Source organism: Gymnoscopelus microlampas (genome assembly GCF_963454915.1).
Source record: "Gymnoscopelus microlampas genome assembly, chromosome: 4".
Taxonomy (NCBI): Eukaryota; Metazoa; Chordata; class Actinopteri; order Myctophiformes; family Myctophidae; genus Gymnoscopelus; species Gymnoscopelus microlampas.
In genome coordinates this window covers 19,765,503-19,884,813 of record NC_139941.1, presented here as the reverse complement: position 1 = coordinate 19,884,813, position 119,311 = coordinate 19,765,503, and the positions used below count along the sequence as shown (strand labels likewise).

The 119,311-nt window shown below is 40.1% G+C and overlaps 8 protein-coding genes across 8 annotated transcripts; 3 read left to right on the top strand and 5 right to left on the bottom strand.

Moving 5' to 3' along the window:
- Positions 1 to 12,340: 12,340 nt before the first annotated feature.
- Positions 12,341 to 19,688, bottom strand: LOC311044004 (polyunsaturated fatty acid lipoxygenase ALOX8-like; the record flags this gene model as incomplete). Its single annotated transcript, XM_084055427.1, has 12 exons — positions 12,341 to 12,520; positions 13,262 to 13,432; positions 14,338 to 14,438; positions 15,373 to 15,494; positions 17,295 to 17,461; positions 17,715 to 17,801; positions 18,118 to 18,321; positions 18,523 to 18,666; positions 18,782 to 18,954; positions 19,175 to 19,278; positions 19,387 to 19,509; positions 19,609 to 19,688. 12 exons carry the CDS (start codon positions 19,686 to 19,688, stop codon positions 12,341 to 12,343), a joined length of 1,656 nt encoding a protein of 551 aa, XP_083911553.1.
- Positions 19,689 to 33,448: 13,760 nt separating this feature from the next.
- Positions 33,449 to 43,608, bottom strand: LOC311043545 (hydroperoxide isomerase ALOXE3-like). Its single transcript, XM_084054840.1, has 14 exons — positions 43,457 to 43,608; positions 43,000 to 43,204; positions 42,486 to 42,567; positions 42,264 to 42,386; positions 42,037 to 42,140; positions 41,639 to 41,811; positions 41,372 to 41,515; positions 40,993 to 41,196; positions 40,582 to 40,668; positions 40,073 to 40,239; positions 37,549 to 37,670; positions 35,926 to 36,026; positions 34,874 to 35,041; positions 33,449 to 34,418 (listed from the first exon to the last, which is right to left on the bottom strand). Exons 1-14 carry the CDS (start codon positions 43,601 to 43,603, stop codon positions 34,239 to 34,241), a joined length of 2,007 nt encoding a protein of 668 aa, XP_083910966.1. The 5' UTR covers positions 43,604 to 43,608; the 3' UTR covers positions 33,449 to 34,238.
- A 7,603-nt stretch (positions 43,609 to 51,211) lies between these two features.
- LOC311044208 (hydroperoxide isomerase ALOXE3-like) lies at positions 51,212 to 65,100 on the top strand. The gene is made up of 15 exons (XM_084055646.1): positions 51,212 to 51,324; positions 52,219 to 52,378; positions 53,074 to 53,278; positions 53,389 to 53,470; positions 53,597 to 53,719; positions 53,836 to 53,939; positions 54,163 to 54,335; positions 54,449 to 54,592; positions 54,772 to 54,975; positions 55,226 to 55,312; positions 55,642 to 55,808; positions 56,297 to 56,418; positions 61,288 to 61,388; positions 61,750 to 61,920; positions 62,898 to 65,100. The coding sequence occupies exons 2-15, from the start codon at positions 52,232 to 52,234 to the stop codon at positions 63,075 to 63,077; spliced, it is 2,010 nt and encodes a 669-aa protein (XP_083911772.1). The 5' UTR covers positions 51,212 to 51,324; positions 52,219 to 52,231; the 3' UTR covers positions 63,078 to 65,100.
- Positions 57,752 to 59,762, bottom strand: LOC311044209 (annexin A4-like). The gene has a single exon (XM_084055647.1). The coding sequence runs from the start codon at positions 59,400 to 59,402 to the stop codon at positions 57,777 to 57,779; it is 1,626 nt and encodes a 541-aa protein (XP_083911773.1). The 5' UTR covers positions 59,403 to 59,762; the 3' UTR covers positions 57,752 to 57,776.
- Positions 65,101 to 67,504: 2,404 nt separating the features above from the next.
- On the bottom strand, positions 67,505 to 68,476 carry LOC311044003 (annexin A11-like; the record flags this gene model as incomplete). Its single annotated transcript, XM_084055426.1, has 1 exon — positions 67,505 to 68,476. The coding sequence occupies one exon, from the start codon at positions 68,474 to 68,476 to the stop codon at positions 67,505 to 67,507; it is 972 nt and encodes a 323-aa protein (XP_083911552.1).
- A 5,527-nt stretch (positions 68,477 to 74,003) lies between these two features.
- LOC311043110 (STAM-binding protein-like A) lies at positions 74,004 to 83,679 on the top strand. The gene is made up of 10 exons (XM_084054287.1): positions 74,004 to 74,137; positions 76,398 to 76,639; positions 76,857 to 76,932; positions 77,025 to 77,120; positions 77,835 to 78,240; positions 78,442 to 78,566; positions 78,798 to 78,935; positions 79,687 to 79,799; positions 80,064 to 80,163; positions 81,069 to 83,679. The coding sequence occupies exons 2-10, from the start codon at positions 76,437 to 76,439 to the stop codon at positions 81,123 to 81,125; spliced, it is 1,314 nt and encodes a 437-aa protein (XP_083910413.1). The 5' UTR covers positions 74,004 to 74,137; positions 76,398 to 76,436; the 3' UTR covers positions 81,126 to 83,679.
- Positions 83,680 to 85,417: 1,738 nt separating this feature from the next.
- ppil2 (peptidylprolyl isomerase (cyclophilin)-like 2) lies at positions 85,418 to 118,207 on the top strand. The gene is made up of 20 exons (XM_084054640.1): positions 85,418 to 85,562; positions 87,220 to 87,269; positions 87,818 to 87,863; positions 88,373 to 88,435; positions 88,857 to 88,908; positions 89,462 to 89,513; positions 89,892 to 89,983; positions 90,163 to 90,252; positions 90,387 to 90,462; positions 90,748 to 90,908; positions 94,628 to 94,703; positions 94,865 to 94,971; positions 103,947 to 104,036; positions 105,071 to 105,104; positions 107,232 to 107,349; positions 107,734 to 107,790; positions 112,194 to 112,266; positions 114,063 to 114,125; positions 115,128 to 115,270; positions 116,242 to 118,207. Exons 1-20 carry the CDS (start codon positions 85,531 to 85,533, stop codon positions 116,339 to 116,341), a joined length of 1,575 nt encoding a protein of 524 aa, XP_083910766.1. The 5' UTR covers positions 85,418 to 85,530; the 3' UTR covers positions 116,342 to 118,207.
- On the bottom strand, positions 100,277 to 103,015 carry LOC311043192 (transcription elongation factor SPT5-like; the record flags this gene model as incomplete). The annotated part of the gene is made up of 1 exon (XM_084054374.1): positions 100,277 to 103,015. One exon carries the CDS (start codon positions 103,013 to 103,015, stop codon positions 100,277 to 100,279), a length of 2,739 nt encoding a protein of 912 aa, XP_083910500.1.
- Positions 118,208 to 119,311: the final 1,104 nt, after the last annotated feature.

Genomic DNA, 119,311 nt, shown 5'->3' with positions numbered 1-119,311 from the left:
GGTCTGGCAGGTTTGAAACTGTACAATTTATCTAGCCAGTCGCACAAGTAATGCAACTAATTAGATCTCCCCTTGTAAAGGATATTGGAGCAACAGAGTTGGCGGACACAACTCAGACCCCTGTCTTTGATGATTTAATTATACTAACATTACAATACAAACATACTCTAACACTTCTAGGCCAATAGGTTATAAACCTAGGAAAGGAAACATAAACAACAACACAACAACAAATTACTGACATGAAATATACACACAGGAACGAGGGGTAAGCACGGACATCCAAAATAGTAAGTGCTGGACAACAATACGTACATGAGAAAAAAAGAAGGGAAATCCGCACACCGATTGAGCTGCCAATGGAAGAGTCTGGTTTATTAATAGGCTCTATGCACAGCAGCCATATTGTGAAGACATTCACAGGTGTTACCAATGATACTAATGCCTCCAAGATGGAACCCAGGTAGGTAATTTCCTCCTTTCTTGTGATAACATCATCACCCGCTTTGATCGTGAGACTCTCAGCCTTGCAAAGGTTAGAACTGGACCCAAAGAGGATGGATTCAGTTTTACCCAGGTGTAATGATAGTTTGTTGTCGGAGAGCCAGATACGGATCGTGTCGAGATCCGTATCTGGAGCTCAGAGTTTTCTCAACCTGCAGCCTGTCCCTGTCCGAGACCAGCAGAGCAGAGTCATCTGCGAACAGGAACAGTTTGCAGTTGCAAGCTTAAGCTGCCGCTGATTGTATTGTGCCTCTCCTTCCTGTATTTAAACTGCCTTGCCTTGTAATGTATCGAGACCTGATGAAGACCGACAGTGGTCAAAACGTTGCCTAACAAATGAATACACCAGACTCTTCCATTGGGAGCTCAATCGGTGTGCGGACTTCCCTTCTTTTTTTCTCATGAAATATACACACAACACTGTAAAACATATCAGAAACACATACATTCATTGTTGTGTAAACACTCTCAATTCTTACCGTCAGTCTCTCGGAGCTCGCAATGGAAAATGACGAACGCAGCAATAACACCTTGTCAACTAATAACACTGATGCCTGCAGGACACTTCGTACTGACTAGTGAGCATCCACTCTATTTACATGGTCTACCCATGTGGGTGAAACCTTCTGTTGATTAATCATGTGACTTGGTACTGTCTTAAATGACGCAACTCAGGCTCCAGTACTGTTCTCTAACAGTGGCTACTGTCCTTATCTGATCTAATCATTCAACTCTCTCAACACTCTTATGTGACATGTACAAAGTCCCCTGGTTTCAACAGTGCAGTGTCACAGCTGTATTTCTTAGAATTGCATATATTTGTACTTATTATGGCTAAATATCCTGAAACATTCTGAAAATAAGATACAGGAAGGCGCTAGAAGAACACATGTGCAGGTAACATGCCAATACAAACGCCACGTTACATCATAATAATGGATTATTCTACAGAAACTTTACAGCTTGGGATTCAAAAATGTAATGCTACGAGAGGCGGGGAGAGGGCAGGTTTTAAAGAATGAGCCTTTCTGGTCAGCAGTTCTTGAGGAGGGGTGGAGTACAGTTGTTTAAAAAACAGAAAATACATTTTCAGGTCGGGATACCAATTTTATCCAATCATATTCAATCAGGAGAGAGAACTCATACAGGATAAACAATTGAAATGGGAAGTGATGGCATAAAGAAATTAGCAGACAAAATTGGAACTGGAACACTTAAAATGTAGCTGATGAATGGGCACTCTCTCCTGATTGGTTGGAAATTTGCAACCCATGCTGAAAATGTATTTTCTGTTTATTACGAAAAAACAGAATGAATACTATCAGAATATAGTGCTTCCACCTTTTAACAAAAAAAAATGTTTTGACCAAAACATATCACTTACCCTACCTTTAAGCTTCTATTATTGTCTCTGCCAGGCCGAAAGGCATGGCCGAGACTATGTCCGATATTTCATATTCCATCGTAATTGGCTAACATTGGCTTCCAAAGTTTGCAGGATAGGTCCCTTTTGAACAAAATACCTCAAATCATGAACGCAGCGTGCGATTTCTGTGAAATTTCGCACGCACATTCCCACTAGACAGAGGAAGAAATGCCACCCTTTTCACATTGGCCTGTTATAGCGCCACCAGCAGGTCTAATTTAGCAAACACATTTTTGGAACAAAATGCCTCAAATTATGAATGCAGTGTCCGATTGCCGTGAAAGGCCTAAGAAGAAATGGCACCCTTTTCACATTGGCCTATTATAGCGCCACCAGGAGGCCACAATAACCTACCTGACCAGGCGCTCCGAGCGTCTATATATTTCAACGGCTATAATATAGTAATATAGTCGAAGTAACCAGGGTTGCATTGCTCATGGGACGGCCTTGCACGCTGATAGAGTTGAATTATTTAACTCTAAGATTAGATGGAAAAAGATGGTTTGGTACTAAGACCCCCCAATACCCGTCCAGTCAACACCCAAAGAAATGATAGTCAGACACCGTTACGTCCAAAAATGATCAGTCTGTATTGCCCGAGCGTGCACACGGAGACAGTACAAGTTACAGACAAGAATAACAATCACACACTCATGATTCAATAACAGGCAATAGTATTTACAAGTTGGAGTCCGGACATCAGATATAAGGTGGATCCTAACGATTGGTTAAGACCCTCAGACGTCAGATCATATCTGATGAGCTGTCAGGCATCAGGGTGTCATCATAATAAGTTGTTGTTCATCTTAGGGTGTCCTTGTGTACAATTCTCGGTTCCATAAACAAGTTGTTCCTTCGATATCATACAGTAGGACATGTGCATGGTTCTATCTGTGACAGGATGACAGCTGACAAAAGGGAATTAGAGACGATGTTGGGTCCAACAGAGATATCGGTCATCGTACAGAGATACAGGTCATTAAGACATTGAACACACCATTTGACATTAAAGCGCAAAGCGTTGACAAGACAAGTTTTACTGATTTGGAAACATATGGAGCCGGCACCAGATAACAACTATGGAGCCAGCTATGGCCTTGGAAGGGAAAATACAGTAGACTTACTGAAGTATAGGCCCAAAAAGACACCACTATATTAAATTGACATTTTAAGCAGGTTTATGACCCTAGACACATTATGATAATTATGATAACGAGATTTAACCCTATCAAGCCTACATCTTATCATGATTTGGATAGGGTCAAAGGGCAAGCTGATCAATTCTTGTACCTTGTGACATTATTCAAACCAAACCAGACAGGCAAACTTTACATTGTGGCTGAGTAAGGATACAGAAATTTCAATGACTTAAGGGCAAAAATAAATGGTTAGTTATTCAGATAACGTACACATTTTTTACTTCTTCAAAAGGACTGTATAATTTATTCAGATATTAATTCAAAATTGTACTTCTTCAAAAGGACTGTATATAATGGTTATTTATTTAATTAAGAAGCAAAACATGGTTATATTTCATGAAATTGTAAGACACACCACACAACAAAGTTTTCCCCTTGCATCTTTGCAAATAACTTATTATAATTCAAAGAAATCTCAGCTAATGTACTGTCCCAATCAAACCTTTTCAACATGTTTGGATTAATCAATTTTTAGCAAAGTTAATGACCCATAGCAGTGGAGCTTAGAGTGAAAGAAAACTGACCAGTCTGACAAGTTTTCAAATTGAAATCTGACAAGAAACTTACGTCTCTGGTCAAAGACGATTCTGTGCATGTTCAGAAATAGAAAAGTTACCCTCCTCGTGTTGAGCTGTGGTCCTGTGCATCTTTATCAAGTCCAAGTATTTAAAAATGGAACGGTACACTTCTGAACCTGTATTTATTACATCTTTACACTTTATTTTGGGAAAAACTTACGTGGAATGGTCTTAAAACTCAAGAAATACGTCCCGATTGCATGTAGGCATGTAGGCATCAAACATCTGTCTATCCAAGACACAAGTTGAAATCTGTAAGATAGATGGAAATCACATTTACTGTTTGGCATGCATGGCAGTAGACCTACAGTTGACTGTAGTATGAAACAGAGTTTAAAACAGTTTGGAACAAAATATAAAATTAAAGTTTAGCCCTGTATGTCACAATTAGCAGGTATTGTGACCTTATTGTTGTCCAGGAATTGGATTAATGGAGTGGCTTACATTCTCGTTCTAAAATGAAACAAACACAAAACAAAGCACATTAAACATTTAAATCAAATCATATTTAAATCAAATATTCATCAAACTCCCCTCTATTTGACACCCACATATCTATGTGTGTCAGAGAATGAATTTGTTGATGAGAAAGAAAATAAATCAAACTGAAAATCAAGAGAAAAAAAATCAAATTAGAAATTATAATTAAAATATTTAAAATTAAAATATAACAATGAAAAATAAGGAATAACCATCTTTCTTCTGAAGAGTATATTGAAATTAGATAAGTACAGAAAAATAGCTGAAAGAATTAAAGCTTTCAAAAAGTAGCAGATCTACAAGCTCAAAAACATCTTAAGTTAAAATAATAAAATATTTTCAATTTTTTTTAAAGAAATCAAAATTACTTTATAATATTCTTAATATTATAGTTAATGTTTTCCTATATTGATATTAGAACATATTGAATCTTATTAGGGTTAATTTAACTGATCTATGTTTTAAATGCAATTCACTTGAGACTCAGTAGCTAACACTTCCTGCTGAAGGAATTATGGGTAATGGAGTCTAAGAGACCAGAAGGAATTATGGGTAATGGAGATTAAGAGACCAGAGTGGCTACTTAGTTCTAACTGACCGGAGAATGATTGAAATTTGGACTAAAATTGTTAGAGAACGAGCGAGACAGACAAACGCATTCAGACACATTCACGCATGCCTGCATAGCTGAATCGCTCATACACAGATAGAAGATAAACAGAGATAGAAACTTTCACTCCTTACGCTCCCTCACTTCCTCGGACACACACCGTAGAAGACAGCAGACACACTGGCGGACCCACAGAGAGAGAGAGAGAGAGAGAGAGAGAGAGAGAGAGAGAGACAAGAAATGACATAAAGTCATAATATACTGTAGCAGGTTGCGGCAGGCTTTTTTTGCCCCAATCTGCAGCACAAAATGTAAAAGTGGTCCGAAAATATGAAGTCATTACAGCACCATGGTTGCTTATTTCTCTTCTCAAAAATCTGGCAACCGTATCATTATTTGGACCAGCGAAGAAGAAAATGCGGAAGCGATCCTCTTTTGCAAGGCCCGTGTAAAGGACATTATGTTGCAAAAATATGAAGTAATTACAGCACCATAACATGGTTAATACATTTTATTTTGGGATGTACAATACATGAAAATTACGGGATTAATAACGCAACTTGCGTCGATAACTAATGGAGAGCGGACATTACCGCGAACAGTTAGTTAGTAACATCATACAAGCTAACTATTTGCCAAATTCGGCTAGTGCTCAGAATCCACTGAGAGAGGCGTGTCTAGTCCCATAGCCTGGGAGGACGAGGCCGCCCGTTCAGAGTATGGGACAATGGGAAAATATCCCCATTGGCTTAAAGGACAGCCAATGACGCAAATCTGTCGAATGCAAATCTGTAAGGACAGCCAATGACACAAATCTGTCGAATGCAAATCTGTAAGGACAGCCAATGACGCAAATCTGTCGAATGGAAAAATCTGTCAAATGCAAATCTGTAATGTGTCGAAGTAGTAGCGATACGACGTGTTGTGAGCTTAAGTACAGTACTTGAGTAAATGTACTTAGTTACTTTCCACCACTGTGGTCGTGACGTCTTTGTTGAACTGCAACATGGCGTTTGCACTTTGTTCATTTACAGCCTGTACATCTAACATAAACGTTCAGATTTCAAATATAAAGTGCTTACCCCATGGCCACAGATGTTACAATTCACTTCGGGTGGGTATAAGTACCCGTATCTTCAGCATTGTGCAATAAAAAGCATTTTAATCCGATCGGCGGCCATTTTCTCATAGAGTTATAATGTATCAGAGTGCAATACACCTCATAACCGATGCGGTCGCGTAGTTGAAAGCAAATGGATAAAATGGCCACCGATCGGATTACGCGTTGTGAGCTTGTAGTACATTTTGAATACTGGACTTTCACTTGTAACGGAGTATTTTTATATTGCAGTATTGGTACTTTTACTTAAGTAGAGAATGAGTACTTTTCCACCTCTGCTTATTTGGGCTTGCTTTCAAGATACTTTTTAAAAATATCTGATTTAATAGGGCTACTTGGGTGAAACTGGTCGTTTCTTTTGGGCTTGTTTTCATAGACCTCGACTGAAAAGTGTCAATGGGGGAGTGATTAGAGGAGTGGCTAGGCTGAATAAATTACCCATTGTTCACGCCCATTACCTGGAGCTGAGAGGTGCTCGAAGTGACAATTCTTTACAAGGGATTATCTCAGTTTGCACTATTATAGATAACCAGATTCAAATGAGCACATCTTCTTCAAATATGTTCCGATTTCAATGAATGATACATCATATAAAAGCTTATATTCTGTACTTTAATAATCTGTAAAAAATGAAAAATGCCAACTTGCGGCATAAAGCATTGTACCCAGTCACATATAAAATATAATCGTGCAGGCCCCCACCCGCCAAACAAAGCCCTCTCAGTGGAGTATCGGACGAATTGGTAGCACGTGCAGGCCCCTACCCGTCCCTCTTAGTGGAGTATCGGACGAATTGCTAGAACAGGCCCCTACCCGTCCCTCAGTGGAGTATCGGACGAATTGGTACCCGTCCCTCAGTGGAGTATCAGGGATGGGTTAGGAGGTGGGGGGCACAAATCTATTAATATATCATGTATACCCAGGGGCACGGTGGCGCAGTCGGTAGCGCTGTCGCCTCACAGCTAGAAGGTCCTGGGTTCGATTCCCGCCAGGGAAGCTGTGGGCGCTGGGGGCGTGTTCTCTCCTCCACGTCATCGGCGCCCATACCCTAGGTGGGGTTGGTGAAAGGGCCTACTCTGTGTGGAGTTTGCATGTTCTCCCCGTGTCTCCTAGCGGGTAGTTAATACCCTCACAAAAACATGTAGTAATCCTGGTCACTATACTGCCTCCCCCTGGTCAGCCGGGGCGCCTGATGAAGGAGAAGGGAACTGGTTGGAATAACGTGTTCCTTCCACGCGCTATGTCCAACCAGGGAAACTCCCCCCTGTCGGGTGATAAGAAGCGGCCTGCTTGCTCCTCATGCATTGAAGGAGGCATGAGCTTCAGCTTGGGCTCTCCCTAGGCTGGCAGAGGGTAGGTAGTGCCCAGGATTACATAGGCAATTGGCACTGGGTGAAAAAAATGTGGGTTACAAAATCGTGGGATAAAAATTATTTAAAAAAAATATATATATATCATGTATACCCAGCAACGCTACTGGTCTATACGGCCAGAATTAAAGGCAAAGACAAACTACATAATGACCACAGTAGATAAGAAAATTTATGAGACATTCAGGAATGTCTCAATGTGTGTGTGTGTGTGTGTGTGTGTGTGTGTGTGTGTGTGTGTGTGTGTGTGTGTGTGTGTGTGAGAGAGAGAGAGAGAGAGAGACGCAAACACTAATAAACTAATAAGTCATGGGCCCTTCGGGTCTTCTGCATGTTGCAACTCGTTACAGATGTTTACAGATGTTACAGCTGAGAGCGGTGTTTGTGCCTGGGACCACATTGCAATATAGTCCATGGGCCAGACGAGAAGTCAGGGACACGTAAGGTGGCAAAATCTCTTTGGCACCATTTTGTTTGTAGGGTCCATATAAGTACTTTGAAACATTATAGCCTTTTCAAATGAGTAGCTTTAATACTTTTTTAGGACATTCATGTTTTTGCCATTATCTCCCCACATTATCTGCACAGTAGTTCTGTACCTGGCCTATACATAGAACCAATTTGGTGTTAGGAGAATTTCTCACTTGAAGTCAATGGGTACCTAGACATGAAAAATCACAGAGGTGCTCATCCGCCATAGTGCCACGAATGGCGCAATGGCCAAATCAAAAATGGCCGCCGTCGGCTATGATGAAAATCCAACTTTTTTTGTTTCTGAGTGTATATACACATGCAATACCTCCATGTTGACTAATTGTGGGGTGGGGAATTCATTTCTGTTATGACCACTTTGGGTGATGTTGACCTTGAAAGGTCATGGTCAAGGTCATCTTGTTATTTCAAAGACCGTGGCCATAACTTGGCCATTGTTAGGAATAAAAACAGGTGTAATAAAACTAATTAAACTAATTCTGGCATTTATAATTCCTTTCTGATATTGTTTTGACCATTAAGGAGCATCTTGTCATTGAAATATGTAAGTAAATGCAATTTTTCAGGAGCTCAATTACTCAATAATGATTTGTTTTATTTATAACAAAGACATACACATGAGATATATAACAATTATAAATATCCTCCTTTAACTTTTATTTTAATTGGGTGTTGAAATGAGCAAATAAGAGTGATATAGACCTACAAAATGATATACAAATAAAATCGTAACTCAAAATCAAATAACAATTCCTCTCAAAGTGCACCATATGTGTGCATGCTGGTTATTGTGATGGACTTTTACAGGATGGATTTTAAAATGTTTTCCATGGCAGAATATGATGCATGGAACTCCAGCAGCACGGCACCCACATCGGCGAGTGTCACACTTGCCTGAATACTTGCATACTGTGAGCAGACTTGGTGGTAAGGCCTTCAGACACTTGGCAGAAGTGTACCAAAGTGCTCCTCCAATCCATGTTCCATTGGTGCTAGTCTTGCCTGAGGTTCCTTGGCTGTCGCAACAGGTCGCAAGCCCTATGCACCAGAAAGACACCTTGGATGTGGCCTCTGATCACACTACTTGTGGGAGGGAGAGCATCCATTCCAGCACTGGCACTGGTATAGTTTTCTACCCTGAGGTCATCAAATGTCTTGCTGTTGTACTTGAACTGGACCCTGCCCAGACACGCACCAAGTACTTCTCTGTCAACGCTGTGTCTTGTTCGGTCAAGGTGTCTGCCTCTCCAAAGATTGTCAGATATTGCACTGGGTCAAAAGCCATAGCTGCATGTTTGGTCCCCACCTTACTCATGCAGTCATCTCCAGTCAGGATATGTGCCTTGATCACTGTCTTGGCTAGTGGTGCTCCAAGATGAGAGACTGCTTGATGCAGTGGGATGATGCGCCGCTTCTCACCAGTGCCATACTGCTGCCAGATCTCCTTCATCCCCAGTGCTTGGAAGTAAGTATATGGGGTGTAGTATAGCAGTAATGTGAATGTGTGTGTCATTGGAGACTATGACAACTCTCTTGCACTGTTTCACATGAACAGCCCACTCCACATGCACCACCATGGGGCGGCAGTGGCTCAGGGGTAGAGTGGCCGGGTAGAGTGAACTGGAAGGTTCCTAGTTCGATCCCGGGCTCCCCCAGAGTTAGTGTCGAAGTGTCCTTGAGCAAGACATTGAACCCCTAATTGCTCTGAGCAGGTTGGTGCCTTGCATGGTTTCCTCTGCCATCGGTGTGTGAATGTGTGTGTGAATGGGTGAATGTAATGTACAATCTATGTAAAGCACTTTGGATAAAAACGTACATTTAGCATTTACCACCAGCCTGTCAGCCTCAGCACCAATGGCTGTCCTGGAACGTATGGCCTGCAAGTGTGTACGGACCTGCAAGCTTCCAGACTGTTCCTGCCTTGCCAACAAATTAAAGTGCACAGAAATGTGCAAGCTACAAACCTGCAGCAATCAGAAGGAAGAGGAGGAAGATGAAGTGGAACTGATTGATTATGATGATGATAATGATGACGATGACGAATGCTGAAGAATTGATATTGGTATGACAGTTATGATGATGATGATGATCAGAGGTACTTGATCATCATCAAGTACCTCTCAAGCCTACGCCATAAACCGACTCTGTCACGGACCCTGTGGTCCACAGACTTGGACCTCCTCTCTGTCCCCAAGGCAAACAAGCAAACCATGTTCTGAACCTTGTTCTGAAGGCTCTGTCGGGGACAGAGTCTTCAGTGTGGCAGCCCCCACCCTGTGGAACTCTCTCCCAATAGGGATTGGTCATGCTCCTGCTCCATGCTCGTGCAACACTGGACTCTTAAGGCTGCGTGTCTTGAAAAGACACCTATTCTCTCAGGCTTATGGCATATAGTTGTTTGTTGTTTTGTTTGTTAGTTTGTCTGTTGGTTGTTCATTGTTTTTGAAAGGCGCTATATAAATTCAAGCTACTATTATTATTATTTTTTGTATTATTATTAAAGTGAATGAAAGAGAGAAAATGATTCCCCCCCCCCCTCTGTATCACATGTTCTGTTCCAAAAAAGTGTCACACTTTCTTCATTATTTGAATATGGTTGGTGTCTTTGAAGACTGATAACTGTGACTAAGCTACCACTTGGGAAAGGCTATCATGATCAAATATCATCTAGGGATATAGACCTATTCAAAATACAAAACTAGAATTTGCAAACGTTGCACTTGAGTGACCCTGATTAGTGAAAATGCTGTTCACATCGTATCACAACGTGAGGTGTTGTGTACAAGTTCCTTAAGTTGGTTTATTGGATAAAAACAGAGCACAGAGTACAGGAGTCAGCCTTGCTGCATGGTGTAGCTGTTGGAAGGGGCCGCGTACCAGAGGCGGGGTTTCTTTGTCTTCACAGTATTTATATCTAGACTTCACATGTGTGTGTATGCACTTGCATACGTTGCTTTCGTGCCACGTGTGTATTGGATGTGCACGGAGCTAGGTGTGTGCTACAGTACATCTCTGTACTGTGTGTGTGTGTGTGTGTGTGTGTGTGTGTGTGTGTGTGTGTGTGTGTGTGTGTGTGTGTGTGTGTGTGTGTGTGTGTGTGTGTGTGTGTGTGTGTGTGTGTGTGTGTGTGTGTGTGTGTGTGTGTGTGTGTGTGAGTCTGAGCTAGCCATTAATTGTACCTGTCACAATGTTCTACTCTGGCTGGAACATACTTTCTGTACATCGTGAGGCCTTCCGCTAAAGACAGTGTGTGTCACCAGTGTCCAGATACTACCTACTCATTTGGTAAAATGTACAAATATTGGTAGTCTTACTTTGCTTTGTGTTTCACAGAACACTATGATTCAATGCTGTTTAGAAAATTCCATAATGCTTATTTTCACACAGTGCTCTCTTCGGGGAATTAAACCGGGATTAGAATTTAGATTTTTTTTTTTTTAAAAGGACTATTCTTGGACTCTGTGTGGTTACTCTTACAGAATACCTATGTTGTATTTATTTTTATAATCTGGTCATTAGTTGAGCCGAGAAGTTACTGTATTACTGTTGTAGTGAGGCTATATCACTGTTCATAAAAGACTCGATACACTCATCAAAGCACACCACAAGACCATGAAACAAACTTTTAGACTGCTTGTAAATATCTGACATGTAAGGTCAGTGCTGTCTGGCATACACCCAACAGAAAAACTGGCAGTGCAGTAGGCCTACTTGGCCCTTTGATTATTGTGATTGCGATGCTCCTAGTTTTGAAATGTATTTGCCTGAACAAATTCCCGTTGTCTATTCTCTTATCTTGGGTGCCAGCAATTCTTTCAATTGTATTCGATTATACTTTTGCACTACATCATTTCCTTTTTATTTTTTACTTTTATTTTATTGCAATTATGGAACAAATGGTACCAATCTCTTCTGGAGCAAATACGGCCAAAGTGTATAAGGTTACAAAATAAGACAAATAGCATAAAGATATACCTCATGCATACACGTCAGAATATTATGAAAAACACACAAAGTCAAAACTCAAACATTAAAATCTAAAAAAGAACAGCACCTGATTGGTGGTAATGCTTACTTTGCTTACTTTCTTAATTTAGTAGAGCATATCATGAATTTTACGTGGAATAGAAAAAGATTGACCATTATTAGTTTACCTTTATTCATTAAAACAAGCAACCATACTTTGAAACCAAAATTTTGACCGCTCTTGTCGATGCATTTCCATAAATAGTTGATGTAGCCTATATGTTGAATGAAACTACACAATTCATCTGAAATAATGATATAATCATGAACAATGGTCTGAATGATGATTAACTGTAGATTTAAAAATAGGCAATAATAAGCCTTACAGTAAAACGGTAAGGGGATGTGGTCTAAACATACTCTGTTTTCTGATGTAGAATAATTAAAAATGCTTCATTAGGTGGCTAAATATGACCAATGTGACCAATGTCTTCATCAGGGTCACAGGGAGTTAAGCAATGTTATGCTTCACTCCCAGACTAAAGTGTTATACATGCAAACTCCACACAGAAAGGCCCTGTCGCCAACCCCCAGACTACATGGTTATACTATTCTCTAGTTCGGTAGGGTTTAAGTAGTTGTAAGGCACTACCAGTCCTGTGTTTCTTGCTGCAATAGCCTCACTGAGGAAGGAGAGCTCTGCTTGGAATTCCTTGATAATCTGCTTTGGGGCAGGCTCATCAAAGTGTTCCTCAGGATATAAACCCAGGGGAATCTGGAAAAGATGGAGAACAATCAGAGGTGGAAGAAGTTTTCAGATGTGTTACTTAAGTAAAAGTAGAAAAGTTAAGTACAAGTAAAAGGGGTATTAAAAATGTTAGTTGAATAAAAGTTCAAAGTATTGGCATCAATATATACCTATGTACCAAAAGTAAAAGTACTCAAAATCTTTGCAAAATAGACGATCTAGCTTGTTGATCAAACTCGTTTCAAATCACAACAAATAACAGGCTTATGTGGGTAATGTACTTTAAAAAAAAAAAAAATGTTTTGTACATGGTGTTATTTTCTCTGCATTTTTGTGTTGGTATTTGAACTGTTTGGTTGCTACTATATATGTCTATGAAATTAATACTAAGGACCTCAACGGAAACAAGTCCGCAAGGACATTTTTGGATGGACCTTTTAGACAAAAGTATACAATACAATTTTCAATCAATCGATCAATATACGTATTGTATTAAGAATCTAATCTAGAAAGTAACTACTGTATAGTGACTAGAGTTTTCAAATAATTGTAGTGGAGTAAAAAGTACAATATTTGCACACGTATAGAGTATTGAAAAATTAACATACAGTACTACTCAAGTAAAGTATAAGTGCCTCAGAATTTTAAATAAGTACAGTACTTTAGTAAATGTACTTAGTCACTTTCCACCACTGAAAACAAAGTCTCACAGCTATTACTTATCAGTCATGATGGCAACATGATTCAACCATGCCTAGTAAAACTTACAGAGTCCTTGTATTTCCTGGTGAGTACCCAATCAAGTAACACAAATCTGACTGCATCTCCAACTCTCGGAAGTGTCTCAAACATCGTCTTCATGCTAGACTGTCCCTTAATGGTTGGAGGAGCTTTACGCAGTGCGAGAGGGGAGTTTGGGACCCAACCTTGATAGTCAAACTAAAATTGAGATGAGAGAATGCACATATTTAAAAGTCACAATAAAACAAATCACAATTAAACAGGCAACAAACAGACTCAGATAGTCCTTTGTGCCGCTAGCTATGAAGATATATAACAAGGCACACAATGGTCACTCAGCTCGCTCAGTAGACTAATTGCCAAGAAACAAGCCGTTCAACAGAATCTGCTGAGGGTGTGATAGTGTTGTATATTGTATGTGCATATACTGTATATATGGCACCACTCACTTCACACTGGGTGTGCTTTTTTAGCTGCTGTACTGTCCATGGCGACTTAATTTCCCTCACGGGATCAATGAAGGTCGTATCTTATCTTAGCCATTGCATTGGGTTGTGAGATGTGGTGAAGTGAAATCTACTTATAATAAATAGCCACTTGGTGGCTAAGTTGACAAAACCAGCCAAACTTAAGTAGCATGTAAAAGTATGCTTCAACAACTGCAAACATGTCTTTTGGGGTCATTATGCACAGTTTAAGGTGCACTCAGTAGAGCACAAATCTGCCAGGAGGCTTGATCTAATACCTTCCTCCATATTTCTGTCATTCATGGGGCAAAGAGATACTACAGGACTCTGGATGGTGGTGCGTGCAACCAACGTAGAGAGGCTATAGGAGACATCTTTGGGAGTGAACACATAGTGTTGCATACTATCACAGTCCAAAATATGACTTTACAATGTGTATGTGACCCAGACAACTGACCCTGTCAGTAGATCCTGTGCATCATACTTAACAGATTTGTCATTTAATGTGTAATCTGCAATGTGTGATTGTTCTATATAAAAAGCACTCTTCGGGCGTTTGGCCCTGAACCATTTTGTTTGCTCGATTAACACTGGTGTGTGTTTTGCAACAAGGAAGATTTAATTGAAATATCTTACCTGCCCAAGGTGGACTGCAGCATGTTGACATGATACAGTAAAGATCAGCATGGTTATGAACTTGATCACTTCCTCCACAGTGTGAAAGGCTGCAGGAATCCCTGTTTAGATCAACATCAACAGACATTTTAATATCTTGAAGCTTGGGCATTCATTATTTATTAGAGCTTTGACTTCATAGCAGGTTAAATCACAGCCTTGCATTTTCCAATTGAGAAATACCAGCAACATTGCACTATTTACAAATCCATGTTTTTGTGATAATTTATGAATATAAGTAAAGTAAAAACTTGAAAGTTCATTTTACAAGGCATTAGCCTGGCACCACTATTAGTAAATTGCTGACCCTTGATTGAAACTTTTGGTCTCTCAGATCTTCAGGACCTTTGGCGGTGTCTTGTCAACTACAGTATAGTACAGTACCTGCAGCAATGCGTGACAGTGTGTGTGTTGTGTGTTTGTTTGAAAATTAACAAGAAACATGAAGGGAATGCTTAGCTCCCCCGAACACGGGCCAATTGTGTTCGTATAGATAGACAAAGCTGGATGTAACACAGTGGATTCAAACACGACACTCCATGGTAGTGGGCACCTACTTTACCACTGCACCACCGCCCCTCATGTCCCCAATATGACAATCGCGGCACAGATGGAAAAGTTAGTGCCCATGAAATGCTTTGTGCACAGTTCAACGCACAACATGGACATATGGCCACTATTTCCTGTCTACTGGGAAGCTTTTCTTTTTCTTTTTCTATTTAGTTTTTGACTTTTACGAGGCTGGACACATGACTTCCGAGATCCACTTGGAAGCCATATTAGACCATGTCTGAGAATGAATATCAATCGGTTCAAACGCTTCAGTCTGTGTCAGGAGAAGCACAGCCTCTAGGAGGCTTTAGTCCGGCTTTTAGACACACGTAAAAAGGTCCTGTGAAGTGCAACATTAAACAAAGCTTTACAACTGTTTAAAGATGATGTTTACTAGTGTATGTTAACTAGTTTGTCAACAGCATACCGTAGGTTGTAATATACCTGAGCTTTTGTTTCCTAAGAAGGCTTTGGTGAATATCTCGTTGATCCAGTCCTGGAGTTCAGAGTCTCTACACACATCACTGTCTGAGGGGTAATAGTGCTCCACTATTGCTCTCACAAAGCTGGAGATACATAATGACAAGTATTTAAATATCACTGGCCTAAACGTATAGTTATATACATTTCTATGCAGATGAAATAGATAATTATATAACATTATGTCATAAAATTATAGAAATTGGTGTCAACACCAAAAGTTCATCACTCTCTTTAATAGCTTTCATAAAACCTCACTTCATAAATTTCCAAAAAAGAAAATTCAGAGAATAAACAACAAGGAAGTCAAACGATACAAGAACATGTTATCACATCAAGTGGCTCCTGGGTGTGACTGTATGTCATGTGTAACACATCCTCCTGCCCCTGCAACTATAAGCCAGTCAATCTAAGCCAAAAGAAAGGCCCAACCAAAAGAAATTGCAATAGTAACGTGATTGCAATGTTCTTATTGGTCCCAATACCCTCCTACATCATATGTTAAAAGTGTTCATTCATGGATTTAGTGGAACCTACTTTTGTCAAGGTCAAAAGCAAAGTTTTGAGGTTTTAAAACGTTGGCGTCTTGGTCAAATGGTGTTAAATATTGGAGGGTTTATGTAGAGTTATCCAACATATTTGGTGTATTTTCTTGAGTTTTGGGGGTCAATCTTGCCAATAAAACACTTTTTGAGAGGATATTTTAATGTCTTATGCTTGTATTTGGGGTACCAATACCCCAACACCCATTTGTTTGTCGCATTTGGCACTTAGTTTGTGCCACACTGCTCATTTGGGAGTAAAATGAAATTACACCGTTCCGGGAGGTATATTTTCCTAGGTTTTTAGTCTGTTCTTAAGCATGCATAGAGGTACCACAATAAATAAATAAATCTTTTGTATCCATTTTTTCAATTGATATATAGCAATTTAAAGACCCCGGCAGCCATCTTGGATGCCAATTTAACCTAATTTGTGTGACGCTGAAGGCATGAAGGCCCCACATTTCAACCCCTAAATTGACCTTGATCCACTAAGTATATATTAGTTTTAATATGTTATTTGGATGACCCTAAGAATCATAAAAAAATCCTGAATGATACTATTGCAATTTCTTTTGGGTCAAGCCACAAATCGACAAGACTATTCCCCAAGCCACTTAACCACAAAAATACCACAAAACTAGAAAAAGTGCTCCTCGGAGCACAGGTCTCCGCCAGGTCAGGTAGGTTAGTGTGGGCCACCAATGTTCGGAATTCGCCAATCAGGCGCTGTAATAGGGCAATGTTGAAAGGGTGGCATTGTTCCGCAAAGTAGTGCCAATGTGCGTGCAAAGTTTCACCGCAATCGGGCGCTGCGTTCATGATTTGCAACATTTTGTTCAAAACGGGCCACTCCTGCAAACTTTAGATCAGTCTTAGACAATCAGGATGGAATATGAAAAATCAAACTGATCCGTCTTGATCGCATGACTATAGAGATCAATGTCTACCGATTTGTATGAAATTTGGATAAGATCTGAAGGAGTAATATAAAAAAATGTTTTATATAAGTATATATAACTTCTGGTGGCGCTATAAAAGGCAGATGTGAAAAATGCAGGGCAAAGGTTTTTCCCTGGCCTCAAGGGAGTGCACACCTTGCAGAGACAAATATAGTACATTATTTTCAAAACATTTTAGGATTTATTTTTTCTCTTTCTTTCATTTTCTTTCTTTCTTTCGTTCCTTTTTTTGCCTAATGCCATGCCCAAAATGGAGATGCCAGGGTTAAAGTTGTTAAAGGGCCGTAGCAGTGGTCTGGTAAGGACCTGCAATCTAAATGAGTGCGGTCTTTGCCAACGTGCTTGGTTCAATGACGGTCACACAACAATGGTTAATGATCACCTGTTGATGATGTTCCACAGCTTCAGTCCATCATCTCTGTAGTAGAAGTTTGGGACAGACTCCAGTCCTCGTGCTCTGATGTTCTCTGGCAGACAGAGGGAGCTGTAGGTTGTTTCAGAATGAGACCTTCCCATGATCTCAATAAAACCCTCTGGTGTTAGCGAAGTCTGAATAAATAATGAGCGTTAGACAAGGTTAGGGCTGTGTAGACCAAGGCATTTCTTGCTTTTGAATTGTTGAGAGTGCCGCACTGAGCATCTATTTTGCGTTGCACATTCACGTCAGGCGTTTGTATCCGGTCGAGAGTTGAAATATTTTCAACTCAATACTGTAAGAGACTATCTCTTACTGGTTAATTTTTTTTGAATAAAAATCTACTTTGAAAATCAGCAGCAATTCAAGTTTGAATATTATTCTTACTGTAGACAACGTTCCTCCAGGTGACAGAAGTATTTTGCGGGCAAGAACATTTATTGGGAAGATATAACGGAAGTGTGGGATCAGCAACTGGACAGACAAGGAGGAGGAAGAACCATGTCAAAGATTAATCACAAACCCAGAATCATACACAGTGGTACAATATTCAAGTTTTATTGTGCAAAACTCAATTTTCTATAAAGTTATGTTATGTTTATACAGCAGCCATATGACCTAGATGTTAGGTAACAGTAATGAAAAAGCAGTGTGTTATTCATAATCATAAAGGTTTTGTGGATATAGTTAAAATGTCATTGAGTTGTGAGTGACATTAAAAACGCTGAAAGATTTCTGCTATATATACATACATATAGTAAAATAATTTAAATGATCTTCATGACCATACCTTGTAGAGAGGATGAATCACTGGAAAGCTTCGCAGAGTTGCAACTGCTAATGCTTCTGCCAAATAGTGAGTGTTCAATAGATGATACACAAACTGGTGGTAGATGCCATCTGCATGTTTCACAAACATCTTGGCCAGCAACCAGTCACACTCTGGGTCACTGGGCAGAAAAATTGGATTCTGCTCTGATGGCTGTTGGGTCAGCTGGGATGTTAAAAGGAAAATAAATCTTTTTTACATTTTCATGTAAAAACTCGGGCTTTAAATGTTCTCAGTGTCTCATCCTTAATGGTCAAGTACAGTAGTAGTCAAACAAACTTGACCAGTGATCCCATATCGATGCTCATATTCCTTTGACAGTGTGACTGACTATACAGTAACTGAATGACCTCATCAGTGAAATACCTGAATTGCAATGGGCATCAGTTTATTCTCTGGGTTCATGTAAAACAAGCAGAGACCAGGTGTCAAAGGCAGAACTTCACCATTCTCCACCTTAGTGGACAATCCAACCAATCCCTTGTAGTCACAGAGGAATATATTGCCTTTCTGCGTGAGAGAAGAAACTAGATTATAGATACAACATATTTGTACTTCCTGGATGTCACAGGCATTAACACAACCATTAATTGAAACGGACCAATATAATAGACGGATTCATTACCTCCATTTCGATCTGGAGAGAGCTACCGCTGTCTAAGAAGGGCTTCACCATCTCCTCTGTGACTGGAAAGTTGTGAGGAAGCTCCAAGCAGCGCTGAATGATATTTGGGTTGATTCCATTCAGAAACTGGAATCCATAAAAGTCATCCTCCATCCAGTGTTCGGAGACATACTCTACAGGAATGACAATTGGTAAATGTTTTATTTATAATGTATTGTACACCGCATATAAATGTTTCTGTTTCCTAATGGTCAGAGAGTATTTCATTCTCAGATGTGGATGTAATGCAACATGGCCAATTATACCCTACGTGCATGTAAGCAATAATCCTTGTAGTTATTCAATGAGAATGTTCCAGTGAGTTACACTACAAACTTTAGAGTCCATTTCTACCTGACATTTGTGTCTTTTTGAACAAGAAAACATTTTTTATGGCCTCAAAGTCCGCCCACTGCTCAGTAGAGTTCATCATTCCCTTCAGTTTGAGTTCAGCCACACTGGAAAAAGAAAAAAAAGTTACTATTTTTCATCAACATTTTATACTAGGTCTATTTGTCCTTGTTATACAGTACAGTATGTAGAGATCCTGAACAATATAGACTCACCTCTTTTCTTTTTCAAGAGCAATTTCTAAAGATTTAGAGACTGAGAAACGGTATTCATCAGGGATCTCAGAATCGTCCATATAAGTGGAGATGTGTGGCATTAATTGACCAGCTGTCCCCCACCTGTAGGGAATGACATCATGAAAAACGTAATATTTGTACATTTGATACTATAACGACAACCCTTCTTGCAGTATGTAATTGTGCACACATAAAACTCACTGGTACAAGTCGTTGTGACATATTAACTCTCTTTTTCGGTGGTCGGTCAGAAGGGGATGGTCATCCTCAAAGGCCTTCATGGCTGAGGATAAAGAAGACTAATAGTTATATCATGGAAAACATCAAGAAAACATCAGAGTCATCACATAAAATGGGAGTGAATGTTTGACCACAATTACCGTGTATATTATAGAGTACAAAAGTCCACTCCTCCCACTACCTCTGGGTCATGGCGTTATTTTTTGTATTGGATTTCCCATAGGGGAATCTTAGATCGCGTCATAAGAACTGTGTTCCAAAAGAAACAAACCACCCAGGAGATTTTGTCAGGTATGTGACTCTATGATATCGATTTGATAATCGCCCGGCTGATTTGTTTATTTCTGGAATACAGTTCTTATATGATAATTTAAGATTCCCCTATGGGAAATCCAATATAAAAATAATAACCTAGGGGGATAGCACCCTCTGGCGGCAGTGATGTCAGACTTTGGCGCTCTATAGTGTCTATTTTATTTGGAACACACCTTTCCCTCCTCTCAGCTCTATCGGTTTCCCATTGTACACCCATCTGTAGCATGGGAAAAGGATGACATCGTCCTCTGGAGTAGTCACCACAATCTTAGAACAGAACCATGCATCGTCTGCGATATCTAGGACAAAGGATTTTTTCTCCAGTTTGACCAATAGAAGTTGCCCAAGATGTAAACTGGTTTTCACAGGGTAGCCCCTAGTCTGTATGAAAAAAAGAAGGAGTAAAAATAGTCAGGGAAACTTGTTGAGGTTCTTTTGAGCAAGGCAGACACCAGACTTCAAAGACTGGCCAGTGTTATCTATGTTAAAGTAGTATTCAATGCTAAAATGTACTTCAACACAAATTAAGGATGCATGCGTTCCAAAAAACATTGCTGAAAAATGACCTTTCTTTCCTTCTTAAATAAAAGTAAATGGCAACACATCCCTTTAAATTAGCTTACCGTTCCAGTAATTAAACCTATTTTGTTCAAACGTGTGTGTTCACTCTCTCCTTCAGTTCCAATTAAGGTGACATATATGCAGTTTACTGTCCCTGCAAGTGCCTGGTCACCAGTTGTCACCTCAAGCTTGTACTCAGCCATGATCGCTCTGTGTCTGGAATAAAGAAATAAAAAGGCTTCAAATTAATTCTGTCTATTATAAAAGTATTCGCCTTGCCTACTTGTTAACTAGTTGTACAAACTCTTGTTTTATTGTTGTATTGTTTTATTGGATCTTGTTTAGTCAATACACTTATTTGTTTTAGCTCTTGCTCATTTGATTTTGCCATTTGTCTCATCTGTTTAAGAAAGTAGGTAGCTGATATATTGCACTTTTACCTTAGCGCTAGGTATACTCTTGGCTGCTTGTTTTAGCAGAAAATGCACTTAAGACTTCTAGTGATTAGTAGTTTTGTTCCCTACCTATGTTGAATGCACTTATTGTAAGTCGCTTTGGATAAAAGCGTCTGCTAAATGACTGTAATGTAATGTAATGTATCCAAGTAGGCTTATGACGATTTGGATGACCCCCGTTGTAATCAGGGGTTATTATGGCTCCCTGGTTCCTTTGCAGCAGGCTTATTAGAGTAACCAGGAAAACCTGGTGCCAGCTACTGTATACAAAGCCCAATTTATACTTGGCTGTGCGAAAATAGTCGCAAGCTCACAAAGCATTGTGGGCTTGTAGATCGTCTTTCAATCTATTTTGGAACAGGCACATATCTACAAGTAAATGATCTATTGTAGTTCTAGCATCTAAATAGCGAGACAAAGATAATAAACAAAAAGCAGGACAGTGCTGAAAAAGAGCATGTGTAAGATTCAGTACTCAGTTCACACAAATAAAGTTTCATTCATGTATATCCGTTTGAACAGCATGAAGCAACTTACTGTGACAGATGGCCTTAGCAGAGTGTGGTTTCAGTAGAATGGTCTGGCAGGTTTGAAACTGTACAATTTATCTAGCCAGTCGCACAAGTAATGCAACTAATTAGATCTCCCCTTGTAAAGGATATTGGAGCAACAGAGTTGGCGGACACAACTCAGACCCCTGTCTTTGATGATTTAATTATACTAACATTACAATACAAACATACTCTAACACTTCTAGGCCAATAGGTTATAAACCTAGGAAAGGAAACATAAACAACAACACAACAACAAATTACTGACATGAAATATACACACAGGAACGAGGGGTAAGCACGGACATCCAAAATAGTAAGTGCTGGACAACAATACGTACATGAGAAAAAAAGAAGGGAAATCCGCACACCGATTGAGCTGCCAATGGAAGAGTCTGGTTTATTAATAGGCTCTATGCACAGCAGCCATATTGTGAAGACATTCACAGGTGTTACCAATGATACTAATGCCTCCAAGATGGAACCCAGGTAGGTAATTTCCTCCTTTCTTGTGATAACATCATCACCCGCTTTGATCGTGAGACTCTCAGCCTTGCAAAGGTTAGAACTGGACCCAAAGAGGATGGATTCAGTTTTACCCAGGTGTAATGATAGTTTGTTGTCGGAGAGCCAGATACGGATCGTGTCGAGATCCGTATCTGGAGCTCAGAGTTTTCTCAACCTGCAGCCTGTCCCTGTCCGAGACCAGCAGAGCAGAGTCATCTGCGAACAGGAACAGTTTGCAGTTGCAAGCTTAAGCTGCCGCTGATTGTATTGTGCCTCTCCTTCCTGTATTTAAACTGCCTTGCCTTGTAATGTATCGAGACCTGATGAAGACCGACAGTGGTCAAAACGTTGCCTAACAAATGAATACACCAGACTCTTCCATTGGGAGCTCAATCGGTGTGCGGACTTCCCTTCTTTTTTTCTCATGAAATATACACACAACACTGTAAAACATATCAGAAACACATACATTCATTGTTGTGTAAACACTCTCAATTCTTACCGTCAGTCTCTCGGAGCTCGCAATGGAAAATGACGAACGCAGCAATAACACCTTGTCAACTAATAACACTGATGCCTGCAGGACACTTCGTACTGACTAGTGAGCATCCACTCTATTTACATGGTCTACCCATGTGGGTGAAACCTTCTGTTGATTAATCATGTGACTTGGTACTGTCTTAAATGACGCAACTCAGGCTCCAGTACTGTTCTCTAACAGTGGCTACTGTCCTTATCTGATCTAATCATTCAACTCTCTCAACACTCTTATGTGACATGTACAAAGTCCCCTGGTTTCAACAGTGCAGTGTCACAGCTGTATTTCTTAGAATTGCATATATTTGTACTTATTATGGCTAAATATCCTGAAACATTCTGAAAATAAGATACAGGATAGAAGAACACATGTGCAGGTAACATGCCAATACAAACGCCACGTTACATCATAATAATGGATTATTCTACAGAAACTTTACAGCTTGGGATTCAAAAATGTAATGCTACGAGAGGCGGGGAGAGGGCAGGTTTTAAAGAATGAGCCTTTCTGGTCAGCAGTTCTTGAGGAGGGGTGGAGTACAGTTGTTTAAAAAACAGAAAATACATTTTCAGGTCGGGATACCAATTTTATCCAATCATATTCAATCAGGAGAGAGAACTCATACAGGATAAACAATTGAAATGGGAAGTGATGGCATAAAGAAATTAGCAGACAAAATTGGAACTGGAACACTTAAAATGTAGCTGATGAATGGGCACTCTCTCCTGATTGGTTGGAAATTTGCAACCCATGCTGAAAATGTATTTTCTGTTTATTACGAAAAAACAGAATGAATACTATCAGAATATAGTGCTTCCACCTTTTAACAAAAAAAAATGTTTTGACCAAAACATATCACTTACCCTACCTTTAAGCTTCTATTATTGTCTCTGCCAGGCCGAAAGGCATGGCCGAGACTATGTCCGATATTTCATATTCCATCGTAATTGGCTAACATTGGCTTCCAAAGTTTGCAGGATAGGTCCCTTTTGAACAAAATACCTCAAATCATGAACGCAGCGTGCGATTTCTGTGAAATTTCGCACGCACATTCCCACTAGACAGAGGAAGAAATGCCACCCTTTTCACATTGGCCTGTTATAGCGCCACCAGCAGGTCTAATTTAGCAAACACATTTTTGGAACAAAATGCCTCAAATTATGAATGCAGTGTCCGATTGCCGTGAAAGGCCTAAGAAGAAATGGCACCCTTTTCACATTGGCCTATTATAGCGCCACCAGGAGGCCACAATAACCTACCTGACCAGGCGCTCCGAGCGTCTATATATTTCAACGGCTATAATATAGTAATATAGTCGAAGTAACCAGGGTTGCATTGCTCATGGGACGGCCTTGCACGCTGATAGAGTTGAATTATTTAACTCTAAGATTAGATGGAAAAAGATGGTTTGGTACTAAGACCCCCCAATACCCGTCCAGTCAACACCCAAAGAAATGATAGTCAGACACCGTTACGTCCAAAAATGATCAGTCTGTATTGCCCGAGCGTGCACACGGAGACAGTACAAGTTACAGACAAGAATAACAATCACACACTCATGATTCAATAACAGGCAATAGTATTTACAAGTTGGAGTCCGGACATCAGATATAAGGTGGATCCTAACGATTGGTTAAGACCCTCAGACGTCAGATCATATCTGATGAGCTGTCAGGCATCAGGGTGTCATCATAATAAGTTGTTGTTCATCTTAGGGTGTCCTTGTGTACAATTCTCGGTTCCATAAACAAGTTGTTCCTTCGATATCATACAGTAGGACATGTGCATGGTTCTATCTGTGACAGGATGACAGCTGACAAAAGGGAATTAGAGACGATGTTGGGTCCAACAGAGATATCGGTCATCGTACAGAGATACAGGTCATTAAGACATTGAACACACCATTTGACATTAAAGCGCAAAGCGTTGACAAGACAAGTTTTACTGATTTGGAAACATATGGAGCCGGCACCAGATAACAACTATGGAGCCAGCTATGGCCTTGGAAGGGAAAATACAGTAGACTTACTGAAGTATAGGCCCAAAAAGACACCACTATATTAAATTGACATTTTAAGCAGGTTTATGACCCTAGACACATTATGATAATTATGATAACGAGATTTAACCCTATCAAGCCTACATCTTATCATGATTTGGATAGGGTCAAAGGGCAAGCTGATCAATTCTTGTACCTTGTGACATTATTCAAACCAAACCAGACAGGCAAACTTTACATTGTGGCTGAGTAAGGATACAGAAATTTCAATGACTTAAGGGCAAAAATAAATGGTTAGTTATTCAGATAACGTACACATTTTTTACTTCTTCAAAAGGACTGTATAATTTATTCAGATATTAATTCAAAATTGTACTTCTTCAAAAGGACTGTATATAATGGTTATTTATTTAATTAAGAAGCAAAACATGGTTATATTTCATGAAATTGTAAGACACACCACACAACAAAGTTTTCCCCTTGCATCTTTGCAAATAACTTATTATAATTCAAAGAAATCTCAGCTAATGTACTGTCCCAATCAAACCTTTTCAACATGTTTGGATTAATCAATTTTTAGCAAAGTTAATGACCCATAGCAGTGGAGCTTAGAGTGAAAGAAAACTGACCAGTCTGACAAGTTTTCAAATTGAAATCTGACAAGAAACTTACGTCTCTGGTCAAAGACGATTCTGTGCATGTTCAGAAATAGAAAAGTTACCCTCCTCGTGTTGAGCTGTGGTCCTGTGCATCTTTATCAAGTCCAAGTATTTAAAAATGGAACGGTACACTTCTGAACCTGTATTTATTACATCTTTACACTTTATTTTGGGAAAAACTTACGTGGAATGGTCTTAAAACTCAAGAAATACGTCCCGATTGCATGTAGGCATGTAGGCATCAAACATCTGTCTATCCAAGACACAAGTTGAAATCTGTAAGATAGATGGAAATCACATTTACTGTTTGGCATGCATGGCAGTAGACCTACAGTTGACTGTAGTATGAAACAGAGTTTAAAACAGTTTGGAACAAAATATAAAATTAAAGTTTAGCCCTGTATGTCACAATTAGCAGGTATTGTGACCTTATTGTTGTCCAGGAATTGGATTAATGGAGTGGCTTACATTCTCGTTCTAAAATGAAACAAACACAAAACAAAGCACATTAAACATTTAAATCAAATCATATTTAAATCAAATATTCATCAAACTCCCCTCTATTTGACACCCACATATCTATGTGTGTCAGAGAATGAATTTGTTGATGAGAAAGAAAATAAATCAAATTGAAAATCAAGAGAAAAAAAATCAAATTAGAAATTATAATTAAAATATTTAAAATTAAAATATAACAATGAAAAATAAGGAATAACCATCTTTCTTCTGAAGAGTATATTGAAATTAGATAAGTACAGAAAAATAGCTGAAAGAATTAAAGCTTTCAAAAAGTAGCAGATCTACAAGCTCAAAAACATCTTAAGTTAAAATAATAAAATATTTTCAATTTTTTTAAAAGAAATCAAAATTACTTTATAATATTCTTAATATTATAGTTAATGTTTTCCTATATTGATATTAGAACATATTGAATCTTATTAGGGTTAATTTAACTGATCTATGTTTTAAATGCAATTCACTTGAGACTCAGTAGCTAACACTTCCTGCTGAAGGAATTATGGGTAATGGAGTCTAAGAGACCAGAAGGAATTATGGGTAATGGAGATTAAGAGACCAGAGTGGCTACTTAGTTCTAACTGACCGGAGAATGATTGAAATTTGGACTAAAATTGTTAGAGAACGAGCGAGACAGACAAACGCATTCAGACACATTCACGCATGCCTGCATAGCTGAATCGCTCATACACAGATAGAAGATAAACAGAGATAGAAACTTTCACTCCTTACGCTCCCTCACTTCCTCGGACACACACCGTAGAAGACAGCAGACACACTGGCGGACCCACAGAGAGAGAGAGAGAGAGAGAGAGAGAGAGAGAGAGAGACAAGAAATGACATAAAGTCATAATATACTGTAGCAGGTTGCGGCAGGCTTTTTTTGCCCCAATCTGCAGCACAAAATGTAAAAGTGGTCCGAAAATATGAAGTCATTACAGCACCATGGTTGCTTATTTCTCTTCTCAAAAATCTGGCAACCGTATCATTATTTGGACCAGCGAAGAAGAAAATGCGGAAGCGATCCTCTTTTGCAAGGCCCGTGTAAAGGACATTATGTTGCAAAAATATGAAGTAATTACAGCACCATAACATGGTTAATACATTTTATTTTGGGATGTACAATACATGAAAATTACGGGATTAATAACGCAACTTGCGTCGATAACTAATGGAGAGCGGACATTACCGCGAACAGTTAGTTAGTAACATCATACAAGCTAACTATTTGCCAAATTCGGCTAGTGCTCAGAATCCACTGAGAGAGGCGTGTCTAGTCCCATAGCCTGGGAGGACGAGGCCGCCCGTTCAGAGTATGGGACAATGGGAAAATATCCCCATTGGCTTAAAGGACAGCCAATGACGCAAATCTGTCGAATGCAAATCTGTAAGGACAGCCAATGACACAAATCTGTCGAATGCAAATCTGTAAGGACAGCCAATGACGCAAATCTGTCGAATGGAAAAATCTGTCAAATGCAAATCTGTAATGTGTCGAAGTAGTAGCGATACGACGTGTTGTGAGCTTAAGTACAGTACTTGAGTAAATGTACTTAGTTACTTTCCACCACTGTGGTCGTGACGTCTTTGTTGAACTGCAACATGGCGTTTGCACTTTGTTCATTTACAGCCTGTACATCTAACATAAACGTTCAGATTTCAAATATAAAGTGCTTACCCCATGGCCACAGATGTTACAATTCACTTCGGGTGGGTATAAGTACCCGTATCTTCAGCATTGTGCAATAAAAAGCATTTTAATCCGATCGGCGGCCATTTTCTCATAGAGTTATAATGTATCAGAGTGCAATACACCTCATAACCGATGCGGTCGCGTAGTTGAAAGCAAATGGATAAAATGGCCACCGATCGGATTACGCGTTGTGAGCTTGTAGTACATTTTGAATACTGGACTTTCACTTGTAACGGAGTATTTTTATATTGCAGTATTGGTACTTTTACTTAAGTAGAGAATGAGTACTTTTCCACCTCTGCTTATTTGGGCTTGCTTTCAAGATACTTTTTAAAAATATCTGATTTAATAGGGCTACTTGGGTGAAACTGGTCGTTTCTTTTGGGCTTGTTTTCATAGACCTCGACTGAAAAGTGTCAATGGGGGAGTGATTAGAGGAGTGGCTAGGCTGAATAAATTACCCATTGTTCACGCCCATTACCTGGAGCTGAGAGGTGCTCGAAGTGACAATTCTTTACAAGGGATTATCTCAGTTTGCACTATTATAGATAACCAGATTCAAATGAGCACATCTTCTTCAAATATGTTCCGATTTCAATGAATGATACATCATATAAAAGCTTATATTCTGTACTTTAATAATCTGTAAAAAATGAAAAATGCCAACTTGCGGCATAAAGCATTGTACCCAGTCACATATAAAATATAATCGTGCAGGCCCCCACCCGCCAAACAAAGCCCTCTCAGTGGAGTATCGGACGAATTGGTAGCACGTGCAGGCCCCTACCCGTCCCTCTTAGTGGAGTATCGGACGAATTGCTAGAACAGGCCCCTACCCGTCCCTCAGTGGAGTATCGGACGAATTGGTACCCGTCCCTCAGTGGAGTATCAGGGATGGGTTAGGAGGTGGGGGGCACAAATCTATTAATATATCATGTATACCCAGGGGCACGGTGGCGCAGTCGGTAGCGCTGTCGCCTCACAGCTAGAAGGTCCTGGGTTCGATTCCCGCCAGGGAAGCTGTGGGCGCTGGGGGCGTGTTCTCTCCTCCACGTCATCGGCGCCCATACCCTAGGTGGGGTTGGTGAAAGGGCCTACTCTGTGTGGAGTTTGCATGTTCTCCCCGTGTCTCCTAGCGGGTAGTTAATACCCTCACAAAAACATGTAGTAATCCTGGTCACTATACTGCCTCCCCCTGGTCAGCCGGGGCGCCTGATGAAGGAGAAGGGAACTGGTTGGAATAACGTGTTCCTTCCACGCGCTATGTCCAACCAGGGAAACTCCCCCCTGTCGGGTGATAAGAAGCGGCCTGCTTGCTCCTCATGCATTGAAGGAGGCATGAGCTTCAGCTTGGGCTCTCCCTAGGCTGGCAGAGGGTAGGTAGTGCCCAGGATTACATAGGCAATTGGCACTGGGTGAAAAAAATGTGGGTTACAAAATCGTGGGATAAAAATTATTTAAAAAAAAAATATATATATCATGTATACCCAGCAACGCTACTGGTCTATACGGCCAGAATTAAAGGCAAAGACAAACTACATAATGACCACAGTAGATAAGAAAATTTATGAGACATTCAGGAATGTCTCAATGTGTGTGTGTGTGTGTGTGTGTGTGTGTGTGTGTGTGTGTGTGTGTGTGTGTGTGTGTGTGAGAGAGAGAGAGAGAGAGACGCAAACACTAATAAACTAATAAGTCATGGGCCCTTCGGGTCTTCTGCATGTTGCAACTCGTTACAGATGTTTACAGATGTTACAGCTGAGAGCGGTGTTTGTGCCTGGGACCACATTGCAATATAGTCCATGGGCCAGACGAGAAGTCAGGGACACGTAAGGTGGCAAAATCTCTTTGGCACCATTTTGTTTGTAGGGTCCATATAAGTACTTTGAAACATTATAGCCTTTTCAAATGAGTAGCTTTAATACTTTTTTAGGACATTCATGTTTTTGCCATTATCTCCCCACATTATCTGCACAGTAGTTCTGTACCTGGCCTATACATAGAACCAATTTGGTGTTAGGAGAATTTCTCACTTGAAGTCAATGGGTACCTAGACATGAAAAATCACAGAGGTGCTCATCCGCCATAGTGCCACGAATGGCGCAATGGCCAAATCAAAAATGGCCGCCGTCGGCTATGATGAAAATCCAACTTTTTTTGTTTCTGAGTGTATATACACATGCAATACCTCCATGTTGACTAATTGTGGGGTGGGGAATTCATTTCTGTTATGACCACTTTGGGTGATGTTGACCTTGAAAGGTCATGGTCAAGGTCATCTTGTTATTTCAAAGACCGTGGCCATAACTTGGCCATTGTTAGGAATAAAAACAGGTGTAATAAAACTAATTAAACTAATTCTGGCATTTATAATTCCTTTCTGATATTGTTTTGACCATTAAGGAGCATCTTGTCATTGAAATATGTAAGTAAATGCAATTTTTCAGGAGCTCAATTACTCAATAATGATTTGTTTTATTTATAACAAAGACATACACATGAGATATATAACAATTATAAATATCCTCCTTTAACTTTTATTTTAATTGGGTGTTGAAATGAGCAAATAAGAGTGATATAGACCTACAAAATGATATACAAATAAAATCGTAACTCAAAATCAAATAACAATTCCTCTCAAAGTGCACCATATGTGTGCATGCTGGTTATTGTGATGGACTTTTACAGGATGGATTTTAAAATGTTTTCCATGGCAGAATATGATGCATGGAACTCCAGCAGCACGGCACCCACATCGGCGAGTGTCACACTTGCCTGAATACTTGCATACTGTGAGCAGACTTGGTGGTAAGGCCTTCAGACACTTGGCAGAAGTGTACCAAAGTGCTCCTCCAATCCATGTTCCATTGGTGCTAGTCTTGCCTGAGGTTCCTTGGCTGTCGCAACAGGTCGCAAGCCCTATGCACCAGAAAGACACCTTGGATGTGGCCTCTGATCACACTACTTGTGGGAGGGAGAGCATCCATTCCAGCACTGGCACTGGTATAGTTTTCTACCCTGAGGTCATCAAATGTCTTGCTGTTGTACTTGAACTGGACCCTGCCCAGACACGCACCAAGTACTTCTCTGTCAACGCTGTGTCTTGTTCGGTCAAGGTGTCTGCCTCTCCAAAGATTGTCAGATATTGCACTGGGTCAAAAGCCATAGCTGCATGTTTGGTCCCCACCTTACTCATGCAGTCATCTCCAGTCAGGATATGTGCCTTGATCACTGTCTTGGCTAGTGGTGCTCCAAGATGAGAGACTGCTTGATGCAGTGGGATGATGCGCCGCTTCTCACCAGTGCCATACTGCTGCCAGATCTCCTTCATCCCCAGTGCTTGGAAGTAAGTATATGGGGTGTAGTATAGCAGTAATGTGAATGTGTGTGTCATTGGAGACTATGACAACTCTCTTGCACTGTTTCACATGAACAGCCCACTCCACATGCACCACCATGGGGCGGCAGTGGCTCAGGGGTAGAGTGGCCGGGTAGAGTGAACTGGAAGGTTCCTAGTTCGATCCCGGGCTCCCCCAGAGTTAGTGTCGAAGTGTCCTTGAGCAAGACATTGAACCCCTAATTGCTCTGAGCAGGTTGGTGCCTTGCATGGTTTCCTCTGCCATCGGTGTGTGAATGTGTGTGTGAATGGGTGAATGTAATGTACAATCTATGTAAAGCACTTTGGATAAAAACGTACATTTAGCATTTACCACCAGCCTGTCAGCCTCAGCACCAATGGCTGTCCTGGAACGTATGGCCTGCAAGTGTGTACGGACCTGCAAGCTTCCAGACTGTTCCTGCCTTGCCAACAAATTAAAGTGCACAGAAATGTGCAAGCTACAAACCTGCAGCAATCAGAAGGAAGAGGAGGAAGATGAAGTGGAACTGATTGATTATGATGATGATAATGATGACGATGACGAATGCTGAAGAATTGATATTGGTATGACAGTTATGATGATGATGATGATCAGAGGTACTTGATCATCATCAAGTACCTCTCAAGCCTACGCCATAAACCGACTCTGTCACGGACCCTGTGGTCCACAGACTTGGACCTCCTCTCTGTCCCCAAGGCAAACAAGCAAACCATGTTCTGAACCTTGTTCTGAAGGCTCTGTCGGGGACAGAGTCTTCAGTGTGGCAGCCCCCACCCTGTGGAACTCTCTCCCAATAGGGATTGGTCATGCTCCTGCTCCATGCTCGTGCAACACTGGACTCTTAAGGCTGCGTGTCTTGAAAAGACACCTATTCTCTCAGGCTTATGGCATATAGTTGTTTGTTGTTTTGTTTGTTAGTTTGTCTGTTGGTTGTTCATTGTTTTTGAAAGGCGCTATATAAATTCAAGCTACTATTATTATTATTTTTTGTATTATTATTAAAGTGAATGAAAGAGAGAAAATGATTCCCCCCCCCCCCCCTCTGTATCACATGTTCTGTTCCAAAAAAGTGTCACACTTTCTTCATTATTTGAATATGGTTGGTGTCTTTGAAGACTGATAACTGTGACTAAGCTACCACTTGGGAAAGGCTATCATGATCAAATATCATCTAGGGATATAGACCTATTCAAAATACAAAACTAGAATTTGCAAACGTTGCACTTGAGTGACCCTGATTAGTGAAAATGCTGTTCACATCGTATCACAACGTGAGGTGTTGTGTACAAGTTCCTTAAGTTGGTTTATTGGATAAAAACAGAGCACAGAGTACAGGAGTCAGCCTTGCTGCATGGTGTAGCTGTTGGAAGGGGCCGCGTACCAGAGGCGGGGTTTCTTTGTCTTCACAGTATTTATATCTAGACTTCACATGTGTGTGTATGCACTTGCATACGTTGCTTTCGTGCCACGTGTGTATTGGATGTGCACGGAGCTAGGTGTGTGCTACAGTACATCTCTGTACTGTGTGTGTGTGTGTGTGTGTGTGTGTGTGTGTGTGTGTGTGTGTGTGTGTGTGTGTGTGTGTGTGTGTGTGTGTGTGTGTGTGTGTGTGTGTGTGTGTGTGTGTGTGTGTGTGTGTGTGTGTGTGTGTGTGTGTGTGTGTGTGTGTGTGAGTCTGAGCTAGCCATTAATTGTACCTGTCACAATGTTCTACTCTGGCTGGAACATACTTTCTGTACATCGTGAGGCCTTCCGCTAAAGACAGTGTGTGTCACCAGTGTCCAGATACTACCTACTCATTTGGTAAAATGTACAAATATTGGTAGTCTTACTTTGCTTTGTGTTTCACAGAACACTATGATTCAATGCTGTTTAGAAAATTCCATAATGCTTATTTTCACACAGTGCTCTCTTCGGGGAATTAAACCGGGATTAGAATTTAGATTTTTTTTTTTTTAAAAGGACTATTCTTGGACTCTGTGTGGTTACTCTTACAGAATACCTATGTTGTATTTATTTTTATAATCTGGTCATTAGTTGAGCCGAGAAGTTACTGTATTACTGTTGTAGTGAGGCTATATCACTGTTCATAAAAGACTCGATACACTCATCAAAGCACACCACAAGACCATGAAACAAACTTTTAGACTGCTTGTAAATATCTGACATGTAAGGTCAGTGCTGTCTGGCATACACCCAACAGAAAAACTGGCAGTGCAGTAGGCCTACTTGGCCCTTTGATTATTGTGATTGCGATGCTCCTAGTTTTGAAATGTATTTGCCTGAACAAATTCCCGTTGTCTATTCTCTTATCTTGGGTGCCAGCAATTCTTTCAATTGTATTCGATTATACTTTTGCACTACATCATTTCCTTTTTATTTTTTACTTTTATTTTATTGCAATTATGGAACAAATGGTACCAATCTCTTCTGGAGCAAATACGGCCAAAGTGTATAAGGTTACAAAATAAGACAAATAGCATAAAGATATACCTCATGCATACACGTCAGAATATTATGAAAAACACACAAAGTCAAAACTCAAACATTAAAATCTAAAAAAGAACAGCACCTGATTGGTGGTAATGCTTACTTTGCTTACTTTCTTAATTTAGTAGAGCATATCATGAATTTTACGTGGAATAGAAAAAGATTGACCATTATTAGTTTACCTTTATTCATTAAACCAAACAACCATACTTTGAAACCAAAATTTTGACCGCTCTTGTCGATGCATTTCCATAAATAGTTAATGTAGCCTATATGTTGAATGAAACTACACAATTCATCTGAAATAATGATATAATCATGAACAATGGTCTGAATGATGATTAACTGTAGATTTAAAAATAGGCAATAATAAGCCTTACAGTAAAACGGTAAGGGGATGTGGTCTAAACATACTCTGTTTTCTGATGTAGAATAATTAAAAATGCTTCATTAGGTGGCTAAATATGACCAATGTGACCAATGTCTTCATCAGGGTCACAGGGAGTTAAGCAATGTTATGCTTTACTCCCAGACTAAATGTTTTTTTATTATTATTATTTATTTATTTTTATCCCATGATTTTGGAACCCATTTTTTCACCCAGTGCCAATTTCCTATGTAATCCTGGGCGCTACTCTCCCTCTGCCAGCCTAGGGAGAGCCCAGAACTGAGCTCATGCCTCCTTGAATGCATGAGGATCTAGCAAGCCGCTTCTTATCACCTGAGTTTCCCCGGATGGACGTAGCACGTGGAAGGAACACGTTATTCCAACCAGTTCCTTTCCCCTCAATCAGGCGCCCGGCTGACCACGGGGAGGCAGTATAGAGACCAGGATTACTGCATGTTTTTTGTGAGGGTACCTACCGTAGGGGACACGGGGAGAACATGCAAACTCCACACAGAAAGGCCCTGTCGCCAACCCCCAGACTAAATGGTTATACTATTCTCTAGTTCGGTAGGGTTTAAGTAGTTGTAAGGCACTACCAGTCCTGTGTTTCTTGCTGCAATAGCCTCACTGAGGAAGGAGAGCTCTGCTTGGAATTCCTTGATCATCTGCTTTGGGGCAGGCTCATCAAAGTGTTCATCAGGATATAAACCCAGGGGAATCTGGAAAAGATGGAAAACAACCAGAGGTGGAAGAAGTTCTCAGATGTGTTACTTAAGTAAAAGTAGAAATACTCTGTTACAAGTAAAAGGAGTATTCAAAATGTTACTTGAATAAAAGTTCAAAGTATTGGCATCAATATATACCTAAGTACCAAAAGTAAAAGTACCCAAAATAGACAATCTAGCTTGTTGATGAAACTTGTTTCAAATCACAACAAATAACATAGGCTTATGTGGGTAATGTATGTTTTGTATTAAAAATCTAATCTAGAAAGTAACTAGTGTAGTAACTACTGTACATACAGTACTACTCAAGTAAAGTATTAGTGCCCCAGAATTTTAAATAAGTACTGTACTTTAGAAAATGTACTTTCCACCACTGAAAACAAAGTCTCACAGCTACTGCTTATCAGTCATGATGGCAACATGATTCAACCATGCCTAGTAAAACTTACAGAGTCCGTGTATTTCTTGGTGAGTACCCAATCTGCTGCCAAAAATCCAACTGTCTCTCCAACTGTCGGAAGTGTCTCAAACATCGTCTTCATGCTAGACTGTCCCTTAATGGTTGGAGGAGCTTTACGCAGTAGGAGAGGGGAGTTTGGGACCCATGCATAGTCAAACTAAAATTGAGATGAGAGAATGCACATATTTACAACAGACTCAGATAGTCCTTTGTGCCGCTAGCTATGAAGATATATACTGTATATAACAAGGCACACAATGGTCACTCAGCTCGCTCAGTAGACTAATTGCCAAGAAACAAGCAGTTCAACAGGCACTGCTGAGGGTGTGATAGTGTTGTATATTGTAGGTGCATATACTGTATATATGGCACTCACACTGGGTGTGATTTTTTTAGCTGATGTACTGTCCATGGCGACTTAATTTCCCTCACGGGATCAATGAAGGTCTTATCTTATCTTAGCCATTGCATTGGGTTGTGAGATGTGGTGAAGTGAAATCCACTTATAAATAGCCACTTAGTGGCTAAGTTGACAAAACCAGCCAAACTAAAGCAGCATGTAAAAGTATGCTTCAACAACTACTGCAAACATGTCTTTTGGGGTCATTATGCACATTTTAAGGTGCCCTCAGTAGAGCACAAATCTGCCAGGAGGTTTGATCTAATACCTTCCTCCATATTTCTGTCATTCATGTGGCAAAGAGATATAATACAGGACTCTGGATGGTGGTGCGTGCAACCAACGTAGAGAGGCTATAGGAGACATCTTTGGGAGTGAACACATAGTGTTGCATACTATCACAGTCCAAAATATGACTTTACAATGTGTATGTGACCCAGACAACTGACCCTGTCAGTAGATCCTGTGCATCATACTTAACAGATTTCTATCATTTAATGTGTAATCTGCAATGTGTGATTGTTCTATACAAAAAAGGCACCCTTTGGGTGTTTGGCCCTGAACCATTTTGTTTGCTGGATTAACACCTGTGTGTTTTTTTGCAACAAGGACGTTTTAATTTAAATCATTTCTCATCTTACCTGCCCATTGTGGACTGCAGCATGTTGACCTGACACATTAAAGATCAGCATGGTTATGAACTTGATCACTTCCTCCACAGTGTGAAAGGCTGCAGGAATCCCTGTTTAGATCAACATCAACAGACATTTTAATCTTGAAGCTTGGGCATTCAGTATTTATTAGAGCCTTGACTTCTTAGCATTTTCATGCATTTTCCAATTGAGAAATACCACCAATTCACTTGGTGGTACTATTCACAAATCCATGTTTTTTTGTTTAAAAAAATATATATAATATGAATAAAAGTAAAGTCAAAACTTGAAAGTTCATTTTACAAGGCATTGGCCTGGCACCACTATCAGTAAATTTTCACTAAATCAGTAAAATAGATCTCTCTCTCAGATCTTCAGGACCTTCGACGGTGTCTTGTCAACTACAGTTCAGTACCTGCAGCAATGCGTGACAGTGTATTGTAATCGGTCCTGTCAGTTTGTATGTTTGTTTGAAAATTATCAAGAAACATGAAGGGAATGCTTAGCAGGCCACCTTGAAGATGATTAACTATGGGGATGAAAAGGTCAACGGTCAAGTCAATAATCAAGTTGAATGCTGTATCTATGTCACATGGACTCATATTTGTGTAAGGTTTAACCTATTTAGACCTGAGGCCGATTCTAAAAACGCCTTCTAAATCCTGACCTAAGTTTTCTGAAAAACGTTAAATATTTATTTTTAAAAAAAAAGAAGAAAACATGATGTTGCTATATACTGTACATAAAAGGGGTTCCCGGCTTGAAAGGTATATTTAAGTAATGGGGTTCCATGTCTAAATGGGTTGAGCCCAATCCAACACCCATTCACGTACATTAAATAAAAAAGTATTTCAAAGAATATAAAACCTATTATGTGAATGCACACAGCCTACTGGCTGTGTGCATTCGGAGGTGAGGGATAAAGATGCCACTCGGGGCTCTTTTTTATTTCCCATTCACCCTCCCCGCCCGGCTTCCCACCCCCGAACCGAACACGGGCCAATTGTGTTCGACTGTTCGTATAGACAAAGCTAGATGTACCACAGTGGATTCGAACCCGACACTCCATGGTAGTGGGCACCTACTTTACCACTGGACCACCCGAGTGCCCCTCATGTCCCCAATATGACAATCGCGGCACAGATGGAAAAGTTAGTGCCCATGAAATGCTTTGTGCACAGTTCAACGCACAACATGGACATATGGCCACTATTTCCTGTCTACTGGGAAGTTTTTCTTTTTCTATTTACTTTTGGACTTTTACTTATTAAAACTTTAATCGATGATGTCATAGGCTGGCCACATGACTTCCGAGATCCACTTGGAAGCCATATTAGACCATGTCTGAGAATGAATATCAATCGGTTCAAACGCTTCAGTCGGTGTCAGGAGAAGCACAGCCTCTAGGAGGCTTTAGTCCGGCTTTTAGACACATGTAAAAAGGTCCTGTGAAGCACTTGCCATATACTGTAAATGCAACATTAAACAAAGCTTTACAACTGTTTAAAGATTATGTTTACTACTGTATGTTAACTAGTTGTCAACAGCATACCGTAGGTTTGCTGTTTACTGTAAATAGCATTATCGTTGATTGAAGGAAAAGTAATATACCTGAGCTTTTGTTTCCTAAGAAGGCTTTGGTGAATATCTCGTTGATCCAGTCCTGGAGTTCAGAGTCTCTACACACATCACTGTCTGAGGGGTAATAGTGCTCCACTATTGCCCTCACAAAGCTGTAGATACATTTATGACAAGTATTTAAATATCACTGGCCTAAACTTATAGTTATATACATTTCTATGCAGATGAAATAGATAATTATATAACATTATGTCATAAAATTGATAGATATTGGTGTCAACACCAAAAGCTCATCACTCTCTTTAATAGCTTTCATAAAACCTCACTTCATACATTTCCCAAAAAGAAAATTCAGAGAAATAAACAACAAGGAAGTCAAATGATACAAGAACATGTTATCACATCAAGTGGCTCCTGGGTGCGACTGTATGTCATGTGTAACACATCCTCCTGCCCTTGCAACTATAGGCCAGCAATCTAAGCCAAAAGAAAGGCCCAACCAAAAGAAATTGCAATAGTAATATGATTGCAATGTTTTTATTGGTCCCAATACCCTCCTACATCATATATTAAAAGTTTTCCTTCATGGATTTAGTGGAACCTACTTTTGTCAAGGTCAAAAGCAAAGTTTTGAGGGTTTAAAAACGGTGCAGTCTTGGTCAAATGGTGTTAGATATTGGAGGGTTTATGTAGAGTTATCCAACATATTTGGTGTATTTCATTGAGTTTTGGGGGTCAATCTTTCCAATAAAACACTTTTTGAGAGGATATTTTAATTTCTTATGCTTGTATTTGGGGTACCAATACCCCAACACCCATTTGTTTGCCGCATTTGGCACTTAGTTTGTGCCACACTGCTCATGTGGGAGTAAAATGAAATTACACCGTTCTGGGGGGTATATTTTCCTAGGTTTTTAGTCTGTTCTTAAGCATGCATAGAGGTACCACAATAAATAGAAAAATCTTTTGTATACATTTTTTCAATTGAGATATAGCAATTTAAAGACCCCTGCAGCCATCTTAGACGCCAATTTAACCTCATTTGTGTGACGCTGAAGGCATGAAAGGCCCAAATTTCAACCACTAAATTTACCTTGATCCACTAAGTATGTATTAGAAAACTTTTAATATGTTATTTGGATGACCCTAAGGATGATTAAAACATCTCTTAATCTCAATTTATTTTGGGTCAAGCCACAAATTGACAAGACTACTATTCCCCAAGCCACTTAACCACAAAAATACCACAAAACTAGAAAAAGTACTCCTCGGAGCACAGGTCTCCACCAGGTCAGGTAGGTTAGTGTGGGCCAGCAATGTTTGGAATTCGCCAATCAGGCTGGAATGTGAACAATCAGGCGGATTGGAAGGATCCGTCTTGATCCTTTGACTAAAGAAATCATGTGAACCGATTTGCATGATGTTTGGATCAAATCTGAAGGAGTAATATCAAACAAATGTTTTATATAAGTCTGCCTCCTGGTGGCGCTGTAATAGGGCAATGTTGAAATTTGTTCCTCAACGTAGTGCAAATGTGCGTGCAAAGTTTCACCGCAATCGGACGCTGCGTTCATGATTTGCAACATTTTGTTCAAAACGGGCCACTCCTGTAAACTTTAGATGTCAATCTTAGACAATCAGGATGGAATATGAAAAATCAAACAGATCCGTCTTGATCACATGACTATAGAGATCAATGTCTACCGATTTGTGTGAAATTTGGAAAACATCTGAAGGAGTAATATAAAAAAAAAGTTTTATATAAGTCGGCCTTCTGGTGGCGCTATAAAAGGCAGACGTGAAAAATGCAGGGCAAAGGTTTTTCCCTGGCCTCTAAGGAGTACATACAGTTTTACACAGATTGGTGCAGTTATAGGTAAAAACATGAATCGGCCTGTTATAGCGCCACCATGAGGCTGATTTGAACATTTTCAAGTGGCATTTCTTCCTCTGCCTAGTGGGAATGTGTGTGCAATATTTCACGGAAATTGCACACTGTGTTCATGAATTGAGGCATTTTGTTCAAAACGGAGCACTCCTGCAAACTTTGGAAGCCATTTTTAGCCAATCAGGATGGAATATGAAAAATCTGAAAGACCGTTTTGTGTAATGACTATAGAGATACTGTGTACCGATTCGTGTGACGTTTGGACAAAATCTGTAGGAGTACTGTCAAAAAGTGCCACCTCCTGGTGGCGCTATAACAGGCCCATCCAGGGAGTGTGTGCACAGTTTCGCTGCGATCAAGCCAACGGTGCCGGAGATTACCTGCTCACCGACGGACAGAAGGACGGATGGACAGGGTGCAAAACATACTCTCTCGCCATGCCTTTCGGCCTTGCAGAAACAAATATAGTACATTATTTTCAAAATATTTCCGGATTTGTTTCTTTCTGTCGTTACTTTTTTTCCCTAATGTCCAAAATAGAGATGCAGGGGTTAAAGTTGTTAAAGGGCCGTAGCAGTGGTCTGGTAAGGACCTGCAATCTAAATGAGTGCGGTCTTCCAACGTGCTTAGTTCAATGAGGGTCACACAACAATGGTTAATGATCACCTGTTGATGATATTCCACAGCTTCAGTCCATCATCTCTGTAGTAGAAGTTTGGGACAGACTCCAGTCCTCGTGCTCTGATGTTCTCTGGCAGACAGAGGGAGCTGTAGGTTGTTTCAGAATGAGCCCTTCCCATGAGCTCCATGAGACCCTCTGGTGTTAGCGAAGTCTAAATAAATAATGAGCATTAGACAAGGTTAGGGACTGTGTAGACCAAGGCGTTTCATCCTTTTTGTGTTTAGAATTGTTTTCAATGAGAACGCCGCGCTGAACATCTATTCTGCGCTGCGCATTCACATCTGGCATTTGTATCGGCTCGAGAAGTTGAAATATTTTCAACTCTGGGTGTTTTTGGATGAGAGCACTTTGCTTTTTCAGCTGAGAAAAACACTGTGTTGGACACAGAGCCTTAGTTTGGACAATATCTCTTACTGGTTGAATTTAAAAAATAAAAATCAATTTAGAAAATCAGCAGCAGTTCAAGTTTGACACAGGTGAATATTATTCTTACTGAATACAAAGGTCCTCCAGGTGAAAGAAGTATTTGGCGGCCAACAACATTTATTTGGAAGGTGTAGCGGAAGTGCGGGATCAGCAACTGGATAGACAAGAAGGAAGAAGAACCATGTCAAAAATTCATCGCAAACCCAGAATCATGTTCTACACAGTGGTACAATATTCAAATGTACGTTAAATTGTGCAAAATAGTTTGACACAAATTTCTAGACAGTTTATGTTTATATAGCCATATGACCTAGTTGTGACATTTAAAACTCTTCTCTCTCTCTCTCTCTCTCTCTCTCTCTCTCTCTCTCTCTCTCTCTCTCTCTCTCTCTCTCTCTCTCTCTCTCTATATATATATATATATATATATATATATATATATATATATATACACATATATATATCATCTCTACCATACCTTGTAGAGAGGATGAATCACTGGAAAGCTTCGCAGAGTTGCAACTGTGAATGGTTCTGCCAAAAAGTGAGTGTTCAATAGATGATACACAAACTGGTGGTAGATGCCATCTGCATGTTTCACAAACATCTTGGCCAACAACCAGTCACACTCCGGGTCACTGGGCAGAAAAATTGGATTCTGCTCTGAGGGCTGTTGGGTTAGCTGTGATGTTAAAAGGAAAGCAAAGATCTTTCTTTTACATTTTCATGTAAAAACGCTCGAAATGTTCTCTGTGTCTCGTCCTTACACTGGTAAAGTACAGTAGTAGTCAAACAATGCTCATATTCCTTTGACAGTGTGACTATACAGTAACTGAATGACCTCATCAGTGAAATACCTGAATTGCAATGGGCATCAGTTTATTCTCTGGGTTCATGTAAAACAAGCAGAGACCAGGTGTCAAAGGCAGAACTTCACCATTGTCCACCTTAGTGGACAATCCAACCAATCCCTTGTAGTCACAGAGGAATATATTGCCTTTCTGCGTGAGAGAAGAAACTAGATTATAGATACAACATATTTGTACCTCCTGGATGTCACAGGCATTAACACATTCATTGAAACTGCTCAAATTAATAGTGATACACCGTAAGACACGCCATACCTCCATTTCCCTCTGGAGAGAGCTACCGCTGTCTAAGAAGGGCTTCACCATCTCCTCTGTAACTGGAAAGTTGTGAGGAAGCTCCAAGCAGCGCTGAATCATATTTGGGTTGATTCCATTCAGAAACTGGAATCCATAAAAGTCATCCTCCATCCAATGTTCGGAGACATACTCTACAGGAATGACAATTGGTAAATGTTTTGTTTATAATGTATTGCAGACCTTATATAAATGCTTCTGTTTCCTAATGGTCAGAGAGTATTTCATTCTCAGATGTGGATGTACTGTAATGCAACATGGCTAATTATACCCTACTTGCATGTAAGCAATAATCTTTGTAGTTTTTCAATGGGAATGTTCCAGTGAGTTACACTATAAACTTTAGAGTCCATTTTTACCTGACATTGGTGTCTTTTTGAACCAGAAGACCCTTTTCATGGCCTCAATGTCCTCCCACTGCTCAGTAGAGTTTTTCATTCCCTTCAGTTTGAGTTCAACCTTACTGGAAAAAGAAAAAAAAGTTACTATTTTTCATCAACATTTTAAACTAGGTCCATTTGTCATTGTTATTTCTGCATTGTTATGCAGTATGTACATGTAGGGATCCTGAACAATATAGACTCACGTCATTTCTCTTTCAAAAGCAAATTCTAAAGATTTAGAGGCTGAGAAACGGTCTTCATCAGGGATCACAGAACTGTCTATAAAAGTGGAGATGTGTGGCAGTCTTTGAACAAATGTCTTCCACCTGTAGAGAATGACAGCATTAAAAACGTAATATTTGTATATTTGGCACTATAACGACAACCCTTCTTGCAGTATGTAATTGTGCACACATAAAACTCACTGGTACAAGTCGTTGTGACATATTAACTCTCTTTTTCGGTGGTCGGTCAGAAGGGGATGGTCATCCTCAAAGGCCTTCATGGCTGAGGATAAAGAAGACTAATAGTTATATCATGGAAAACATCAAGAAAACATCAGAGTCATCACATAAAATGGGAGTGAATGTTTGACCACAATTACCGTGTATATTATAGAGTAACAAAGTCCACTCCTCCCACTACCCCTGGGTCATGGCGTTATTTTTTGTATTGGATTTCCCATAGGGGAATCTTAGATCGCGTCATAAGAATTGTGTTCCAAAAATTAATAAACCACCCAGGAGATTTTGTCAGGTATTTGACTCTGTGTAGTTTATGATATGAGTTGCATTTGATAATCACCCTGCTGATATGACGATCTAAGATTCCCCTATGGGAAATCCAATACAAAAATAATAACCTAGGGGGATAGCGCCCTCTGACGGCAGTGATGTCAGACTTTGGCGCTCTATAGTGTCTGTTTTATTTGGAACACACCTTTCCCTCCTCTCAGCTCTATCTGTTCCCCATCGGACACCCATCTGTAGCATGGGAAAAGGATGACATCGTCCTCTGGAGTAGTCACCACAATCTTAGAACAGAACCATGCATCATCTAATTTCTTAAAAGTTGTATCTTTCTCCAGTTTGACCAATAGAAGTTGCCCAAGATGTAAACTGGTTTTCACAGTGTAGTTCCCCTTCTGTATGAAAAAAGAAGGGGGAGAAATGGTCAGGGAAACTTGTTGAGGTTCTTTTGAGCAAGGCAGACACCCGACCGATAAGACTGGCCAGTGTTATCTATGTTAAAGCAGCATTCAATGCTAAAATGTACTTCAACAACACAAATGAAGGATGCAAGCATTCCAAAAAACATTGCTGACAAAATGACCTTTTCTTTCCTTCTTAAATAAAGTAAATGGCAACACTCAACACATCCCTTTAAATGAGCTTACCTTTCCAGCAATAAAATCTATGCCAAAATTGTCCAAATGTGTGCGTTCACTCTCTCCTCCAGTTCCAATTAAGGTGACATATACGCAGTCTAATGTCCCTGCAAATGCCTGGTCACCTGTTGACACCTCAAGCTTGTACTCAGCCATGATCGCTGTGTCTGGAATAAAGAAATAAAAAGGCTTCTTATTAATTCTGTTATATTATAAAAGTATCCAAGTAGGCTTATGACCAGTTGGATGACCCCTGTTGTCATCATGGGTTATTGTGGCACCCTGGTTCCTTTGCAGCAGGCTTATTAGAGTAACCAGGAACACCTGGTGCCAGCTACTGTATACAAAGCCTAATTTATACTTGGCTGTGTGAAAATAGCCGCAAGCTCACAAAGCATTGTGGGCTTGTAGATCAGCTATTTTCGGAGCACGGCAAAGCTCGCAACCAAATATAAATCAGGCTCTAGTCTAGGGCATTAACAGCTAATGTTTCTAAAAGAACATATTGCTACACCTAATATAGCTAACACCTGCATATGATGCCATCACATAAGCTAGATGTATTTAACCTGTTTTCTATCTCTTTCTCTTTGCTCTCACTCTTCCATTCTCTTCTTCACAGGATACTACAAAATGAAAGACATTTCAGCCACTGGTTTACACCTGTAAACCTGTCATGTGACAAATATAAAACTGATTCTCAGGTGTTCCAGGTTACTCTAACAAGCCACCTGTAAGGGAGGTACAGCAGATGACACCCAGATGACAACAGGGGTCATCACTAAGGTACAGGTCGATTTTTAAAGAAGGGTACCCCTGGAGAAAATATATGTGCCCTGATCTAAAATGCCATGACCCTCCCTTTGACTAAAAAAAAATCAATGACCCTCCCCAAGTGATTAAAAAAAAAAGATTAACCCTCCCCGCCTAGGAGTGTCACGATATATTGTCCCACGATATAGCCTATCCTGGTATTAAAATGTGACGATAGGTATTGTCAAGATGTCATACTGTATCGTAATATTTTTTAAATTATTATTCTTTTCTTTATTTTTTTTGCCGGTTAAAGTTATAGGAGTCTTAATCACAGTAATTATGAATCATGTCTTCCATCATATTCAAGATATTTTGGAGAGAAATGAAACAGACTCCAGTCACTTTCAGTTTAAACTAAAGCACTGCAGAGGGGATGTGTTGTGTGTCAGCTGATGCTCGTTGACGCTCGTTAATGTGAAATGCGTCAAAGCAGTTATGCCAGTCTGCACTCTCAAATAGGCCTACATCTAATCTAAGATTGTTTACATGGTATTATACTGTATCTGGTATTATAGATTTTTTTTGAGCTGTTGGAAATAACTAGGCTGCACTTGGTTCGTAAAGTCCAGATGACAAAAATATTTGTGGAATTTATAGTAATTATATTTGTTATATTAGTGTCTGTCTGTCCTCTGAAACAATGGGTTTATAGTTAGTGAGAACTTCACTTCTCCCTTAAGCTTGCACAAATGTATTTATTTGTGTGTACAAAGCACTTTGTAATTGTTTTTTAAAGTGCTTTATAATTGTTATTTTAAACTAAAGATGATGGCCAATGTTGATGAAACATGAGAAAAGAACATTAATAATGTATCATATCGATATCATATGCCCAACATCATGTATGTATCGTGAAATTAGTGTTATCTTGACACCCCTAACCCTCCCCATCAAATACAACAACATGACATTTAAAACTGATAATATGTCCGATGTTTTGCTCTCCACATTGATTAGAACATTACTGTATTACTGTAGTCAGTCTTGCTAAATGCACAGTGTAGTGTCTGTAGTGGTAGCAGAATGGACAGTGTTCTAAACTTACATGTGGGAAACCCATTGAATCCCATAATTATTAACTACGGTGACTACTGTACACTGTTGCCTACATCATGGGTTTTCAACTGGTGGTCCGTGGAGGTATTGCATGTGGTCCCTGACCATGCATTTAGTAATGTAGGAAAGTGAAGATTGTATTATATTTTATTTTATCGATGGCAGATACTGTTAATGTGCGTGACAACAGAAAGGAAATTCAACTCAAGGATGACAGTTTTACACACGCACACAGCATAGTGTGTATTTAAGGGAGGTTTTAGTAGCCTACATCAAGGTAAATACAGGCTTTTATTTGATGTATGATGACGCATCAATGTTGTCAGTTACTTGGAAGTCGGACATCCGACTCCGGGTCAGACATCCGACTTCCAAGTAACTGACAACATTGATGCGTCATCATACATCAAATAAAAGCCTGTATTTACCTTGATGTACTAAAACCTCCCTTAAATACTTCCACAGAAATGGGAGTTAGAATTTCAAGGGAAACTGTACCGGTTTACCTGGTTGAGTCATCATTAGTAGGAAATGTGCCCATATCAATCGCATGTGCTTGCTTGTACTTGTGCAATTCGAAAATGGCCCCTGTCTAAGTCTTTAAGGACGACTTCACCACTTTTCAACATATCTTCATATAATAGGTCCTCACTAATGCTCATGATAAAATGGTAAAAAAAAAAATCTAATCAGTCTGTGTCTCAGAGGAGGGCTGTAGACAGTTCAGAAACCCGTCTACCAGTGACATCATCGATGGGGAATCCAAGCTAATAGAAACTGCAGGCTTTGTATTCCTGGAAAGTTGCAATGCAATAATAGATCCCATTGTTCTTGCCTTAATAAAAATCTGAATTAATTTTTTTTAATCTTTTTGGAGAAACAAAATCCTGCCTATAACGATGATGTCACTGGTAGACCGGTTTCTGGACTGTCCACAGCCCTCCTATGAGACACAGACCAAGTAGAAAAAAATTGTATAATTTTATCATGAGCATTAGTGAGGACCAATTATATGAAGATATGTTGAAAAGTGGTGAAGTCGTCCTTTAACAATTAGGCTATCAATTATGGCCTGATGATTCTGGTTTTACTTGTGGAGCTAGGCTGGCATATGCACAACTGTCCATATAGATCCAAATTAATCACATGCACAGAATTACTTCAAATGATTATGAATATCCAGTTATAAATTGGTCATTGTAACCTGTGTATGTAATTCTATGAGCAACAAAAACACTTAAAAGAGGATATCTCTGTGTTGGAAATTGGGATAATGCATCTCTCTAATATACCTAACACCTGTTGAAGTGTTGCTTAATCGTTCAACCACCATCGTTAAGACGCTGAATAGATTTGACTAGGTCGTTTACACTTGCTGTGCGTTGATGGCTTGTTAACAACCGTCATCATACTATAATTCTAGTAAGGCGCGTAGTGGTAGGTGAAGATACCCGGTTCTCCTCAGTGGCTGGACCAATTGCTCTGCTTTTGCACACAGCCATTGACCATTACCATCTGAACTTAACTGTGAAGCCCGTTTTTCAATTTCATCAAATCTCAGCTTCTTATTAGTGTTTTTGTGTCAAACACTGTCGCCATGGTTACGGGGCTGCCCAGCTATGGGACGAACTGCCTCCCGGGTTGCCAGATCATGTGCGCATATCCCCCCACGTGACACGTGACAACATATTGTCACGTGTCACGTGAAACTTGACCAATCAGCCGGACAAACGGACGGACGGACATACGGACGGATGGACATACGGACACACGGACAAAGTCAAATGTAGGAGTGGTTGGCACCACTCAAAAACAGACTAGTTTATCAATTCAAAATTGCATGACCCTCCCTTGGATTCAAAGTATAATTAGCTGACCCTCCCTTGTATTAAAATTAGAAAGGCATGACCCTCCCATATTTTCCTCCAGGGACCCCCTTCTGTAAATTTCGACTGGTCCCTAAGACAAACTAGCCTATTTACAAAAGGTTTTTGAAAGGTTTAGCTTAAAACACTGGTTCTCAACGTGGGGTTTGGGATCCACCAAGGGTCCAAATGGACCCTTACTGGTCTTTAAAGGGATATTTCACTTTCAATTTTTTTTGGGGTGATTGTATCATCTACTCAGGCTTTTGTGAGCCCCCCAGACAGTTTTTAAGTTGCTTGATTCAATATTTAGATATTAGATATTCATTTTATCAGACACGCCCCCTTCCTATACAAACCCATTGTAACTTCAAACTCCATTTTTAACATGTTAGATTCATCAAAAACACCCGTCCTTGGTTCACCCGTCTCCTACCGCCCCCCTAATACGCGAGGGGCCGTGTTTTTTCGATTACTTTTTTCATTTATTTTTAATATTTTTTGGGGAAAATGAAAAAAATAAAATACAATAAAAACAACAATGGGTTTGTATAGGAAGGGGGCGTGTCTGATAAAATGAAAATCAAATATCTAAATACTGAATCGAGCAACTTAAAAACTGTCTGGGGGGCTTACAAAGGCCTGAGTAGATGATAAAATCACCAAAAGTTTTTCTGAAAGTGAAATATCCCTTTAAAGGTAGGGTAAGTGATATTTTTAGGTTAAAACAAAAAGTATTTTGTTAAAAGGTTAAAATACTATATTCTGATAGTAATCATTGCTATAGAGTGTTTGTTCAGTAACAGGAGTCTCCATGTCTCTCCAGCTCTTTAATAAACAGAAAATACATTTTTCGGTAGGTGTCAAAATCTCAGCCAATCAGGAGAAAGTACCCATTTTTAAGCTTAATTTGTATAGTGTTCCAGTTCCAATTTTGTCTGCTCATTTCTTAGTGTCATCACTTCCAATTTCACTTGTTTAATCTATATCCTGATTGAGTTCTCTGTCCTGGTTGGATAAAATTGGAAATGAAACTGAAACTGAAACAAAAATGCATTTTCTGTTTTATAAAGAGCTAGAGAGACAAGGAGACTCCTAATACTCTCTATAGCAATGAGTACTATCACAATATAGAGCTATTTAACACTTATTTTAACCAATGCAAATCACTTATCCTACCTTTAACTATTCATATTTGTGGACAAACCAGTAAGTAGGTTTGTCACATCACATGATCTGAAATTAAGAAAATTGCTACTGTATAACAAGTAAACAACAACCTATTTCAATCTATTCCTGAACAGGCACATATCAACAAGTAAATGATCTATTGTAGACCTAGCATCTAAATAGTGAGACAAAGATAATAAACAAAAAGCAGGACAGTGCTGAAAAAGAGCATGTGTAACATTCAGTACTCAGTTCACACAAATAAAATGTCATTCATGTATATCCGTTATATAGCAGCATGAAGCAACTTACTGTGACAGCTGGCCTTAGCAGAGTGCGACTTCAGTAGAATGGTTTGAAATTTCACAGTTTGGGATTCAAAAATGTAATGCTACGAGAGGCGGGGGGAGAGCAGGTTTTAAAGAATGAGCCTTTCTGGTCAGCAGTTCTTGAGGAGGGGTGGAGTTTAAAAAACTGAAAATACATTTCCAGGTTGGGATACAAATTGTATCCAATCAGGAGAGAGAACTCATACAGGATAAACAATTGAAATGGGAAGTGATGGCATAAAGACATTTGCAGACAAAATTGGAACTGGAACACTTAAAAATGTAGCTGATGAATGGGCACTCTCTCCTGATTGGTTGGAAATTTGCAACCCACCTGAAAATGTATGTTCTGTTTATTAAAAAGCTGGAGAGATGGGGAGACCCCTGTTACTGACAGTGGCATTAAATACATTAGCATTGATGTGGAAAAATGTATCCTGCTATAAACTGTTCAAAATATGAACGACTTTAAAAGTATAATACAAATGGTAAGATGATAAGGCAGAGAGGAGTGACTGCAAGATAGGTGAGATACTGTAGGCCAGTTTTGCGCCATTCCTTTCGGCTGCTGAGACGTGTTCTCCCAGCTTGCAAGCATTTCAGACAACCAGGCACTGGTGGAGACGGGTACATTCCATCAGGTGGGGACAGAATGTGTTTGGACTGGTTTAAGTGGTTGGTTGCAGAGAGAGACAGAGAAGGTTACAAAGTGGCTTTTTTGCCAAACATGTTGGTGGAGCGACTAAAAAGGAGCTAAGAGAGCCAAGATACTGTATGAGCTAGTTGGAAATCTCATCACTATGATTGTAATAGTTCAACTGCCATGAGAAAAGTCCTGGCCAACAATGAAGCTGATTCATAAGAGTTGTGAACCACCGGTCCCTGGGCGCCTCATAGTGGCCGGTATTGGCTCTTTAACTGAACCTATTTCACAGTACATTGATTTTCACATCAAATATTTGGTGACTAATTTGCCTTCCTATCTAAAAGACGCGTCTGACTTTTTGAATAAATTAAAGTCTATTGGAGATTTTTCATATTTCCTACTAATGTACCTCACCAATAAGGTTTATAAGCCCTAAAATACTACATGGAGTCACGAGAGAATCAGTCACCTCCTACTGACCTGATCATGGACTTGGCCAATGTGGTCCTTACAAAAAACTTCTTTGAGTTTGATAATGAGTTCCATCTCCAAGGTCTCAATGGGTAGCCCATTCTCTCCAAACTATACAAATTTGTTTATGGGGAAATTTGAGGAATAAAGACAACCCCTTTAGTACTTATCTAAAAGGCTGGTTCAGGTACGGTACATATATTTATATGCTATATACTATATATTTTTAGTTTTTTGTGGTACTTGTGAAATGTTGAAAGAGTTCATGGTTTCCATAAATTCAAGGTTACCCTCTATCAAGTCCACTTTGGAAGCCAGTCAAGAAACTGTTACTCTCAGATGTGTCAAATAAACGACCAGAGGGATTCAGACTACAGTGTACCGTAAAAAAAAAAAACCTGACAGAAACAATTATCTATACATTTTTCTAGCTATCACCCTTCTGGTCTAAAAAGAGGGTTACCATATAGTCAAAAATTAAGATTTAAGAGAATCTGCAATATTGAATCTGATTTTGAGAGTCAGTCTACAGAGATGTGCAATAGGTTCAGGGAAAGAGGGTGTAATGATAACATTTTAATTAAAAGTAAGTCTAAAGTTAAGCACCTAGATAGAACCAGTCTCCTCACTCCTAAATCTTCGTCTGCTTGAAATAGTCAACCTGTATAACAACCACATTTTCTCCTATTTCCCATCCTGTTAGACAGGTCAAGAAACACTGTATATTGGTGTGTTGCTGGCCTAAGCGGTCCAGGTGCATACCATGTACGCTGGTAATCCAGCTTGACAGCATGTCGCAGGTTGGACTCCCGAGTCCCACGACCTTTGCTGTATGTCACCCCCCCATCTCTCTGCCCGTTTCCTGAGGCTGACGCCTACTATCCTGTCAAAAAAAAAGAAAGCCCTCAAAATATCTTTAAAAAAAGAAGAAACACCACATTCTGACCAGCGACCCTGTGGTAGGAAAGACCTTTTCCACCCCTCCAATTTTTGCAATTAAGAAAGCAAACACTATAAGTGATAAAAAAAAACGATGTGTACACTTTTTTATCTACCTAAGAATTTCCCTTGTAAGCATGAAAACATGACTGTATTATAAATTATATTCACTAATGAGCAGTGGTGGAAGAAGTATTAACATTTTGTGCTTAAGTAAAAGTACCAATACCACAATGTAGAAGAAATACTCATAAATACTTTCTCGCCATGCCTTTCGGCCTGGCGGAGACAATAATGAAAAAATGAAACAAAAAATCTTTACTTTCCTACATTACTGAATGCATGGTCAGGGACCACATGCATTACCTTCACTGGCCACCAGTGGTCCCTGGACCACCAGTTGAAAACCTCTTAGAGTCATTAAACAACTCTCCACCTCCAACTTCAAGATGTGCAGAACTTAAAGCCCCACTCTTGAAAGCCTGCTCTCTCCCCGCCTCTCATAGCATAACATTTTTTATCCCAAGCTGTAAGGATTCAAACTTGACCATTCTACTGAAACCGCACTCTGCTCCAGCTGTCACAGTAGGTTGCTTCATGCTGTTCAAACTGATACACATGAATGAAACTTTTTGGCAACATTGTTGGGTGAACTGAGTACTGAGAACTGAATATTTTACACATGCTCTTTTCAGCACTGCCCTGCTTTTTGTTTATTATCTTTGTCTGACTATTTAGATGCTACAGGTACTATAGGTACTTGTAGATATGCCTATTCAGAAATAGATTGAAATCTGGTTGTTTACTTGTTATATGCAATTTTCTTGGCACATTTTCAGAACATGTGATGTAACGAATCTGCTTTACAGATTAACTGGTTTGTCCACAAATATAATGAGTGTGTGTGTGTGTGTGTGTGTGTGTGTGTGTGTGTGTGTGTGTGTGTGTGTGTGTGTGTGTGTGTGTGTGTGTGTGTGTGTGTGTGTGTGTGCGTGTGTGGCATTATGTAATCCTATATATTTTAAGCCAGTGATTTGCAATCTTTAATTTAAAAGTATGATAAGCATTCGTCCATGGGACCCCAATCTACACTGTAAAATCCTTAGTGTTAATTTAACTCTGAGATGGAACCAAATAGTCGGTTCCATTTGTGCACTCTCTGAGTTACAAACCCGTAAGGGTCCATTTGGACCTTTGGTGGTCCCAAAACACCACGTTGAGAACACGTTCAGAATAGCTGATCTACAAGCTCACAATGCTTTGTGAGCTTACAGCTATTTTTGCACATGAGTATAAATTAGGCTATAGCTGGCATCCGGGTCCCTCGGGTGTTCCTGGTTACTCTAACAAGCCAGCTGCAGAGGAACCAGGGAGCAATAATAACCCCTGATGACAACAGGGGTCAATCGTCATAAGCCTACTTGGATACTTTTATAATAGACAGAATTAATTAGAAGCCTTTTTATTTCTTTATTCCAGACACAGAGCGATCATGGCTGAGTACAAGCTTGAGGTGTCAACAGGTGACCAGGCATTTGCAGGGACATTAGACTGCATATATGTCACCTTAATTGGAACTGAAGGAGAGAGTGAACGCACACATTTGGACAATTTTGGCATAGATTTTATTGCTGGAAAGGTAAGCTCATTTAAAGGGATGAGTGTTGCTATTTTGAGTGTTGCCATTTACTTTAAGAAGGAAATAAAAGGTAATTTGTCAGCTATGTTGTTTGGAATACATGGATCCTTAAAGGTAGGATCCTGTTTAAAAGGTTAAAGCTCTATATCCTGATAGTAATCATTGTTAAATAGTGTTTTTTAAAGAGCTGGAGAGACAGGGAGGCCTCTGTTACTGAACAAACAGAAAATACATTTCCAGGCGGGTTGAAAATGTTCAGCCAATCAGGAAAGAGTACCCATTTATCAGCTTCAATTTTATAGTGGTCCAGTTCCAATTTTGTCTTTTCATTTCTTTGTGCCATCACTTCCAATTTCACTTGTTTAATCTCCTGATTAGATGAAATGGGTATCCCGACCTGAAAATGCATTTTCTGTTTACTAAAGAGAAGGAGAGATGGGGAGACTCCTGTTACTGAACAAACACTCTATAGCAATGACAATGAGCAACATTTTATCAGAATATAGAGTTATTAACACAAAAAAATCACTTGCCCAACCTTTTAATTTAGTTGTGTTTATTTTTACAAATATAATTACCGGTTAGTCTTTGAAGTCAGGTGTCTGCCTTGCTCAAAAGAACCTGAACAAGTTTCCCTGCCCATTTGTTTTACTTTGTGTTTTGTTATTTTGTTTTTTGTTTTTTTTTATATACAGAAGGGGAGCTACAATGTGAAAACCAGTTTACATCTTGGGCAACTTCTATTGGTCAAACTGGAGAAAGATGCAACTCTTAAGAAATTAGATAATGCATGGTTCTGTTCTAAGATTGTGGTGACTACTCCAGAGGACGATGTCATCCTTTTCCCATGCTACAGATGGGTGTCCGATGGAGAACGGGTAGAGCTGAGAGGAGGGAAAGGTGTGTTCCAAATAGACACTATAATATGTACGGTAATTGTGGTCAAACATTCACGCCCGTTTGATAACTCTGATGTTTTCCATGATATAACTAGTTTTCTTTGTCCTCAGCCATGAAGGCCTTTGAGGATGACCATTCCCTTCTGACCGACCACCGAAAAAAAGAGTTAACATATCACAACGACTTGTACCAGTGAGTTTTATGTGTGCACAAGTACATACTGCAGGAAGGGTTGTTGTTATAGTGTCAAATTTTAACCCCGACATACATACGACAAGGTACAAATATTATGTTTTTTATGCTGTCATTTCTCTACAGGTGGGGGACATATTTTCAAAGGCTGCCACACATCTCCACTTTTAAAGACAGCTCTGAGATCCCTGATGAAGACCGTTTCTCAGTTTCTAAAACTTTTGAATTTGCCTTTGAAAAACAAATTGCGTAAGTCCATATTGTTCACTGTAAGAGGAATCCCTACGTACTGTATAACAAGGACAAATAGCCCTAGTATTAAATTGTGATGGAAAATAGTACCGTTTCGTCTATTTTTTCCCCAGTATATTTGAACTCAAACTGAAGGGGATGAATAACTCTACTAAGCAGTGGGAGGACGTTGAGGCCATGAAAAATGTTTTCTGGTTCAAAAAGACACCAATGTCAGGTAAAAATGGACTCTAAAGTTTGTAGTGTAACTCACTGGAACATTCTAATCGATTACAAATAACTACAAGGATTATTGCTTACATGCAAGTAGGATATAATTAGCCATGTTGCATTACATCCACATCTGAGAATAATACTCTCTGACCATTAGGAAAAAGAAACATTGTTGAGTACACTACATTATGAAAACAAGACATTTACCAATGTTCATTCCTGTATAGAGTATGTCTCCGAACATTGGATGGAGGATGACTTTTATGGATTCCAGTTTCTGAATGGAATCAACCCAAATATGATTCAGCGCTGCTTGGAGCTTCCTCACAACTTTCCAGTCACAGAGGAGATGGTGAAGCCCTTCTTAGACAGCGGTAGCTCTCTCCAGAGGGAGATGGAGGTATGGCGTGTCTTACTATTAATTTGGGCAGTTTCAATGAATGTGTTAATGCCTGTGACATCCAGGAAGTACAAATATGTTGTATCTATAATCTAGTTTCTTCTCTCACGCAGAAAGGCAATATATTCCTCTGTGACTACAAGGGATTGGTTGGATTGTCCACTAAGGTGGACAATGGTGAAGTTCTGCCTTTGACACCTGGTCTCTGCTTGTTTTACATGAACCCAGAGAAAAAACTGATGCCCATTGCAATTCAGGTATTTCACTGATGAGGTCATTCAGTTGCTGTATAGTCACACTGTCAAAGGCATATGAGCATTGTTTGACTACTACTGTACTTGACCAGTCTAAGGACGAGACACAGAGAACATTTAGAGCCCAAGGTCTTTACATGAAAATGTAAAAAAAGATCTTTGCTTTCCTTTTATCATCCCAGCTGACCCAACAGCCCTCAGAGCAGAATCCAATTTTTCTGCCCAGTGACCCGGAGTGTGACTGGTTGCTGGCCAAGATGTTTGTGAAACATGCAGATGGCATCTACCACCAGTTTGTGTATCATCTATTGAACACTCACTTTTTGGCAGAAGCATTCGCAGTTGCAACTCTGCGAAGCTTTCCAGTGATTCATCCTCTCTACAAGGTATGGTAGAGATGATATATATATATATATATATATATATATAGAGAGAGAGAGAGAGAGAGAGAGAGAGAGAGAGAGAGAGAGAGAGAGAGAGAGAGAGAGAGAAAAGTTTCAGAGTTCAAAGTCACAACTAGCTCATATGGCTACAGTATATAAACATAAACTGTATAGAACATTGTGTGCAAAATGTAATGATTCTGGATTCGCGATGAATCTTTGACATGGTTCTTCTTCCTTCTTGTCTATCCAGTTGCTGATCCCACACTTCCGCTACACCTTCCAAATAAATGTTGTTGGCCGCCAAATACTTCTTTCACCTGGAGGACCTTTGTATTCAGTAAGAATAATATTCACCTGTGTCAAACTTGAACTGCTGCTGATTTTCTAAATTGATTTTTATTTTTTAAAGTCAACCAGTAAGAGATATTGTCCAAACTAAGGCTCTGTGTCCAACACAGTGTTTTTCCCAGCTGAAAAAGCAAAGTGCTCTCATCCAGAAACGCTCAGAGTTATTTCAACTATATACAAATGCCAGATGTGAATGCGCAGCGCAGAACAGATGTTCAGCGCGGCGTTCTAATTGAAAAACAATTCTAAACACAAAAAGGAAGAAACGCCTTTGTCTACACAGTCCCTAACCTTGTCTAATGGAATTTATTTATTTAGACTTCACTAACACCGGAGGGTCTCATTGAGCTCATGGGAAGGGCTCATTCTGAAACAACCTACAGCTCCCTCTGTCTGCCAGAGAACATCAGAGCACGAGGCCTGGAGTCTGTCCCAAACTTCTACTACAGAGATGATGGACTGAAGCTGTGGAACATCATCAACAGGTGATCATCAACCATTGTTGTGTGACCCTCATTGAACCAAGCACGTTGGCAAAGACCGCACTCATTTAGATTGCAGGTCCTTACCAGACCACTGCTACGGCCCTTTAACAACTTTAACCTTGGTATCTCTATTTTGGGCATGGCATTAGGCAAAAAAAAAGAGAAAGAAATCGAGACAAATCCGAAAATATTTAGAAAATAATGTACTATATTTTTGTGGCTCAGTGGTTAAGTGTTAAAGCCTTGGGGAATAGTAACAACATGTTCTTTTATTGTTTGACTTCCTTGTTGTTTATTCTCTGACAAATGTTTTCTTTTTTGAACATTTTTTAAGTGAGGTTTTATGAAACCTAAGAGAGTGATGATGAGGTTTTGGTGTTGACACCAATATCTATTGTTTTATAACATCATTTTATATAATTATCTATTTCATCTGCTTTGAAATATATATAAGTGATATTTAAATATTTGTCATAATGTATCTTCAGCTTTGTGAGGGCAATAGTGAAGCACTATTACCCCTTAGACAACGACGTGTGTAGAGACTCTGAACTCCAGGACTGGATCAACCAGATATTCACCCAAGCCTTCTTAGGAAACAAAAGCTCAGGTATTTGTTTTCCTTCAATCAATTATAATGCTATTAATAGTAAACAGCAAACCTACGGTATGCTGTTGATATTATCTTTATAAATAGAGCTTTGTTGATGTTGCATTTACAGTATAAGGCAAGTGCTTCACAGGATCTTTTTAGGAGTGTCTAAAAGCCAGGCTAAAGCCTCATAGAGGCTGTGCTTCTGACACCAGACCAGACAAAAAAACACTAGAGGCCCTATTTTCGCCGGTGCCTTGCCCATTATCTCTAAACTTCTTTGCCATTTTTGAGCGGTGCAACTGCTCCTAGAGGGTTTAGGACCCATCCGTGGCGAAAGTTTTTCTTTCCGTCGTGAAAAATTGTCTTTCGCTGCGACTTCATTGAAATGAAATTATGATGAAATGAATTACCTATAAATAGGACTATGCACTTAAAAAAAAACATTTTTTTTAAGTGAGCTTCCATCACTGTGATGACCACTGTGATGACCACACCGCCCACTTCACACTGGGTGTGATTTTTTATATATTTTTTTAACATTTTCAAATACGGTAGTTCAAATAGCCAATCTACAAGTTCACAACGTGTCGATATAGATCGGCTAGTTGAACTATTTGAAAATGTTTTTAAAAATAGTAAAAAAAATGGCAAAGTCCCTAAACAGTGTTTAAGGTGTTAACCTTAAAGTAATTAATTATTATTTTTACACTGTACTGCTGTACGGTTTTCAATGGAATTCATTTTATCTGATATTAAGCAATTATATGAAATAGGAAATACCTTTCAGTAATAATAACGATATATAATATTGGCAACGAAAAGAAATCGTGAAATATTTTGTGTCTCTCGAGTTTCAATCGGCTTCAATGATTGGCTGGTGAGTCATGATGACTGATGTCATAGAGTGGCCTCCAAGAACTCTGATAACAGCAACTGCACTGTCTAACTAGGTGTTGCACTAGTAATAATATTCGATTAAAACATTTAAATCTAAATTCAATTTTTACAGCGTGGGGGTAGCCGTCTATAATCGCCAAATTTCTTTAGCAGACTGTTACTTGGCTTAACATAGAATCCCACTTTTTTATTACATATTTTCTATACTTTTTGTGTAACTTACTTCTTTTTACATCCACCTATAATGGAAGTCAAACGGGCTCCGATTGTCCAAATATGAGCATGGATGACATCATATGTCTAGACACCTTGCCCAAATATGGAGTCATATGTCATCATAGAACACGGGCCAATTGTGTTTGTGTAGACGCTCGACAAAGCCGGATGCACCACGGTGGATTTGAACCCACAACCTCCGTGGGGGTGGGCAGTGACTTTACCACTGCCCCACCCGAGCGCCCAGTCTTATTTACTTTCTAATCACTTCCTCCACAGAGTTTCAGTAGCAGTTTCTTATAATCACCAGATGTGTCTCCGGAAATGTGTGTGTACAGCGACTTCCCATATTTCGTCATGTATTCCTGACGGATATCCAACATGTCAACCTCAGAGCGGGTGACCATGATTCGAATCAGGGTCCTGTCTTTGGTTCCTGCACCCTTCATGGCTTTGTAGAGCCTCTCAGCAAAGTAGGCAGGTGTGTTTTTAATACACTTCACCACTGCTACCATGCCTCCCTCAAGGTCTCCGGACATTTCTCTTTTAAGGCTGTTCTGAATATCCCTGCCACACATCTGTTGATACTCATGAAACACTGCTCTAAGATGGGGTTTGCTCCTGGCACACAGAATAGCATTGAATTTAGACTCATCTGTTCCAACTTTGCCCTCTCCAGCAGCATAGAGGGCCTGAGCATCTTGTGAGGCCATAGAATTGTCCACATGTTCACTTTCATCGCGATTACCCTGGGACAGTGAGATCAGGAACCTGCGGAAGTGACCTGAGGTATCACCACTGATGGCATCCTCCAGTGACTTCTTGTACTCACTTTTGAAAACCTCATTAATCTTGTTGATTTCGGCATTGGATCGGGATGTCAGGATCTCTATCAAGCAAGCTTCATCAGTTCCAGCTCCCTTCATGGCACTGTAGAGCTCATAAGCATCAAACTCAGCAGGGGTCTTCAACATGGCTAGAACCAGATTCTCAAAGTTTCCAGATAGTTCTGATTTCAGGTCTTTAATGAGATCCTTTCCATAAGCGGTTTTGAAGGCCTTGAGCATAGGCACACGTTGCTCATTGGAGCGACTTCCCAGCAAGTCGATAATGGCCTGCTCATCAGTTCCACAACCCTTCATGGCTTTCCTCAGGATCTCCACATCCCTCATTGGGTCAGCTCCAGGAAAGTCCTTGATTGTACCCTTGAATCCTCTATTGACAGCAGTAGTTACAGGCATGGCTCCTCCACCAAAGCTTCCACCAAAAGGTGCCATGTATGGGTTTGGTGAGGGAACCTTTGGGTATCCTGTGCCAGGACATTGTTCTCCTCCACCATAACCTGGCATCGAGAGGTTGTACGGTGGTGCAGAAGGGTAACTATCACCAGAGGACTGGCTTGGCTGTCCAGAGAATCCCACTCCTGGGCCTTGTGGCTGGAGCATGGTCCCTCCAGGCTGCTGGTACAGGCCATATGGCTGTTGGTTAGGGAAGGGAGTGCGAGTGGGCCCGGTGGCCCAGCCACCTGGTGGTGGCATGGGAGCGTAGCCTCCAGCTTGGGGAGCGTAGCCTCCAGCTTGGGGAGCGTAACCCCCTGCCTCCTGAGGGGGGTAGCCAACTGCTTGGGGAGGATACACTCCATGCTGGGGTGGATAAGCTGGGTAAGCACCAGGCTGTAGAGGGTAAGCACCAGGCTGTAGAGGGTAAGCACCAGGCTGTAGAGGGTAAGCACCAGGCTGAGCACCAGGCTGTGGAGGGTAAGCACCAGGCTGAGCACCAGGCTGAGCACCAGGCTGTAGAGGGTAAGCACCAGGGTGTGGAGGGTAGCCTTGCTGAGGAGGGTATCCGCTGCTTTTCTTCTGAGGAGGATATCCAGGGTAACTCATGGTTGTAAGCTTAGTCTAAAAAGTAATCTCTTCTGGCAACTGGTTTGGATCAGGACTCACTGTTTAATGCCCACGGTGACAACAGCAATTACAGTTACAGAAGACAGCTATATGTAATACTTGAAGCTCGGAGGTCAATATCTCTGCTGACAATGAATGCACTTGCTTTTATAACGTCTGGGCGTGTTTGGTCCTGTCATCTTGATGAGGTCATGATGAGTTATCCATGTCCAAATATGGAGTCTGCATGGGTTCACCATCATGCCCAAACCTGATACTAGGTTGCCATGTCTCCTGACACAATGACAGTGTTTCATTTTTTTTACCATGTAGCTCTGTAAAAGGCCGGTGAGCCGTCTAGAAAAGGGACTTTATTTGTGTTTGTCTGTCTGGAGATAATCTACCAAACAATAATAATAAAAACTAGAAAAAGTGCTCCTCGGAGCACAGGTCTCCGCCAGGTCAGGTAGGTTATTGTGGCCTCCTGGTGGCGCTATAATAGGCCAATGTGAAAAGGGTGCCATTTCTTCCTCGGCCTAGTGGGAATGTGCGTGCAAATTTTGACGGAAATCGCACGCCGCGTTCATGATTTGAGACATTTTGTTCAAAACTGACCAATCCTGCAAACTTTGGAAGTCAACCTTAGCCAATCAGGATGGAATATGAAATATCGGACAGATCCGTCTTGATCACATGACTATAGAGATACTGTGTACCGATTTGCGTGATGTTTGGATAAAATATGAAGGATTAATATCCAAAAATGTATTGTACATAAGTCGGCCTCCTGGTGGCGCTGTAAAAAGCAAATGTGAAAAATGCAGTGCAGATGTTGTTCCCTGGCCTCTAAGTTTCACGCAGATCCGTGCAGTTATAGTTAAAAATGCAAATTGGCCTGTTATAGCGCCACCATGAGGCTGATTTGAAACATTTCAAGTGGCTTTTCTTCCTCGGCCTAGTGGGAATGTGTGTGTGCAATTTTATGGAAATGGCAAGCTGCGCTCATGATTTGAGGCAGTTTGTTCAAAACAGACCGATCCTGCAAACTTTGGATGGCAACCTTAACCAATGAGGATGGAATATGGGAAATCGGACATATCAGGGTTGATCACATGACTATAGAGATACTGTGTACCGATTTGCATGAGGTTTGGTTAAAGACTGTAGGAGTAATGGAAAAAAATGGGTTTTGCACAAATCGGCCTCCTGGTAGCGCTATAACAGGCCCATGTGAAAAAATTGAGGCAGAGGTTCTGAATTGGCATCCAGGGAGTATGTGTGCACAGTTTCGCAGTGACCGGGCCAGCGGTGCCAGAGATTAGCTGCTAACACACGGACGGACACACACACACACACACACACACACACACACACACACACACACACACACACACACACACGGACACACACACGGACGGACGGAGGGTAAAACATACAATAATAGAATTAAACAAATGTGTCTCTGGACCGAAATCTTGTGTTCTATGTCTCTAGCTTATGGCATGACCTTTGACCCTGACAGGACCGATTATGATTATGTCACACATTGCTGCAGGTACTGTAGTTGACAAGACACAGACAAAGGTCCTGAAGATCTGAGACTATAAGGACTATACGTTTCTATCAAGTGATAGAATTTACTGATAGCCAGGCCAATGCTGTATGAGTAAAGTAACAACTTTAAAGTCAATTTTACATTTATGTATTATTACAAAAATGGATTTCCCCCAAGCTTTGGTAAGATAATAGTGCTATGTTGGTTGTATATTTCTCAATTGGAAAATGCAAGGCTGTGATTTAACCTGCTATGAAGTCAAAGCGATAATGAATAATGAATGCCAAAGCTTCAACATATTAAAATGTATGTTGATGTTGATCTAAACAGGGATTCCTGCAGCCTTTCACACTGTGGAGGAAGTGATCAAGTTCATAACCATGCTGATCTTTAATGTGTCAGGTCAACATGCTGCAGTTCACCTTGGGCAGGTAAGATGAGAAATCAGTTAAATTAAATCTTCCTTGTTGCAAAAATACACACAGGCGTTAATCTGGACATTGTAGAATGTATGAAATCCAGAAAACAAAATGGTTCGGTGCCAAACGCCCGAAGGGTGCTTTTTTGTAGAACAATCACACATTGCAGATTACACATTAAATGACAGAAATCTGTTCAGTATGATGCACAGGATCTACTAACAGGGTCAGCTGGCTGGGTCACATTACATACCCATTGTAATGTCAAATTTGAACTAGTGATGACATCATGCTACACTATGTACAATATGTTAATATATGTGTTAAACATATAATATGTTAAACCTGTGCATTCTCTAATCTCTCATTTTAGTTTGACTATGAATGTTGGATCCCAAACTCTCCTCTCCTCCTGCGTAAAGCTCCTCCAACCATTAAGGGACAGTCTAGCATGAAGACGATGTTTGAGACACTTCCGACAGTTGGCGAGACGGTCACATTTATGGTGTCAGGTTGGGTACTCTCCAAGAAATACAAGGACTCTGTAAGTTTTACTAGGCATGGTTGAATCATGACTGATAAGCAATAGCTGTCACTCAGACCTTGTTCCTAAACCCGTCGGCATCGTTGTTTTCAGTGGGCCGGAAGTGTATTTACTCAAGTACTGTACTTAACAGGACATTTCACTTTTAAACGTGTTTGGGGTCATTTTAAGGTCTACTCAGGCTTTTGTGAGGACCCCAGACAGTTTAAAAGTTGCTTGATTCAATATTTGATATTAATTTGATCAGACAAGCCCCCTTCCAATACAAACCCATCGTAATATTTGACTCATCGAAAACACCCGTCCTCGGTTCTGGTGACTGATATTTTAATGCGTGGGGGGCCGTGTTTTTTTTTGCAATTACTATTTTCATTTATTTGTAAATATTTTAATTAAATAAATGAAAAAAGCTGAATAAAAACACGGCCCTCACGCATTAGAAGGACAATATCAGTCACCAGAACCAAGGACGGTTGTTTTCAATTAATCTAACATGGTTAAAATGGAGTTTGCAGTTACAATGGGTTTGTATAGGAGGGGGGCGAGTCAGATCAAATTAATATCAAATATCTAAACTCTGAATCAAGCAACTTAAAAACTGTCTGGAGTCCTCACAAAAACCAGGGGAGATGTTAAAATGACCGCAAACATACTGTATGCTTGAAAGTGAAATATCCCTTAAAGTACAATTTTGAGGCACTTTTACTTTACTTACGTACTGTGTGTAAATGTTTCAATACCATACTTGAAAATAGCCGATCAACAAGCTAGATCAGCTAATTTGGAAAGAATTAGAGTACTTTTACTTTTGGTACTTTAAGTATATTTTGATGCACTTTACACTTTTATTCAAGTAACATTTTGAATACCCCTTTTTTTGTACAAACAGAGTATTTCTACATTGTGGTATTGCTACTTTTACTTAAATAACAAATCATAGAACTTCTTCCACCTCTAGTTTTTCCCATCTTTTCCAGATTCCTCTGGGTTTATATCCTGATGAACACTTTGATGAGCCTGCCCCAAAGCAGATGATCAAGGAATTCCAAGCAGAGCTCTCCTTCCTCAGTGAGGCTATTGCAGCAAGAAACACAGGACTGGTAGTGCCTTACAACTACTTAAACCCTACCGAACTAGAGAATAGTATAACCATGTAGTCTGGGAGTACAGCATAACATTGCTTAACTCCCTGTGACCCTGATGAAGACTGATACACATTGGTCATATTTAGCCACCTAATAAAGCATTTTTAATCATTGTCTCCGCCAGGCCGAAAGGCATGGCGGAGACAAAAGGCATGGCGAGAGAGTATGTTTTCCCCCCTGTCCGTCCGTCCGTCCGTCCGTCCGTCCGTCCGTCCGTGTGTGTGTGTGTGTGTGTGTGTGTGTGTGTGTGTGTGTGTCCATCCTTCTGTCTGCAACCAGCTAATCTCCGCCACCGTTGGCCCGGTCGCTGTGAAACTGCGCACACACACTCCTTGGATGCCACAGCAGAACCTCTGCCCCACATTTTTCAGATCACCCTGTCATAGCGCCACCATTAGGCCGACTTTTGCAAAACACATTTTTTTGCAATTACTCCTACAGATTTTGTCCAAAAAACACACAAATCGGTACACAGTATCTCTACAGTCATGTGATCAACACGGATCTGTCTGATTTTCCATATTCCATCCTGATTGGCTAAAATTGGCTTCCAAAGTTTGCAGGATTGGTTCATTTTGAACAAAATGCCTCAAATCATGAACGCAGCATGCGATTTCTGCGAAATTTTCCACAGAGATAGATTCCCACTTGGCCCAGGAAGAAATGCCACTTGAAAACGTTCACATCAGCCTCATGGTGGTGCTATAACAGGCCGATTCACGTTTTTAGCTATAACTACACCGATCTGCATGAAACTTTGCACGCACACTCCCTAGAGGCCAAGGAAAAACCTTTGCCCCATTTTTCACATATGCCTTTTAGAGCACCACCAGGAGGCTGAGTTTTGTAAAACACATTTTTTGCTCTTACTCCTTCAGATTCTGTCCAAAAATCACGCAAATCGGTACACAGTATCTCTATAGTCATGTGATCAAGATGGATGTGTCAGATATTTCATATTCCATCCTACTTGGCTAACATTGGCTTCCAAAGTTTACAGGATAGGTCCCTTTTGAACAAAATTCCTCTAGTCATGAACGCAGCATGTGCGATTTCCGTGAAATTTTGCACTCACATTCCCACTAGGCCACCCTTTTCACATTGGCCTGTTATAGCGCCACCAGCAGGTCTAATTTAGCAAACCACATTTTTGGAACAAATCATGAATGCAGTGTCTGATTGTCGTGCAAGGCCTAAGAAGAAATGGCACCCTTTTCACATTGGCCTATTATAGCGCCACCAGGAGGCCACAATAATCTACCTGACCTGGCGGAGACTTGTGCTCCGAGGAGCACTTTTTCTAGTTCTACATCAGAAAACAGAGAATGTTTACTTCTTGGAGACCACATCCCCTTACTGTTTTACTGTAAGGCTTATTATTGCCTATTTCTATTCAGTTACTCCTCATCTGTGTCAGTAGTGTTTGATTTCCATGCTATAGGTGCACCAGGTTGTTGCATTTTCTGACATGTTCACATTGTTTTCAAATGCTTATTCTCCAAAAGTTTAATAAGAAACAAATGTGCAAAACAAGAATCACAGCAGACTGTAATCTGATCACTCAGACTATTGTAGACTATTTATGGAAATGCATCGACAAGCGGTCTAAATTTTGGTTTCAAAGTATGGACAGCAGAGTCACTGCCCATCTTTCGCCGCAGGCTGAAAACCCACCTCTTCAGGAAACACTACCCTTCCTCTTTGCCTTGCATACTTGCTGTCCATTAGATGTACGAGCTCTTGTCTTATTGGATCTTGTTTATTCGATACACTTATTTGTTTTAGCTCTTGCTCATTTGATTTTCCTATTTTGTCTCATCTGTTTAAAGTAGGTAGCTGATATATTGCACTTTTACCTTAGTATACTATAGTTGCTTGTTTTAGAAGAGATTAAGAGAATGCACTTAATACTTCTGGTGATTAGTAGTTTCCTTGCCTACCTTATTGTAAGTCGCTTTGGATAAAAGCTTCTGCTAAATGACTGTAATGTAATGTATGTTTGTTTGGTTTAATGAATAAAGGTAAACAAATAATGGCTGATCTGTTTTTATTCCACTTAAAATGCATGATCTGCTCTACTCAATTTAGAAAGTAAGCATTGCCACCAATCAGGTGCGGTTCTTTTTGAGATTTTGAGATACTCTTACGTCGTATTTTCTCCAGAAGAGATTGATACCATTTGTTCCAGAATTTCAAACCAAACCTGCAAAGGAACACTGCAAATAGTCATGTGACTCGCAAGCTTGCAACTGTATGGACAAATCTCTGAAAGGTTGTGCAATATTGTGCAATGGTGCAAATGTAGTGTGTTTTGAAAGTGCTAAATGGCAGAAATACCTGTGGCCTATATGGAGAGTTGCTTCATGATTCAAGGAATCCAGGGAAAATGAAAATGGTATTATACAACCTTCTAGCACGTGAAGTGTCCTGCTATAGCGGCACCGCAACAACAATTGGGATGGAGTGACTTCCTTTGCCTACTGGGAGTATGAAAACAAAATAATTCAGTAAAATATTTGTTAAAGGAGTAGTTCACCCAAGGCTTCATGGGGTATGTAATTGATAGGAAATAAGAAATTGTTTGGGTGAACTACTCCCTTAAGGTTCAAACAAATGTCTCTACTTCAGGACAACAACAAAAAAGAGTAAAATAAAATATGGATATGAGAAAACTGTTTCTCATGAAATCCTCTCTATTGGCACATCATTACTACTACTAACCGTCTTCATCATCATCATCATCATCATCATCATCATCATCATCATCACTAAAGTTGATCTCTAAAGTTGATCTCTCTCTTCGTCCTCTTATCATGCTGGTACACTCCATCCTCATCAATGTATGTATATACTGTATAGGCCTATAGATCCCCCATCCGTCCATATTATATGAACATATTATATTCAAGTGGTCTGTCCATTTTGAGTAACCTAGTTAGTAGGCATACGTTTTTACTTTGCAAAGTTATACTGATGTTTTGGCTGCTGTTAATTAGTTAATTATTATTATATCATCATTAGTTAAGATCCCCTCTTTGTTGAACCTATAGTTTTGAGTTTTATTCATCAACAAAGTTGTTTAGTTGTGCATGTTAGCTATGCTGTTAATTGTCTCCGCCAGGCCGAAAGGCATGGCCGAGACTATGTTTTGCACCCTGCCCTTCCGTCCGGCACAGAGGCCCCTTGGGTGATCCTAAGACATCCTAGATAGAGTGCCCAAAAAAATCTTAAACAGGAGGTGAGTCACAAAAGCCTCAAAAGGCCACATAAACTGTTGGCAGTTGACTTAAAAGACACCAAGCAAGGAAAAACCTGGTAACTACCAAATGCAGAGAGTGTCTCGGAAAAAAAAATGTTGTGATACCGACTGTATTTGTGTGATGATGATTTTGAACTGTTTGGTGCTATTTTATGTGTTTATGAATTGAATACAAGGACTATCGTGATATATTGTTGGTGACATTTCATGCAATATATCGAATATCGTGATATTATTGTTATTGAGGGCCTAATATCGCCACAGATATCGTATCATGAGATACCCATATCGTCCCACCCCTACTCTCTACCCACTAAGCTACGGCCACCCCCAAAGGACAATGTGGCATATGGAGCCTACTTCCAGCGACTACAGGCATCTAATCTATAAACTGTTAAAGTTATTGTAGCTCAAATTAATTTGGTGCACGTGTATGCATGTCTGTGTGTAGGGGACATCATAGAGGGCTGGTGTCATAGCTAGCCACATGATGTCCTAGATCCACACCGTTATTGGATCCTTGGTCTTGTTTTTTTCCCCCCCAATATAGTTATTATGCCAATTCCCCCCCTGTACTGTACTGTCCCTTATCACTGCTGACCCAACTGGTTGGTTCATTAGGGAGGGTGCACACTCTTCACCTGATGTTGAGAAGTTTCGCCGGGATGACGTAACGGAGGAACACGAGTTTCTCTGGGATGACTTTACCACTGTGCCACCTGAGCGCCCCCTCAATTTAAATAAAAAACGTCTTGCATATAATATAGAAGAGATGATAATGTTATTGAGATTCTTTTTGTATGCATTATTGCAGATTATTGCGCAACATAGCCTAGTGAGCCAGTAAATGGTCTTATTTACTTTTTTTTTTTTACTAATTTAGAGTAGCCAATTATTTTTTACCCCTTTTTCTCCCCAATTTAGTTGTTATGCCAATTTGTCCTACTCCTCCCGCCCAACACTCCCCGCTGACAGGTGCCTCCCCAGCCCGTAGGAGTACGTGCAATTACCGATATCACCCTCCACGCCCGGCTTCCCTCCCCTGAACACGGGCCAATTGTGTTTGTGTAGACGCTCGACAAAGCCGGATGCACCACGGTGGATTTGAACCCACAACCTCTGTGGTGGTGGGCAGTGACTTTACCACTGCGCCACCCGAGCGCCAAGTCTTGTTTACTTTCTAATCACTTCCTCCACAGAGTTTCAGTAGCAGTTTCTTATAATCACCAGATGTGTCTCCGGAAATGTGTGTGTACAGTGACTTCCCATATTTCTTCATGTATTCCTGACGGATATCCAACATGTCAACCTCAGAGCGGGTGACCATGATTCGAATCAGGGTCCTGTCTTTGGTTCCTGCACCCTTCATGGCTTTGTAGAGACTCTCAGCAAAGTAGGCGGGTGTGTTTTTAATACACTTCACCACTGCTACCATGCCACCCTCAAGGTCTCCAGACATTTCTCTTTTAAGGCTGTTCTGAATATCCCTGCCACACATCTGTTGATACTCATGAAACGCTGCTCTAAGATGGGGTTTGCTCCTGGCACACAGAATAGCATTGAATTTAGACTCATCAGTTCCAACTTTGCCCTCTCCAGCAGCATAGAGGGCCTGAGCATCTTGTGAGGCCATAGAATTGTCCACATGTTCACTTTCATCACGATTACCCTGGGACAGTGAGATCAGGAACCTGCGGAAGTGGCCTGAGGTATCACCACTGATGGCATCCTCCAGTGACTTCTTGTACTCACTTTTGAAAACCTCATTAATCTCGTTGATTTGGGCATTGGATCGGGATGTCAGGATCTCTATTATGCAAGCTTCATCAGTTCCAGCTCCCTTCATGGCACTGTAGAGCTCATAAGCATCAAACTCAGCAGGGGTCTTCAACATGGCTAGAACCAGATTCTCAAAGTTTCCAGATAGTTCTGATTTCAGGTCTTTAATGAGATCCTTTCCATAAGCGGTTTTGTAGGCCTTGAGCATAGGCACACGTTGCTCGTTGGAGCGACTTCCCAGCAAGTCGATAACGGCCTGCTCATCAGTTCCACAACCCTTCATGGCTTTCCTCAGGATCTCCACATCCCTCATTGGGTCAGGAGTCGCAATTCCGCTGCTTTTCTTCTGAGGAGGATATCCAGGGTAACTCATGGTTGTAAGCTTTTAGTCTAAAAAGTAATTTATTCTGACTATTGGTTTGGATCAGGACTCAGCGAGTACAGTTACAGAAGACAGCTATATGTAAGACTTTAAGCTCGGAGGTCAATATCTCTGCTGACAATGAATGCACTTGCTTTTATAACGTCTGGGCGTGTTTGCTCCTGTCATCGTGATGAGGTCATGATGAGTTATCCATGTCCTAATATGGAGTCTTTGGAGGGGTTCACCATCATGCCCAAACCTGATTATTAGGTTGCCATGTCTCCTGACACAATGACAGTATTATTATTTTTTTACCACTAGCTCTGTAGGAGGCGAGCCGTCTAGAAAAGGGACTTTATTAGTGTTTGTCTGTCTGGAGATAATCTCTGGAGATAATCTATCAAACTATACCACACCAATTAGTGCCAAATTCCTAATGCACACTTTAATCCTAATGCACTCCAGTAGGACAAGGAAGAAGGCTACCTCCATGCATTCATTGTCACATAATGGGTTTTATATATTTTTTTTAAAATATTTTTAGCCGTGAGCTGAAAGCGCTGCGGCTCTACAGACAGCCTCAGACATCGTCACTCGCGACACGACATGTTTTCGACATGTTTTCGGGACACCTATTTGTCTATTGGCTGTCCTGGCTGTCCTTCACTACTTTACAGCCAATGGGAGACACTACTTTAAAGCCAATGGACGGCCAATGGACGGCCGTTACGTCACTCGCAGCACCCGCCTCCCCTCGCAGCACCCCCCCTCCGTCTCCATCTGTCCCTCTCTCTCTCTCTCTCACACACACGCGCGCGCACGCTCTCTTTCTCTCTCTCTCTCTCTCTCTCTCTCTCTCTCTCTCTCTCTCTCTCACACACACACATCAGCTGATGTGTTAGCAACATGCTATGCTAACCGTAATAGTGAGAGGACAGAGTGAGAGGCTGAGAGTCATAAAGTCATTAAGTCATAAAAAGTCGGCCAGCGGAGAATCTTCTAATCATCTGTGATTTCCAACAGCCGTGCAGCGCCCTTCAGTGTTGATTTAACTCTGAGGAGCAGTGGAAGTACTCAAATGTTTCACTTGAGTAAAAGTATCAATACTGCAATGTAGAAGTACTCTGTTACAAGTAAAAGTCCGCAATTCAAAATTTACTTGAGTAAAAGTACAAAAGTGTTGATATCCAAATGTATTTAAAGTACCAAAAGTAAAAGTACAAAAATGTTTGAAAATAGCAGATCTACAAGCTCACAACGCGTCGCGATGCGACACGTTGTGAGCTTGTAGATCAGCTATTTTCAAATAGCCTTGGTATAAAATAGGGCTAAAGTGGTTAATGTATGTTTTATAATGTAATAATTTATATCTGCAAAGTAACTAGTAACTCAAGTTTTCAAATAATTGTAGTGGAGTAAAAGTACAATATTTGCCTCTGAGATGTAGTGGAGTAGAAGTACAAGTACTGAAAACTGGAAATACAACAGTAAAGTGAAAAATACCTCAAAATTGTACTTAAATACAGTACTTGAGTACATGTAGTTACTTTACACCACTGATGACATGCCTGTCTAAGACAAGTCCCAGAGTATTCCCAAAACTGTATATATCTGTAGGCTATTTTTATTTAGTTATTATTGTCCATTTTATTTTCTTGCTTAATATTTTTCTTCTCTTCATTATATCAATTATATGTAGAACCATCTGTGGTACAAGTTCCAACAACATTTCGCTGCTTGTATCTTTATGAGTCCGTAACAAATAAAGCTTCTTGCATTCTGCACAATTCTAATGTTGCAATTCACTGCAGAAGGACTTGTTTTGTACTGTAATAGGTAGGCTAGTCCTATACCAGTTACTTATTTTTATTTTAATGTTAAGACATTTATGCTTGAATGACAGTGATTAGGCCATAACATGTTACAGCACTATAAAAAAACAAGACATGACAAAGTCATAATATAGCCGCAAAATGTCATATTGAGGTATGCCATTTTTTGGCAGAGTTCTTCTACATTGCAGTATTGATACTTTAACTTGAGTAGTTGGGGGGGGGGGGGGGGGGGGCACACACACACACAATACAGCTGCTAATAATATGACTGTCAAATCATATTTATTCTTGTTTTCTTTCAAAAGGACATATATTTTTTCAAAAAAGTTTTTCTTTTAAAAAAAAAAAAAATGTTTTTTCAAAAAGTTTTTTTTTTTCCTTCTTTTTTTAAAATTAAAAATTTTCAACGGCAGATTGGGGCAACAAAAGCCTGCAGCTCGCGGCTATATTATGACTTTAGTCATTTCTTGTCTTATTTGATCATGTAAGTGAATGGTTGTTGGATTGGGCTTAAACCTTGCACAAATTCAAGTCCATGCGACAGAGATACATACAGTACTGTATTTCATAGATGACTGACTTCATAGACTTCATATATCTCAGTATCTGTCAGTCCTTGTCCCTTTTATGCCCATATATTATGGAGATCCCTGAAGTCATCAGTATATGCCCATATATGGGCATGCTGATATGACCCTTGTGGAGATCTCTGCATCTGTCAGTCCATGTCCCTTTTATGCCCATATATGGAGATCCCTGATGTCATCAGTAAATGCCCATATATGGGCATGCCCCCTTTTGTGCCCACATTCCTATAGTGGTATGTCTGTTAGCAGACCCTTGTATTAGAGAGTTGCGCCAATGAGGGGGGCAGAAACAGCGCCGGTCACGAGGTTCACGTAAACTGGAAATAGTGTGGTAAAAGTGCATTAATCTGTGGGACTAGATTGCCCTTGTTTAAGGAGAATTAAAGAGTCCAGGCATTCCTTCTCCTCAGTTGATTTTATTAAGGAGAGAAGAGAATTACTTACATGGTTACATATGACAGGACATGGCAGCTTTCAGCAGGAAAGAAGAGACAGAACTCAACTCAGAGTGGATATTTATACTCAGTGTGTATGCACATGCATGCTGTTTTCTATAGGCTTGTGCATGTGGTGTATGTGTTCTGATCCAGATGCCTAACTGTGTGACTGTGTGTGTGTGGGCATGTATGGATGTACTTCAGTGTGCACGAGGTGTGTGTGTTACAAGTGCTGAGACTATGTGTGTAAATGTGTATGTGCTAAACTAAGTAGTTTGGTGTGTGTGTGTAAGTCCATTTTGTGAGTCAGTTAAATCAATAGTGATCAGCTAAGGTCAGATGACCCCTGGATACTGTACATCTGGACCTCCTAAAAGAATGGGCCATTATCTCCTAATGCATGGGTTTAGGGTTTCTGTAACTAATCCGGAATATCTCCCAGACCAGCGGGTACCAGTTTAAGGTTGACCAGAGTAATCAATGGACTGTATTTATCAGGCCTTCAATAGTGGTATGCATAGTTATATTGTAATGTGAATGCATCACAATATGGGTACTGGTATATTAGTGTATAATGGTATATGATATTATGTATGGATGTATGTATGTAAGTACAAGGACCATGTGCTGTTTAAATGACTGTTACTCATTAACCATAGGAGCATCCAGTGTGTAGCATCCTGCGGGGGATGTGTGCCTCTAGATCTGTGCTTTGTGTGCTTCAAATCAGACCATGTGAGTCCTTATGTGTGTTCACCTCAGGTATTTCTAGACTATATACTTATATCAATATACCACAATAGTTACAAGGAGCCGTAGACTTCAATGCATTCCATGAACTTCCGGTTTAGGGCTTTGTCACTATTCGCCAATAGACGGCTATGTAGAAGACCTGGCCCGAAGAAGTGAACGCTAGTGTCAGAACTCTCTCTCTCTATGGGTCTGTCTGTTAGTAGGGGGAATTGTGTGAAAATGTGTTACACAGTGGATACAAGCATGACATTTGGCACACAGGTCCCTTGGGTGATACTAAGACATCAAAGAAGAAGGGGTGCCCAAAAAAGGTTTTTGAAGAAATCCAAAATGGCCACATTGTAAACAGTTGGCAGTTGACTCAAAAGACCAAATGAGAAAAACCTGGCAACGACCAAATGCAGAGAGTGTCTTTTTCAACACTGGTTTCATGCACGGGAATGTAAAGCTGTAAAGCCTCAATATAATTTCCTTGGGCGGTACTTCCACCAAATTTCAGTACCACTTAGACACTCAACAGGCTAGGTCTTGCCCGGCTTAATAATTTGGCACTAATGTCCCATCCAACTGGTACTGCACAGGCTTATGAAACTGTTTTTTTAACTTTATGTGAGAAAACTGAAGCCAAAAGATTTAAAAAAGAGAGTATCACCAACTTCATGTCATGGGTGGACTGGAAACAATACGGTGTCCCGTCTAAATAAACAATAACGTAAAGTAAACTGCAACACTCCCTTTACAGTTTTTTTTTTCAACAGTTGAAGAAAAACTCTACCCTATATATATATATATATATATATATATACACACACACACACACACACCCACACCCACACGCACGCACGCACGCACGCACGCACGCACGCACACACACACACACACACACACACACACACACACACACACACACACACACACACACACACACACAGTCTTACTAGCAGACATCATATTGTACTTAATATTGTACAATATTGTAAATAAATACTATTTGTCAAAAGGATAAAATACAATAAAGCCCAGCTTAGTGGGCCTTTGGGAGTAGGTGTGTGTGCGAGTGTAGGGCTGGACTGGGACCAACATTTTGGCTGGGGTACTTTATATAATCTCCATCAATATCAATACATATTACGCTAATAAAGACTCAGCTTTTGAATCTGTGTAAAATTGGGGCTCCCTCTAGTGGAATAACTGGACATCGCTAAACAGAGAAAAAATAATTAGACCTACACAGCAATCCTCCAGTGAACAGAGCATGTTGATTGATTGATTGATTGATTGATTGATTGATTGATTGATTGTTTGTTTAATTGAATGACTGACTGACTGACTGACTGACTGACTGACTGACAAACTACTGTGAGGAAAATAAAATACATTAGAAAAGAATTATGAGACGAGCATTTGAAGAAAGAGGGATATAAATTTGAGCAGTGGTGGAAAGTAACTAGTAAGTACATTTACTCAAGTACTGTACTTAAGTACAATTTTGAGGTACTTTTACTTTACTGTAGTATTTCCAATTGTCAATACGTTTACTTCCACTCCACTACATCTCATCATAGCAGATCTATAAGCTCACAATGCATCACGATCTGACGCATTGTGAGCTTGTAGATCTGCTATTTTCATACATTTTATACATTTTGAAATGGGACATTCTGCATTCTGCATTTTGGTACTTTAAGTACAATTTGATACCAATACTTTTGTATTTACTCAAGTACATTTTTGAATTCCGGACTTTGACTTGTAACAGAATATTTCTACATTGCGGTATTGATACTTTTACTGAAGTAAAACAAGTAGCACTTTTTCCACCACTGAACAACCCTTCACTTTTTGAACCATCATGAGCAGAACCAAGAACAGCCTCTCCTCTCCACATCCGGGATGGTGACGTAAAGCGGATGTTGTTATCATCGCGGAAGTGAAGTGTACAGAATGTAGGAGCTGCTCGATAAGCAACTCAGTCATCTTATGCCTGCTGTATTTATTGTAACTGTGTGTGTGTGTGTGTGTACGCCAGGCTTCCCTTTCTGCAGCGTGAATGATCAGGTGAGCAGAGCAAAACAAACCCGTCTCAACATAAACGAACCATAAGCTCAGACTGTAACTGGAACGTGCTGGCTTTAAGCGATAACTAGGTTATTATACGAGCTAGCAAACGAGCTATTAAACGCAACGTCGTAAATCAATGCCATTCACTAGCAATGATCAGAGACCAGAGATACATTATAAAGGAAAGCTTCATAGCAAAATGTCTGTTCGCCATTACGACGGATTCGCATGTTATGTTATTCCTTTTAAACTAAACACACACAAACACAACCCTGGAGGCCATGGTTGAAGAGGTTGATTACAATCTTCATTTCAAACCGTGGTGTAAAGTAACTAAGTACATTATTCAAGTACTGTACTTAAGGACAATTATTTAGGTATTTTTTACTTTACTTATTTTATTATTACTATTACCAATTTTCTGTACTTTTACTTCTACTCCAATACATATCAGAGGCAAATATTGTACTTTTACTCCACTACAATTATTTGAAAACTTACTTTAGTTACTACTAGTTACTTTGTATATTTTGATTATTATGACAACATGCATTAACCACTTGACTCTAGCCGTATATACTTTGGCTATTTGAAAATAGCCGATCTACAAGCTCACACTATTTTCAAAAGATTTGTATACATATTGAACTTGTGAAATGGGACAATCTGCATAATGAGTAGACTTTTGGTACTTTTAAGTATATTTTGATGCCAATACTTTTGCACTTTTACTCAAGTACATCTTAAATACCTGACTTTTGCTGAGTATTTCAGTTTGTGGTATTGATACTTTTACATAAGTAGAAAATGTCAGTACTTTTTCCACCACTGCAAATAACACGAATGAATTTCTATCATATCTGAGAGAAATGTCATTATTATAAGTTTACAGTATGGTGAGAAATCCTGATTGACTGCAATCAGATTTCATCAGTGACTATGCTTTGTACATCTGCCTTTAAATCTCAAAGAGTTAGGTCCTGGTCGTTGGGAGATGTAAGATTGGAAATGAATAACTTAATCTATATTTCTTTTCATATTGTCTTCCCCCTCCCCCCAATACAAAGATAAGCTTTTGTCAGTAAGGTACATTTGGTGGCTTGTGAACAAGAGATTTGAAGATGGAGAATTCCACACAAGAGTAGTAGCTATAACCAGGTTATTCAAATTAAGAATGGAAAGATTTCTTTGGCCACTTAGCCTTCTGCTGCTGTTGTGATTTGAAGTAAGATTTGTAATAATTGATGATGCGTAAAATGATATAGGTTATAGGTTAAGTAAAAGCCTGAGGTTGGTACGGCTGTATTTCAAGTTAAAGCTGATCAGTATGGAGAGAGAGTGTCAGTTATGCTGCAGGGTTTGGCCAATTAGCATGTTAAGTTCCATTTGCCACTGGTCCTCCACGCCCGGGAACATTAGTTTTGATTTGCCGATTACCAGTCAAGAATTTACCCGTGGCCTCATGGTGAAGAAAATGAACTGATCTGATGCAATAGTAATTAAAAAAATAGTATTATTAATATTTATTTAAAGACAAAACTATGTGTGCCAACTACTTTGGCCACGCCTGTGCGACTGAGACGTTCTCTCCCTTTTCCTCTCATACTCCCATGTCACTTGCCCTCAAATCTTTACGCTGACTTTCTTTTTCTCAAACCTTGATTTTTGGCTGGTGTTATAGGAACCAGTGTTATTATAAAAAGACTTGACCAAGGCTGAAAGACTGCTCTGATGTTGTTACTTACAACAGACTGTTGCGAACGCACTCGTGGGAGTGACGGCAGTGAACTGCACAGTGCAGGCATGTGAAACTCAGTCTGCTACAGCTGCCGTTCAACTATGACACATCGGGCTTACAAAACATTGAGGTTGTAGCAGTAATTAACAAGACAATTTATAAGTGTAAAGAACGTTTCAGAGCATACTTGCCGGTACTAGCCATAAATGCCCGAAACCCCATATTGGGAGATAAATTACCTATTCAATCCTGACCTTAAAATACCTATTCAATCCCAACCTCCCCCTACTGTATATGAAGATCCCCATATATGGAGACAACCGACTTACCCAAGTCTTGACATCAGAGACTCTCTCCTAGAAATGACATCATAGACCCTATCTTTGGGCACGACTGACATCGCTTGCTCCATATATGGATATGACTGACATCACCGTAATGACACCAGCAACGACAGTATGAAAAATAACTCTGGACTACAGTTGATTGAACTGACTAATGTTGTGCCTGTCTTCCTAGTGTGTCAGGTGGAGGTGAAAAGAATCAAACTGTGTAATCATGGCAGACCACAACGATGTTAGTCTGTCACCAGAGGAGCGTGTCCGTACTCTGACCAAGAAGGGGAGCTCAGTTGAAGTCAACGATGATGTGCCCCCGCGGCGTTATTTCCGCTCTGGCATGGAGATGATCCGGATGGCTAATATCTATATAGAAGAGGGCAATATTGAGCATGCGTTTGTCCTCTACAATAAGTACATCACGTGAGTGTTTTGTGTGACTACGGTCTAACGTTTTGAACTTGAAATGTCTGTTGAAGATGGCATGAATAACTGATCTTTTGAATTAACCGACAACATGCTTTTTGTTTGAGTCATTGACTTATGTAAAAAATACATTCATGATGAAAATGGACATGCTCAGAGCAGATATTTTAAGGTTTTGATGCGTTAATTAATTATTTTTTTGTCCTTTCTCAAGGCTCTTTATTGAGAAGCTTCCCAAGCATAGAGACTACAAAACAGCCAACATTCCTGAGAAGAAGGACACACTCAAGGTAGTAGTAGTTTAAAGTTAATATGTCCTCATAACTGAGTAGAACCGTTTTCTTCAGGATAAACAATTTCTTTACTTTGTGTCCTCTTTCAGAAACTTAAGGAAATTGCCTTCCCTCAAGCAGAGGTCTTAAAGAGAGCTCTTTTGAAGAGATTTGATCAAGAGCATGCACAGTACCTTGTCAAAAAGGTAAATTCCATAACATTAAAGGATGGTGGAATGCAATAACATTATCAGGTTTGATTAAAGTAAAAAAAACAACAACAACAACTATTTTCACATGTTCACAATCTAGAGATGGATGTACAAAATGTAATGTCCCATTTCTGTGGTATAGCTCTTTTGTCTTGCCATTGTTACACATGTATTACAAATGTTAACTACAATTGTACTTCACTGCATTTAAAACAAAATGCTACATTGGACATTAAAAAGACAACAAGAGCAATAAAAATGCAAGCAACGAGGTTAAGGTAGGGACAGTCACAAAACCATAATAGAGCACTCCAAAAAGTAGAAATTTATTATGCAATATGACATTTTAAACTAATGTGTATTAACTGCACAGGAACAAATCAATTAGGAACACAGTTTTACTAAAAGTGGGAGGTTTCATTTGCACAATAAATGGGGCCAAGGCATTGCAATAGGACCAGAATAGGTTAATCAACTTTTCAAGATGGAACTTTAACTCTATTTAATGCTTCCTGCGTGATGTTCATTACGATACATGCAAGCTAAATGTTTTACTAAAAGTAAGACTGTTTAATTCAATTTCAAGTTTTAACACTGAAGTAAAAGGTGCTTTGTTAGCTGTATACAAAAGATTGTCCACTGTTTACAACCTAAATGGAGTATTGTCGAGTTGGCCTCATACCATGGTGACTGTCTTAATTTATACAGAAAGCAGAGGAGGAAGTGATGGCCCGCGAGCAGTCCAAACAGAGAGCGCTGGACGTGGAGCGCCAGCGCGTAGTCGAGCTGCAGCGCCGCCAGCGGGAGCAGGAGCAGTTCAGTGCCTTCGAGGAGATGATCCGCCGCCAGGAGCTGGAGAAGGAGCGCCAGCGTGTGCTCCTGGAATTCGCCACACCTGGCACCCCGCCCCCTGACATGCCCCTCATCCCGGGCATCCAGGGCCCGCCTGTCGGGACGTTTGCGGTGACGCCCCCGCACAGCCCAGGGGACTTGTCTGGCGGCACCAACCACAACCACAGTCGCCCTCCGGCCACGGCTGGCACACCCACCGCTGGCCCACCCACCTTTGACCGATCGCTCAAACCAGGCTCTCTGGCCAGCCCGGGGAACAACAGTGAGTTAATCTCATTCGGAAATGAGGGGGACCTACAGGCTTTAAACCCTACGCCACCCCTGCTCCAAAGTGTTTATTCTCAGCTGAGCTGATGTTTTTTGACCTACTTTATTCATTTAGTTTGTATCATGCGTTGTTTCTGTAAAAAAAACAAAGCAACTTTTCCAAAATCAGTCTGTTACTCTATCATTATTTTTGCAGATACAATGTCGGATGCCATTCGGCAGTTGGCAGTGCCTGCTGAGTTGTGTCGGAGTTTCCTCAGGTTGGCAGAGTCCAACACAAGCAGATCTGTAGAAACGTGCGGTATCCTGTGTGGCAAACTGGTAAGAAAAGAAACTTCAGCTTTGGGCAACTTCATACACGTTAAAATCCTCAGTGTTAATTAAACTGCAAAAAGATATGCAAGTAAAGTTTTCCGTGAAAGTGTTTTTCCGTTTCAGCTTTTTCCCGTAAAAGTTACGTTGTCTATGAAAATGATGTGGCCTTTTCACTCAGAACCCGAAATGGGACATACAGCAGTTCTGCATTGTTAATTTTTTGTTTGTTCTCTACAGACCAGAAATGCATTTACCATTACCCATGTGATAGTGCCAAAGCAGAGTGGTGGACCTGACTACTGTGACACGGAAAATGAGGAGGAACTCTTCCTCATCCAGGATGAGTACAATCTCATCACCCTGGGCTGGATCCATGTGAGTAAAGACAACCCCAACTCACCCGCATGGCGGATTTATACTTTGTCGCGCATGGTGTTGCACACCAAAAATAGACAATTTACAAGCTTACAATGTGTCGTAGTGCGGCGCGTTGAGAGCTTATAGATTGGCTATTTTCGGTATTGATCAGGCTTTCTAGGACACTGCCGATGTTTATTCTCATCTGGTGGTTGCAAAGCAATGCTTGATAACGGCTAAAAAGAGACCGTGTTAAAATAGACATACTTGCTCTGTTGTCAGCCTGGTATCACGCCACGTAATCGCTATTGTGATAATCGCCATAGCGTGGAATTATGGGGATACAATAGTGTATATGTAGAATATGCTGAAGTATGCCTACATGTGTCTGGAATTTGTGTCTGGCTCAAAATAACCCTGTGGGGGAGATCACACGAGATGTGTTGCTTGAAACACATCGCCAGGAAAAACATTTGTTTTCCTATGGAACAGTGTGCCTGACATGCTCTTCTCTCTTGCACCGCGAGTCACTTTTTTTCCAGTCTTACCTTCCAATAAGAGGCTGGCAGGATCTATGGCAAAAGTTTGATATTAGACTCGACCCAACGTCTACTTGACAAATGTTTTTTCCCTGTGATTCATTTGATCACCCGTTTACACATGCAAAGCCCACTGCACAGGCCCACCAGGCTGTTTTGCCTGTGCAGTTTTGAAGCATCTGCACCTGTATGTAAAGATTGAGCACTGACTGCCTGAACTATTCTTTCAGACCCACCCAACCCAGACAGCGTTCCTGTCTAGTGTAGACCTCCACACACACTGCTCCTACCAGATGATGCTACCAGAGGCCATTGCTATCGTCTGCTCACCAAAGTTCAACGAGTGAGTCTGTGTGCAGAAAAGTCCTGTCTGTTTGGGGGATATCATTAATGCTTCATTGATGTTTTTCAACATGCAATTACACAGTAAAATCCTGTGTTCATTTAACTCTGAGAGTGTGTTTTGTACACTACAAATAACTCTGAGGATTTTACTGTGTTCTTTGTGTTATTATTATTACATATTTCTCAACATATTTTCCTTGAGTGTCTCTGTCTTAAAGTTGTTCCAAGCATGACAGGATTGCTGTCTCTATTGCTGTTGCAGAATTGGCTACTTCAGGCTAACAGATCGTGGAACAGATGAAATCTCCACATGTAAACAGAAGGGCTTTCATCCTCACACCAGAGACCCTCCCCTTTTTACAGTGAGTACACTTTTATGCTATGAAGGTACTGGCATATCGGCCTGTACATCGGTATCAGATGGTATTCGCCTTGTTGATGGCATTCTCTGACGGCAGTGAGATGTTTTTAGGTAGTTGGTAGTAGGTAATAGGCTACCTGCTACCTACTACTAAAAGGCTTTTTGAAATAGGAATTTGCAAAAAGAGTCTTTGTCATGTGAAAGGTTATATACAGTACAGTTTCATAAATGTGTGTGATTGAACTTGTGCTCATTCAAAGATGGTGTGAAGGGGCTGAAAGACTAAACAGTTATTTCTGTTATAATGAAGATGTATTTGTTTCTCTGGCACAACAAATAGAGGAGTGAATATCAACAAAGATTAAATAAACTTACAAAATAAAACTATTGGCAAAGTTTGGGGTATCAGGGGCCACTTTGGACACATAACATGGCAGCCAACGTCTTTGACTTCATTACCCAAGAGTCTCTGCAAGCATGTCCAGCGAGGACGCGCTGTGATTGGCCAGTCTTCGCTTTGACTGGCAGTTCTGCCTTGGTGCCTTCACTGCCTTGGCAAATGCCAGGATGAAACTAATTGTCTCTCCTATACATAGTAATACAGTCAAGCCCCTAGCAGGGACCCCCCTGAGTCTATACATTTATGGAAGGATGATTGTTATTGCTTAAAAATGTAACTTTATAATTTTGTGGGACATAATATGCTATATAGTTGTTAAACAGTTGCATAGTGCTGCTTTAATTTAAACATCTGCTATGCTTCACATTCATTTGATAATTGTGAGAATATATATTTCATACAAATTTGATATATACTGTGTGTGCGTGTGTGTCTCATACATACACGTATATGAATGGTGTATTATAGGTCTTAAGTGATTAACTCATATCTGTTTCCTCTTTCAGCATGCAGATCATATCACCATCACTGATGGCACAGTGTCCATGTTGGACTTGCGGTGATTTTATACACTAACAGACTCTCTAAGGAAACACATAGAACTGTCCTGTTCTAGAAAATACCCATTTTTCAAGATGGTACCAAGCAAATAACTGGCTTTGGGTTTGACCATTTTCAACGGACCTCAGTTGTTCTCAAAGAGAACAGCATTGGGATTTTCTTTTCTCTATTTCAACCCTATTCTGCACTTTCCAAGCAAACAACTACAGTCCACTTAATGGGCAGGAAAACCTCTGGCTACTCAAGTCCATTGTTTTTGTGAGTGTGTGCAATAGCTTCCCCTCTTTTTCTTTATCTTAACCTTTGCCACTATGTAAAATTTGTGTCAATGAAACTTTGCTTTAGTTGACATTATGTATGGTTCAACTGGGTACCTTCAACCTTTTGTTTCATGATTTATATGAAGGGTTGGGCATGCCTAACAATCAAGTGCCAATGTGGTTTTGTTTATGAAGCTCCATAAAAAATGTATAGTTTTATCTAGTGATTTGCTGTATATTATGGGTGCTTTCAGAAATACACTTTGAGAATCTGCTCCGATTTCAGAGCTCTGGTGTAGATGTAATGGAGCACTGAATAGTTACTCATTAACTAACGTTATCATTTTCATCTTTTAAAATGCATCCCATGTATAAACATTATTATTATCCATTTCGTTACACGTTTAAGTGTTGAATACTGCGTACTACCAAACAAGCTACAACCATGTCATTTTGCAATGACTTCCTCCTCCAGTTGTTCAGATGCACGACCTCGGTTTGGGGTCGACGCGGTCATAGTGCGCACTGACTGCTCCCAGAGAGCAACACTCAAACGGCAACGTGCTGGGCACTCTGAATTTCTGAACGACCAGAGAGCACTCGGGGTGTGCTCCAGCGTTCTCAGAGTGTATATCCGAAAGCACCCCTATATGACCAAAAATCAGTGCTGGACACCCTTTCTAATATGTGTTTCTGATTAGAGTGCCCTTTGTTCCAGGGAATTGAAACCTTAATGCTACAGCTACAGTAACATTCTAGACAATTGTGTACTTCCAATTTTGTAGCAATACTTTGCGAAGGCTTTTTTGTGTTTAAGAATGTCAATCCTTCCATGCCCCAGACGCTCCTCTATATTAGAAATGTTTGTTGAGATGAGTGAGGAAGAATTGAGCCTGGCCTAATCGTCCAACATCATTAGTGGCTGAATGGAAGTAAATTGCAGCAACTAAGTTCCAACGGGTGAAACAAAATCGGAAGCATGCAATTGTCTAGTTGTCACTGGGAAGGGGGTTTGACAGTTTGACCATATTGTCCACTTTGTCCACTGTGCCCTTTCATATTGTCCATTTTGTCCACTGTGCCCTTTGCTCACTACTTGGCCATGAACAAGACGACTAACATCAAACTCTTATCACATCTCCACAGTCTATCGCTGTGACAACCCCAGAAAAGTTCTTCCTCTGTTCAAATAATGTATGCCATGCCTTTTGCTTCGTCTGTATGAATATTGCTATGTATACTGTCTAATTGTCTCCGCCAGGAGACTATGTTTTCGTTCTCGTCCTTCCGTGTGTCCACCAAGCTAACATTGGTCAAGCTTCACGTGACAATATGTTGAAAGGGTGTGCTTTGATTGGCTAGCAAGACGCATGATGAAATAGAGTCCTATAAATAGGTGTGTCACTTCAAAAGATCATTAATATCTTTTGAAGTGAGGTAAGACAGGATTAATCAGGAACAGTACTGGCGGAGACCTGTGCTCCGAGGAGCACATTTTCTAGTTATGAATCTGTGCTCCATACCATGTGAACATGGTCTGGTCTATGAGTTGAATAAATGATGATGATGACATTCACTGGAACAAAGGGCACGAATCAGAAACACTCATTAGAATACAGACTTACAGATGTTTGGTCATATAGTGTATGTCTCTATCTGAAATGGTCTGTTTCTTTAGTCAGCTTAGAGAAAACAAAACCAATTGTAACTCAGGTATTGTAGCAGTGTTGCTGCTCTATGTAGAATCTATAATTTTGTATAAAAAAAAAATACTTCATAGTGTCATTCATTTGAAATTATTTCTGCTTACAATATTTCCACCCGATTTTTTGTTGTTGTTGAGGGGATATAGTTAATAACAAAACAGCTCAGACCTGTGTGGTGTATTCATACTTCCGAATGAAATGCGTGCAACAGGCAATATTAATGTACTGTACTTAACTACTGTACAATAATACTCACCACCTGACCATCGTTCAAACTTAACCAGCTTTGTTTCTGCCACACTCGCATTAGAAGAATATAATTAGACATACTTATACGATAATCTTTGAATCTAAATGCCCGGTCAAAATAAACTTATTGTAAATAGAATAGGTTTGTCTCATTTTGTGTGTGTGTGTGTGTGTGTGTGTGTGTTTGTCACAGTATACTATAGTTTGAAGTATGTAGACATTCATCCTGTACAGGACAAAAGGAGAATTAATTCAACAGATGCAACACATATGTGTTGTAATGTAGTGATGATATCCTACATTTTATATTGTCGGGTGAAAACATTGTACGTCCAAAACTGTTCCTTTTTTATTATTTTAAAAAACGTTTTAAAATAGCTAATAGCTAAAATAGCTAAGACACGTTTTGAGCTTGCAGATCTGAAGTAGGGCATTCATTTATGAAAAAAATTAGTTTATGAGTATAATCAAACTATAAGGCATTCATTCATTTATTCAAGGTATCGCCTCTAAACCAGGATCTGACAGGATATTATTGAGCACGGAAGATTTGCTTGGATTGGAGATTATAGCAGCCTAGTGGCTGGAAGTGTTGCTTTGGATTTATTAAATGGACTAAAAACAGGAATTTTATTGAGGGTCATAATTGTGAGTTACACTACTCACTGTTAAGGTGCAGTATATGATATTTGTTTTGCTAAACCAAGTGTTAAATAGCTCTATATTCTGATAGTAATCATGGCTATAGAGTGAGTGTTCAGTAACAGGAGTCTCCCCAGCTCTTCAGCTCATCAGTAAACGGACAGAAATTGGAAGTGATGACAAAGAAATGAGCAGACAAAATTGGAACTGGAACACTAAACTTGAAGCTAGTAAGTTGGTACTCTCTCCTGCTTGGATAAAATTAGCAACCCACCTCAAAATGTATTATTCACAGCCACTTTGACCTCTTACTGCCCGTCAGCATCGTAGTCATTCCACCTCCAAGATGCATTACCTAATAGTCCAGGGGCCAGGCCATATTTTGGTACCACCTAAGGTGACCGTAAAGTTTTTGTATTTTTGTCTTCCTACATGTCTCTAGTTTATATTTTGGTATGATAACCCTTCCAATCTTGTAGCTTAATGGCAGTTATCACTACCTACCGGCTAATGTATCCGGTAGGAGACACAAAGTAGAATCTTTGTGTCTCCTACCCCGGGCATCAAATTATTGCGACAAAAAACAAAATATATCCATGTATTCAAGGCTTCATGGGGTGTGCAATTGATAACGTCTCAGATTTTTGGTGTTTGCTTACAAAAAGACTGCTTTCCATAAGCTTGTAAAAGTTGACCCTCCTTCGGTCTAGGGTGGTCATAGCTGAATGGGTAGAGAGTCCCGCTGAAAAACTTAAAGGAGGAGTTCACCCAAAAAAATATTTATTTTCTATAAATTGCACACCCCATGAAGATTCTACTTTGTGTCTCCTACCGGATACATTAGCCAGTAGGTAGTGATAACTGCCATTAAGCTACAAGATTGGAAGGGTTATCATACCAAAATATAAACTAGAGACATGTAGGAAGACAAAAATACAAAAACTTTACGGTCACCTTAGGTGGTACCAATTTGTGAAAATATCAGTGTTGGCCCCTGGACTACAGTGGTTCTCAACCTTTTCAGGCCACGACCCCCCAAAATAATCATATTTGAACTTGGGACCCCCGCACCCTGAGAAGTACTTGGAATTGTAGGAGTTGCGGCATTACATTTAGAAGCTCACAACGCCTCGCGTTGTAGATCAGCTATTTTCACAATTTTTGCCTCTTTCTTACATTATTTGACAATTTGGCCAATGTTTGACCCGTTTTTATAGTACAGTTTGTTCATTACTTTTGATGCAGTAATGGTCTTTTTTTCTTTTCTTTCTTTTTCTTTCCCCAAATCATGACCCACAGGTTGAGAACCACTGACCAAATAGGACAGAGAGAGAAGAATGTTTCATATCCTGTAGAGGGCAGCATTACGGATTTCCAGGGTAGAGTCTGGAGCTAAAATAGGTGGAAGAAGAAGAGTTGTTTCCGGAAGTCAGAGTCGTGAAAACAAACGCAGAGAAAGCGGGGAGCGCTCTATCTAGCGTTATTGTTTTGCTATTTAGTTAAGAAACAACATTATTTCTTCTATTTATAGACATTAAACAACCGCAACCATGGGGAAGCGTCAACACCAGAAAGATAAAATGTAAGTAAAAGCTTGCCTTGACATTTTCCAAAGAACAGGTTCACGTTAAATCCTTCCAACGTTAGTAACGTTAACGGTTAACTGTATGTTTACGCCATGTGTGTGTCTGTTTTAATCAGTGGTGGAAAGTAACTAAGTACATTTACTCAGGTACTGTACTTATAGGTAAGTGATTGATTAAAATACGTGTTAAATAGCTCTATATTCTGATAGTACTCATTGCTATAGAGTGTTTGTTCAGTAAAAGGAGTCTCCCATGTCTCTCCTGCTCTTTATTAAACAGAAAAGGTACAGAAAGAACATTTTGTCACTTACACTTACTTAATGTACTATATTCTGTTTACTAAAGAGCTGGAGAGACCCCTGTGACCGAACAAACGCTCTGTAGCAATGATTACTATCAGAATATAGTACTTTAACCTTTTTAACAAAAATAATAATAATACCAAACAATATTTTGGTACTTAACCTACCTTTAAGTATAATTTTGAGGTACTCTTACTTTACTGGAGTATTTCCAATTTTCAATACTTTTACGTTTACTCCACTACATCTCAGAGACATTTATTATACTTTTGCTCCACTACAATTATTTGAATAATACTTTAGTTACTAGTTACTTTGTAGATTTCGATTATTTTTCCAAAACATACATTAACCTCTTCAGCCCTATATACATTTTGGCCATTTGAAAATAGCTGATCTACAAGCTCACAATGTGTGGCATTGTGATCAAGACTATCATAGATGTATTTCTATCGAGTCTGACTTTTACTTTCGTATCTATATTATGTAAATGTAAAAATCTATAAAAAAACATCAATGATAGTCTTGATCCAAGGCTAGCTTTACAGTTTAAAAACAAAGCAATGCATGTAGTTTTCCTCCTAAACTGGAAAACCCTGAGTTACCCTCTGGCAGTTTTAAAATGCACACATTTTGGTCATGGGTGGTATGGCCGACTTGGAAGGTTAAACTAATTAATCCATTAAGACCAGAGGCCGATTCTACAAATGTCTTCTAAATCCTAACAGTTTTCTGAAAAATATGTTTCTATGTCAGTGGTTCTCCAACATTTTCATGTCAAGGACCCCCAAAATGATAAGTATTTGGCCACGGACCGTCATCTCAAAATATTTTGTTCCAGGGACCCCCAGAAGAGAAGATTTGAGTTAAAAAATGATCGCTTTTTTCAGAGATTTGCACAAATGTTCATGATTTAAAAAAAATAGCAGATCTACAAGCGCATAGCGCGGCACGAAGTGACAAGCTATGAGCTTGTAAATTTGCTATTTTTGAATAGCCAAAGTATGAAATAATGGTTCAAGTGGTTAAAATCTAAAGTGACAAGTGCCGATTCTAAAACGCCTTCTAAATCCTGACCTAAGTTTTCTGAAAAACTTCAAATATGTATTCAAAAATAAAATGTATGTTGCTATATACTGTACATGGCAAGGAACCCCAAAAGGGGTTCCCGTCCTGAAAGGTATAGTTACAAATAGGGGTTCCCGCCCAAAATGGGTTAATGGGTTAAATAACCTATTTGGACCCTTATTGAATGTGTAACTCTTGAGAGGGTACAAAATGTGTCCCCTCTCAGAGTTAAATGAACACTGAGGATCCTTACTGTGTACTAATGGATGTCATCTCTTCACAGGTACATCACCTGTGCGGAGTACACTCATTTCTATGGAGGAAAACGAGCAGGTAATAGCTCTCTGTTCCTCTCAACTAGGCTTTAAAAGTGCAGAAAGTGATATTTTTGGTTTAAGTAAGTGTTAAATAGCTCTATAATCGGATATTCATTATTGCTAAAGAGTGTTTTTTCAGTAACAGGAGTCTCGATTCTCTCTCCAGCTGTTTAGTACAGAGAATCTAATGCATTTTCAGGTCGGTATACCAACTTTTATCCAATCAGGAGAGCGAACTCCTACAGGTGTGAAAATTGGATCTGGAACACTATAAAACAATAAATGGTTACTCTCTCCTGATTGGCTGAAATTGGCAACCCACCTGAAAATGTATTTCATGTTTATTTAAAGATCTGGAGAGATGGGGAGACCCCTGTTACTGAACAAACACTATAGTAGTCATGATTACTATCAAATATGGAACTTTAACCTTTAGACAAAAACCTTTTTGTTTCAACCAAAAAATATCACTTGCACTACATTTAACCTTACTCTAATAAAACAATGTTTATGAACATGTGCCAGACATTTATTACTATAAATGTTACTCTTTCACTATTTCAGAGATCCCACGGTCAAATTTCAGACGGCTTCCATTTGACCACTGCAGGTAAACGCATGATGTTAAGTTGAAAGATGCTGCTGAGGCGTGATTTGGGAACAAACCGTAGCTTTGGGCAAACCTCGCCCCTGGGGAGCCGCACGGCCGTTTGTCAACTGTCGCTGTTAATACACGCTAATCTAAACTAATCTAATCCTATAATGAAGCCAGCAGAGAAGCAAAATATTTACCTCTATAACAGACTACCGTATTTTAATAATAAAGCCAATAGAGAAGCAATTATTAACCTATAACAGACTAGCGTATTTTAACAGCAACAGGAAATAGCCAGCCAATGGAGACGGCCGGGGGCACGGTTTCGATTCCAGCGGCTCTGCGGGGGTGGGGTTTTTGGTCAGTGGTTCCCAAATCACGCGCTGCTGAGTGATTGCCATGACAGTGAAAAGCTGTATGCGGGATACAGTAATGCATTGCTACCATCATGCATTTTACAAGAATGCCGCTGATAGAATATTCTTTGGTGAGTTAAAGTAAACTCTTCCCCTTACATATTTCAGCTTGTCGCTGCAGCCATGGGAGTATCCTATGTGTACTGAAGAGGGAGTCGTCTTTGACCTACTGTGAGTAATGTGTTGCTCACTGACAACATTTAATGACTATTATCTCAAATGTCCACTTAGACGGTACCAAAAAAGGTGTTTGATGCATCCATAAATAATTGTCTGTGCTAGCAAGGGAACCCCATCAGAAATGTTTTGATTCAGCATAAGATTGCGATTATTTTTTGTCACAACTCACAATCTGTATCGATAATTCATATCAATTCTGAGTCCACTAAGACAAGATAATCGTTGATTTATCAATATTCCAACTAATCGACTATGAGGGGACAGACCTAAAACCACAGGATAAAAATATCGTGTCCTGACACTGAATTTTTGATTTGGTATTCTTGAACACACATACTCTTGAAGAAAACGCAGCAATGTATTGTGGATTCTATTTAAGTCTACAGCAAATACATTGTATCCTCTGTTTCAGGAGCATTGTTCCATGGATCAAGAGGTATGGCACCAACCCCATCTCTGGAGAGGTATGGAAACATCAAGATACTAGACAACCTGTTAGCAAAGGCGACATTGACCACTTCTTATATTATACCTGCTTTGAACTCTCTTGGTTCTGTATTGGCCATCTTGGTAAAAGGGTGGATTTCACAATTTCAGTCTCTTACTAGTCGCTGCTATTTGTCACTAAAACATCTGATCTCTTATGAACTGCTATGACTTGATTAGTATGTTCTATTTAGAATAATAAACCTGTTAAATTCATACAACCATCCAAAAGGAATTAGTATTTTTCATTTTCTTTGACAAATAAAGAAAGATGTGAAATGCACAAAAGTGGCTGCAAAACAGACAGTTATTAATCAAATGAAAAATAAGTGACTAAAAATATCAACAGTGAACAAGTGAATGTGAACTAATTAAATGGCTTGGAACTCCAGTACTGTTTATTTTATTTTATTTGTGCCCTGAAAGGAAAATAATTGATTTTATATTCCTAAGTAACCCCTTTTAAAACAGTTGCTGTTGCACATGTATTCAACACCTTTTCTTTGGTTGTGTATTTTGCATTTCCCACAGAAGCTTGAAGCAAAGTCCCTAATTAAGCTCAGCGTCGCCAAGAACAGTGATGGTAAGTAAGTGGGCATTTGTGTTTAATTCACTACATTAACCAATTAAAACCAGGAAAGTATAGGTGTCATTTTAGATTTTTGCGTTGGCTATTAGAAAATAGCAGATAATACAAGCTCACTGCGAGCTTGTACATCTGCTATTTCTTTACATTTTTGAAAAATCTTGAAAGTTTGAGAACTACGGATTTAGAAGGCACTTACAGAATCAGCCTCAGGTCTCAGGTTAACAGCATTGTTGTTGAAATATGCTATAAACATAAACTTGCCTTGCCTCATAGATGGCTAGCCTCCTGCAGAGCCACACCATAGAAATATTGGTTAGATATGGATTCTTTGTCCTTAAAATTCTTACGTACTTGATGCTTTTCTTTTTCCAGGAAAATATCATTGCCCAGTTCTGTACACTGTCTTCACAAACAATTCCCATATTGTTTGTAACAAGGTCACTGGCAATGTGTTTTCTAACGAGGTTGGTGAGCTCATGCACTTGCACAACACAAATCTGCACACTCTTTTACATATACAGTTCAAGGTTTTAATTCTGACATTCAAGCACACACACACACACACACACACACACACACACACACACACACACACACACACACAGACAACCTTGGTTTTACTGTACGTCTGCGTTGTCCTCAGGCTGTTGAGCAACTCAATATTAAGACCAAGAGTTTCAAAGATCTGCTGACTGACGAACCATTCACCAGACAGGACATCATAGTGCTACAGGTGGGTTCTCGTGTTGTGTTTGCCTGCAAATTTGAAACTGTATTACTGTAAGAAACATGATCTCAGTAATTGATTTGGAAAATGCTTTAAAATCCGACGGACAACTTAGGTTTTGTCTCTTGGTTTCTCTGCAGGATCCCACAAACCTGGACAAGTTCAATGTCTCCAACTTCTTTCATGTGAAAAACAACCTCAAAGTGTTAGATCCAGGTATGCATGCCCCTGTCTCAACAGCGGTGGATATCATGTACATGGCCGCAATCCCCTCGGTGTGAATTTGATAATGTGAGGATTGCTTTTTTAGGAATGTTGATTAGTCCATGCCCACCTTTTGCCCAAGAGTTTAATAGATGCCTGTGGTAACTATAAGGGATTTATGTTGTCTCCATCCCAGCCTAGCAATAGTCTTTAATTTAATTGAAAGACAGAGGGGAGTGATTTTATTATTATTTTCTTGAATTCTTTCCTGCTTTTTGTCCTCCTGGCATGGTGCAGATGAGGAGAAGGCAAAGCTGGATCCAGCATACCACCTGAAGACCACCAATCTGGAGACAAAGGAGACGCTTGCCGAGCTATACAAGGACTACAAGGGAGACAAGCTCTTGGCCTCGACCATGAAAGAACCGGAGGCCAAGAAGACCGACAAGCTTAACGCTGTAAGACCATTTACATTATCTCATCTCTTTTAGCAGGTACTTAGTTTGGAGCGGAGTGCGATACTTAAACTGGCCACACGAGGGAGCCACACGAGTGACTGTTGTACGCTCTGGCATTAGAAGTGTCCTCAGAACAGTGAAATGAGCAGGGTCCTCTGTTATTTATTTAAAAAGTGGTTGGTTTAAAACAGTCATCCCCACTACACCCCCCCCCCCCCCCCCATCCTCCATCCCCATCATGAGTGCAACTGGGGGACAGACGGTACATATTTCATGTAACTCTTACTGCAAGCACTCCAGTATTGACTATGCTTATTTTGTAATCTGTATACATTTAAATGTAGCGTAAGTGGTATATTTCGGTTAAAATAAGATGTTCCTGTGATAAGCTCTACATTCAGAGTGAAAAGGTTAAAGATCTACATTCAGATATGGAGTGTTAGTTCATTAACAACAGAGATCTCCCCACCTCTTTAATGAACAGAAAATATGGATACAGGAGAGAGTACCCATTCATTAGCTTCAACTTTATAGTGTTCCAGTTTCAATTTTGTCCATTTCTTTGTGCCATCACTTCCAATTTAACTTGTTTATCCTGTATACTGTATGAGTTCTGTCTCTTGATTGGATACAATTGGTGAACTATAGCAATGGATAAGATTGTCAATAGCAATGATTGCTATCACAATATAGAGCTATTTAGCAAATAGTTTAACAAAAGAAAAATCACTTACTGCACCCTTTTTAAACTTTCTGAAACAGGAGAGGTACAGTTAAGAGTCAAGAACCAAATCAAGATAGATCATTAAAATAATAATAATATAAATAAATAGTTAGACTTATCTTTGCACTGGGTCTCTGAATACATGTTTAACATATGTACAGTCTGTCAATAATTGTACTGTAAGTATAAATGTGCAGACTATCAACAGTGAGTATACAGTGTCTGTCAACAGGCCTTCAACAGTGAGAATCTGGAAGCAAATATTATGTAAAGTGTCTTCTCAACAATAAATATTATTAAGCCTCTCAACAGGCATCTGTCAGGGTTCTGTGGTGTACAACACACATCCATATAGTAATATGTGCAAGGGTACCAGAGTCAAAGCTGGAGTCAGTAATCCAAAAGTACAGCTGACGCCAGAGTCAATGCAAGAGTCTACAGACAGTGCCAGATTCAAAGCAGGAGTCAGTAATCCAAAAGAACGGATGATGCCAGTGTCAAAACTGGAGTCAGTAATCCAAAGGTACAGACGGTACCAGAGTCAAAGTAGGAGTCAGCAATCCAAAAGAACAGACAGTGCCAGATCGTCAAAGCAGCAGTCGGTAATCCTAATAGACCAGAACAGACAGTGCATGTCTTAATGGGGGTCAAGCTCGGTTGTGTAGCCTATGTGCTGAGGGGGAATGAGTCTGTGGCTGACTGTGCTCCTCATCCCCGCCAGCTCATATCGTAGAGGGGATGGGAGGGGTTCTTCCGGATAGAGAGGGGTTCTTCCAGTTCAATTCCAAGTACCGAGTTGGCTACCTCACCGGCTTGTTCAGTTTGTTAACATCCCTTGTGTTGATTACATTCTAGTACATTCAGGCCTACTAACAGGAAATGTGTGAGCTTAATTACTGCATAGAGAGAAAAAAAAGTGTCAAAGACAGGATATATATATATGTTTGTGTGTGTGTGTGTGTGTGTGTATATATATATATATGTGTGTGTTTGTTTTTATATATATAAGTCTCATGCACCAGTATTAAACGCTGACTTCACTTATTGGATGACGGTCGATTCAGTTTTTCATTACTCCAGTGCTTTTCCTCTGGTTATCAGCTCTCCTTTGATGTTGCACCAATGTCTCTTCTCATGTAAGGCTTCTCCTTAAATGCTCTTTGCTTTTTGAGACTCCCAGACATCACAGCTGAGGTAACGTGCGCGAGAACAGGGAATATAGGTCAGACGGAGCACACAAGGTGAATTCTCTTTCATCCAGCGTTTAGCACCACAAGTAGAGCAGAAAAATACATCATTTACTCAAGAATGTCTGCGGAGAAGGCTGAAGATTTTTGCAAGCTCATTTATCCCTTCCCCTTGCATCTAGCCAAGATTTATTTCTCTTAACTTGTTTCAGACCGACTGCATTATGAGTAATGTCGTAGGTAATGTATTACCATACATGTTCCTAATCACACTTAACTATTCAGCTGGTCTGTGCTTACTGCAACCACTTGATACAAGGCATGAGACCAATTTCTTAGAGCATCAAGCAAACATATGATTGCAGTAGGGATGCACGATTAAAATGTCATATCGGTATCAGCCTTAAAAATGCAATTCGGTATCGAGCCTATATCAAAATAATACAGTATATTAGTTTTAGCCAATATTTTATTTTATAATATATCTATTTGAATGTGAAGCTGAAAAGGTATTTTGTGATTATGAAGGATTCAGATTCAATCAGTGTTTTCTGGTGTAGCTTTCAAAAGTGTCAACAAAAGTTGGATTTTTTAAAATATTGTTTGAATGTAAATTTCTCTACGTTAGAGTCAAAACTCCTGTTTTGACTTTGACATCTGTTCTTTTGGATTGCTGACTCATGCTTTGACTCTGGAGCTGTCTGTACTTTTGGATTACTGACACCAAATGTGGTTCTGGCATCATCTGTTGACGGGACACCACTACCACTGTATATTAGATCTTTGCTAGATTGGAATCGTGGAACATACTTTATATGCCACGCTCAAATGATTGCCTCACGCTTAAGGTCCCCCGAGTACAGACTGAAATGGGTAAAACAGCCTTTTGTTTTAGTGCCCCAGCCGCTTGGAATGACTTACAGCTCACAGTGAAGATGAGTTCTCCTAACATATGGTCAATTATTATCATAAAACCTTGATTGTAAACCTACCCACAAATGTCTGCAACTCTTTACATTTTTTCTTTTATGATATGGAAGGGAGATTATTAACTCATATAAAACCAGGAAAGCATCTGTGTCATTTTAGATGTTTGCGTTGGCTATTCAAAAATATCAGATATACTGTAAAAGCTCACAGCTGCGATTTTTGAACATTTTTAAAAAATCTTGAAAGTGTGAGAAGTTGAACTACTGATTTTAGAAGGCATTTGTAGAATCGGCCTCAGGTCTTAATGGGTTAATGTGTGAATTAAATTGTATTGAATTTGTACTGTATCTCGACGACACTGTAAATGAGGGCAACCTCATGTCCCTGCGAGAATAAATAAAGGTTTGAATGAATGAATGTGCATCATTAGGAATGGCCAAAATGTGGTGATGAGAATGCACAGTTTTCTTTCTTTTTTTGTCGCATTCCTAAGCCAATGTTTTGATGACCGGCAGTGGTTCCAGTAGGAGACACAAAGATTCTCCTTCGTATCTCCTACCGGAACCGCTACCTACTGGTCCGCTGGTCATCAAATTATTGGCTTAGGAATGCGACAAAGACAAAAAACATCCATGAATTCAAGTCTCCATGGGGTGCCTATTCGATAGGAAAAATATTTGGGGTGAACTATGCCTTAACTCATTCAGTGCCACATGTCACAACTCATTCAGTGCCACAGCAGGGAATGTTGGGCGGGAGGAGTGTGTGTAATGTTAGCCTTTGATTAACATTTTGTTAATATACTGTGTGTGTATGTTATTATGTTATTTATAGGGTATGTTTCTTAATTTCTTGTCTTATTTTTTAATTCCTCACAGGCTCACTACTCCACAGGCAGAGTTTCAGCCTCTTTCACGTCCACCGCCATGTCTCCTGCCACCACACATGTAGCAGGTAGGTTAAATGAAACACAAATCTACCCGGAATGGCCAGAGTAGATGACATCAATTACTGTCTGTCTCACTTGGTACTCTATTTCAAAGGAGTACACACTGTTTGGTGTTAAGGACCATTTGTCACAGGGGCCTCTGATGAGAATTTGTTGATCTTTACAGAGGCCATCGCGGATGACACTGTTCGCTACCAGTACGTGAAAAAGAAGGGTTACGTCCGCCTACACACAAACAAAGGAGACGTCAACCTTGAGTTACATTGTGACAAGGTAATCACAGAAACACACATGCTCACTATCCAGACAAAATTACGTTTCTGCCAAATTTCATTGTTTTGTCCATTCAGGACAAAACTCATTGAGGCCGGATTATGTAACATCCTTAACATAACATATTAAACATTTCCTTTTGAATGGTGACTGAAGTCATTAAACTGGTGGACAAAAGTCCCTTTGGATTTAATTCGTGAGAGATAAACGGTACATTTCTACTGTTTCCACGTTCTTGAACCAAGGTCAACTGATTGTTAAAGGACTGCTGCACTGAACAACACCAGGCCCAGAAATGAGCATTTATAGAAAATACTGTATGATGATTCAACTTATATGTATATACTGTATATTTTAGATAAGATTAATAATCCCTTTTTACATTTTTGATTTTGCTATGGATCATGCATCGGTTCTTTCTTCAAATAAGACACCACATGCAAGAGATAACCTTTATACATATTACATAGAGCTTCACTGGAGCCAGCATTTTGTTTTTTATGCGTTAGTTTCTCTCCGGTACAAAAACAACCCACTTGCTGAAACTAGTGTCAACGACACTCCAGAGTGCCATATTTCATCGCAGTTTCTCCTGGTAGTACAATGGTGTCTCTCTGTGTCGCTCTCTCATTCTTATTCTTTTATCTCAGAAACAATAGTTAGTAAATATTTTGTCTTAACCCATTAAGGCATGAGGTTACGATTCTACAAACGTCTTCTAAATCCTATAGAGTTTTCTGAAAAACATGTTGTTATATCAGTGGTTCTCAAACCTTTTCATGTCAAGGGCCTCCACATATTTATGTATTTGGTCCGCGGACCCCCGAAAGCAAAGATATGAGTTAAAAATGTTTGCTTTAAAAATATATATTCAAAGATTTGCAAAATGTTCACGATTTTTCAAAAACAGCAGATCTACAAGCTCATATCTCATCTACAGCACTCTGTGCCGCACTATGAGCTTGTATATATCCTATTTTTGAATAGCCAAAGTATAAAATAATGGTTTAAGTGGTTACACAAATGCGTTCCCGGTTTTAATGGGTTAAGTAAAGAAGGGAAAGTGGAGCATTTCTTATGTTCTGTTGTTGTTTGACACCGCTAGCCAAAAGCATGTGGTGTCTCGGGGAGTAATCAAGGCTGTTGAACCCAGACACAGCATGTGTTCTGGCAGGGTATCTTTGCCCTGGTAACTAGATGCTATTTGTGCTGTCTTTTCATTGGCTTACCAGCTGTCGAATCAGGATAATGTGGAAAAGTTACAGTGATTAGACGACCCAGTGTCTCCTCCCCACATCCTCCCCAGTGGCTCCACTCGAAGACGCGTAGCTCTATTTGTGGCCTGCTGTTTATGAATTAATGAGTGTTATTTCGCTGTCACATACACTCTCTGTCACACACATCCTGGGTCCGCCTCCCTGTGAATTTCCCATTTAGTCAACTAGCTTACGTCTCATTCGTTCCTGCTCTCATTGGCCCCACACAGCAAAATCCAGTGTTCATTTACTCTATTTGTAACTTGGAGAGTGTACAAATGTTACCGAATTGGACATTTGTACACTCTCCGAGTTAAAGTAACACTCGTTATCTTACTGTGCACTGTCTGTGGAATCTGGAAGGACGAGGATGATACACTCGCAGGTTTGCACCGTTGCATGAGTCACACAGGATATCTCTGAAGATTCTAGTCCGTAACAACAAGAGAAGCATGATAGACAATAGACGTATCCATAAAGGAATACTTTGACTGTCTTCAGCTAATGCACCGTCTTGACTTCAGCCAGGCTTCTCTAAGATTTGCGCTGACAAACTACTTTCCTCACTTAAACCTCACATCAGTGATCCTCAAAGTCCGGACTCAACGACAGTATTTCTGGACTATGGGCAAATTAGATCATTCTAATTTTCATAATATATTATTTGTATGATCTGTGAGCCGTTACCATGGTGCAACACATCAAAATGCTCTGTTGTCTCCACTGCGCGCAGTGCTCCGAATGTAGGACTGCTCCATGCATAATCTGTGCGGGGAACAGCAGCATTAACTTCATTGATTGTTTAAACCTCCCGCAGAGTCACCGACAGTATTGGTATAGTAAACAAACTCCACTAGTGCTTTTGCCGCAGATTATAAATACATTATAAATACTTACAGGTTGTGGATACAATTTACATCTTCTTTACGTCTGCTTTATCATAATTTCATATCGTAATTTCCCCCCTCTTTCATCCCCAAACAAACAATTTATTCCCGGAGATTTGCTTTTATAGGTAAGATTTTGCTTACTTTTCGAATTATGGGCATCACTTCCTGTCGTCAGTCTGTCCAGAATGCGACTGGCGTTTCCCTATCGCTTTGCAGTAGCGAGGGGCCGGGTCAGGAGGACAGTAATCTGTGGTGGGAAATAATGCTCGGCGCTGGCATTGCCTGGGGGGGGGGGATAATTTACGATTCTGAGCAACTTCGCAACGTTCAGCACGGCAACTCGCGCACTTTAGCGTGCTCGGTGGTGCTCTCGTGGCTCAAGTTCACTTGAGACTGCGCCCCTCCGTCGCGGTCCAAAACTATACTTTATCGGCGAAAAAAGTAATCCGCGGTTGTTTGAAAAAGTAATGTCTTTAGCGGGAGTTAAACCCGGGAGGGGCGGGTTGGAAGTCTAGTGATCAACGAGGCAAGCCAGTGAGGCCGGTGCTGAGATTGGGTATTTGGGCTGTATTAGAATATGACAACGCCCACCGTTCCCAACTCTTCTAGTAGGGCCCTACTAGGGCGAGGCTACTGCGAAGCGATGGTAAAACGCTGTTCGCGTCCAGAATGACTGACAACAGGAAGTGATGGCCATAATTCCCTCAATGCCCCATGGGACACTGGAAACTCGCGGATAGCTGTGGCAGATATATAGCCTTATTTTTGGCAGATGGTGGGCAGATGATTTTTTTATATATACATATTCGGGTGGCGTCAGAGTAGTTGTACATCTGGTGAAGAGTGACAATTTCAAACAACTATGACACAAAACCGCTATTTTGAAATGACCTTTGCTCAAAATTTACATAGCTACAAAGAATGTATGACTGAAGTGATGGATACCATGTTTGATGGCAATCAAAAAGAGGAAATGACAGTTGAAATCAAGAAAATCCCCCTCAGACTCCCCAGCAACCAGTACAACTGAAATTTTGGCTTTTAATTTCATTAAACAGCTTTGTGATGGAATAACTAATGCACAGTGCATTTCCTTATCTGTGGATGAGCCCACTGACACCGATGATGCTCAGTTCAAGGTAGTCTTTATTGTTACATCTTGTATAACGAACAGGTACATATTAAGTTGAGTAAATCTTATTTTTTCCCAGACATTGCAGCAGCATAAGTAATAATTGTAATAATAAAAAAAGAGTAATAATAAGGGAATAAAAATAAATCAACATATAACGCCCTATGTACCTCATTGACCAGAGTCCCTCAAGGGCTCTATACTAGGTCTGCTGTTTTCACCCTCTACACATCTCTCTGCCAATCTGACAACATTAGCCAATCTACAAGAAAAGCATTTGTTACTGTAAGGTATTTATTATATATTATAATATATTTATATCAGGTTTAAATTCCTGTTTGAGGGGAGCTGCTCCTTAGAGCCCAACAGTTATTTAAATGGCCTTAACAGGTCCCAGGTGTGTGTCTGTCTAAATGTGTGTAACCAGGGTAGGGAGTTAAAACTAGCCACCAGTCCAGTATAATGTTGATAGGTTTTGCCTGTGGTTGGTACGTTTGACTATTCTGAGCTATTTGTTAGGCAAAGGATCAGAATGGGTAACGTTAACTGGCTCTTTGCTTTTGTCTGGTACAAATGTGGAGTTAGTGTAGCATAATCGTTGCTGTCCGGTAGAAACCAGTTAACTCCATTTTTCTGCTTTTGCATTTTTTTCCCCACAAATCAGTGCTATTGAACACCTTTTACGTCTGTGTGTTGATTAAAAAAATATTGAACCAATGAAAAGTATTAAAGCGCTTCTGACAAAACCAGCTAACTATATTGGATCCTCAAACTTTCTGCTAAACCAGTTAAGTTCACCAACGGGGGTGCAGTTAGCTAACCTGACTCAGCCAGATGAGGGCGGTATTGAGTTTTACAATACACCCTGATCTGGGGTCGCTCAGGGAGTAGAGCTGCCCGGTCGCTGTGTGTACGAGCCAATCAGCGGTTGCTAGGGGCGGGATCATCCAATCACCTGCCAAGTAGCTTGAAAAAATGAAACGTCGTCTTGCATCGATTCTGCTACCAGAGTCTCAGATGGAAGTAGGCTGTGAAACAAAAAAATGTGTGTCTCTTCCATTTGGCGTAGTCAGGTTAGGAGTTAGCTGGTTTTGCTGACTTCAGGCTCCACCCCCTTTTGACCTCCAACCTCATTGAGGTCCATTGAGCTGTTCTTATCAAGGATGAACCTCCTCCTAACTCCCCTTTTTGTTTTGTTTTTGTAATTTCCTGATAAATGAACATTTTGGAGTTAGCTGGTTTCTGCCGGACAGCAGAGATATAGCACATCATATCCTATATATTAAAATTGGCACCATGACTCAGCCATAACCATATAAGGAGTTCCCAATGCAGCTACGTCTAAACGGGTAAACACGCTGTCTGTGTTCATGCGCGTGGGACGGAGTGGACTTATCCACTTGGTTTCAAAGTGAAGGGGTTATCGCTACAAGCACTGTAACCCACTTATTTTCACTGGAATAATAAATTTGCTTATTTCCAATACAGCAGCTCCAAATAAAATCCAGAGAGGGGTAATATAAATCCTGATAGGATATTACATTGGACATAGTTCCTGCAGCGGATATTTTATACCCACAAATTCACCTGCTACCCCATGTTGCCTGGATCAAGGGCCAAAATTGGCAGAAATCTGCAATGTTAACATTAGATTGAGTACCGGCTGTATCCCAGGAATTTTACTACATAGGCAAGTTGCGCAAACTCCAACTGTTATGTTCAATTGACCGTTATCTGTAGATATCAAGTACTCAAGCCTAAAAAAATGTATACTCACACAAAATAAATCCCCTGTAGTCCTGTCCCTCGTACGATGCTGAGGTTTTGTTGCTTCCCAAAGCCCTTGGGCATAGGATAGAAGATATGACAGTGTTGTTTATATCGTAAGCTAAGCTGACATTTCATATCACATATGCACTCCTGAAACCTTAACCAGTAGAACAAGAACAAAAAATAAAAAAAGTTTATTTTTATTGTGGTAATGAGCTTAATCCCGTGGTATGCATCACATCACCGTGGTAATGCGATTATTGTTCCAGCCCTACATGCTGGTAGATCTGAGGATCGGGACTGGGCTGACAGGAGCCCTGCGGAGTTGGAGCTGCGTATGGTGAATATTGCTGCTCTGTGTTGTACGTAGCAGGTGTGTCAGGGGTCTGGGGATTGTACTGAGGGTTGACCTGTGGCAAGGGGCCTTCAGGGTACCCAGGGGTCTGGGGATTGGGGGTCTCTGCGTAAGGCTGAGGGTAGAGTGAAGGTTCGTTGCCGTATTCAAAGTCATACTCATTGTTTCTGGAAGATGTGTTGGGGTTATTGGGGTCCCAGCAGGCCCCACTCTGTCCTGGTGTCCTGCTCCCATCATCATGTAATGGTGTCTGTGAACCATAGTGAGGTGTACGAGTTCCATCGTGCATAGGTGTCTGTGAGCCATACATTGGAGTTCTCGAGCCAGTTCCGTACATGGGAGTCTGGGAGCCATACATGGGGGTGCGGCGACCATCGAGGGAAGTCCTACCACTGTGTCTTTTACCTCCCATGGTGGTTAAACGCTGTCTGTCTACAGAGATGGTCTGACAAGTAGAGTGAAGCTCCACTCTGGCTGTGGACTCTGTGGCATCCTTCACCACACCAATGTACCCTTTGTAAGGTCCCTGGGAGATACGGATGGTCTGTCCAATCAGGTCATTGTCTCTCCTGCCACGGCCCCGCCCAATTATTCCTCCTCCACCACCTCCTCTATGCTGCTGGCCTTCTCCTGGATGATGCATTGGACTACAGATGCGAGGGCTCATGGGAGCAAAGCCTCCTACTGTGAAGTTGGTCACATCTCTGGGCTTAGCTCCTCCGGCCAGTACTAGGTGCCGTGTCTTACAGACGAACATGCCTCCGTTCTCCACAAGCTTCTTACAGTGAAGGAAGGCAAAACCACGGAATAGATGGCGGATCTCACCCTCGCGACCCTCACGGCCGTCGATGACTTTGACAATGTCCTTGACATGGATGTTGTTCTGTTCGGAGTCCAGAGCCACGGCAAAGGGGCTGTCCTTCCGCCTGGTCACTGCCTGGTGGCGCAACGTCAGCACTTTACCATGCATGTTCAGCACCTGGAATGTTTCTCTCTCCAATCGGACGATGACTCCCACGGTGTGAGGGTCCAGTTGGACCAGTTCTCCCCACTCATGCTGCCCACCAGCGTCTACACCAGATGCCGTCTCCGAACACAGCTGCAAGTCTCTTGGCAACACTTTCAACTCATGCATGGTGAGATCAGAGAACAGGATGACAAAGTTCTCCTCCACTCTGACAATGAGGCCAGTGTCTCCTTCATAACGCCCAGCGATCACCTTCACGTGGTCACCCGTTTGGAAATACTTCCTCAACTCGTGGGGAGGGAACTCCAGTGGGTCCTTGAGGTCTTTGTGTTTGGGCATAATGGTGATCTTATTCCCGTCTACGCTGAGGATTTTCCCCTGCAGATTAATCAGCTCTCCCTCACAAACCTCCACATTATCACCAGCCTGGAGGTTGTGTTGATATTGTTTACATGACTCGGTGACCATCTCTAGGTCAATCCCATCAGGCTGGTCCTCAAACTTCTCCAGCTCTGACAGTGTAGGTTTCACTCCGTCTGTGATCACAGCAGACATTGGAAAGCTCTTGAAAAGGAATCCTTTGCGGCTGTAACGATTCCCCTCAAAGATGATAAAGTCATTATCCTGGCTCACTTCACCCAGGTTCTCAACATCAAACAACTTCTGTGCAGGTCTCTTGAACTTCTTCCTTTTGGCAAACCAGTCTTTCAGGGTCATCTTGGCCTTAATCCTGTCACGGTCTATCCGAGGCATGATCTTCAGAGAGATGATGTTCTGGCTTGGCTCCACGTAATCAACCTGTGCAATGTCATCCTTGTACAGACCTCTCTTGAGGCGGACCCAGGACTTGGACTTGAGGTTGGTGGCCTCCTTAACCACCTTGAGGACGTCTGTCATCTCCTTGATGGGGACCATCTCCTGGTTCCAGAAGCCCATGCGCAGGTTTCCCACACCTTCAATGGCCGCCTTGACGTGGGTCTGCTTGTATGACTCCACGTAGATGTAGCCTTTGACATGCTCCGGAACCACGACTGATTTAATCTGGAGCGGTGTGTCAGTAACCTGGTAGGCGATGAACTTCCTCATCAGGGCTATAGCAGTGGCCCTCTCCTTTCCAATTTTACACTTGACTGTCCAAAGGTTAGGATCTTTGACTCCTGGAAGTAGTTTCTGCTGTTGGATGTCATCAGACAGCTCCTCGGATCCTCCTGGGACATGCTCAGATGATTTAGCATATTTCTTCATAATATATTCACCCAGCTCCTCTTCTCTAGAATCTTTCCAGAGGTTCTGAAGTCTCCTTGATCCAGAGAGATCCTCATTCAGAACCGCAGGGTCTTTGTTGGACACTTCTGCCTTTTCCTTTTCCAAAATGTCCTGAGCTCCTTCCTCCCATAGATCTTCATCTTCAAACTCATCATCCACATCAGCCTCGTCCAAGATGAAGCCACCGTGTCTGGGTTTCTTCCGGGGCCTTTCGCTATCGTCTTCCTCCTCCTCTTCATCATACTCATCGTCCTCATCCTCTAGGTCATCCCCTTCTTCTGCTACCTTATCACTGCCCACAGGGCTGGCTGTCTCTTCCTCATTCTCATTATTCTCTTCCACCTCCTCTGCCTCCCCGCCGTTGCTGTGTTCACTCTGGTTGTCGGAGAGGTCATTATCTTCGGTCATCGTGTCTGTCAACAACGGGATGCAACTAAACAATTCTCACACACAAACACACAGCCAAGAGATCACTGTTGTAGTCAGACTGGAACATGGAACTATCTTGGTAAATGCCCTTCTCACTCTTCCGAGGTCTGGTTTAAAAATGCGCTATCTTGACACTTGTGTCATCACTATGATGTCACTATGTTGGAGTTCCATGTCAGCCTCGCCCAAATACGGAGGATGTCCATGACGCCAGATTTGCCTACAAATACTCAGCAATATTTGGTAACCATCAATTAACACACATGTAGGGGAGGTGCAAGGACTAGAGCAGTTGTTTTACCGTACAATAGAAGTCAGTGAGGAGACTATTTTTGGATTATTAATTCCGAATCAACTACACAACGGAGCAATATATCTCGCCAATTTGACTTGTTACACCATGACAAGGTAACTACACAACCCAAACCTCTACCAAAGTGTCCTTGTGCTTTATTAACTTAAATGTCATAATTGAAGTCTGATCAGGCTGAAACTGGTGCCTAAATTTGGCCACATGAAGTCTGAGATCAAAGCTGGCAACAATGACTACTATCAGCAACAGAAGACAAAACATGAGGGTGCTCGATGCCATCACGCTCCAGGGGATGTTGATGATCTTTAAGATAGGGGGAAAACAAAAACAGTAAGCTCACAAAAAAGTCTACGAATGAATGCAGAAATAAAATTCTTTGGACGACTTGAGGAAATTGACTGCAAGGGTGGAAACCTTTTATGGGTTCTTGTAGTGTAGCACATAGAAGGGAAGCCATCTAGAAGAGCATTTTGTGTGTGTGGCGTGTGTCTTTGTGTGTTCCAGACTAATCTAATATTTTAATTTTTTTTCACATAAAATATATTCATTTATTTATTTATTTGTCCTTCCCCCCCATCCCTTCCTCTGTCCCTCTAGGTTCCAAAAGCTGGAGAGAACTTTGTCCGTCTGTGTAAAAAAGGCTACTACGATGGAACCGTCTTCCATCGGTCCATACGCAATTTCATGGTAATGACATCCAGTAAGCTAGTTGCAAATGCTCCTTTTATATCCTCGCTACCATTGCAGTAATGGGAATAATCAGCATTAGCGTTGCCTTCAATGGTATTGCAGGAAATATCATTTCCATCATTCTCTACCACAGTCGGCAGTCAATGTTTCTCTAATTAGCACCACTTTCTAAGCCAAACTTCCACACCAAGATTGGGAAGTGGGAAACCCTGTGATGCTTTGAATGTATTGTTTTGTTTGTTGATGCGTACATACTGTATGTATTAGTGGTGGCTGCTATATTTCTTATGTGAGTTTTGAAATGATTTCCTCACAGAACCATTTTTCGGCAAAGCAGCCTTCAGATTAGCACTGTTTACAGACAGGAGACTGTAAACAGTCCCTAAAGGCAGTTTATCAAGAGGCTGTGAGTGTGAGAAATGAATCTTTACTTCCAAGAACTAGTCGAGGATGTTCCATAACTCTGGAGAGGCCCAGCAGACCACTCACCCTGAGGCTGAACTAGTCAGTGGGTGTGCACCGTTTATCAAAGATAAGGCAGGTGTTTTGTACAGCCAAATCTGGGTAAAGGCAAAGTTCATGCCATAAAGAAAGCACATAGATCAAAGGACGATACCAGCATCAGCACTTGTCATTGTATATTCACAGCATCGGCCTTATAGACAGTTTGTATAGACAGTTTGTATTTTTTGACTTTGCTTAGTTTATATTTGGTCCAAAATAATTAAACATTATTGAACGTATCTGGATAATTGAGTCAGTGTTGGCTAAACATCATTGGATAGATAAGAACTCAAGGACATTTGACAATGTTTTTTGTATAAATCAGACTTTTCTCCAGGGACTCCAGTCACCTAGTTCAATCAATCTGTGTTTTAAAATGCATTAAGTCAAACAAACCACATTATGGTGTGCAGAATTGTCAGCAGTAATGTGTAATAAAGTATTCAATGAGTTGTCAATGGAATAAGTGTGGCAGACCAATGGTCCTTTAACCCAAGAATATTTTTAACTGAGATTTCTGTTTCTAGATACAAGGAGGAGACCCCACTGGTACTGGCACAGGTAAGGTCAGACCTGCACTTACATCGCTTACATAACCCTTGTGCTTTTGCAATATTAATAGCTCCCATTTGGTATTTTTGTGCAGATCGCATTCATAACTTGACGAATCAAGAAAGTTACTAAATATACTCCTTAATGGCACAAGAGCGCAGACATACATAACATGCCTCACAGTGTCAGAATGGACTGATTATCTGATAAAGAAGTAAATGTTGGAACGTTAATGAAGATTTGTAGAGGGACTAGCTGATGAAAAGAAATTTGCGGTTGGCTGGTTCAGTCCTTGCCTTCATCTGTACCGAGCGTCTGTGTCTTGGAGCGTTCAGCAAAATGAAGCAACCATGGCAGATTTATGAGAGTGCAGAATTCCTGGCCACTGGGCAAACATCTTTAAGTCACCTGTGTGTGAAATGGATGCACACACACACACACACACACACACACACACACACACACACACACACACACACACACACAACTTTTCTGGGCCACTGTTTAGTTTAGTGTAACCAGAGAAAGGATTGTATGCATTGTACAAGTGATAATCCCTACGGTAATGGGTTCCTGGACTGTTTTCAAGCTCTTGTGTTCTGATGGCTCATAGGTACACTGCTCTCTTATTGCTATTTTTCCCCTCTCTATTAGTTTTCCTCTTACTCCCTCCCCCTTTTAAAGATCTGTTTAATGAACATTTTACTTTTTACAAAGACAATCATAGAACAGCAAGTTCAACACAAGAATCAACCGATACAAAATAAAAGCCCACAAAACAATGAAAGAAAAAGACAAAAAGTGACAAAACAGAAAGAAAATGATGGCAGTGACACATTCAAGAGGTAACGTAAAGGAGAATAATCCACATCAAGCAAGCTAGCAGATATTGATCAGTGACATTAAGGCAACATGGTGGGGTTTCTGCTCAAACTGTAAATCCTTATAAAATGTCTCAATTGCAAAAACCTGAATAAATGTGCAGCAGGGAGCTGAAACTATGTTGCAGTCAGATGCTTAAAAGATGCAAGCTACAAATCTGTTCTAATGCATACAGTATACTATACAGATAGGTAAATGGAGCGTTTACTATATATCACCTTTATCCAAAGCACTTTAAAAGGTGCATTACATTCACTTATTCACACACAGCGGAGGCAACCATACAAGGCACCAACCTGCTCATCAGCAGCAGTTAAGGGTTTGGTGTCTTGCTCAAGGACACTTTGATACTAATACAGGTAGAACCGGGAACCTTCCGATTTTGATCTTCTGAGCCCTATCAGTCACAGATGATAGGTATCAAGGCGATGCTTTGTTCTGACACTTACGTATTCCCTGTCATCCTTTTTTAATGAGCGATTCAAAGTCCCTGTCATCCTTTTAAATGAGCTCAAATGTCTCATTCAAAGTCTTTAAGAAAACACTAATAGCTATAGTTGTATATTCTCATTCTCAAGATTGTTTATGTGTTATACCCAGTTAAGCTTAAGTTAAGGTTCTACTTTTGACATTTTGACTGTTACATAAGAATAAGTTAAATAAGCTTCAGAGGAAATTAAGCTTTGACTGATGAATTGCATTACTGTTGAACAAGATAAGGGCCCCGAAAGTGACCGTATATGAAGACAGTGAACCATCCACCATAACTCCACCTTGTTTAACATCCAGTCATACTGATGCAAAATGTCAAACAGTTGATAAATTATGCAGAAATGTCACCGGGGGAAGTGTATGGCTGCACACAGCCCATAAATGGTAGACAGGCTGGCAGCATGCAATGTCTATACTTGCGCAGACACGCACAAGTCTGCATGCAGCTGGCAGAACCCGGGGCAGTGAAACAGACCTCTCTACCCGTTGAGAGCTAAATAAGCTGACAGGATGGATTTGGCCCGAGTGCAGGTTGTTGCACTATTGCACTAATGTTGGAATTGCCCGATTCAGTAGCAGTTAACTAACTCTCACAATTAGTTAAATGCTATTGGATAAGACAGTCTGAGACACAATATGTTTAGATTTCTGAGGAGCATTAAAGTGGTCACCCTGTGGGGTGATATATTATTTTCGTTATTTTCTTTGTCACATCCCGTCATCTCTGTACATGCTTTCCTCTCTCTCTCTCCAAATCTTCAGGTGGGGAGTCATTCTGGGGGAAGCCTTTTAAAGACGAGTTCCGGCCCAACCTGTCCCACACAGGTCGGGGGGTCCTCAGCATGGCCAACTCTGGCCCCAACACCAACAAGTCCCAATTGTAAGAGATGTGAATAATAATTAATCAGGATTATTATAATTTTTTTTCTATGTTACGTTTGTATACGTTTTGTATTACGAGGTTTCTTCCCACTAAAGGGACTAGTTTGTCGCACAACAAAAGAGGAATTTTCAACTGAAAATGTAAAACTCTGCATTTCTGCAGTACACCATGGTCCTTTTTGAGTATGAATAAATTAGCCTTAAGCCTTGGCTTTGTTCTGGAAATGAGTGCTTTTGCTGGCACTGTTCTTGTTCTTGTAATGAGTGATAGTCCACCACCTGGAAGCATGAGTATAGAAAATGCATACCTCAGGTATATTTGATTGTCTCGTGTTCTAACAAAGTGGGTTTTCTTTGTCTTTTTCTCTTTTTTTTCTCTCAGCTTCATAACATTCCGATCATGCCCCTACCTTGACAGGAAGCACACTATATTTGGAAGGTACGTCTCCTTTTCCTCTGTGTAGCGAGCGTGGGAATACGTGCCGGCTTAACCCATTTAGACTGGTAAAGTATTTGTGTCATTTTAGATTTCTTTGGCTATTCAAAAAGCTCATAGCGTGGCACCGAGTGCAGCGCTATGAGCTTGTAGATCTGCTATTTTTGAGAATCTTGAAAATATGTGCAAATCTTTGAATATATATTTCTTAAAGTGAACATTTGTAAAATATTGTGTTCCAGGGACCTCCAGAAGCAAAGCTTTTTGTTAAAAATGTTGTTTCAAAAGAATATGTATTCAAAGATTTGCACAAATGTTCACAATTTTTCAAAAATAGCAGAGCTATGAGCCTGTATATCTGCTATTTTTGAATAGCCAAAAGTATAAAAACAACGCTTATAGCTAAAAATCTAAAATGACACAGTATGCGTTCCCGTTCTTAATGGGTTTATATAATATAACCACTATTGCTTAATTACAATATATTGGGGAGAAGCGGTGTTGTCCAGCTAGCGGTCTGGTGAATCTGATTTGCTTTGGAAAGGCAGGCCACGACAAACACCTTCATGCTTTGACATTTGAAATGCTCACTTGTTTTTTTGCACTCCGTTTGCTAAGTCACATGGCCATTTGCCACGCACCCGTTCTCAAAGGTGTCATTTACTTGTTATATGGGGTCCCCAGTTGTGACACAGGGCATAAACCCAAATGCCTGAACAATTAGGTTATTGGAACATTTGGTCTCATTTATGTGGGCCAAAGCAGTGGGAAGTTTAGTGGACTATTAAACTGTAAGTCTGGGCTCTGTTTTCAATGTGATCGGTGTAGTTTTCACTTTGTAGTTAACTGGTCATGGAGAAGTCTTTGGTTATTGGTTACAGATGGCTTTCATTTAGCAGCATAACTGTGTCCTGTTGCTGCCTAAAACATTGCTTAGGGGTTTCATAATCATGGTATTTTAGTTGACCATTGATTGTCCTACAAATAATTGCGAATTGTGTTTTTGGCATTGAACATTTGAACGTATAAAATGTCAGTTTATCTTGGTCTTTGTAAACAAAAACTGCACAGAGCAGATATGACAAATAACTTGAATGACTGACAATGACCGATATTAACACATTCACTGCCAGGGGTTTTCTAGAACAGGCTGTAGCTTTTTTAAGCATTCTGACTAATCTTTCAAGAACCACAGAATATGTATCTCCAGTATGATCGAGCAGTACATCTTTGGATCGCGTTATCTCCTGGTTCTGTGTGAAAAACGAAACAAAAAAACTATAATAACTTATTATTATTATTTTTAATGGCGGAGATCTCCGTCAATGACAGGGAATTTGTTAATCATCACAATGAATATTACTATGGCCAAAATAGGCCACATTTCATAATTTAATAATAATATTACATGAAAATGTTTAACATTGAACATGAAATAATTGCATTAGGAGATTATGTAATAACCGTGACAGGCTTAACATTGACTGCTCTTTGCAAATTAGTATTCTTTTGAGGATTCTGACAGTGTTTGGGCTACTTAACTCATTCAGTGCCAATGAAATAAAAAAATAATTGCGAACTGTGCCAGCAATTTTTCAATTTTCTTATACCTTTTTCAAGTAGTCACATAATATTTATCTCCAGAATAATCGATCCCCTGATGGGTGCTAATCACTGAGGGTTGCACTGTGTGGTTTCACAAATGTCAACGAGGTCATTTGACCTTGTTGACATTAATTGTCTGCCTTTTGAAAATAACATGATAACATTGAAAAATACATAGTAAAAAAAAGTGCTCAGGAGCCGAGATACAGCCTTTTTGAGTAATAAAAACAAGAAGTGATTGGAGCACCAAATCTTCAAATGATATCTTGGGTTCTGAACGTTTTTTCCCCCAAAAAATAAATATATAAATATATATATTTTTTTTTACTTTTTTTTTCAAAAACACGTGAAACACGTCATTGGCACGTTGCGCCATTGCGGTAAAGAATTGAGAATTGTGCAAGACCTCTCCAGAGAAGTATGTTTCTCAAAATGTGAATATGAACTGGTCCTTCATGTGACTTCTTCAAAATATTTTGCCTTCTTCAAAATACAAATTTTTGTGTTTTTGTTTTTTGCTCCTGACTTTGTTTTGACTGAAATCTGGTGATGTTAGCAACTGTGCCCCAAGTGTATTATCGCTGTCGGGTGGAAACCTTGTAGGCTATGCCTGAAAGAAAATGTAAAAAAGAGACTGTGATCCAATGTAGTTATTTAGTCATAAGCTCTTGTTAATCATAGAGCACCGAAGTCTGACGTAATTTACACATCATACCTGGTTCGCAGTTTTCCACCACCGTTCTGAATCTCCATAGACGTCTTTAATATCGCGTCAAATAAGAACTGTGTTCCAAAAATAAACAAATGACCCTGGCGGTTTGACTCTTATGGATATGAAGCATCAACTGACTGTGAGAAAACGATAATGTTACTTCCGCCAAATTAGTAAAATTTTCGGCAGAAACAGACTGTATCAAATATAAGTGACTGACTATCATAAACGATACAGAATCTCCTCCCTGACAATATCGCCGAGACAGTTTGTTTATTTTTGGACCACAATTCTTATATGAGACCATTCTAAGATGACCCAATGTTATTCTCCATAGATAAATTACTTTACGAACCAGGGGATGAACGAGTGACGTCAGGACTTCTGTACTCTACTGGTTCAATATTTATAAAACCCATAGACACACAGCAGATCTACAAGCTCATTGGCATTGCGACGCGCTGTGAGCTTGTAGATCGGCCGTTTTTGCCACTTTTGTGTGACACTATAGTATGAGGATAGCATTTATTTGCGAAAAAACATTAGTTGAAAATGTAAATATGTCCTCATATTCTCTGTTGCTCTGAACAACAACGTTGTTATTGCAGGCTATATTAGCTGGCATAGCAAATGGCAGGACATCCCATGCATGTTGGAAACGCATCAAGTTAATTAGGTTAATTTACACACACACACACACACACACACACACACACACACACACACACACACACACACACACACACACACACACACACACACAGAAATATATATATTTTTTTTAAACCACCTACATGTATATTCTTAATGCATTTTTTTAAGGAAACCTTTACCTTTTTGTTTTAGATCTAAAACATCTTGTTGTGACAGTAAGCAGCTCACAAACTTGAGGTCCTATTTGAGGGAAATCATCTGCCCTCGTTCTACCATGTAGTTCATACTCCCCCCCCCCCCCCCCCCCAAGCCCAAACAACAAGCAGAGATTTCTACACGTGGCAACGGGTCACATGTGCAAAGAGCAGCACCCCCCCCCCCCCCCTCCCCTAGCAAGTGGGTGTACAGACATACCGTATATACAAAGTAAAATCCTCAGTGTTACTTTAACTCAGAGTGTGCAACATGTACACTCTCTGACTTACAAATGGATAAATGTTAACTGCAGATTTTACTGTGTGTACACACACACACACACACACACACACACACTGTAGTTCTGATCACGGGGTAACAGTGGGCTCCGAGGGAACAGCTGGATAGAAACATTTCAGTCAAGAAATTTGACAACAAGTTGTGAAACCTGCTCTTCACCATGGCAGCCAATAAGCCATCGAAACCCCCCTCCTGCCCCCCTCGGCCATTAACATTTGACACCAACTCTACATCTTCAGGAGTTGTTTGCTGGGCCTCCATCAAGGCCTGTGCGGTATTTGCTTTTAGCAGTCATCTTTAGTCCCGTCTGCCCACAGGAATATATACTGAAGTTGCCTGAGTAAATAGTGCACCAGTCAGTGAATACACAACAACTTGCTCATTTGAATTGGTGCTGAAAATTGTGACACATTTCTTGTTAATTAAAGAAAGGTAAAGGTCTACTGTCCTGTGCTTCATTAATCAAACAAACAACGTTTCACGCCGGGAACGATAATTATCTTTTTTTTTTTTACAGTAAGTGTTTTTGGTCCAGCACCATTATATCAAGATTTGTTGAGATGTGCAGAATAGATTCTATCCCTTTTCATCTACTGGCAAATTGGTACTTACCAATAAAGGCTTATTGCTCATGAATATAAAACAAAAACAACAACAATTCACACACAGTAATTGAATGCAACACGCCTTCAACAGGACTTGCTTTTGAAGTGCTCATACACGCCATTTCTAATAACATTCATTAAAGCAGATTATACCAGCATGCCCTAATGGGTAGACATGATTGTCAAGACAAAATAGCCTCTGTCGGATCTTGATTCATGGAGATTAAAGCTAAGGGAGGCTTTATCAGACACGCAGGTCATTTTGCTATCAGACGTCTAGACGACAAGTCATCTTGATAGAGTGAGAGTTTGTCATCTGTTTTTCTCTTGTGCAGGGTCGTAGGTGGATTTGAGACGATCACAGCTATGGAGAATGTGGAGGCTGATCCAAAAACTGACAAACCCAAGGTATGGAATAATGCTACTTATGGTCCGGGCAAGATATTATATTGCGTGTAACTACTTGAAACCTAGCATCCCTATTCTGAGGAGAACATATGCCCAAAGTAGCAAATCTACAAGCTCACAACGTGTTGCAACACAATACTTGATCATATATTTCAGCTAAGAGATTTGGTCTAAAGGGAAAATGGAGTGGACCGAGGACAGAGAGGGTTTTACTGTTTTCTACTCTTTCACTTAGCTCTGGGGGGGCTATACGGTGGACCCGTGCGCAAGGAAACCAGGGTTTTGGTCTGCCTTCAGCCTTTCACTTCCGGTGGTGCGACTATGTTTTCATTCCCACTAACAATATTTCTACACGGAACACTAACACCACTTCTCCCAGAGAACATGGATCGTTTTGGTTATAAGCCCACTTGTTTCTATGATGAAAGAGCAAGTCAAAATGTGAATATCTTTCCGTGGTTTTGTCTGCTCCGAGGACACTATTGTTAAATGAGTTTCGGTTTGTTTCTAGTGGGGAAGGATCGGCAGACACGTAAATCCCGCCCACTACATTTGATTGGGTAAAGCGAGGCCTGCTTCCTGATCTGAAGGCACGCCCACTTGTAGGCCAGTGCGTACGCGATATGACGAACCCCCCGACAGATTCAAGCGGAGAGCAGAATCTGTTCTTGAGAGATTATATATTTTACAACAGAACAACGCAGGCTTTTTGTTTTGTTTATTTCAGTCACTAGAGACCATTTCTAATATTGCTTTTAATTAGTGAGAGTGGATTTGCAACAATCGTAGTAGTAACAATTACATCAGCCAGTGGTGTTGTGGCAAAACTCTCTGAAAACAAGAGACTTAATAACTGATGACACAAGTGTCATTTTCCAAGTGTTGAATCTTCACTGTCAATACCTAATGGAAATACCAGGTCCGACCTCACAAACATTTTCTAAATGTAAAAACTTAAGAAAGAACAGGCTCCTGCATTATTTTATGAAATTGCTATTGTCTTTATTTTTCAATTAGGAATGATATTTCCAATGAAAAAAATGAAATCATCTATTTGAATCCTACAATATTTGCAAGGATACTAACTAACGTCTCCCAAGTAAAACAATAGAAATGCATTGAGGATTGGCTGGCTCTTATAACTTCATCATGGGAGGATACAGGATGTTTTTTTTCTTCCATGAGGTTTTGTGAATCTGGTCCTGGTACTTTGTCCCGATTGCTGCACCTGCATCTGCTGTTCTCATAAAACTGACCTGTTAAAATTGGAGCGTTAATCTGTGAACCTCAAGATCTATCCTCCACCACAGAGAGTTTTTTCCCCGCTTTTTTTCCTCCCCTTTGTGCTCAGAGAACACAATTTAAAACACTTTCTTTTGATCTGAGAGCATGTGTCTCCTCGGAGACAGGTGACGCCGCCAGTCCACTTCTTTGCACCTGACAGTGAGGAGTTTTACCAGTTTGACCAACCTGCAGGAATTGCTAGTGCAGCGACAGAGCATCTGGTTACCCACCCTCGAACATGGACAGTTGTGTTGGGAAGCCCAGCAAAGCCAGATGCTCCACAGAGGAACGTTACAATATCTTTGTCTCATGCTTTCCTGCTATACACGGGATAGAAAAAGAGAGATGTTAAAATAGGTAAGACATTGCTGCCATGGTAATAGTTCATAAAGGGAGGCAGCATTTGAATAGTTATCATAAAAGACTAGTCAGTTTGTACTGAGTGCTGATTAAGGACGATAATGACGATAACTGTGATGATAACTGTCTAACTCTGATTATTTGATCCATAGTCAGAAGTTAAGCTCCTGAGTGCCACCGTGTTTGTGGACCCTTATGAAGAAGCTGATGCCCAGGTTTGTGTCTGCATCTCTGAATGTAAAACATTACTGGGAGCCTGGATCATAATTATGATGCCGTAATTCTATATCCACACAGAACGTAAACAGCAGGCTTTCAGTTTACTAATACATTGTGTGCCACATGTGTATCACTTGATCACATGTATACTGTATACTTATTTTATATTCTGATGTACGACGGTGTCCTGAACAGAAAATAGGAGATCTACAAGCTTGCAGATTGTCTATTTTCACCTGTCTATTTTATATTTTAGCTACTGTATACAGTATATATATATATATATATATATATATATATATAGCAACACAAGTTTTCAGAAAACTCTTAGGATTTGAACAGTGGTTTAGAACAGATATACAAGCTCACAGCGCGTCACCTCGTGCCGCACTGCGAGCTTGTACATCTGCTATTTATAGCGCTGAAAAGTTGAGAATATTGAAACTTTTATTCACTGCTTGAAAAAAGCGGCGTACGTAGCTTCGCTCATGTTCCGCTTTAGGGCTGGGTGATATGACTTCAATCAATACCACCATTATTTCAAACTTTTGGCTCGATTACGATTAATGAACAATTATTTAAAAGTAGATAGATACGTATACTGAAAATAGCCGATCTACAAGCTCCCAATGTGTCACAATACGATGTTTGTGAGCTTGTAGATCCGCTATTTTCGCTATTTTTGTATGCTACCATTATACAATGATGTATAATACAGGGTTACGTTGTTAATCAGATTCAGTGGATTATAAAAAAATCTATTTGAATTCTTTGTGTCGATTCGTTAATATATAATATAAGGGTTATGATAATATTCCCCCCCAAAAAACCCTGCTTCTCAATGATTTGGTTAACCTACATGAACAGGATTGAGTAGGTTATTGGTTCTAAATGTCGGTTTTGATATATTTTCAGTTAATTGCCCAGCCCTATAATGCATACAGTACACGCGGTTACGTGCTATTGGGAAATTGCATTTTGTCCTTTGTGTGTTTCAGATCGCAGCCGAACGAGAACAGGAGATTCAGAAGCAGAAGGAGGAGAGAGAGCAGGCGAATGCTGCCCAGAACAAAGCCAAAGCAGACCAGGCCCCTAAGACCTTTAAAGAAGGTGTTGGGAAATACATCAACCCTGCAACAACGTAAAAAAAACACACACACACACACACACACACACACACACACACACACACACTACGAACTACACACACACTACGAACTACAACTCTCCCTTATTTTGCTTTTACGGTAACAGCGACTAAAAATGTCCTGCTGCGTGCCCTAGGCAGTACCCAGGGGCCTCATTTATAAAAGTTGTATATGCACGAAACGAGCCTTGAGAGAAACGTACTAGTTTATAAGCAGAAACTGATTATAAAAAAGAGTAAATATGCTTACCTCAGTGCAAACTAAATGGCTTGCATATGCATAATCGGAAGTTAGTTAATGAAATAATCTGTATAATATTCTTTCAGACTGTGCACTTGCAGATATGTCCATGTACCTACAGTATGAGCTACTTAGTAGACAACTGTGGTTGATGAGAATGTATTGTCTTCGCTGCTTTGTTCCTCTCGCAGGTTCCCATTGCTGACAGTAAAAAATACATTTGGGGCACTTATGCAACACACAACACAATACTTTTTGTTTTGGGGGGGTCCAAGTTTATCAATTTGAATAAATTGCGAACTAGAATGTAACATTACTGTATTCTGGCACAATTCTTACTTCTTTTTTGCCTCCAATTTTCCCCGCTAGCTGAAACAGGAACATTACATATTTCGGAAATGCATCCAAAAGGTGCAGGAACATGCCAGTCTGTCTGCACACGGCAGTTAATGTTGAGCATACATTTTTTTTGAACAGGCCATCAAACCTGGTCATTGTTTCAATGTATATTTCACTGATAAATGCAGTATACTGTACACAGTAAAATCGTTAATTTATCCATTTGTAACAAATTTAACCAATTGGACCCATAAGTGTCCATTTAATCCTAAGGGTCCATTTGATTTCAGTTGTATGCCCTGTAACGATCCAATTAGTTATATCTGTCTACTCCCAGAGCTTAATTTTACAGTCTATTCACTTGTTTCTTATTGTTTCCATACAGAAAGCGCCCAGCTACTCAGGAGGAAAGTGGACCTTCTACCAGCGGAGTGGTCGCCAAGAAGGCCAAAGCCAAAACTAACTTTGACTTCAGCTCCTGGTAGAGCCAGACACTTTCAACTCCCACCATTTTGTCTTTTGAAAATCTTATTTTTTTTTACTGGCTTACTTTGAGTAGACTAAAATCCTGAGTCTTAATTTAACTCTGTGAGTGTACAAATGTAACCAAATGGGCCCCCTAAGTATCCGTTTGCTTACATTTGTACACTCTCAAAGATACAAATGGATTAACACCAAGGATTCTATTGTTATGATGTTTTTGTATGTATATCAACAGTGTTGACTCTCTATTGGGTTGTTTTGGTCTTGTGATGATATAATAAATTCAAAAATCTGTTTTTCAAAAATGATTATATTTTCTGCAGTTATGTAATGCAGATGATGATATTGTACACTTTTTACAAGGGAGACAAGAAGAGACTTATCTTGTAGCATCTATATCAAGGTAAAACATTAAGCAGAGATATATTAATTCAATTTAAGAACAAATGTGGCTTGAGCGGTAATCCTGCTCTTAACTACCACTGGATATGGGGAAGAGAACCACAGTTTGTATGCATACCTAGTTATGATAGATTGAAGTCTCTACCCTGTTGCTACGGCGCTAACCTGGACTTCTGCCGCTCTTTCGAGATAGAATCCCTGCTTGTGCTTATGAGCTTCTGGCAGTACCACTTGTCAACCAGTAGATGTCCTATCCAACACCAGGATCAGCATTTCTCAATGGAATTGTTTGATTGATTAATAAAAAAAAAAAGATTAAAGTTGTTATCAAAAGCAGAGGCGTGGATCACCACCATCAAATTGAACCCTGAGAAGATCTGTAAACAATGGCAGTAAACAACGACATCCTCCAAATTAAAGCCAGTGAAGTATGTTTCCCTAAAATGTATTTGCCAATTATCCCCACTGTGTTAGCCAGTAAAGTAGCACAAAAGAAAGAATTCACTGCATGGCCCATTTATACTCAACCCTTAACAAACAACTTCAGTCTGTGGTTCTTCAGAGCATCAGGAGGAACATTTGAGCTGGGAATTTGATAATTATTTGGTTGTTACTTTTAGAAAGTGTGATGGTTTAAGAAGCAAATCAATGCAACACAAAATCTTTGAATGAAAAATCCCTTCTCCCCCATATTGTATGTTCACCCTGGCATTCTCCAGAGTTTTTGAACTGTGCTCCAGGAGAGGAAATCGGGAAGCAGGCTGTGTTGTGATTGATCAATTTAAGTCCATTTGTCTTCTTCATTTGTAGAACATTTTTCTCTTGTGATCATGCAATACTTGTGTGAACTATGTTTTATTTTTATTTTGGATGCATACTCTCCCATTTACAAATCAGTTGTGACATTCACAAAAAGGAAAATAATTTTCCTCAGGGGAAGGAGGTAACCCATGACTTCTCTCCTACTCCACCTCAGAAAGGACAGAGGGTTTGTTTGAGTTACATCAGAGCTCTAGCTTTTAAATCTAAAACATTTATGATGTTACACAGTCCAGAGAGACAGAGAGAGGTTGAAGGAAGTCACAGGAACTCACTACTTTACACAGCTTACATTGAGCCTTTTGAAGAGTATGTGTAATGCAGCTAAATGCATGGAATAAAGATTATTGGTACAGTAAATCAGCATTCATAAAACACTGTTCAATATAGAGCCTTATTGTTGATGCAGTTTGACTGGAGAGACCTGGCTAAATGTAGTTCTTGTCAAATCCAGGGCAACAAACTAGATACATGGATGTATGTCGTTGCTGTCAGGGTGGAAACCTTGTTTGCCCAAAACCGTTCGTTTTTATTCTAAAAATATTTAAAAATTGTGAAAATATCTACATCTACAAGCTCACAACGCGCACAACGGAATTCAACATTTACCAGTACAAAAGTATTCGTATTAAAATATACAGTACTGAAAGTAATTATGTACTCATTTTGCAGAATGTCCCATTTCACAAGTTTCCAAAATGTATGAAAATGCTTTGAAAATAGCCAATCTACAAGCTCACAGCAACGCAACGCTTTGCTAGTCGTTGTGAGCTTGTAGATCGGCTATTTTCATAGGGCTGAAATGGTTAATGTATGTTTTGTAATAATAATAAACATTTACAAAGTAACTAGTAACTTGTTTTCAAATAATTGTAGTGGAGTGTACAATATTTGCCTCTGAAATGTAGTGGAGTAGAAGTAAAAGTTTTGGAAATTGGAAATACTCAAGTAAAGCACAAACACCTCAAAATTGTACTTAAGTACGTACAGTACTTGAGTAAATGTAATTAGTTACTTTACACCACTGCATCCTCCACACAGCAGTAGATGATTTAGTGCTGATGACTTGACCAATTCACTCTGCAGGGGGAAGATCCGGTTGGAAAACGGAAACGGAAATAATACGTCCACGTACGTGTTCAACACACCGGATCCAGTAGGCGGGGCTCTAGACCGGATGTGATATGGGTTTAAATTGGACGCAGGCGCACCACGGCTTGTTCCAACACAGTTTGTTTGCAACGTGCCACGCTCGGCCACGCTGCTCTCTGAGTCTCACTCTCTGTAGAAGGTAAAACTGATGTTTGATTTATATCAACATGACACGTTTTTATCCACCGATATTTAACACCATTATTATTTAAGCATTCGAGGTGTTCTAGGACTGAAGTATTATGACACCAAAATGGACATAAATATGAAACATTGTGTTTTACAACCGAGGGAGAAAAATACATCAAACTAGTCATTTTATCGAGTCTGACTTTTACCTCATAGATATGCAAATAAGTCAAAAGTGATAAAAAATACTTCTATAATAGTCTTGATCCAAGGCTATTGCATCAAACAAACATTTGTTCCAAATGATCACAACTAAATTGTCACCCAAAGTTTAAACCTGGCTTAAACCACACTCACTGTGTGGGGGTTTGTAGATCTAACCCTGCCATACATAACATTCATGTAGATTTATAATCTATTTAGGATCTTGGGTCAATTTTGGTCAGGGATTTTATTTATGGTGATCGAGT

Excerpts from the sequence above, each read along its gene's own strand:
- LOC311043545 (XM_084054840.1), bottom strand. The coding sequence starts at position 43,603 with ATGGCTGAGTACAAGCTTGAGGTGTCAACAGGTGACCAGGCATTTGCA. Across the intron at positions 42,568-42,999 it reads AGAGCTGAGAGGAGGGAAAG|CCATGAAGGCCTTTGAGGAT; the intron begins GTGTGTTCCAAA and ends CTTTATCCTCAG. Across the intron at positions 41,197-41,371 it reads TGATGCCCATTGCAATTCAG|CTAACCCAACAGCCCTCAGA; the intron begins GTATTTCACTGA and ends TTAACATCACAG.
- LOC311043110 (XM_084054287.1), top strand. The coding sequence starts at position 76,437 with ATGGCAGACCACAACGATGTTAGTCTGTCACCAGAGGAGCGTGTCCGT. Across the intron at positions 76,933-77,024 it reads AGAAGAAGGACACACTCAAG|AAACTTAAGGAAATTGCCTT; the intron begins GTAGTAGTAGTT and ends GTCCTCTTTCAG. Across the intron at positions 78,567-78,797 it reads GTATCCTGTGTGGCAAACTG|ACCAGAAATGCATTTACCAT; the intron begins GTAAGAAAAGAA and ends TGTTCTCTACAG.
- LOC311044208 (XM_084055646.1), top strand. The coding sequence starts at position 52,232 with ATGGCTGAGTACAAGCTTGAGGTGTCAACAGGTGACCAGGCATTTGCA. Across the intron at positions 53,940-54,162 it reads CAAAAAGACACCAATGTCAG|AGTATGTCTCCGAACATTGG; the intron begins GTAAAAATGGAC and ends ATTCCTGTATAG. Across the intron at positions 55,809-56,296 it reads CTGTGGAACATCATCAACAG|CTTTGTGAGGGCAATAGTGA; the intron begins GTGATCATCAAC and ends ATGTATCTTCAG.
- LOC311044209 (XM_084055647.1), bottom strand. The coding sequence starts at position 59,402 with ATGAGTTACCCTGGATATCCTCCTCAGAAGAAAAGCAGCGGATACCCT.
- ppil2 (XM_084054640.1), top strand. The coding sequence starts at position 85,531 with ATGGGGAAGCGTCAACACCAGAAAGATAAAAT. Across the intron at positions 90,253-90,386 it reads AGGACATCATAGTGCTACAG|GATCCCACAAACCTGGACAA; the intron begins GTGGGTTCTCGT and ends GTTTCTCTGCAG. Across the intron at positions 94,972-103,946 it reads TTGAGTTACATTGTGACAAG|GTTCCAAAAGCTGGAGAGAA; the intron begins GTAATCACAGAA and ends CTGTCCCTCTAG.